Source organism: Dasypus novemcinctus, chromosome 21 (assembly GCF_030445035.2).
Source record: "Dasypus novemcinctus isolate mDasNov1 chromosome 21, mDasNov1.1.hap2, whole genome shotgun sequence".
Lineage (NCBI taxonomy): Eukaryota > Metazoa > Chordata > Mammalia > Cingulata > Dasypodidae > Dasypus > Dasypus novemcinctus.
The window spans coordinates 78,408,027-78,525,174 of NC_080693.1; the positions used below are offsets into that span (position 1 = coordinate 78,408,027).

General features: G+C 53.9%; 2 protein-coding genes across 7 annotated transcripts; both read left to right on the plus strand.

Moving 5' to 3' along the window:
* Positions 1-22,591: 22,591 nt before the first annotated feature.
* TTYH2 (tweety family member 2) lies at positions 22,592-60,732 on the plus strand. The gene is made up of 14 exons (XM_058284652.2): positions 22,592-22,794; positions 32,563-32,735; positions 36,431-36,542; positions 40,724-40,944; positions 44,954-45,049; positions 45,473-45,545; positions 49,265-49,334; positions 49,562-49,617; positions 50,126-50,218; positions 50,498-50,590; positions 51,810-51,952; positions 52,445-52,630; positions 53,143-53,221; positions 58,927-60,732. Exons 1-14 carry the CDS (start codon positions 22,666-22,668, stop codon positions 59,008-59,010), a joined length of 1,608 nt encoding a protein of 535 aa, XP_058140635.1. The 5' UTR covers positions 22,592-22,665; the 3' UTR covers positions 59,011-60,732.
* Positions 60,733-69,621: 8,889 nt separating this feature from the next.
* On the plus strand, positions 69,622-108,703 carry DNAI2 (dynein axonemal intermediate chain 2). Of its 6 annotated transcripts, XR_002798695.3 has the most exons (14): positions 69,630-69,737; positions 77,532-77,725; positions 79,166-79,327; positions 80,370-80,491; positions 83,918-84,060; positions 85,002-85,115; positions 94,318-94,457; positions 95,901-96,023; positions 100,502-100,725; positions 103,286-103,421; positions 103,895-104,041; positions 105,082-105,318; positions 108,057-108,202; positions 108,373-108,703. XR_002798695.3 is itself a non-coding variant. In XM_058284654.2 (13 exons), the coding sequence occupies exons 2-13, from the start codon at positions 77,543-77,545 to the stop codon at positions 108,138-108,140; spliced, it is 1,815 nt and encodes a 604-aa protein (XP_058140637.1). In that variant the 5' UTR covers positions 69,622-69,737; positions 77,535-77,542; the 3' UTR covers positions 108,141-108,703. The 6 variants fall into 6 exon arrangements, 5 of the variants coding, with proteins under 5 accessions (XP_058140637.1, XP_012384708.2, XP_058140638.1 ...); XM_058284654.2 differs by having other exon boundaries at positions 69,622-69,737; positions 77,535-77,725; positions 108,057-108,703; XM_012529254.4 differs by having other exon boundaries at positions 108,057-108,703.
* The last annotated feature ends 8,445 nt before the right edge of the window (positions 108,704-117,148 follow it).

Below are 117,148 nucleotides of genomic sequence, written 5' to 3' on the forward strand. Positions count from 1 at the left end.
CAACTGATTTTTGGCCAGGGTGCCAAGTCCACCAAATGGGGAAAGAATAATCTCTTCAACAAATGGTGCTAGGAAAACTGGATGTCCATATGCAAAAGAAAGAAAGTGGTCCCTACCTCACACCATATACAATCATCAACTCAAAATGGATCAAAAACCTAAATATAAAAACTAGAACTATAAACTCCTAGGAAAAATGTAGGGAAACATCTTCAGGACCTTTTGTTAGGCAATGGTTTCTTAGACTTTACACCCAATGCACAAGCAACAACAAAAAGAAGATAAATGGGACTTCATCAAAATTAAAAACTTTTGTGCTTCAAAGGACTATATCATGAAAGTGAAAAGACAACCTACTAAATGGGAGAAATTATTTGGAAACCATATATCTGATAAAGGTTTAATATCCAGAGTATATAAAGAACTCCTACAACTCAACAAAAAAAGACTGACAGCTCAAGTAAAAAAAAAATGGGCTAAGGACCTGAATAGACATTTTTTCCAAAGAAAATATACAAATAACCAAACGCACATGAAAAGATGCTCTACACCATTAGTCATGAGAGAAACAAAAATTAAAACCACAATGAAATATGATTTCACCCCCATTAGAATGGCTGCTATTAAAAAAAAAAGCAGAAAGTAACAAGTATTGGAGAGGATGTGGAGAAATAGGAACACTCATTCATTGTGGGTAGGAATGGTGCAGCTGCTGTGGAAGAGTTTTGTGGTTCCTCAGAAAGTGAAGTATAGAATTATCTGGCAATCCCACTTCTAGGTATGTACCCAAAAGGAGTGAAAGCAGGGGCTCAAACTGATACTTGCACACTAATGTTCATGGTGACATTATTCACAATTGCTGAAAGATGGAAGCAACTCAAGTGTCCATCAGCTGATGAATGGTCTAGCCTTACAATGGAATTACTCATTCATAAAAAGGAATGAAGTTCTGATCCATGCAACAATATAGATGAACCTTGAAGACATCCTGTTGAATGAAATAAGCCAAACACAAAATGACGGATATGGTATGCTCTCATTGATATGAAATAATTAGAATGAATTATTATTCATTCTAATGAGTAATAATTGCTAGTATAATAATCATGAATAATGAATGCTTATAAATATGAATAATAGTATTATAATATTGGGGAACGGGAAGGTAATGCTTAAATTATTGAGCGTTTCTATTTGGGGTGATCATAGTGTTGTGTGATGGATGGTGGTGACGGTAGCACAACTCCATGGATGTGATTAACACCGCTGAATTGTATACTTGAAAGTGGTTAAAATGGGAAACGTTATATTGCATAGATGTTTCCCTAATAAAACCTTTTAAGCCAGCCCATGCACACACAGCCCGTCCTCTGCTTTATGCATCCAGCACACCCCCTCGAGCGCCTGCTCCCAGCCACGCGCCAGAAGAGGTCTCTTTAATCTCCTCACCTTGGGAACACTCTGGTAATTGCTTCTGGAAACCGCGGTCACTGGTTTAATTGGTAGCGCTCGTCCTGGGCGATGGAACACAATGAAGCAACCTGGGGCCTGTCTGTTTCCCTGGATGCACGAGGGGGTGTGCGGGGGCCAGTGGCCGTGCGGGCGGCAGGCTCCCCTGCGCGGTGGCTCCGCGCCAGACGGGGCCGGGGCATCTCTGCCTGCCTCAGGTGTGGCCAGGGTCGGGGGATGAGGGTGCCAGGGGCATGCCTGGGTGGGGGCAGGACAGAGGGTGCCTGGGCTGACCCCTGGGGGCTTCTGGGCCCTGGGAGCTGGACAGTCACACCAGCGCCGCTGGCTGCCCTCTGTGACCTCCATGAACTGGGGTTCACTAACGGGTGCCCCGGCAGGGGGTCTGAGTGAAGGCAGGATGAGGGGAGGAGAGCCTGAGAGGAAGGGAGAAGGAGCCGGGGTGTCTCTTCCCAGCGCCCTCCCGAGAGCTTGGGGTGGCTCCGGCCTTTGACGACGGTCTCAGGCCCCACACACACCCCCTCTATCTTGGGGTCGTGGCACCCCTTCCTCGCCCCTCAGGCCCCGTGGTGTATCAGGGCCCTGCACCTCCGAGCCTGGCTCCCACGCCTTCTCATCAGTCCTTTATTAAAGCGAGCCTCAAAGCACTCAGTCTGGGGGCGCCCCTGGTTCCCCGGTGGGGCGTGGGGGATGGGGGGTGGTGAGAAGCAGACTCTGGGGACCAGGAATCTGTCCCCCCCACGCCCTGTGGCTGGCTCTGGTTTCTTCTCCGGGGGTCCTGGGGGAAGGGAGCATCTGTCTGCATTGGGGAAGCTGAGCGGGTGGGGGTCTGCCCGCACTCCCACCTCCCCACTGTCCCTTCCGGCCCCCAGGCCTGTGGTGGCAGTCCCGGCCCGAGGCTCTGCGCCAGCGTTCCCCACGTCCTCGGCCCGCGCTGGCCACCCCGGGGAGGGACACAGGGACCCTCAGCTTCCCCACCAGATTCACGGCCAAACAAGGGGGCCGAGGGGGCCCCGGGGCCACCAAGGAAAAGCACTTACATGAGGGAGGCAGAAGAGCCCAGTGAGGGGGCCACGAAGACACACGGAGCGTGCAGGAGAGAAGGGGAGCCGGAGCGAGGCCGATCGACGCGCAGGCAGGGGACAGAGGGACGGACTCTGGCCACACACTTGGCAGGAGTGGGCGGAGCTCGGCAGCCAGGGTCCCATCCGAGGCTGGGTGGCTCTAGGTGGGGTCTGAGGGGCAGGGGATCGGGGACACTCAAGCTTTCGGAGGCCAGAGGTCCCGGGAGCAGCAGGCAGGGAGCCGAGCGCAGCCGCCCCACCAGGGCCCTGCAGTGCCCCGCCTGGCGCACCCACCGGCATCCCCTGGCTGTCATTTCACCCCCCGCCCAGTGCCCCCACACCTCCGGCCCGGCACTAACAGCCGAGTGAGAGGCCTGCTCTGCCTCGATTCCCCTCTCTGGGCACCGCACCTGCGGGAGGTAAGCCCACTGACCCACACACCGGCCTCTGGGCCCCCCACCAGAGTAGAGGGGCCCCAGGCCCAGCCCACGTCGCTGCTGGCGGGGAGGGTCTCCTGCCACTCCCCACCAGGCCTCCAGGCCTCACAATTTATGGACTTTAATTTTCCCAGATCCTCGGTTGCGACCCTTCTTTCCCTCTGGTCCACCGGGGTGTTTATCTCCGGCTCCCCTCAACCCCTCTCCCCCTCCCCCGTTTTTAATTTGAAGCATCCGTCTGGAGCACCCCGAGACGGGGTCGTCGGCAACACCAAATGCATTAAACTGCTGACAGCGCTATTGATTTTCTCTCTTCCACTGCATAATGCAAGATATATACAAGCCGATAGGCTGGCCCTGCGCCTTACTTTGAAGGGACCGTGTGCCCTTCCCTCCCCCCACTCTAATGTCCCCCACCCTGGCCCACGTTGATATACAGGAGGGGTGCTTGTCTCTCACCCTCAAGATGGATCTTCCTCTGCCACAAGATCATTTTCCTCGCTGCTGGTCGTTGTTGTCTAATCTGTCCTCTTTACGGTCGCAGATCGGACAGTGTGGAAGCGGCTCTTGCAGTGAGAGGTGTCTGTGGGGTGGCGGGAAGAGGGAGAGGGGAGGAGGTGGCATCTGCTGACACTGGACGGAGGAGCCCGGGGGGTCCCTGTGAGCCCCTCCATCTGCCCGGGTCAGGTGGGGCCGCCCAGCCCACCTTTTCCGCAGGCTGTACTGCTTTTCCTCCAATCCTTTTGCGACAGGTGCCTTGGATTCACGTTCAATGTCAGTAACTGAGGCCTCTGGGGAACTAAGGACCCCTCTGTCCCTCATGTGCCTGGGTCTCTCCTAACCAGGTCAGCCGTAAACAGTGGAGCAGGGACTGGACCAGGAGACGCAGCAGCCCAGCACCTAGCAAGGCTGGAGGCCGGTGCGAGTGTCCCCTCCACAGAAACTGAAGCTCAGAACATCAAGAAAGTTGTTCACGGTCTCCTGGACAGATAATGAATTTGAACTCAAGACTGCTCAGCTCCGGGCACAGTTTTCCTCCCACTCCATCACACCGCCTCCTTCAGGAAGACTTTGGGGATTGATGTCACGCAGTCCAATTAGACCTTGATTCTTTTTTTTTTTAAAGATTTATTTTATTTATTATTTCTCTCCTCTTCCCATCCTCCCCCCCCCCCCGCCCCAGTTGTCTGTTCTCTGTGTCCATTTGCTGCGTGTTTTTTGTCTGCTTCTGTTGTTGTCAGCAGCACGGGAATCTGTGTTTCTTTTTCTTGCGTCATCTTGCTGTGTCAGCTCTCCATGTGTGCAGCACCATTCCTGGGCAGGCTGCATTTTCTTTCCTGCTGGGCGGCTCTCCTTACAGGGCACAATCCTTGCACGTGGGGCTCCCCTACGTGTGGACACCCCTGCGTGGCAGGGCACTCCTTGCGTGCATCAGCACTGCGCATGGGCCAGCTCCACACGGGTCAAGGAGGCCCGGGGTTTGAACCTTGGACCTCCCATGTGGTAGATGGACGCCCTAACCACTGGGCCAAGTCCGCTTCCCTAGACCTTGATTCTTTTCCCTGTGAAACCCACTTGCCACGGGCACTGGCACGTTCTGGCAGGTGGCTGTGTGTGCGCGGGGGGCGGGGGGTGGATATCTCGAAACAAAGCCACATGCTCCTCCTCTCTGTGAGTCAGCATCGGTGCTGCCTCCTCCAGGCTCAGCCCAGCCTAGATGGTCCCCGTCGGCCCCCATCCGCTCCCACCCCAAAGCACTTGCCACCTGCATGGCCCTGACCAGCCACTCTCTCCCCTGCTGGTCTGGTGCAGCTCTGGAGCTAAGCCGAGGTGTGCTCAGCGGCTGTCGCCGTGACAGGTAAGACGCCAGCACGCCACCAGAAGGCGCCCTCACGAATAGGTCGAGGCGCCCTCACGAATAGGTCGAGTCCCCGGCACCGTCCGTGAGCTAAGTGGGGGTGAGGTTTCCTCTCTTGGAGGCACCTTAAAGATGGACCCTGGGTCTTCGCCCTCCTCCCGCTCTGCACCCTCCCTCTGGGCAACCTCCACGGCCTCGCCCGTCCCAGTGAAGAGAAGAACCCTGTTCCTTCTGCCAGTGGGGCGCCGTGGCCTCCCTGGTCCTGCTTCAACTGACCACACCCTACTTTACGAGCCCTGCCCAGAGGGGATGGAAGTCCTTTGAGCATCACAGGGAAAGGTGCTGGCCCACCAGGCTGGACACAGGTGCACGTGACGGCCGCTCGTCGCACAGGCAGTGCGGGGCCCAGGAGTCGTAGTTTTTAAATAAAGGACACCCCCTTGGGTTCGTCCTTCTAGCCCAGCGGTGCTAAACCGCCACCGATTTTGCACACACACCCCGCCGCAGGGGACGTTGGCAATTAGGGGGTGCTGGTCTCCAGTACGTAGAGGCCCAGGCTGCTGCTGGGCATCCTACAATGCACGAGACAGCCCTGACAAAAGGTCTGACAAAAGGTCAGTGGCGCCGAATTTGAGAAGCCCTGTTCTAGACCGGCCGTCATGCTGTGCGGCTGCTAGCTCAGCAGCTGGGACTGGCGTTAAATCAAGCCCGAGCAGCACCTTAGGGTCTCCTGGACCACCTGGGGGGCTGGAGGACAGGAGGGGGTTCGCCTTATCCCTCTAGTGCCCCCACCAGCCCCACGGCTCCTGGGCTCCCTCTCGCCCCCCTCCTTTTCTCAGGTCGCCAAGTCCAGCAAGAACTGACGGCGAATCCCCTGCTCCAGCTGCTGCGGTTTCGAACACAAGCCCCCTCCCCGGGATGGTTTAAAGACAGCCAAAGGCGCGCCTCCTGGGCCCCTCGGAAATTAAACGAGCCGGCAGGTAGGAGAGCACTTGCTCAGATGTGAAGCCCCACAAATATTCCTGATCATTGATACAGAGTGCTCTCAGCAGGGTCCTGTCGAAGCAGAAAGGGCCTTTGCCTCTGCGTTCCATTTCCAGCCTCGACCTCGTCGCCCCCGTGTGGCCACTGGCGGGCACTACAGCCGAGCGGGGCCGGCGTCGCGAGCCCAGGACGCGGAGACACGCTCTGGCTTTTCTAGTGACGCCGTTCAGGGGGAGGGAGCATCACCCCGCTCTGGAAACAAGGAAAGCGGCCTCAGGAGGTCCCGCTGGTACGTGGAGGGGGTGGGACTGGAACCCAGAAAGGGGCTGTTTCACAGGGACGCCTGCACGGGCCTGCCCGGGGTTCGAGCCCCAGAGCAGCAGAAACCGGGAAAGGGCAAATTGGGGTGCCGCTCCCTGCCCCCTGCTGTTGCTCTCTCGGAAACCATCAGCTCCCCCGCTAGACCGTGACCCACGCCCCCAGGGGGACCAGGCTGGCCTCGTTCCGGGTCACACTTCCAGTCCGCGGGATGAACCAAGGACCACCCACCAGCCTGGCGCGCAGGGGCTGAGCGCCTCGCCCTGGAGCCCTGGAGCGGTTCTGGCTCACGGATTTCCCCTCGGGGCCGAAAGGGCCCCGCCCACCCCGACCCACCCCCAGCCCAAAGGAGGGCGTGGCTCCATAATGGGGAGCGGTCCGGGCCCCCAAGGGCCATGGTGAGGCAAACACCGAAGACCCCAGACTCCAGCCCCAGCGCTCTTCTCCCAGACCCCCACCCCGAGAGCCTGCTGCCCCCGCTCGGGCCACACTGACCTCCTCACTGCCCCAGGGACACCCCGCGCTCTTGACTCTGGGCAAAACTCAGGTCCCTCCTTGCCCCCACCCGCCCACTTCTCCTGGCAAGCTCCTACTGGCCCCTGGCAGCTGGACTAACGTGTCGCCTCCTCCGTGAAGCATTCCCTGACTCCTTCGGGTGGAATCAGTGTCCCCTGCCCCGGGGGCATCTTCCATGTCCTGTTATCCAGATCACAGGGGCCGGGAGACCCACCAGAGCGGGAGCCAGGCTCTGATTAGTCCCTGGGTGGCACAAAATAGGTGTTTGTTCAGTGCTACCTGGACACATGGAGTTTGCTGAATGACAGCACGTTCTGGAGATTGGGAAGGTGTTTCCTGCCCCTTCAGAGCAGGCCATGCATGGTGCTAACCTCTGCCTGCCTGAGGCTGCTCATTTTTGAACGAAGCCTGGTCCTGCTCCAAGGCGCTCCTGAAGATGGAAGAGAGAAATCTAAATGGTTTGCTTTCAGGGGCGGCCGGCCTGGTGTCTGCCGGAGGCAGCAGAAGAGGCCGTGTGTCCTGCAGACGCAGCCCAGGCAGGCCCGGGCCTAGACAGACGGGTGCTCTGTCCAGGCTCTGCCTGAAAGGCAGGAAGCGGGAGAGGACAGGCGCGTGGCCGCTGGCCCCAGACGGGCCTCTCGCCACCTCCAGCTCTCTGCGGGCTGCCTCTGCCTTGACCTCCCCGCTGGCCCCTCAGTGATGGCAACAGCCTTAGCCATTCCCGGAGCCGCCAGTCTTGAAGCCACAGGAACCAACAAGAGGCAAAGTGGACCCTGCTGTGGCCCTGCTCACTGCCTGTCACTCCTGGGGCTCCGCCCCGAGCCCCCCCTAGAGCTTTCTACCTTGAGTGTGTGTGGAATCCCCGGGAAGCCGCCGTCCCGGGCTGCTTCTCTCTGAGGCGCCTAAGCTCCCCGCGATGCCCAGGCACGCAGCGCGGGGACCGTGCCAGAAAACGCCTGCCTTGTGGTTTTAACACGGGGTGGATGGAATCCTGGACCTCAACGAAGAGCTTACTCTTACTCCAAGCCCCTGCCCGTGTGGACCGTTGGTAAACAGGACCCTGGGAAGATGCGCTGTCAGTCAAGGCGCCCACCCGTCTGTGCCTGGATCTTCTGAGCTCCTGTCGAGGGGAGGCCCAGGCGAGCGGGGGCCATGGGGCTGGAGGCGCCGTAAAGAGGAGGCAGAGGAGCCCGGGAGGAGACCGAGGACCTCGCCAGGCGACGGGGCACACCAGACCAGGAAGCCCAGGGGGCGGCGCCAGGCGCCACACAGTTCAGGCAGGAGCAGGGCCCGGCAACGCTGCGGTGCTGGCCGTCCAGCCCCCGGAACCGCTTGTTGAAGCAGCTCACCGTGCGGTGTCCGGCAAACTGAGACAGCCTACAAGGCTCTCCAGGATCTGACCCCAACTAACATATTTTTTAAATTGTATGAAGACGTGACACAAGTTGGATTAATTTTCAATACGTCTACACCCATGCAGCCACCAGGTAGGTCGAGACACTGACGTTGCCAGCCCCTCCGAAGTTCCCTTGGGCCCCACCCAAGCCAATGACCCCCCCCAAGATGACCAACTTCCACTGTCTCCCGTAGGTGGGTTCCTCGAGGACAGCCTCCGCTGTCCCTGGAGCCGGTGTGCCCTCCTCGCCCTCCTCTCCCTGCTGAGCTTCTCCTTCCAAGCGCCACCTCGGCAAACCGTCCCTGAAGGGAGAGACGCCTGCACGCCCGCAGCACTGGGCGCACGTTTCCCAGCGAGAGCAGCACACCCCTCGGGAGCTGGGCACGGCCTGTCCATCCCACTCCCAGCAGAGAGCGCTTGGAAAGCAGGTCTTATAGGGTGCTCCTCAGAAAGCAACGCTGACCCCCCCCTAAGTGTGGACAATAGGGGTGTAGGGGGGACAATTCCTTCCATGACTTTTATGTAAACCTACAACTTCTCTAATTAAAAAATTATTACAATAATTTTTTTCAAAGATTTATTTATTTCTCTCCCCTTCCCCCCTCCCCCAGTTGTCTGTTCTCTGTGTCTATTTGCTGCGTCTTGTTTCTTTGTCCGCTTCTGTTGTCGTCAGCGGCATGGGAAGAGTGGGCGGCACCATTCCTGGGCAAGCTGCACTTTCTTTCGCGCTGGGCAGCTCTCCTTACGGGGCGCACTCCTTGCACATGGGGCTCCCCTCCCCGGGGACACCCCTGCGTGGCACGGCACTCCTTGTGTGTGTCAGCACTGCACATGGGCCAGCTGCACACAGGTCAAGGAGGCCTGGGGTTTGAACCACGGACCTCCCATGTGGTAGGCGGACACCCTAACCACTGGGCCAAGTCCGTTTCCCTACAATAATTTTTTAAAACTATTATGCTAAGTGAAAGAAACCAGACACAAAATACTAGATATGATAGGATTCCTTTTTTATTATTATTTGTATGATTCCATTTTATAAGATGTAAATATGAGAAATCTAGAGAGACGGAATTAGATTAGCAGCTTTTATGGCAAGGGAAGGATGACGGGATTGAGAGGTAACTGCCAAGGGATACGGGGATTTCTTTTTGGAGTAATGAAAATGTTCTAAAATTGATTGTGGTGATGAAAGCACAACTCTGTGATTATACTGAGAGCCAGTAGTTGTACACTTTGGATGGATTGATGGTGTGTGACTACATCTCAGTAAAACCACTTTAAAAAAAAAAAAAAGAGTTAAATCTAGAATTATCCTTGACCTAGCAATCCCACTTCTAGGTTTATACCCAAAAGAGAGTGAAAGCAGGATCACAAACAGACACGTGCACACCAACATTTGTAATGGCATTCTTTGCAATAGCCAAAAGCCAGAAACAGCTCAAGCGTCCACCCATAAATGAACGGATAAGCAAAATGTGGTGTGTCCAATGGAATCATACTGAGCCATAAGAAAGAGTGACGTTCTGAGGCAGGCCACAACAGGAAAGAACCTTGAAAACATCGAAGCTCAGTGAAAGAGCACGGCAAGGCCCAGAAGAACAAAAATCGTATGAAATCACTTACAAGAGATGATGAGAAACAACAAATCTGTAAAAATAGCAGGATAGAGGTTATGGGGAGGTGAGGCCGGTAGGGGGAGTGTTAGTGAAAATTTTAAAAAATGATTTGATTTAAAAAAAAAAACCACGTCTTGGGCTTTCATCCCTGCATCCTATTGTTTCACACAATGCCAGACCCAAAGGAGAAGCTCAATAAATGTGTGATGGATGGATGAATGGATGGATGGACAGACAGACGAACAAATGCCCTATGCAAGCTCCTGAGCTCACATGGGACATATGTGCTTCCCACAAATCCCAACCTTCCCTCCCGCGTCCCACCGAGAGTGTCCTGACCCTCTGCCCAATTACGGTGTCCAGCCCAGTGCCCCGTGGGTCTACAGCCATGCCTGGCATCCCAATTAGATTTGCCAGTTTTAAAGAAAAAAAAGAACAAAACAAAACACAGGCTGCCCAGTTAAACTGGAATTTCTGATAAACACTTTTTAGTATAATCTGTCCCATGCAACATTTGGGACATACTTAAACTGATCCCTTGTTTATCAGAAATCCAAATTTAATGGGGCATCCTGCCTTTCGCTGGCAGCCCTAACTCTAGTTCTCCTGGCCACCTGCCCAGCCCCTGCCCCCTCCTCTCTCTGGAGGCAGAATGTGGGCACTGTCCATCCATGGGCATCGGCTTCCAGCCTGGAGGAGCCCGTCTGAGCTTAGACACTGCCCCACCCTCACCCCACACAAACGAGCTCAGGCTGGAAGCCAGTCTGGCTAGGATGGAGTCACCGCATCCCCTTGACCACTGTCATCTGAACAGCTGACCCCTTTCTTTGGAGAAAGGGTCTGTCCCTGCAGCCCTGGCTCCATGCAGCGCCAGTTTCCTGGCCTCTCCCACCAGCCCATCGGATTCTAGCACAGCACTGTGGGGGGCATCGGAAGGGGCCATGACCTTGCTCCTCCATCTTTTTTTTCTCCATATGGTGTCTCTTGGGACGTTGTTTCCAAAGCTCTTTAAGGACAAGTCCCTGCCCCAGATTTCCTTTTTTTTTTTAAGATTTATTTTTTATTTTTCCCCCTTCTCCTCCCCCTCCCCCTGCCCTGCTGTTTCTGCTGTCTGTGTCCATTTGCTGCATAATCTTCTGTATCTATTTCTTTTTGTCTTCTCTTTTTCACTTTTTCTCCTCTAGGACTCACTGGGATTTGATCCTGAGGATTTCTGATGTGCAGAGAGGTTCTCTGCCAGCTGTGCCACCTCAGTTCCTGGTTTCTGCTGCACTTCACCTTGACTCTCCCCTTCATCTCTCTTTTGTTGCATCATCATCTTGCTGCCTGACTCACTTGCTTGGGCACTGGCTCACTGCACAGGTGCTCTCGCTGTGCGGGCACACAGCTCGCCTCACAGGCACTGGCTCACCCCACGCCTGCCCCAGATTTCTGACCTGCTCAAGGCCACGATGACGTCGGGGGCTGCTCTTCCCATGAGGCGTGGGATGCGTCCCTCTGGGCCGCTCGCGTCACCTTTCAGGAGCTGCCGTTTATTTTGCTATTTGCCTCCCTTGGAGAGTTGGAGAAAACTGTCAGTACTTGAACAAATTTGCCTTTGTGTTTTGTTACTCCCCATCTATGTACTCTTAAATTATACAGTTCAAGAGGGTGAACATCTGTCTCCCTGGGATCACTGCCAAAAGGAAAAGCAGTGCCCACCCCACCCCACCCTGGCCCTGTCCTGTTGATATTGCAGTGGGGGCAAGAAGCACCTGTCATTCACTCAATAGAGATTTCTGAGCACCTACTATGTGCCAGGCACAACGGTGGGCACACTAACCTCCCCATTCCTCCATCTCTCCATCCATCCCACCGTTCATCCAGCCCTCCCTCCATCCAGCTATCCCTGCATCTATCTGCCTCTATCCTTCCATTATTCCTTCCTTCCCTCCCTCCATCCTTCATATAGTGAACGGTCTCAGAGGCCATGTCCAGCTCCAGAGCCCTTTGCTGCCAGCCTTGCACCCTCTTATGGACCTGAGTGCTGCATTCCAAGAGCTACCAACAGAACGCGAACCCCGTCCCTGCTCTCGAAGGGGAGTCAGCACGAATGAGCGAGGAGTGAACTTCTCCAGCACAGCACAGAATGGCTAGGTGGGGCGCGACTGCACGGGAAAGGAGTCCTGAGAAGGAGGAGCCTGCCCTGAGGAAGAGAGACTCGGGCTGAGCTTTGCAGGGTGAGTAGGTCTTGGTCACAGAGAACAGCAGAGGCAAGTGCCTGGAGGCAGGTCGGTTTGGCTGAAGGGACAGTGGCTTGGGGAGAACAGCGGGATAGAAAAGACCAGAATGGCACCTGCCTGGGCTGGAGGAGAGCTGGCAGGCTTGGCTGAGGCTGTGGCATTTGGGAATGTCCTTCTCGGGTCAAGGCTGAGGTGCCCATGATCTTCAGACTGGACAGAACTTCAGACGTCTAAAATTAAGCTTCTACCAATGTACTTTTCCCATTGTTAAAACCCAGATACCTTTTGTGTGATCTATGTATCCTTAAAAAAAAAGATTGAAAAAATAAAATTTAATTTAAAAAAGGAGGAAAAAAAAAACCCTCAGATACCTCCACAGTTGCAGAACCCCATCTGGCTTCTTTCAAAGGCTCTTTGGTACAATGGGAGCATTTTGTGATCTCCCTGGGACAAGAACTTAGAGGTTGATTCTTCCCTGAAATCCCTAGGAGGGCGCACACCCTGAGTTTGTCTAGCAGGAGGAAACAGAGGAAGGAAGGTCAGCAAGGAGAGATTAAGGAGGGAGGAAGGAGAGTGAGGCCACAAGACTTTCTGTGACTCCTGGTAAACTCGGGGCTCTTTCTCTTCCAGTGAGCAGCTCTGTAATATAAGCACAAGGTAATTGTATTCTGCTGTGCAGTTATTAAATTTGGGGGAAACAAATGTAATAATAAGCAGACATTTGTAAAGAGATTAAAAACAAAATAAAAGTAGAACATTAAAGTAAAATCAATAACCACAGGCTTCCCAGAGCCTACCTTACAAGACATTATAAAAGCTGAGGATAACTGTACTCAGGAAAATAGTATCAGGCATGGGGTGCAGACTGAGGAACTGGAGGGATGAAGGCCAGCCAGCTCATTTCACATGCGCAGACCTGGGTACAGGGAAGCTTTCATAAAGAAGTGGTCAGGAGGGAAGCGGATGTGGCTCAAGTGATATGGCTCCCACCTACCATATGGGAGGACCTGGGTTCAATCCTTGGGGCCTCCTGATGAAAAAGAATGAGAGAAAGCATGCCCGTGCAGCAAGCTGGTGCCCGCACGAGTGCCTGTGTGGGGAGCCAGTGCCCCACGCAAGTCAGTCATGCAGCAAGATGATGACACATCAAAGGAAAGACAAGGGGAGAGTCAAGGTGACACGCAGCAGAAACCAGGAACTGAGGTGGCGCAATTGACAGGGAACCTGTCTCCCCATCAGAGGTCCCCAGGATCGAATCCCAGGGAATTCTAGAGGAGAGAAAATGAGAAGAGAAGACAATACAGACAGCAAAAAAAAAAAAAAACAGCAGGGCAGGAGGAGGGGAAGGGAGGAAATAAATAAATAAATAAATAAATAAATAAATAGATCTTAAAAAAAGAAAAAGTGGTCAGGAGCCTGCGTTGGGCAATCAGATCCACAGGGGTTCAAGTCCTCGGACAAGGAGCCTCAGGGAGACTTCCATCTTTCCCCAGGCAAGCCTGAGGTGATAACAAGAGCCATCTCTTCCAGCTAGTGCCTGCCCGAGGTAAGGGTTCAATAAGTGCCAGATATTGGAATTATGAATCGGTGTCTATTCTATGTCAGTTCCTACAGGAATTGGAAGCAGCACGTGGAAAAGCTCCAGGAATTGGTAAGGGGCCGGGGGGGTGGGGTGGGGGGGGAGGTGGCACAGGGCCCTCTGAGCTGGACACATTGGGTGTCAGTGGAGAAAACCAGTTGTTGGAAATGTGAGGAGGCCCTAGCAAAAGATTCCAAAATATACAAAGAAGGGTCCCATCAATTAAATGAGAAAATTTCTGTGGAGATGCCCAACGCACCTAAGGAATATGGGTAATGTGTTGGCTCTTAGAGCTGAACTTGGGGGGCAGGAAGAGGTGTTGGGGGCTGCAGGAAGGAAAGGGGAAGGGCAGGAGGAGGGGAAGGGGGAGGGACGGGCGGAGAGGGTGAAGAGGAGAAAGGGAAGAAGGAAGAGGGGGAGAAGAAGGGACGGGCAGAGAAGAGAGGACCAGGAAGAGAGGGAGGGAGAACAGAGTTGGAAGGGGAAAGGGCCAACTATATTCGTGGAACTGCATTATCACTCTAGACCAGAAGAGGGCAGGATGCTGAAGTGGGACGGGAACCCGCCTACATGATCTTGGCCCTTTGCAGACACCGTATCCAGGGTCCTCAGTGGGAGGGCTTAACTGCCCGGAAACGGAAATCTCGCTCTTTTCTGATCTTTCTTCCTACGGTTGGCTGTGAGTGTTTCTCGGGCTGTGCGCGCGGAAGCGGGGAATAATCCAGGGTAATCCTCGGCAGGGTGACATCTGGGGACCCCAGACCTGGCTCGAGGGTGCGGGGAAGGAGGAGGGGGTGCGATGGAGCCGGTATTTCGGAGGGAGGGAAAGCGGGGGTCGCGGCCGGACCCCGCGCCTTAACTCCCGGGCTTCCTCCCAGGTGCGGATCTGCGCCCACCTCCCAGCGCGCCTCGCCACCATGGTGAGTAAGGCCCCTGCGTGGGGCTTCTGGGGCCTCCGGGGGTCTAAGAAGGGGGTGGGCTGGGCCACCGGTAAATGGGTGTCTCGGCAGTTTATTCTCCATTCTTTTGTTTGTATCGTAGCCTCGTAAAATTGAGGAAATCAAGGACTTCCTGCTCACAGCCAGGCGAAAGGATGCCAAATGTAAGTCTCGCCGTGAAGATCTAAGATGAGTGCATGGCCGCGTTGCGTGGAGCGCTCCCTAAACCCGTACTGCTCCTGCAGCAGCCTTCCCAACGATAGGGAGAGCTGTTTAAGCATTGCCTGGCTTTGGGGAGCAGACTTTTTATCACACTTCCCATGGGAAAAGCCTGTTTGGTCGGTATGAGGTAGTGGGAAGATTTCTTAAGGCTTCCCTCAGCTAAGTGTGAGCGTCTTAAAGCTCGTTCTGACTTGGTGTTTTGCTGTATGCACAGTGGGTACTGTGGGTATAGTGTATGGATACATTATTTTCATACCGAATGAAAACTTGACTGGATGGAAGTCAAGAAATATACATTCTTTAAACACTGAACTAGTGAGTACATGTTCCTCCTGGCAGTAAGGGTCTGAGTACAGCCTCTGCTACATTAAGTAATTTGCGAGTTAGTTTCCTGGCCTGTAAATCAAGGGAAACAGGTAATGAGTCAAAACAACAAGTTTTTCATTTTCCTTGTGTCATTCTCTGCTGCCCCTGTATTTTTTGTTTTTTTTTTCTTTCCCCCCCCCCCCACCAAATGTGGGAGTTGTGCTTATCCCATCTTTATTGTACTTTAAATAGTAATTTAACTATAAATTGCAGAGGTTGAACTTGATACAAGGTTGAATTCCTATGTCATTCTGCCATACTTACCGCAGTCATTTTCTACTATGACAGTTGCAGCGTATAGCTTTTTTCTCATGGATTGACCATGAAGATAGAATCAGATAATTTTTAATAATAGAGCAGTGTTGAGCAGACGTAATCAGGTGTGCTCAGGACCAGTGGTGGGCCAAACAGTGTCATGCAGGAAGAACCTTGTAAGGGACTGTAAAGGGAATTTCATTGAGTGGTGGAGGAGGGTCGTTTTTTATGTCCCAGTGACCTGAAACAGGCTCTTGCCTTTGATCTCTGGTGCTGTTCAAACTAGTGACCACTGTGGTTACAGGTGGCATCTGGGGAGAATGAGGTCTGCCCTGCTTGAACCGTTGTCCTGAGGATCACTGGTGGTGATGTTACAAATACTTGAGATTATCACATCAGTTTTCATTTAGAATAGATGGTATGGGCCTCTCGGCTGGATTCACATCCCTGGGCTATAAGTAGGTCTCTGTGTCTGGTTATAAGTACCTGGGTTGAGGCACAAGAGTCCATGTTCAGGCCTTAGCCCCCTGCTTCTTGGGTGGCATCTTGCTGTTTTGATAACAGTGAGTTTGTTGTTCCATGTTGATCTCTTCAGAAATTCAGGAGGATGCATCCTGACGGAAGAACTATAGTAATGGTCCAGAATGCCCTCCTCAGGCAGGGAAGTAACCCAGGAATGAAGTGAGGAAAGTTCTTGACCTCCGCACATAATCCATCTCTACTTAGGGACAACTTCCAACCTTTAAAAAAAATAAGGTGGATACAGAAGGTCTAAATACCTGATTTAAATATAAACAAACCACTTAAGACTGAATAATGAATAAGCCCCAGGTTCTTAAGTGTGAATATAAGGGAAATTTGGGGTCTTGGAGGGATGGAGATTGTATTTTTTGTTTCAATCAAAGATGAGTACAGAAGGATGCGGCTTGGTGATTGGTTGCCAGCTGACAAGTTGCTGTCATTTGAGTGTCACTCACATAAATGTAGAGCAGGTAGACTGGGTATCGTCTCCTTTATATGATAAAATTTAATTGCTAATATTAGTCTCTTTTGGTAGCTGTCAAGATCAAGAAAAATAAGGATAATGTGAAATTTAAAGTTCGCTGCAGCAGATATCTTTACACTTTGGTCATCACAGACAAAGAGAAGGCAGAGAAACTGAAGCAGTCCCTCCCTCCAGGTGAGTGAGTCTGAAATCCAGGGGTCAGGGGGAGGGAAGGGGAGGGATGACAGACGGGCACTGAACCAAAATGTGAAAGTTGAGTTGTTGTCTTCTCCTTTTAAATCATCTCCAGATTTAGGAAAGCCTATTTTCATTTCCTGGGCCAGAGGACAGTTCAGTTTATTGTCCTTCCATCCCCATGTTTATCTAACACAATAAGGGCCAACATAGGTTCTGCGCACAACTCACTGAATCCCTATCACAATGGTAGCTGCCATTACGGCTTGGGCTTTTTAAAAGAATTAGTTGGGGGGAGCAGATGTGGCTCAAGCAGTTGGGTGCCTCCTAAAGAAAACGAGCAATACTGTATAGTGAAAATTATGAGTGTGTGTGTACTACAGTTTTCTCAAAAATTACCTGTGCATAAACTTTCCCAGTTTTTAAAGGATTATCTCAGCCTGGTTTGCATGACTAATGAAAATATTAGTTTCCTTTTATATTATACATTTTTAATTATTTTGTGAGATTATTTTAAATTTTAATTTCATTTTTATTTTATTTTACTTATATTTTATGAGTAAAAATACATCCAAAAAAATTTTAAAAAGAGAGAAAACGAGCAGAGAGCAGATGTAGCTCAAGGGATCAGGCTCCCAGCTCCCCCACATGGGAGGTCCCAGGTTCAGTTGCCATTGCCTCCTAAAGAGCTGACAGATGACGGAGCCATGGGGGGCGGGGGCAGATGAATTGAGAACCTTTTTGTAAGGCCTGGAGAGGGAATATTTTCATCATTAACAGTAACTTAAGGGAAACGGACTTTGGACCAGTGGTTAGGGCGTCCGTCTACCATATGGGAGGTCCGCGGTTCAAACCCCGGGCCTCCTTGGCCCGTGTGGAGCTGGCCCATGCGCAGTGCTGATGCGCGCAAGGAGTGCCGTGCCACGCAAGGGTGTCCCCCGCGTGGGGGAGCCCCACGCGCAAGGAGTGCGCCTGTGAGGAAAGCCGCCCAGCGTGAAAAGAAAGTGCAGCCTGCCCAGGAATGGCGCCGCCCACACTTCCCGTACCGCTGACAACAACAGAAGCGGACAAAGAAACAAGACGCAGCAAATAGACACCAAGAACAGACAACCAGGGGAGGGGGGGAATTAAATAAATAAATAAATCTTTTTTTAAAAAAAAAACAGTAATTTAAAATTTAAAGTAAAATTTCCTGGTGGGAGAACAAAATCAAAATTAGGAACAGGAACTGAAAATGTGTCTTCTGGGTGACTCATGTTTGTATCTCTTCCCCTCTAGGTTTGGCAGTAAAGGAGCTGAAATGAACCACACGTGCTGATTTGAACTGTATTAAAATCTTTAAAATTCCTAAATGTCCTTTGTTTTGAGGTTGGGAAGGGAAATTCTACTTAGTGATGGCATCCAGTGGGAACATGATATGGCTCTTACTTGCTACCTCTTTGCATCCATAATCTTGGGCTGTGATCTCAGTGGACAAGTAAAGCTATCCTTTTCTTAGCCTACATTTGAAAAATTGATGTAGGGAGACCAAAGTGGAAATAGGCAGTTTGAAGAGCCAGTTACCTCTGGAAATAAGCCAGCCTGCACTCCTGAGACTTAAAGTCATTTAGATAGAATGAGCTAGCTTATAATGAAAACTGTAGTTCACAGAAGGAGTTGTTTAGCATTCTTGGCAAATACCTGCAGCTATGAGCTAAGCCATCTTGTCCTTGGAATATAGCTGCTGCTGGTGGTACAGCTTTCATATCTATCTCTCCTGTGAAGCAGAGGTAGGTATCTGAGCTTATACCAAAAGCTGTATGGGCAAGAACTGTCTGGTGTTCCCAGATCCCATAGAGTTTATGAACCAAAAGGTTTATTTCTTCAGACTATTCACACATTCTCAGGTGCAGAAAACCCACACTTTTTGTATTTCATTAGTAGTCCTGAGAATAAAATGGAGTATATGAAGTTATTTGTGTATATGAAGTGTTTACTGTACTCCCACACTGTTCTGGGAAGGAAAAAACAGGTTGCCATGAGAATAATGCAGGTGAAAGGACAAATTTACATGAAGGGTTCAGAAAAGTAATTAAGAACAGTATGGTGGCCTAGGAGAGAGTGGTAAGAACAGCATTCCAAGGAAGAGTGGACATTCTGAGACAAATCATTCGAGTTGAAAGACCTCTGCAAAAGCCAATTAACAGTTATGGGGAGGCAGTGCCTAGCTTAGAGGTGGCCAGGGTTACTGCCAGAGGTCATTAAAGAGTGGGGCCAGGAGTCTTCTAAGCATGATGTAGGCCTCAGTCTAGCAAGGGCCCAGGCAGGCTCAACTCGGAATTGGGTTCCGGTGATCTTGGGACATCACTTTACCTTGACCTCGAGTTTCCTCGGATGGAAAGTGAGTGTAGTAGTTCCTGTTTGATTGCTGTATTGTAAGGGTTAAATCATGTATTTAATGTATGTTCATGTATGTAGATCTATATGAAGGCTTAGCATACTTCTGGCTCCTGACGGCAAATAGGTAAGAGGGATGTGGGATCAGGTCTGGACAGACCACAAGGTGGCACCAAACTACAACAAATGCGTATTAACCCGCAAGTGGAAGAAAGCTACAAGCTTGGGGTTCAATGTACTAAATACCCCAAAAGAAGTATGAGTCTTTCTACAAGGAGTACAAGGATGTGAAGCAGTTTTTGCCTCTTGACATGAGTTTGAGAGGCATGGGTTTCTCTTCTTCCAGGGGAGGTTGAGTGCACCGGGGTGCCCAGTTGTTGAAACAAGCCTGTGCCCCCTCCCTTTGTGCAGCAGGAACTGGCACTTTCAGCAGCTTTCCATTATCCCATTCTTACCCAGGATGAGGAAGAGTTTACCACTTGGGCTTTCTTTGTCCCCAGCACATTGTCAAGAGACTAGGCCCAGCTCCTAGGAGACCAGCCTTGCAGGGCTTGCTGGCAGGAAAAGGCACTCTTGTGTTTCCAACCCTGGCTTGTGCTTGAGTCACTTCAAGCACTTTAAAAGTTTTTTATGTTAGGGTGGCTGGGGCTGACTCCAGAGATTCCGATGTAGTTGGCTGGAGGAATAGCTGTGTGTGTAAGCAGCCTCAGTCGTTCAGCCAGTGCTGGCCACAGCCTTGAGGCAGGTGAGCTTGTTAGCACCGGTAAGCTCTGAAGGCTGTGCAGTGGAGGGGGCTGGGGGCACTGCTGGTTTGGAATGTAGGGGAGATTTCTGGAAACCCTGGGGTGCTGTTCTTAGTGCAACAACTCCCCGGATGGGTCCTGGGAAATAAGTTCCTGCTCAGCTCCTTCGCGTCACTGTCTTGACTCTAGGTCTGTGGGCTTCTGGAGAAGCAGCTGGAAGGGCCAGTGAGCAGGTTTTGGAAAACTGGGCAGCTGCAATGCTGGAGCACTGTCAGCAGGCCCCCTCCCTCCACCCACTTGCTCTCTGGTGCCCGCCCAGGGCTCAGTCCTTGAGCACCTCCCACGGGGCTCTCACGTGGCTAGCCCGCCCTTCTCTGGCACTGTGGTTCACAGGTAGCACTCTGATCTCTCCCTGGAGAAATGACGCATCCTCAGAACTGAGTCTCTGGGTGGCTCTGTGGCAAGGATCTGCAGCTTCAGTCTCCTGGCCACTGACCTGGAAAGGAAGGGAAGGACAGGGCAAAGTGCAGGGTACCAGGCAGCGCCTGTCAGGTTCACAGCCAAAGGGCCAGCTGCAGACTGCATCATCCTCACTGTCCGCGCCTGTTGAGGACATGGCCTGGGAAGGGGTCCCTGCGAAACTGTTAGTAGCCACAGATGCCCAGAGAAGAGGGAGCTGCTTCACCTCACGGCTCCTCTGAGCAGCCTTAAAGGATAATGAAATTTCATCCAGAGGCCAAGCACTGGCGTAGCTGAATTCACCCTGAGCCCCTTGTGGTCTAACCAGGCTCAGCAGAGGACAGCTTGCCCTCTTCCTGTAGATGGCAAGTGGAGCCCTTGAGTCTTGCCTTCCTGGTCCCCTGTCCTTCCCAGACACCCTCCTTTGTTAAGCACAACCTCATTAATTCACCACCACCAAGATGAATCTGGATCTGGAGGAACTGGGAATGGGAAAGCATCTCAGCCATGCCACCTCCTCCACTTGGGATCCCCCCAAGCAGACAGGCCCAGAGGCAGCCTCCTTTCCCGGGGACACACGTGGTGGGCATTTGCTGAGGATCCAGCCAGCGGCTTCCCTGCCCCCCACCTGCACACTTAGGCCCAGCAGCAGCTCCACTTCGAGTATAAAGACCAGAATCCTTCCCAGGGCCTCCACGCTTCTTTTTCTTTCTCCCGCCACCCCTCGTTCTTTTGGTAAATGTATTTACTTTTTTAAAAGTTTTATTGAGCCATAATTTACATACAGAGAATTTCACCCTTTTTGGTGTACAATTCTGTTTTCTTGACTAACGTTTGCAGTCATGTAACCACTTCTGTAATCAGAATATTTCCATTATTCCCCAGAAGTCCCCTCCCCACCCCTGCAACCCACCACAGATCTGGTTGATTCCTTTTCTGACCACTCCCCTCTGGTTTCTGGCCTCGATGATCCCCCACCCCCACCCCATGCCTGACCTCAGCAGGTGCTGCTCCCTCTGCTCAGAATCCAGGGCACCCCTGGGTGCCCTCGTTAATTCCAGGACAACCCTCAGACCTCACCCCCTGACGACTTTCCTCAGGAAACCTCCAAGCCCCACGGACCCCGTGGGCACAGGGCTCAGCAGAGCACTTACCAGCGTTGCTGACCACTGGCTCTGGGGGATGAAAGGCTGCCTCGCCTCCCCTGTTGAACTCTAGGCTCCGTGCAGACAGGGAGCCTGTACTCCCAGGAAACAGAAGGTGCAGAGTAGAGATCCTCTGAACGAAAGAAAAAACCCATAAGAGAAGCAGTGGGCCCAGCCTTCTGTGCCTGCGTCTGCTCCTTCTCAGTTTTTGGTGTTCACAGAGGTGACGGTGGCAACCAGGCACAGGAGCAGATTACCAGGGAGCAGAGACCCCGGGGATGGCAGGCTCCTCACGGGCCCCTAGAGCTTTGCTAGGATGCAGCGCCTGGGGCCGCCCCTCCGGCAGCCTCGCAGGTGTGGGCTCTCTTACGCTTGGTCCTCATGGCCTCTGGTCTCCATTTCCATCATCCCCCTGCCTCTGTCTGGGTCTCTAACCCCCAGCATCCACACCCACCTCCCAGCTGTGAATCTGGGTCCTTGTCCCTGAAATTGTTTCTGGTGGAGGGAACAAAATGAAGGCCACCCTGGTTCCTCCACATTCTGCTCCCAGCCTTGCTCATTCGTTCAGCTCCCAGTCACTTGTCACGGAGTCCAAGCGACGAGGTTTGCTAGCCCACGGCGGCCCTCCCTGCCAGGCCCCTCCTGCCACCCCAGCACGCCTAAGCACACGCCGCGACCCAACCCTCCCTCGCCCTCTTGTTTTTTGGCACCCTCATCCACCCAAGTCCTCAAGCCAGGGTCCGGGAGTCATCCCAGACCCCTCCCTCAGCGGCCAGGGCCGCGTGGCTCACACGGGGATGCTCAAGAAATGGCCCAGAGTGAAGGCCCCAGGAGCTGACCGAATGCTGCCCCTTCCGTCTCCAACGGCGGCATCCCGAGGGCGAGGCCCAGGGCCCGCTCACCCGCCTCTGCTGGCCGCGGTGGCTGCCGGCGCTCTCCCTCCAGTAGATGTCCTTAATTTGGTGATAAGTAACCAAGCAGCAGGCCGGAGCACTAGAGATTAAGGAAGAGATTTAGTATGGTGCGTGAACAAAACTGTTTTTAAGAAAGAAAGGAATATTTAGGAGGGTTTGGGGACTTTTTGTCACTTTTTCCGCTTCTTTTGCCTGTGGTCCCAGAAGGGGGCGCTAGGCGGTACCCCTTGGAGCCTGGGGGCGAGCCCAGGGCGGAGGCGGGGCGAGGAGGGGCGGGGCCGGCCGCGGGGCGGGGCAGGGAGAGGGGCGGGGCCGGCCGCGGGGCGGGGCAGGGAGAGGGGCGGGGCCGGCCGCGGGGCGGGGCAGGGAGAGGGGCGGGGCTGGCCGCGGGGCGGGGCAGGGAGGGGCGGGGCCGGCCATGGGGCGGAGCCGGCCGCGGGGCGGGGCAGGGAGAGGGGCGGGGCAGGGAGAGGGGCGGGGCCGGCCGCGGGGCGGGGCGGGGCGGGGCGGGGAGAGGGGCGGGGCCGGCCGCGGGGCGGGGCGGGGGCGGCCGGGGCTGAGCGGCGGCGGCCGCGGTGGCTGCAGCGCGCTGGCGGCGAGCGGCAGAGCCATGCCGGCGGCGCGCGTGGAGTACATCGCGCCCTGGTGGGTCGCGTGGCTGCACAGCGTCCCCCACCTCGGCCTGCGCCTGCAGCCGGTGGACAGCACCTTTCGCCCCCGCGACGAGAGCTACCAGGAGGTGAGCCCGCGCCGCCCCGGATGCCACCCTCGACTGGCCCCGAGGTCCCGAGGCCCGCCCTCGCGCGCCCCAGGCGCCCCCTCTCCCCAGCTTGCCGCCGTTTCACTTCTTGCGTCTCCCCCTTTCCCCCGGGACCCTTCCCACGACCCCTCAGCCCCGTCTGGGGACTTTGCCGAGCAGGAACGCTGGAAATACCCGAGTGAAGCCGGCGCGAGGGGAGGGGTGGGGGTGGGACTGGGCGAGGGCAGGGGAGGCGGGGGCATCTGTGCCTGGCCCTGGTGACAGGGGTGTCGAGGGGCGCCCCGAGGGCGTTCTTTTAAAGTTCCGAGCCGCGGCCCCCGGCGCTTGCTCTCGAGGCGGGGCGGCCGGGGAGAAGTTTGCGTCTCGCGAGCTGGTCGCAGCGGCCCCCTCCTTCCCAGCCCGCCGGGAGCCCCTGGGGCCGAAGACCCTGCCGGGCCTCTCCTGGAAGGCCGCAGGGCTCAGGAGCTGCGATGGGCGATTTCCCCCAGTGCAAGCCCTGAGATCACCGCCCGGGCTGCTGGGGGAGGGAAGACGGCCTGGGATTGGCCGCATCGCCCAGCGGGGGGCTTGAGGACCACCCCCCTTTGTTGACAGCCAGCCTCTTCTCTTTGTCCCCACCTTGGTCCTGGGGGACCCCATCCTTGCCCCGCCCCCGTCCCCCTCTTCTAGTTCCTCTTTAGAATGGTCTTGAGTTTGTGGGATCTTGGCTTCTTGGCCAACCACTCCCCTCATCTCTGCACCCCTGCTCTGCTCTTCCTTCCCTGTGGGATTTCTGCACCCCAGAGACAGGGGGGGGGGGTTCCCCACGCCTCCCGCTTCAGACAGAGCTGCCGAATCCCCCAGCCTGGCCTCGGGTCTGGGCAGGCCTGCGCCACCGTTGGGTCAAAGGTTGAGGGGCTGGGCCTCGCCAGGACGGTGGCACATTCGTTCAGAGCTGTGTGCCCGCCTGGGGACTTTGACCCCCCCAGGGGCTTGGCCTGCGCTGTCAGGTTCTTGGGGGCGAGCGCCTGGCGTGGGACAAGTCCTAGCAGACACCAGCCTCACTCTGGAGGCCAAGCAGGGGCGGTCAGCTGTTCCCCTCTTCCCAGCCAGGCCTTCCTCCCGCAGGGCCCGGGGATCCCCAGAGCTGCCCGAGACCCTGGCAGTGATGGGAACCCTATTAACACCCGCCAGTCCCTGCTGCCCTAGGGCCCCCGGCGGGTGCACCTGCCCTTCCAGAAGGGAGGGGAAATAGGAGTCCCTTCCCGCTGCTCTTTGGGGACAGAGGTGGGGGGGGGCAGAGGCGGTTCATCCCAGAGCCTGTGGAAGTCCCTGAGAAGGCTGCTGCCTGGGGACAACTCCCCACGAATGCCTGAAAAGAAGTGAGTAGGATTCCAGAGACAGCTGTGTTGGGGTGTGTGTCCCAAACCCTGCACCCCAGATCCCATACCCAGGAGTCGTCCATCCTAGTTTCCTCCCCTCCACTGGAGGAAATCTAAACTCCTGCTGGGTCAAGAAGACCCAGGGGTGGGGGTAGGGATGGTAAGGGCCCTCACTCTCCCTCCCTACCCACCCACAAGCCAGCACCTGTCTGGCCAGCAGCTGTGGCCTGCCCAACCCCCCATGGACAGGCACAGCCCCCGCCCCTCCTCCCCATGTTCCGACCTTGGCACCGAGTGGCTCTGGAGGACACTCCCTCAACACTGGCCACTGCTCCCAGGCCTCCCGGCAGCTGCCTGGGCCCCCGTGTCCCCTTGTCCCTCTCGGGCCTGCTGAGGGCAGGTGGGAGATGAGTGTGTGGGGGCCAGGACAGGAAGCCTGCCTCTGGGTGTGATTTAAGACGGCTCCTATTTTTGCAAGTTCCCCTATTGTCGGCCCACAAGGTCTCTCCTGGACATCCCCTCTCCTCCTGAGCTCCAATCAGTGACAGTCAGGCGGCCGGTCAGTTGACACCGACTGGGCACCTTCTGCTGTCAGTCATCTACTTGGCCAACTCGCTGACACAGAGTGACAGCCACAGCCAAGGCAGTCGGGGCTTTCACAGTCAGTGCTCTGGCCTCAGCAAAGCAGGTGGGGGTGGGACTCCGCCGGTCCAGCTGTCTGGGTTGGAGTCCCAGTTCTGTCACTTACTGTGTGTCCGTGGACAGGTGTGTCAACCTCTTTGAGCCTTACCTCCCTCATCTCTGAGTATGAAACGAGAGCCCAGGTAACATGCCGAGTGCATAGAGGATCCCATGGCACATAGATTGAACTTGAGGTTCAACAATGGATCCAAGTATGACACTCTGTGTAGGGCAAGACAGAGGGAAGAAATCTATAGAGGCTGGTCAGGAAGGACTGAAAAAACACATGCAACAGTGCTTCAACTTGTGTCCCAAATGCGCACAGGAGCAGTGCAGGCTTGTGACAAGGCACACACACGTGTGTGTGCATGTGCGTGCACAAGAACCAGAGACTAAGTGGGGATGGATACACAGGCAGTCCTCCAGAAAGGATCAAGGGGAGAGATGTGTAAGCTCTAGAAGGCAAAGGGGGGCTTGGAAGCACAGAGGCAGCCGAATTGCAGGTCACCTGGTGAACTGAAACATCCTGAAGGAGTTCACTGTCCCCAGAACTGCCCTGAGGTAGAAATGCTCCCACCCGCCCTTTGGGGATTTGGGGAGCAGTGGAAGCTCCCACCACCTCCCCATCACCGCAGCCCAAGAGGACTTCAGCCTGTCCTCCCTGAGGCTGCAGCCTCATGGGATGGTCTCGGGCCATCAGAGGCACAGGAGGGGCGCCCCAAGGCAGGGGGTGGAGGAGCCAGTGGGCCCTGGGCAGCGCTGACTCCAGGCTGCCAGGTGTCCCTGCATGAACCCAAACTTCCCAGCCTGTATCTTCTCACCTGTCAAATGGAGATAATTCCTACTTCAAGGGCACATTACCAGGACCAGATGAGTTAGCAGATAGGAAGCCTGTGGCCAGTGCCAGCCATGTCCTAAATTATCACAATCACTGCCGTGTTGGGGGTAACAGGAAGGGCACCTGGTACCAAGTCCAGCGGGATGTCCCTGAATGAGTCACTTGAGTGTCTCCTTTCCCAGGTGTTGTCACCATCCTCACGCACCCAACCCCGCCCAGGGAGACCCGACGCTCTGACGAGCTGATGGCCTTGAACTCTCTTAGTAAACTCTACATGCACCGTGCAGATGTTAGTAATTGCTTCCTGGTGTGTCTTTCCTTTCCCTGGACCAGTCACCAGCCACTCTTTTGAGACGTGTCTTAAGAGGTAGAAGACCTGTTTTTTATTTTTTTAATAATTGTGCATGGGATGGATTTTAACGTGTTAACTTTGGGTAGTTCGTTTCATGTGTGTCCTCAGGCCAGAGGAAGGGGCAAGAGGGGGGCAGGGCCCAGGACTGCAGGCCTCCCTCCCCCTGACCTCAGGCCACGGCCCTAGAGGAAAGGCCTGGCGGGAGCCAAGGCTGAGATGAGGAAGCCCCATTCATCCAGCGTGAGCAGAGTCACGGTCATCAGACAGTCACACCCGGCCCCAGGGGGGCGGAGCCTGACCCTCCCAGCAGGCCCAGGCAGCCTCTAACACTGGGTGCTCCTGGCTCCCTTTCCTCAATGTCCCCTGGGGTCTTGGGGTGAGGGACACTCTGGCTGTGCACCCTACCCCAAAGCCGCATGGGGTCCAGGTGCAGCACAGACGTTCCCAGAGTGCACCCCGGTCCTTGCAACCCCCAGCTTGGATCCTGGGTTGGTGTCCCCTGCTCTGGGTTTCTTATTACTAAGTGACAAACCAGAAATAATTGAAGTCACTTTGATGAGGGAGAGGAGCCTGAGCACTGCTGTGGGGGTCATGGGCACGGAGAGCGGCGGGGGGAAGGGGAAGGGAAATTTGGCAGTGGCAGCTGGGCGTGGGGCGGGGAGGGGGTTCGGCAGGGAAATTGTCCTTTCTGAGCTCCGTCTGTCGAGCAGGAGGGCTTGTGAGCAGAGCTCTCGGCTCCCTCTGGGATGAGGTCCCCCCTGCCATGCACATGGGACTCTCAGTGTTAATTAGGAACAGGAAAATAATTGCTATTTGAGAGCAGCAGGTGACCTTCCTGAGTAGCTGTGGGAAGACGGTTCTGCAGGATCGGCCTCCTCCCCTTCCTCTTTTCCCTCGTCCTTCCTCCTCCCCCGCCGCCCCTCTCCCACCGCCACCCCCAGCTTCCTCCCAGCACCCAGAGAAGGTTCCAGAAGTGAACTAACACATGGCCTCCGCGTTTGAGTTTCCCAGGCATGGCTTTCTCCCGGGGCTGGGCTGCATCATCATAACCTAATTGAGACCAGCTGCTGAGCTTGGAGGGGCCCCAGGCCGCCCAGCAGGGAAGGGGGGTGGGCCTGGGCTCGCAGGAGGTCAGGAGGCTGGGGCGGTCCCAAGACGAGGACACAGGGCAGCCAGCCAGCCACAGGGTCAACAGGGAGATAGAAACCTGCATCTGAACTGCTTCTTGGAGGAGCCACCCTTGCTGGGCAGGGACACAGGAGATTCCAGGAGGCAAACTGGGAGCGAAGGGGAGGTGGGGGGAGGTCTGAATATTAGCCAATCCTCTAACCGGCAGAGATTTGCCTGGGTTTGTTTTGTTACTTTTTTTAAAGAAAATCAAGAATAACTTCCAGGAAAGTGCACAACCTTGTTTCTTTTCTATAAAATTTTATTGAAATATATCATTTATACATGAACATACATAAGCAGTAAGTGTGTAGTAAAAGTTGTGTGCTTACAAAACAAACATACAGGGCTCCCATTTTTTTTGGTAGCACATTATAGTAAGTATAACTAACACGGCTGGTTTATAAATGAGATTGTGGATGACGGGAAGTTTAGGGACAACTGAAAGAAAGCTAGAGAATAATCTAGGCACTGAATAACAGTAAACCCAGAGGTGAATGAGGATTGTGGTCAATAGTACAATTACAAGAATGTTCTTCTGTGAACTAGAACAAATGTACGTCACTATTACAAGGTGGTAAGAATATCGTGATGCATGGGAAAAATACAATTAATTTAACTTATGGACTATAATTAACAGCAATATTGTAATAGTCTTGCATCAGTGTCAAAGAAAATACTATACCAATGCAAAGAGTTAATAATAGGGGGTATGAGATTTTTTTCTTGTGGACTAAGGAAAATATTCAAAAATTTACTGAACCAATGACTGCACAACTCTGATGAAAGTGAGAACCACTGAGTGTCCACTTTGGATAGATGGTCCAAGGCATGGGACTGCATAACAACGAACCATGTGCTGGAAGATGGACTGTGGTTAGCAGTACAAATATGAGAGTGTTCTCTCATGAGCTATAAGAAATGTAGAATGTACCAAATGTAGGCTATGAACCACAAAAAAACAAACAAACAAAAATACTCCAAAAGATAGGAATAGAAGGAAACTTTCTCAATGGGATAAAGTACGTATAAGAAAAACCCACAATTAACACTGTTATTAATGGTGAAAGACTGAAAGCTTTCCACTGAGATCAGGAACAAGACAAGGATGCCTACTTTCTCCACTGTTATTCAATATTGTCCTAGTAGTTCTAGCCAGAGCAATTAGGCAAGCGAAAGAAATAAAAGGCACCCAGGGGAGCAGGTGTAGCTCAGTGGTTGAGCACCTGCTTCCCATGTACAAGGTCCTGGGTTCAATCCCTGGGACCTCCTTAATAAATACATACATACATACATACACACATTCACATATAAAAGGCACCCAAATGGGAAAGGAAAAAGTAAAACTTTCATTATAAAGGGCTCCCATACTTCACCCCACCACCAACACGTTGCATTATTATGAAACATTTGTTACAAACTAAGAGCTTTGTCAAAATATTACCGTATGATGATGCGCATGTTTTTTATAATTTCACAACTTTTACTGTACACGTATTTTCATGTATGAATGATATACTCTATATTTAAAAACATGCAGGGAAGCGGACTTGGCCCAGTGGTTAGGGCGTCCATCTACCACATGGGAGGTCCAAGGTTCAAACCCCGGGCCTCCTTGACCCATGTGGAGTTGGCCCATGCGCAGTGCTGATGCGCGCAAGGAGTGCCCTGCCACGCAGGGGTGTCCCCCGTGTAGGAGAGCCCCATGTGCAAGGAGTGCACCCCGTAAGTAGAGATGCCCAGCGCGAAAGAAAGAGCAGTCTGCACAGGAATGGCGCCGCACACACAGAGAGCTGACACAACAAGATGACGCAACAAAAAGAAACACAGATTCCGGTGCCGCTGACGACAACAGAAGCGGACAAAGAAGACGCAGCAAATAGACACAGAGAACAGACATCCAGGGTGGGGGGAAGGGTAGAGAAATAAATAAATAAATCTTAAAAAAAAATAAAAATAAAAACATGCATATCATCACACAGGGCTCCCTTTTTTAAAAAGTTATTTCTCTCCCCTTTCCTGCCCCACCTCCAGTTGTCTGCTCTCTGTGTCCATTCCCTGTGTGTTCTTCTGTGTCCACTTGCATTCTTGTCAGTGACACTGAGAATCTGTATCTTTTATGTTGCGTCATCTTGCTGCATCAGCTCTTCATGTGCTTGGCACCACTCCTAGGCAGACTGCACTTTTTTTGCACGGGGCAGCTCTCCTTACGGGGCATACTCCTTGTGCGTGGGGCTCCCCTCCGTGGGGGACAGCCCTGCGTGGCACGGCACTCCTTGTGCACATCAGCACTGCACGTAGACCAGTTCACCACACGGGTCAGGAGGCCCTGGGTTTGAACCCTGGACCTTCCAGAGGCAGGTGCTCTATCAGAAGAGCCACATCCACTTCCCTCCCTTTTGTTTTGTTTTTTTTTTTTTGAAAGTGTGTGGCTAAATGAGTATTTACATATATACCTGGTGCGACAAAATCCAGATTAAAAAGAGTATTTCTGATCCCCATGTGCCTCCCTCACACCCCTTCTCAAGGGTCTTCTATCATGTAGATGAGTTTCTTGCCTTTTGGGCTTGATATAGATTAAACTATGGAGTATGTGCTGTTTTCTGGCTGACCACTTCCCTCTCCAGGACACCTCTGAGTTTCTCCCATAGCGCTGTGCGTGACTGACGTTTACTCTTCGTGGCTGGGTCATTTCCTATTTTATGAATATGATACATTTTATGTATCTCTTCACTTGTTGGTGGACATTAGAGTCGTCTCCAGGTAGGGGGCAATTACTGACAAAGCTGCTCTGAGCATTTGTGTATGTATCTCTTTGAGAACACAAGCCTTCCTTTCTGTAAGGTGACTATCCAGGAGTGGAACTGCGGGAGCATGGGGCCTGTGTGTTACACAGGGGTGAGCAAACTGTTCAGGGGACCCCTGGGCTTTAGCAGGGGGACCCAGGGACCTGGGAGAGGGTGGCTAGCACAAAGCATGGCATTTTCCATCCACCTCTTAATCTGAACGCTGTTTGTAGCTCTTTCCGTTTTGTGTATCGGGACTCTGCTAATGTACTTTGAAGACAAGATTAAGTTGCTGGGAAAAGTTTGAGAACCTTTGTGGACACTAATCCAGTACTTCCAGACTCTAATGGGATACAAACCACTTGGGAATTGTCTCAAAATGCAGTTCTGATTCGCTACATCTAGGGTGGGCTTGAGATTGTGCATTTCCAACAAGTTCTCAGAAGATGTCAATGCCCCAGATGAACTTCACCTTGAGGAGGAGGCGGCTCTAATCTCCCCATGCATCCTGGCCTTTTTGGCATTGGGCCAGGTGAGCTGGGGCCAGAAGGGCAGCTGTGGTCCATTGTCTCCCCCAGGCAGGGGGCTTCTGGGGTCAGTGCATGGGATGGGCCATGCTAATGGGTAGTGCAGGCTGGGGGATTTGGGGCAGGGGAGCACCAGCAGGGCAGCCCCAGCCCCCTGCCTCACTGTGAGGGCCTCAGCAGGAGTGATGTGCTCAGGTCCCCGCCTCCCCAGCTGCCTGGAGGAGGGCTTACTCTCAATGCTGCAGGGTGGAGGGAGGCTAGCTGGCAGCACCTCCCACATCTTCATCCTAGGCAGAGGTGAAAGCCATCGGTAAGTCAGGTTCATCTGCCTCCCTCCCAGATGAGCCATCGCTCCTGCCCTCTTCTGGGCTATCCCCACCCCTTGGGCAGTTTCTCCCTGGACCAGGCAAGAAGGGGCCTCCCAGCCTGAGCAGGTGCAGGGCAGGGATGGGGCGGGCTACAGCAGGTGCCCCCACCCCCAGTCCTGGGAGCCAGCCCTGGGCCTTGGCATTGCAGACCCCCAGCCTGTTTCTCAGGGCTGCTCCTTGTGTGCATGCTCCTGCCTGCCCGTGAGGTTGGAAGGGTTCCCGCGTCCCCCCCGCCAACCCCCACTCTGCTCATGGCCACCACCAGCCCATCAGTTTGCTGAAACAGGGTCCCGCCCTGACGCCGCTGGCAGGAGCGCTGGGGGTTCTGGACCAGGAACCACTCAGGGAGCACGCGGGAAGCAGGTAGACTGTCAGCTGGGGAGGCTGATCGAGAGCCAGGTCCAGCCCTGGCTGGCGGCCACCAAAGCGGGTGCAATCTGGTATCCATCTGGCTGAACAAGAAATTGGAGGGTATGGAAGGGGGAGCCACCCAGGTCTTCTGACAGACAGCAGCTCCCTTTGCAGACCCAGGTGGGCCCATGAAAGGGGCTTACTCCCGGGGCTTACTCCCGGGGGCAGAGGTCTTGGGCCCCTCCTGGCCCCTCTGGAATTCTGGGTGGCTCAGCTGTCCTCCACTATGTTAGGGGCTCCACGGGGGGCAGGCCTGGCTACCCACCCTCACCCAGCAAGAAGCTGGCTTCTCCTCTCCCCACCACCCAGAGGGTCTTCATGTCCCAGGTGGAGAATGGGTGGACTGGGACGGTGGCGTCCTCTGCCCGGAGGAGGCGGATACGCCGGGCAGCACCTTCCCGGCCCTGTCTCGGGCCCCACTCAGCTTCCTGCTCGGATGGCTCTCTCTCGGAGGTCTCCTTGGGGCACTTTAGAGGTGGTGCACTCCCAGGGCCTGTCGGGTGCAGTCCCTCTTTTTTTTTTTTTTTCCTCAAAGATTTATTTATTTATTTATTTCTCTCCCTTCCCCCACCCACCCGACCCCAGTTGTCTGTTCCCTGTGTCTATTTGCTGTGTCTTCTTTGTCTGCTTCTGTTGTTGTCAGCGGCACAGGAATCTGTTTCTTTTTGTTGCGTCATCTTGTTGTGTCAGCTCTCCGTATGTGTGAGGCGCCATTCCTGGGCAGGCTGCACTTTCTTTCACGCTGGGCGGCTCTCCTTACGGGCGCACTCCTTGTGGGCGCACTCCTTGCACGTGGGGCTCCCCCACGCGGGGGGCACCCCTGCGTGGCACGGCACTCCTTGCACGCATCAGCACTGCGCATGGGCCAGCTCCACACGGGTCAAGGAGGCCCGGGGTTTGAACCGTGGACCCCCCATGTAGTAGACGGATGCCCTAACCACTGGGCCAAGTCCGCTGCCCTGCCTTGCCTCTTGAGCTGCTCAGAGCTGTTCATCAGGCAGGCCGCCACCTGCAGCCAGGTGTTAAAGCCAGAAACCTGGGGACCAGCTTTCAGCAGCCCCTGCCCCTCTCCTCCCCGCTGAACACTCTTGGTTCTCGGAGTGGGAACCTTCATCCTAGAAGGAGGGAAAGGAAGAAGAGAGCTTGGGTAACAGGCTCACACCGGTCCCTGCGCCACCACCCGCTTCCCCTGGCCGGGGTGCGCAGGACCCCCCGTGGGTGAGCGAAGGGCTGACCCGGGCCCCTCCGTCTTCCAGTCGCTGCTGTTCCTAGGGCTGGTGGCCGCCGTCTGCCTGGGGCTGAACCTCGTCTTCCTCACTGCCTACCTGCTCTGTGTGTGCTGCGGCCAGCGGGGCGATGCCGTGCAGACCAAGCAGCGCAACTCCTGCTGCGTCACCTGGGCGGCCGTGGTGGCCGGGCTCGTCTGCTGGTGAGTGAGTGGCCTGGGGTGCGCGGCTCAGAGGGGTCTCTTTCTGCAGGGGGCGGGGGCTGGGGCAGCCTTGGCAGGCACGGCATCAAGACACGGGATGGGTAACCCCATGCCGTGACACGGCCTCCCCCCTCTCCGTCACCAGCCTCCCTGGCAAGCCCCAAGTGGCTTGCTGGCCATCTGGCCGCGCTTTCCTGTCCCAGCTCTGGAAACCTCAATGGGAGAGCTTTGTCTCCAAGTGAATTTTGTCCCCTTTCTTGCCAGGCAATAGGAATCAGATGACTGGGGTGGTGAGGGGGTCCCCAGTACAGCTGCCGCTCTAGCTTGTCCAGCTTCAGTAGGGGCATACCTGGCAGCCGTGTGGCGCTACCTGAGAAAGGCGCTGGGTGGCATTTCCGGGCAATGGGCATCAATGGTCCCCAAGCCTCTGCCCCTCCCAGCTGCCACCCTGGGTCAGCGAGGCCAGAATAAAGCCTGACTCAAGCCCAAATCAATTCCACATTCACCCAAGATCAATAGCTTTTAGTGCCATTAGCCGGTTCTCCTTTGCTTCAGATGAGAAGATGAGGCTTTCTGACTCCTGCACAGGAGCCACCCTGCCTGGCCCAGCCCACCCCAGCCGTGTCCGTGCACGTGCTGGCCGTTTTCAGGAGTTGGACTTTTCTCACTTTTGTGGCAGCAAAGGTGTTTCCTAGTGTTCCCCGAGCCCCTCCCGGGTGGGGCCGCCCGCTAGGGTTCGAGTCCCTCACTAAGTGCCTCTTGCATCCAGGACCCCACAGCAGGAGCCACCACACTGCGCTGAGCAGCAGGAGCCACCACACTGCGCTGAGCAGCAGCCCGGGAGTGGAGGGGGCGCGGAGAGCCCAGGCAGGGCCCGGCTTCCCTCCAGTCCCCTCTCGCCTCCCCTGGCCACGCTTGGGTTTCTCATCTGTTAGAGCATGTTCAGGATGGCCGTTCTGCCTGGCCTGCAAAACTTGTCTCAGCCAAAAGGCAGGAAGGAGCTTGCCGGGGTGACAAAGCCCTGAGCATGTGGGGGGACCCAGGGCTGGGTGAGACATGCGGCCCCGGGTGTCTAAGTAATCAACCTCAAGGAAAGTTCTAGCCCCGGGTCAAGAGCTTAAAGGCAAGTATGACCTCCGGGAAAGAAGAATTCCTGAAAAGTAACTGGTGTTAAAATCCTCCTGTAGAGAGCCAGGGACACAGTGGTGGGTGGGAGATGGGGAGAGGGAAGGATGAAGCCAGATTCTGGAAAATAAAATATACAAACAGAAGATTGGTTTGAGATAGTGAAAATCTGCAGTTTAAGGAAAACTCAGAGCAGGAGCGAGTGTAGCGAGATTCAACAGCATTCTATGTATTAATACTGGGCGAAAGGGTGCCACTTGTGAGCAAAGCAGATACCAGGTCTGCCTTCTTGTAGCTCTTGGTCTATTGGGAGAAGCTGGGCATCCCTGGGTGACAAGGGCACCAAGACTTGTAGGATGAGAAGGCATGAACTAAGCAGAGATGAGGCGAGAAGGCGGGGAGAGACATCCAGGCGGGGTAAGAAGGAACGTGTATGCAAAGGCCCTGGGGCAGGGGGGAGTACTGCACGCCTGAGGCACTGAAAGCAGCCAGTGTGGCTGGAGCAGAGAGAACGGCGAGCAGGACTGGGTGGGGGCAAAGAGCATGGTGTGATGGCAAGAGGAGACACGAAAGAGCTTGCAGGAACCAAACCTGGGAGATGGTTTGAAGAGCAACGGAAGCCACCATAAGCAGGGCAGGTGGCAAGGAGATATGGTGACCAGATAAATCAGCTCTAACCTTTAGAGGTTGTCCAATCCCCAGAAAACACTAGATTATGGGACACATCATTGAAAGATAAATGATAAACACAAGGAGCAAACAAAAGGTATTTTTTCAAGTTACAATAAAACCATTTTCTTTTTAACAAAGTTACTAGATAGATGAAGTGTAATAAATTTAATATGTTAATACTTCAGCCGGGCACTTGATGAAACTCCTCACAGTATCCCTGTGGGTTAGATAAAGAAAAACAGCCTGGAGGATGGTAGAGCTGGGCAGAGGCCACGTCTGTTCAACCACCCTATCCAAAGAATCCTGCGTTACAAAGCAGAGGCAGAGTGTAGTGTGTGTGTGTGTGTGTGTGTGCACGCACAAACACTCGCAAAATGTGGAGGAAACCTGTTTAAAAGGCACGTCCCCAGACCTCGTTGATTCAGGGGGTCCGGAGAGGGGTCTGCTCTCCAGCCTTTTAAACAGGCACCCCAGCTGAGTCTGTTCCTGGGGTCCATGGATTGCTCCGTGAAAAATACCACATTCAGGGTTGAGGGCACCCAGGAAAGAGGGTTCTCACTGTCTTCCAGAGGACCCCACCCCAGCCCCTGTCCTGTTTAAATGAAAAGTATAAATGTTTGCATGTGGGTATTGGCTCTTCTCCCCAAATTTAGTGTTTCCAACGAAAACTCAGGAGTCTACTTAATAAATCTTCAGACGACCCCAAGTGGCACGCGCTGGATAAAATATGATAGATGACAGTGTTGAGACTAGAAATGCTTTGTTCAGCCTGGAATGTTGGACCAAAACCAACAAGGTGAAAAATAACAGGGATAGATTTAAAGTTCTGCATTTAGTTAAAAAAAAAAAAAAATCAATACAGCACTACAGGAAGGAGGGGAGACCAGGCCTAACAGCAGTGCAGGTGAAGAAATCCAGGGGCTGCTGGTAGACCAAGGTCCCTGGAGGTGGGGGGAGGGGCAGGGGGTGCCGCAGGCCACACCCCTCACTGTAGGAGCCACCAGTTAGGACCCTGTGCTCGGCGCTAGACGGACTTCGGTGCTTTGCTCGGAAGAGCCACACACACACAAAAAACTGACCCATTAGAGTTGATGCTGGAGGGTGGTGGCGAGGTAGAATGGTCTGGTGACCTTATCCAAAAGACGGGTGGCCATGTGTCTAACCCGGAGACCAGGAGATTAAAGGGTGACCTGGGAGCCTCATTCAGATGTCGGAAAGGACGTTCTGCAGAGTTGGAGGCTTCTTCGGGAAGACAGACCAAGAACCCGGGGTGCATGGTTTAAGGAGCCAGTTTCAGCCCAGTGTAAGAAGCAGCTTATTAACAGCTGGAACGCTCCAGGGGAAAACAGGCTGCCTCCTGGGCGAGAAGCATTGGGAAAGGATAGGGAATGGAGGGGAGACCCCATCCCTGGAGGCGATAGGAGAGCCTGAGAGCCTGCCCTGGCTGTGTGAGTTAGCGAGGCCCAAGCCCACCAGTGTCGAAGCACCTGGGGAGCTGGTGAAAGATACGGGTTCCTGGACACCCCCTCCCAGACCTGTCAGAATCTCTAGGTCCAGGGCTCAGCAATCTTCCTCCTTTCAGAGCCACTGGGGTCACCCCAGGAGACCCAGCTTCTCCCAATAGACCAAGAGCTACAAGAAGGTGCATCTGCTATCTGCTTTGCCCACCACTGGCCCCCTTTGCCCAGGATTTTCTTCTTGCCTAAATGAATTGTGCCCAGGAACAAGTCTGCCAGGGCCTGGTTCCTGTGACGTGACTTTGTAATGCCCTTGACCTCCACCTCCCCACCCCACCCCCACCTGCCAGAACCTTCACCTGGAGAGAGGGCCTCGGCTAAAGTCAGAGTCCCTCCTCCCCTGGGGTCCTCTCTAACCTTTGTGTGGGGTCTTGCCTGCAGTGCTGCCGTGGGCGTTGGTTTCTACGGAAACAGCGAGACCAACGATGGGGCGTACCAGCTGATCTACTCCTTGGACAACGCGAACCACACCCTCTCGGGGATCGATGCCTTGGTAAGGCCCGTGGGCAGCCGGCTGGGAGTGGGCCAGCCCCCGTGGTCACCGCGGCCAGAACCAGCTAGCAGGGGCTCCAGCACCACGGCGCTGGGCGGTGCTGGTGGGCTGGATGCCCTTTCTGGGCTCCATTACCCCGGGGCCGCAACGCCCGCTGGGCCTTCAGGGTGAAAGATCATGCTAGGCTGGCCGGGAGGGAAGGAGCTGCCGCTGGCCGGTGGGATGGAGCCTGGGGGAGTGGAGTCGGGGTTTTCTCAAATGCTGATCTTGCCCTCCCCGTCCCCCCAAGTGCGTGCTGCCTTCTCTGTGAGCTCCAGGGTCTTTGGCTGATTTTCCAGGCAGCCCCGGGTGCTCCCTGGGGGGCGAGGCCTCAGCAGGAGTGGCCAAGGACAGCTGTGAGGGAAGCCAGTCCTTGGACACCTGTGCCTCCTGGAACCCCTGGGGGCCACGGCCCCAGCAATGGCACGACGGCCCCAGCGTGGCTCAGTTGTCGAGCAGCCTCAACCAGAGTCCTAGCCGCAACCAGAACGTTTGGCCCTTGCCCTGGCATGCGCTGGACACAGACAGGACTTCATTTGTGTGGGTGCCCTCCATCGGCCTCTCAGCGGGACTCGTCTTAGACGCAGAGCGTGCCGTTGGCACCAAGGGGAGTGGGTGAGAGGGCGCTTCCCAGGACTGAGGGTTGGGTGCCAGGGCAGGGACCACGTCTCCTGCCAAACTTGCCCGTCTACCCCTTGTGTCCACTGGGGCCCACCGCCCACCCCTGGAGCCTGAGAGCTGATGCCCCAGGTGTCTGGAGGCTGGGCTGGGACAGCTCTCTGGGACGAGGGCAGGAGGGGCTGGGGGACAGCCTCAGCACACAGAGACGTGGGGGTCACCTGGCCCCGGCGGGAGGGAGCCCATCCCCGGGCATCCCCACCCACCCCTCCGCTCAGGCCCTGCTTCCCGCTGGAGGGACGCCCTGGTGGGGAAGGGGCTCCACGGCAACTGCCCTGCAGGCTCGGGGTGCTCCTTCCTGGCCTCATGCTGCCCCCCCACCTCCCGAATCCCTGGAGGAGCCCAGGCCAGAGGAGATGCCCCTGCCTGGAGAAGCCCCAGTGCCACAAGCTGTGACCTCCGCAGGCTGCTTGTGATGGTCTTGAGGGGTGGTGCAAGCCTGAGGTCTTGGAGTCTTATCCCCCGGGGAGGAGTTACACAGGCGGGGGTGGGGGCGGGGGCTCCAGGGCCGGCTCTGGGCATTTCACAGCAAGTTCCATGTCCTTACACTGAGTGGGGGGTGCCGTGGCTGGAGCTCAGCCCCTTGTCCTCTCTCCACTGTTTCTGAAGAGTACACGGGAGCCCCGGCCTTTCCAGGCCGTCCAGCCGGTCCCGAGCTGCGCCCATCCTAACAGCCTTCTCGGGGGGTGAGCCCCGAGATCCCTGGGGCTCAGGCTTGTGCTTTCCTCCGGGTAGGGAGCATCAGGGAAGGTGATGGTGAAAGTACCCTGAAACTACAAAGCACGCTCCAAATGGGGTGATGGCAGTCAATAGAAGAATGAGAATCCTCAAGAGTCAGGAGGCTTGGGTTGGGGCTGGGACCCCTGGGCGGGTCAGCCTCCACGCAGTAAGATGCTCCCCCCCCACTGTGGTCCCATTTCCTGAACCAGACACGCCATCCCCGAGGCCCCCCATCTCGAGGGAGGCGTGAGCTTAATGGGTCAGGGCCAGTGGTAGAAAAAGCCTCTGGCAGGCCTGCCGGGATTCCACACACTTCAATTGGGGGGGGGGGGCGGGTCAGAAGAGCTCATTAGGGGGTGCCAGAGCCCTAGGGTGGGCAGAGCCTAATAAGGTCCTTCCTGTGAATCCAGCAGCCCCTCCAGACCACCCAGTGAAGGGTTCCCTGAGCACGCTGCAGCCCCCTAGGGTCTCAGCTTCCTCCACTTGAAATAAGAGCCTTGGGCAACAAGCCCTGTGAGCCCATGGGTGTTGGTGCCCTGCTTTCCAGGACCCTGCGGCCCCTCCCAGGCTCTCTTTTGAGCCCATGGCAGACCTGTGAGCAGCCCCGGATGGAGAAACTGAGGCATGGCGGGGTGGGAGGGGGGGGAGTTAAGTTCCTGTCCAAGATTGAAAGCTAGTCAGTTTCAAAGCAAGAACAGGAACCCAGGCTCCTCGTCTTCACCTGTGTTCCATCTGCCCCTTCCCCTGTGAGTCCGAGATCTGATTCTGAGCCCTCCCGCCTGAGGACCCCTTAAAGCGAGGGACTTCCTCCCTCACAGAGGCTCCCGAGCTTGAGCGTGCATCAGAACACCTGCAGGCTTGGTCAGACACGGGCGGCCACCTGCGAAGCTGCTGTTCAGTAGGAGGTTGGGGCAGGACTGAGGAATCGCTGCTCTAGCACGTTCTCAGGTGGCGCGGGGACCTATTCTCTGCAAAACAGCTTCCACCACCTTCTTCCCCGTCCCTAAGCCCTGCCCCAGCTGGGATGCCCAGCTGGCCCTTCTCAGAGCTTCTGTCTCCCCGCAGGGCTCGCTGGGTACTGGACCCGCGAAGGAACTGGGGGGGTGGGGGAGGGGAGGGGACAGCTGTAAGCGGGTGAGTTTTGTGCCTTTTGGGGTTTGCTTTGTTTTGTTTCCTATGGGATGACATCAGGAAGAAAGAGAATGGTTGACAGATGTTTATTGTTTTTTGCTTTCTTTCAAGGAGGGCTTGAAGAAGTAGAGAAGTTAAAATATAGAATCATAGAAGGAGGAAAAAAAGTGGTCATATGGAAAAGGTTTAAAAATAATTTTTTAAAGCCCTTTGCTCTAAAGTTTGTTTTGATGTAACGTAGGAATGTAAAAACTATCACATATTACTTGGTCTGTTCCTAACAGTACATTTAATAATAGTGCCACTCGTGGCATGTGGTTACAAAGCACTTGTAACCATATTATCTTATTAAATTGAAAGGGAAATTAGGGTGACATTCAGTTACTGGATTTACCAGCTCCTGCATCTGTAAGGCTGCGGATATCTCCTGGTCCTTAATCGGTTCGTAAGAACCAGGCGTAAGCCGGAAAATAGAACAATCCGCTGATAGTGAACAAAACAAAGCAAAACAAAGAGAGCCATTCTCTTAGCTGGAATCAGGAACTCGCAGTGTGAAGCCGAGGTGAGAGGCCAGCCCTGAACGCTAAATCCCCCTAAGGGGCGAGCCCCGAGTCGGCCTCGAGGGGTGTTATCTTATGGCGCCTGGTGCCTGTGGGAGGTTCCTGCCCTTTCTTCTGTGTCTTTTTATCACCCTTCCGGATCCGTGGAAGCTGAAGGCTGCCGGAGTGAGGAGGCACCCCCCCTTCAACCAGCTGTGTTTCTTGGGGTAGCGTGACAATTCCAGAACAACAGAGCTCTTCTTTCCCTCGCTGCCAGCATGGAGGCTTAGAGCAGGCTTGGGGGGGGACGTGTTTGTCCCCGGGCCCTGTAGGGACCCTGACTCTGGGCCGTTTGAAAGCGCCTTTCGCATCCAAGCCCTGCCATTGCTACTGGTTTGAAACTCGGTGAGAGGCAGGCACTGCCGCCTCCCGCCTTTGAACAGGCAGATGCTTCCGCCAGGGTCCACTCGACTCCGCGCTCTAGAGGTCCAGCTGGGGGACAGGAACGTGGCTGGACAAACGTCCAGGGGAGGACCTGAGCATGCAGAGGGTGGCGCCAGGTTTCTTCCTCCTAGCCAAAGTCCAGGTTCCCCAGGCAGGGACCGGATTTGTCTTTGTTTTTTCAAACTTCCATTGTTCTGTGCTCACACCGCAGCTCCAGCTGTTGCTAGTTCTACAACAAAGCCTTTCTCTTGTAGGGCACTTAGAAATCCTGCGGGAGTAAAAGGTCAGGTAGCAAAATAGAACTTATCTGTTTATAAACATTTTATTCCTCTAAAAAATAATTCATCATGCAAAGTGTTTAAAGTTTTCAGAGAATCTTTAAGGAAGGACATTGGTGGTGGGTGTCCCGTTTGCCACCTGGGTGGCTCTTTAAAGTGAGGCCCTGCAGCTTGGAACCTGGGGCTTTTTAAGGCCACATCCCGTGGACTGTGAGGGCGGGTGGTTGTGGGGCCTGCAGCCTCGGAAGCTTCTCGGGGGCGGGCTGGGGGGGCGAGGTGGTGCATTCGTTCAAGACCTTCTCCAGAGTCAGCACCAGCAGCTTTACCCTCCTTCTACCCCCACGCCCCCCAGGTGTCCGGAACCACCCAGAAGATGCAGGCCGGCCTGGAGCTGCACCTGGCCCGGCTCGGCGAGGTCTTCGCGGCCCGCGGCGACTACGTGCAGACCCTGAAGTTCCTGCAGCAGATGGCCAGCAGCATCGTGGCGCAGCTCTCAGGGCTGCCCGTGTGGGCGGGCGTCGCCGCCGAGCTGACCGAGGTGGCCACCCAGACCAGCCACGTGGAGTACTACAGGTGAGCGGCAGGGGGGGCCAAGCCTGCATCTCAGGGCCCGGGCCGGGGAGGGCCCCCGGAGGGTCTGAATAAGCCGGTAACCGAAAGCAGAGATGATGAAGCTTGAGGGGGCCTGCGTGGTGGGCGCGTGCAACGCCGCCTTCCGCAGACGGGAACAGAGAGGGGTAGCGAGGAGCCCAGAGCCCCGCGCTGGAGGCTGGACCGGCTCCCGACACGCAGCATGTGCCCCCGTGGCTGGGGTGGCCAAGCACCGGGTTCCTTGCCAGGGGATGGGGTTGTGACGAACACGTGGTGCAGAGTGGGGCAGCCACCGGACAACACTCGGGGCAGCGAGTCTGTGTCCATAACGAGGGCAAGTGACGCCTGGGGGCAGGGCTTCCCGGCAGCACACGATGACAAGACCGGCATTGTCCCCAGCCTTGTTTATGTTGAGGTGGGAAAAGGCAAGGCACCTCCTCCACCTCTACCAACTCACCTGGATTTCTCCTGCAAACTCATACCTACGTTGTCTAACCTTTGGGAGTGCATTTGCCCACACCCCATCTCAGGTGAAGGCATGGGTCAGTGGACCCCGGGACCAGCCGTCCTTCTCCATGTGCCGGTCCAGCTAAGGGTTACTCTGGGGGGAACAAAGGAAGGTGGCAGCTCTCTCACCCTTGGGTGGCCCCCAACCTAGCTGACGCCCTGAGCTGTTATGTACTCAGGGCGTCTGCACAGAGGAGGCATTAGTGTGCAACGAATAAATGAGTCATGAGAACAAAAATATCGGCTCTTCAGACATCTCGCCTCCCCCTCACTTTTTGATTTCTCTTCGAGTCATTGGCAAACGTCTGAGCCTTTATCAGCAACATTGCACAACTTACTCCAGTTTTCTAGATTCCTCTCCCACCCCAGGAGGCCACTATTGGACCACTACTGAGTCCAGATAAAGTTCTGGTGGCCACTGCTGCCCCCCCCCCCCAGGGTCTCTTCTTTTCCCAAGGGCAGGAGGTGGCAGGGCCCCAAGGAGGGGGAGCTCGGGGACTCCCCAGCTCTGGCTAGTGCTTTCCGTCCCTTCCTAGCCCCGGCATTTCCAGGATGTCCTGGACACACTCGAAGGAAAGGGCTCTCGGTCCAGTTTCCCCCCAGATGGTTGTCTATGAGCAAACCACAGCTAAGGGCTGTCTGTGATCTCCTGTGACTCAAAGCTGTGGAATCAGCCTGGCCTTCTCTGACACATGGGCCGTTCCTTGCCTGAGGCTTTGAGATCTTTTTGTCACTGGGCTGTGGGGGGTAGGAAGTGGGTGTCCATTTTGACCCCACCGTGTACATTCAATGGCTTCATGTGGGCATTTTAATAATGACAATGATGAAATAAGTCAGACTTCACACATCCAAGGGCTTATTTTTCCATGAATTTCATGAAAAATGGGAGAAGGGATGTTGGCAGCTGCACAGCAGCTATTTCAACATGGATTAATTGGGGGCCCCCTCATTATCCCCCTCCCCAGTTCTGCACCCCTTATTCAGGTTGAGGCAGGAAAGTTCTGTTCCAGGGCTAGCACCTGATGGCTCCTGAAAGTCGGTGATGTTTTCTGTCCCTTCTGCACAGAGAACAGCTGGAGGTTTACAGAAGAGTCATGCAGAAAGGGCCAAGTTCCCATTTACCCATCACACACAGTTTTCCCAATTAGGAACATTTCACACCAGTGTGGCCCCTTTGTTGCAAATGCTGAACCAACATGACTATAATTCTATTAATAACTCAAGTCCATGGTTGACATCAGGGTTCTCTCTGAGCACAGCTGACCACTAGGCAGATGTTTCTGAGTACTTTCCCACAAAGCCTGGCTAGGCATTTGGAAGGGAGTTTAAAAGCAAATCTTCGAAAGGCTTGCGACCCTGCAGGGATCGGGCGTTCACACCAGGGGCGTGTTAACCGATGGCGTCAACAGAGGCTGTATCTGGGAAGTCGTGCAGGGACCGGCCCAAAGGGAGCCAAGTTCTAGGTTAGACCTACATCCCGCGGTCCTCACGGGCTCCTCTTGGAAAGCGCCTCTGCTTTGCCGAGCTGTTTCCAGGAACCCTTTCTGGCACACGGCCTAGTGCAAAGGATACGAACTGAAGCCCACACGTGGAACGTGGGTCAGAAGCAGCCCGGCCCTGATTTCCTGCCGCTGGGAAGACGGGGGAGAGAGGCAGCCGCACGCGTTTAGGTTTGGAACATGAAGCCGGGCTTTGGAGACGTGCCTGGTGGCTGGCTGGTCCTAGGACGGGGCATCTGGACGTCCCGAGTCAAGCTCTTCCTGCCACAGTCCTCGGTTTTCGAATCTGTAGAATGGGCAGTGACGCTACGGGATGGTGTCCCATGACTCCTTCCAGCTCTGACTCTTCTTCTAAGAAAAGGCTCCTTGGTGGCCTTGTCTGGGTGGAGGGCGTGCTCTGCCCTTTCCCAAAGCCTCCAGCTTCTTTCCTGCCAACTCTAGACATCTTCCAAGGACCCTGCTCTCTGCTCGCTGCGGGGAGCCGAGGATGTGGACTATATCCCCTCTTCCAGCAGGAGGCCTCAATTCGTCAAGGCGGAAAGGACCTCCCCTGGCTGCTGGATGGGTTCCAGCTCACTCCCTGCCCTCTGGGCCTCTGTTGCTTTCTTCTAGCTCCTCCCCATTCCCAACCCACAGCCCTAACTCGTTTTTACCCTCTCTATAGCGCTAGCCAAGCAGAAAGCTATTGGCAGAGAGGAGCGAAGAATTTATCAAGGTTCTTGTATCAAGAGAAATAATGACCCAAAAAGCTTCCCTCTTTGGGGGACCAAGAGAAGCCCCCTTTGGCCCTGCCTCCACCCTCCTCTGTCTACCAGGCCCCCACTTCTCAGGCCGGTCTACTAATGCAGGTCAGAGGGAAGTGGCAGCCAGATAAGGCTGGCATTGTGTTGGGAGGACAGACGGCCTTGGGCTTCCGTTTGGAAGGGAAAGGAAACTAGGCGGTTTGTTTAGGATCTTTTCAACACCCTGGGCTGGTTCTTCAGCTCCTTGCTTTGGAGCTGCCCCGCCCCCACCCCCACCCCCATGTGACTTTGCACGTATCAAGCCCTTGCTCTTCCCCCCAGCCCTGTGAGGGCGTCCAGCTTCCCATCTCCCAACTGATATCTGCCTGTCCTTCCCGATCAGCTCAGCCCTGGGGGAGAAAGCCCAGGGACCTGGGGCTGGAGGCCTTGCTGCTTATCTGCACTGTCTCTGGCCTGCCCCCCGCACCCCACCTGCACTCCTTGAGTCTGGGAATGAGCCTGCTCCTCCATAACTCGGGCCAAGCTCATTGCCCGCTTGGCCCGGGACAAATGTTGGCTGAAATGAACTGAAATGTCCCGCTTGGGCGGCTGCTTCACAGCCAGAGGGAGGAGGAGATGGGAGGGGGATCAGGCAGAGACTTTGTCCAGGAAGCGATGTCTTAGGGGCTCTTCTTAGATCTGTAGGTGGAAATGTCCTGCCTCTCCTGGTCTGACTGTGCAGGTTCTAGAAGCAAAGGGAATCAGGCCCAGGGAGATGCCTGCCCCAAAGCCACACAGGCATTTTGGACCCGTGCTATCCGACAGGGTCACTCCTAGCCGCGTGGGGCTGTTTAAGCAGCGCTTAAGGTCCGTTTCTTCAGCTGTGCTAACCGCCTTTTCAGTGCTCAGTAGCCACGCGTGGGGAGCAGCTACTCAGTTGGGTGGCACAAATGCAAAATGTTTGGGCCATTGCAGAAAATCCATATAGGGCTATGCTGGTTTAGGCCCTCAGGCAGGGCTTGGGGTAGAGGCTCCTATCCAGGCTGAAATGGGGTGCAGCCCCTGGTAGGCCCTTCAGCCCCACACTCGGGGATCTTCCTGCCCAGGCAGGGAATGGGCCCCGCCTCACCCGCTTAGCCGCTGACCTGGGCCCGACTCGGAAAGCAGGGTCAGAGCGGGCCTGGGGTCTGTGATGCGGGCCTCGGGCAGGCAGCAGGTGGGGAGCGCTGCCCAGTGCCTTTGACCACCCCTGCCCTCCCCCAGGTGGCTCTCCTACCTCCTGCTCTTCACCCTGGATCTGGTGGTCTGCCTCGTCGCCTGCCTGGGACTAGCCAAGCGCTCCAAGTGTCTGCTGGCCTCGTGAGTAGCCCGTCCCTGGGCCGGCGGGGGCGTGCACCCTGGGGTGCCACCGTCCAAGGTCACCTCCGTCCCCTTCCGGCAAACTGGCTTGCCACCTGGAGACCAAGCAAGGACTGGACTCATATGTCCCTGCCTCCCTGGGTCTAATTCTCCAGCGGCTGAAGAAGCCCGGGCATTAGCACCTGCAGCCTCTGCTAGGGTGCACCTCCTCCTTAACTTGCACCCCTCCAGCTGTGGGTTGTGTCCCTTTAGCCTGGGGACCTGTGTCCCAGACACTCATTCCACCTCTTCCAGCAATGAGCTGGCTGATGTGCAGGCAGGGACTGCTGGGACCTGGAGGGAGGGCGTAACTTCCCCTGCAACCAGCTGTCCAGCCCCAGTGTGGGGTGACAGCCTGGGACTCCCCGCCTCGCCTCTCTCCAGGATGATGTGCTCCGGGTCGCTGGCCCTCATCCTCAGCTGGACTTCCCTGGCCGCAGACTCGGCAGCGGCAGTGGTGAGTGGGGGCAGGGGGACTGGCCAGGAGGGTCTGTCTGGTGGGAGGTAGGTTCCGTCCAGTCCTCCCAGGGCAGCCCCCTCGCCTTGCAGTTGGGGCAACAAGCCCAGAGAGAGGAAGGGACTTGCCCAAGGACACGAGATGTGTGGGGGAGACACCTGATGCCAACCCCTGTGTGGCACGTTTCCGGCTGGGTCTGGAGGGCAGGAACCCCAGGCTGGAGGGGCCATCCACCTTTGGAAGCACGCCTCTGCCTGCTTCTGGGGCACTGGGGATGTGCAGCACAACGTTTAGCTCACCTACCGTCCCCTTGCCCACACGCACAGCCTAAGCCACAGGTAAGGTATCGCATCTGGATGCGACGTCACGCCACGTTGGGGCTTTTAAGGCTGGGGCTCCCTAGCTAGGTCAGGACACTAGATGTGTGCACGAGCCCGTTCCTTCTCGGCTGGCTTCTTTTTGGCTGTGTGCTTAGGCGTCTTGGTGTCCCCGGGCTGCTGTCACCAAGTACCACAAATGGTGGCTTCGAACAGCAGGGATTTGTCTCTGGGTTCTTGGGATACAGAAAAGGGCAGGGTCAGAGGGCCCGAGCCATGCTGAAAGGTGTCCCCGTGTCCCCAGGGCCCTGGCAGGGCTGTGGGTAGCCCGAGGAGGGGAGGAGGCAGGGGGCACAGCTGGCCAGAGCGGCGCGCACAGCTGCCGGCTCCGACAGCCTCTCCTTTCTCCTCCTGGACAAGTGCGCCCACAGGGGACCTTGCCCAGCGCCAGCTTCCCCTCGCCTCTGCCTGCTGGGAGCCGCGGGGCCTCCAGCTTGCCACCAGGAGCCGGGCTCTGGGAGGCAGCCCTCTCCCTGCAGGGCCTTCGCCCTCTCCCCAGGCACCGGTGTTCAAGGAAACGGTGCAGATTTACACTCCCAGCTGGGTGCCCGGGGAGTGCCAGAGAGCCGGAGAAAGGCCATGTCGCTAATTCGTTCAGGCAGGCCCTTGTGTGACAGTGAGAGTGAGCTGGAGCTGAATGGGCCTTTGATGGGCCCTGAGATAGGCTGCATTTTAATAGGAAGTGGGGTGAGGAGCTGGGGGGGGGGTGGAGGGAGGGGGCGCCTGTCAACATTGTGGGGAGCTTTTGTGTGGCCTCCTGAGCTGCCTCCCTGCTCTGAGCTGAGGCCAGCGGGCTGACACTGTGGCCCTTGCCCCCTCCCCCCACCCCCTCCCTTTTCCCTCCCTCCACCTCCTCCTTTCCCCCCCCTTTTCTCCCCTCCCTCCCCTTCACCCTCATCTCCCTGTCTAAGTTCCCACCAATTGGGTGGCTTCAGACAACAAAAATTTATTCCCCACAGTTCTGGAGGCCAGAAGCCCAAAAACAAGGTTTCGGCAGGGATTTCTCTACATCCTCGCCAACACTTATTTTCCCCTTTTTAAATAGCAGACATTCTAATGGGGGTAAAATCAAATCTCATTGTGGTTTTAATTTGCATTTCTCTCATGGCTAATGACGTTGAGCATCTTTTCATGTGCTTTTTTGGCTGTTTGTATATCTTCTTTAGAAAAATGTCTGTTCAAGTCTTTGGCCCATTTTTCACTTGCGTTGTCAGTCTTTTTGTTGGTGAGTTGTAGGAGTTCTTGATAAATTCTGGATATTCAACCTTTATCAGGTATATGATTTTCAAATACTTTCTCCCATTGAGTAGGTTGTCTTTTTACTTTCATGATAAACTCCTTTGATGCATGAAAGTTTAATCTTGATGAGGTCCCATTTATCTCTTCCTCTGTTGCTTGTACTGTGGGTGTCAAGTCTAAGACTCTATTGCCTAACATGAACTCCTGAAGATGCTTCCCTTCTTCTAGGAGTTCAGTGGTTCTGCCTTTTATATTTAGGTGTTTGGTTCATTTTGAGTTAATGTTTTATATGGGCTGAGGTAGGATCCATTTTCATTCTTTTGCATGTGGACATGCAGTGTTCCAAGAATGAACATGTCTTTGTAAGGAAAACAACTCAACCCATAACACTCCCCCTCCCTTCTCTGTCACCTCAAAAGGACCTCACTGCTCCTGAGCATCTGCCCCGAGTAACCAAGGAGGAGCGAGAGGTGGGGTCAGAGCACGGGCTCGGGCTGTGGGGTGGCCCTGAGCCTCCCGTTGACCGCCGGCCCATAGCCCCTGACCGCAAGAGTTTAAGGCGAAAAGGGCGCATGAGACAGAGCCACGGAGGATGCAAAGAGCTTTAGAAGGGCGGGGGCCATTCGGGGAGCACCCAAGAAGGGGGAGGGTGGAGGAGGTGGCTTCGGCCAGAGGAGGGATTGTCATTCCAGGCGCAGAGGGGCCCTGGCTCTGTGAAGAGAGGGAGAGGGGATAGGAGCAGAGCCTCATGCCCTCCCACCACCTGAGGCCATGCCCCCCACCCACCCCTTGCCAGCAGCAGGACCTCAGGGAAGTTACTTCAGCCCTCCGTGCCTCAGTTTCCTCCTTGTGAAATAGGGAGAGCGCTAGTCCTTGCCTCAGTGGGTGTCGGCAGGATAAAATGTCTCGGTTAATCCCTGGGAGGCAAAGAGCAAAAGTTCAATAAGCTGTAGCTGTGGGTTTGCCATCCCTTCTTAGGAACATGTGAGGGTCGCAGGTGACCCCTTCAGAATGCCCCCTCTGTTCCCGGCAGCTCAGCCCTCACTGCAGCTCCGCTGTCACTTCAGAGGATGCCAGGAGTAGCTCGTCCTGCCTGCCCAGCGTGCTCAGTGCCCCTTGCTCTCCAACCTCACCCCTCCCCTCTCCTCCCTTCCCCTCCTTCATCCCCATCACCGAAGCCTGAACACACACATATTGCTGTCTCCTGGGGGGAGACCTCTGTTGCATCCCCACTAAGTCCCGCTCCCCAAATCAACCTGACACAGCTGTCTTGGGAGATGGGAGCTGAGGGCTGGCCAGGGCAGCTAAGGGGTCAGGTCCAAAAAGCAGGGATGGCCACGAGGGGGCAGGGGGCACGTCACTGGTGGGGCCTCTGCAAGGGCCTCCTGTCCCCTTCCCTCTTTGGGCCCCAAACTTCTTGGGGGTGACCCAGAAGGAGGAGGTGTCCTTACCCTTTACTTTTCCCAGGGCTTCCCCGTGCCCCGCTCAGGCCTGGCAGGGTGGGGGCAGGGCAGCCCCCGGGACTGCTGGCGCTCAGGCTCTCTCCAGGCTCGTTTATTATGCGCGGTAATGACTTATGCATGAAGCTCTTGTCCCGGGGTCCTGAGCACTTGCTAGTGTGTGAGGAGCAGAGGGGGCCAGGACGGTGCAGGTGAGAGCATCGAGTGCGGGTGAGAGCATTGGGTGCGGGTGAGAGCATTGGGTGCGGGTGAGAGCATCGAGTGCGGGTAAGAGCATCGGGTGTGGGTGTGAGCATCGTGTGCGGGTGTGAACATGTGCGTGTGCGGGTGTGAACGTGTACGTACCTGATATAGTCCCTGCCCTCTGCCGGTCACTTTCCTGAATGTTTTACATATATTAATTAATTCACAAGGCAAATAGCATTGTTATCTGCATGTCACAGAAGAGGAATCTGAGGCACAGGAAGACTAAATCACTCTGCCAAGGCCACAGAGCCAGGATCTGAACCCAGGGAGGGTGGCTCCCAATCCCCCGGGGGGGGGGGGGTGTTTCCCCACGCAGTGAGCTGAAGGGGGGACTGGGGGCTGGGGCAGGAGGCAGCCTGGCACCTTGGCTCCACCCCTCCATCTCTCCCTTGCTCAGGGCACCAGTGACTTCTGCGTGGCTCCCGACTCCTTCATCCTGAACGTCACACAGGGCCAGGTCAGCACAGGTAACGAGCTCTCGGGCTTCTGCCCACACGGATGGCGAGGCTGTGCCTCTCCTTCCCCCTTTCAGCCCCATAGTCACCCACCTCCCCATCCCCCCGTCCCACCGGATTTCGGGGCCAGCTGGGCCTCTGGGCCAGTCCCTAGATACTGCCTCCTTTGGGAGGACAGCCTGGCTGTGCCACTGGGACCGGATGAGCTCCTGCCTGAGGCCAGTGTCTTTGCCTTGCAGAGGTGACCCGCTACTACCTGTACTGCAGCCAGAGCGTAAGCAGCCCCTTCCAACAGGTGCGGTCCGGGTCCTCGTCCTGCCCATACCCGCCTCCTTCAGTAACCACAACGCTGACCCGTAGGAGGGATGGGCGGGTGGGTGGGTGCGTCTGGCTTCACCGTGGTCCTCTGCTTAGCTGCTTCTCTGAAGGGGTCGGTGCCCTCCGGTGGTGTATTCCAGAGCACCATTTCTCACGTCCTAATCACATACACATCCCCTGGGGAGCTGGTTAAAGTGCAAGTGCCCTGCAGCGGGTCTGGGAGGGGCTGGTGATTCTGTATTTCTCATGAGCTCCCCGGAGGGGCTCCTGCTGCACACTGGGGAGGGAGAAGCAAGAGGACTCTGGGGTTTTCCAGAGCCCTGCGGGGTGGGGGCAGCTCCCTTGCAAGTGGGAAGGTCCATAACCAGGTGTCTTCCTTGGAGAGGCACCAAGGGGTGGGACTACAGGGGAACAGGCCCTGGGCAGCCGTGGGGGCTCCTGGGAAGTGGAGCCTCACAGCGGGACTGCTGGCATCTCCCCGCCAGGCACTGACCGTCTTCCAGCGCTCGCTGACCACCATGCAGGCCCAGGCCGGGGGGCTGCTGCAGTTTGCTGTGCCTCTCTTCCCCTCGGCAGAGGTAAGGCCTCCCCCAACCCCCTGCTGGAAGAGGGGGGCCCAGGCTGCACCCTAAGGACCCTTTCCCCTGTCCCATCCCCACCTGAGCCCCAGGCTGGGGAGAGCATGTGCTCCCATCCGTGGGGGGCGGGCCCCTTCCCCAGCTTTAAATGTTCTTGGCACCAGCCACCATGTGTGGTTTTACCAGCGGGCCCTCCCCCACCGCGCCCCCCCCCCGCCCCCCGCGGCCTACTCCTCTCTGTCTCCCGCATGTTTGCCTCTTTCTCTCTTCCTGCCTCAGAAAGATCTGCTCGCGATCCAGCTCCTGCTCAACTCATCTGAGGCCAGCCTTCACCAGCTGACGGCCATGCTGGATTGCCGGGGGCTGCACAAGGTGCTGGGGTGGCCCCGGTGTGTGGAGGGCATGGGGGTGCCGCCAGAGACCACATTTTCCCAGAAAAAAAAGTCAGTGGAGGCATAGGAGAGTCATTGCCGGGGCTCCCCTTGGGCCCCAGGAATGGGACTGAAGCCGGATGGTGGGGAAGTGGAGAAGGCCCACGGTGCCTGGACCCTGTGCAGTGGCTGAGACAGGGAGGCTCTGTGAAAGGCACTAAGTCAGGTTGGCCATAAACTGTTGGGACATCCATCCCTCCCTCCCAGGAGGGCAATTCCCCTTATCTCCACTCCAGCCTTCTGGTCAACCCACCCATCTCCCTGGGTTGCAAGTCCCAATCTCATTGCCAGGGTTGGCTCCTAGGAATTTGGAATATCAGACAGATAGTATAAGGCAGGGAAACACACTGGGGAGTATATGAGGCAATATGCCAATATATGTTGATCTGGAGTGAATAGTAATAATGATTGCAATTGCCACTTATAGAATTAGTTTCCTGAAGATTCCAGAATTGCCATGTCCCTGGCAGTCAGGCTTCAGAGCTAAGGCCGTGGGAATCACCCTTAGGTCCTCCCCCCACCCCTCCACATCCAACCCCTCCAAAGTCCTCCCAGCCATACTCCCAAGTGTACCCCTTGTCTGCCCACTTTTTGTCTCTACAGCTTCCACATGGCCCAAGCCACCATCCTGCATCCCTGGGTGACATCCGTGGGCTCCTGACTGATTCCCACCCTCCCTTACCCCCTTCCCATCCACGACCTTTCACCCGCAGCAGCAGCCCCGCCATCCACCCTTAGGATAAATCCGGTCTCCTCACCTCCCCATCAGGCCCAGCGTCACCTGTCCCCACCCAAGCTCATCTCCTGCTAGTCCTTTTTCCCCCCCGAGCATGCCCAGCTTGTCCCCTTTGCCTCATCTTCTGAGGCTTGCTCCTCCTTGGCCCTCCTGGCCTCAGCTCAAGTGCCCCCTCCTCAGGCAGGCTCCCCCACCCTGCGACCATGCCTGTCCTTTTCAGAGCACAGTAGGTGCTCAGCAGGTGTGTGTAGAGTGAACCCTAGGAGCCCTGCAGAGCATGGCTGTGGAGCATGGCCCCTAGGGGCTGAGCAGGGTGCTGGGGATGGGGAGTGGCCAGGAGCCCCCCAATCCAGGCCAGGGTACAGGGGCTTCCAGAGAAGAGCCCGCCGCCCCCTCTCCAGCCGCCTGCCCCTTCCCCCCGCAGGACTACCTGGACGCCCTCACTGGCATCTGCTACAACGGCATCGAGGGCTTGCTCTACCTCGGCCTCTTCTCCCTGCTGGCTGCCCTGGCCTTCTCCATCATGATCTGCGCGGGGCCACAGGCCTGGAGACACTTTGCCACCAGGTGTGTTGCTCGCTCAAGAAGGGCACCTCCTGCTGCCTGGGCGCTTCCCAGGAGGGACACTCTGCTTATGATTGAGTCCAGGCCTGATAACCCAGGACCAAGAGGAGGCAGAGGGCTGGGGCGTTCAGCCCCCAGAGGCCAGCTGGATTTCTGCAGGAGCTTCCCCGGGGTTCCAGCCAGACCCCACATGGGAGGGTCCAGGGGCCCAGGGCAGGAGTGGGGACCAGAGGATGGTGACAGCCCTTGTGACATCAAGCAGGATAGGGGGAATCAGTTTGCACAGTCAGCATGGCAGCCCTCCTGGAGGAGGTGGCCGTGAAGCTGGGAATGGGAAAGGAATGATCTTCATGAGGCAGGGCCAAGGACCACATTCTAGAGGATTCTCAAGGAGACACATCTAGTCAGAGAAAGAGTCCTGGGAGAAAAGTTCAGGACGCGGCTCCTCGGAGGCCCCCTCGCCCCTCACAGCTGGCTGCATTCTACTTCTTCTAGGGACAGGGACTACGACGACATCGACGACGACGACCCCTTCAACCCCCAGGCCCGGCGGATAGCCACTCACAACCCCCCGCGCAGGCCACTTCACAGCTTCTGCAGCTATAGCAGCGGCCTGGGCAGCCAGACCAGCCTGCAGCCCACCGCCCAGACCATCTCCAACGCCCCTGTCTCCGAGTACATGTATGGCAGGGCCCCCCAGGTCCCCTCCCCACTCCCCCATACACACATATCCCAGGCTGGAGCAGCCCATGCTTCCCAGCCCCAGGAAGGAGCTGGACCTGCCAACTTCGTGTTTGGGTCCAGAGAGCCATGGTCCCTACTGCAGCCACGGATGCCTGCTGGGAAGGCCACCAGGAGCATCTGGCCACCCAGAGCATCTGGCTGCCTGGAGCATCTGGCCAACCCTCCATGCCCACCGTGCTGGAGGAAGAATCCACTGTAGATGACAGAGGGCCTGTGCCTTTTGCACAAGCCCACGGATGGGTTCCAGGGCAAGAAGCTGCATTTCTCGACCCAGGCGGCTCCCAGCCATCCTGCTCCCTACACCTGTCTGCCCACCCTGGGCCCTTACCTCCACTCTAATCTGGGGTCGGTTTGCATGTACACACCCATGGAACCTTCTCTAGACATTTGCATGCACCCCCCCACACATACACCTCACCCCGCCTGAGCTCTCCTCTCCACCCCTGCAGGAACCAGGCCGCGCTCTTTGGTGGGAACCCACGCTACGAGAACGTGCCGCTCATCGGAAGAGGCTCCCCGCCTCCTATGGTAATGTGTCCTCCTGCGGCCGAGGCGCTGCTGTGGCCCCTTTTGGGGCTCTAAAGTAAAACCCCTGCCACTGCTGTGACTTCTCCCACCAAGGTAGACAAGAACGAAACGGTTCTATTTTTCAGTCGGCGCTAAACCAGGCCGCAATGCACATCCAGGGAATCCTGCTAGAAAGATGGCAGCGCCCGAGGGCACTCTCACCCCTCAGAGTGGCCAGGCAGATACACCCCATTGCATGCACGTCCTCAGGGCACATGATGCCTGTCCCCAGGCTAAAGGTCTGACAGCACCAATGTCCCCCATTCAGTCCGTCCTAAATTCACCTGGTTAGGGGGCGGCCACCTGTGTCAGCTAGTTGCCTTTATCCAGAGGAATAATGAAACTTCTCCTATCTCTGTGACAAGCAGGGAGGGGCACCTTGGAGCCAGAGGCCTGAGTTAACTCTCCTGGAGACAGGTAGGCAGGGATGCTATCTTCCCTGACGCTTACATTTCAAAGGGATGGCGCCGAGATCCTTAGAAATACATCCCTGTCATAAAGCTGACAAGAGGCTTACGTAGCCTTTAATGTGGATTTATGTACCGCTCAAAGGGACAGAAAAATATTTTACAATGGTAAGTTTTCTAAAGGAATTGCTCAGCCCTTTCCTGCACCAGGGAGAATTTTTCTTTTTAGATTTGGGTTTACCCTTACACCCTTGGCCTCTGGGCCAGACACAGCTGTCCTGAGCCCACTCAGATGCCAGTATCTCTCAAATGTGCCACAGTGGAGTCTGTGCCTCCTGCCCCGCTCCCCATCCCCAGACTAGGAAGCTGAGGCTCACAGGGCAGGAGCCTGAGCTGGAGGGGTGGACAAGCAGAGAAGGAAGCTTTCAAAACAGAAGGGAATCGGATGGTTTTTATAAGGCAGTCTTACAAAAAAGAAGCATCTGAAGGTCACAGGAATATTGGCTGAGATGGAGAGAGCTATAAATAGAAACAGTGGGACGATGAGGGTCAAGGACCTTCAGGGCCGGCCAAGGGCCTGGGTTCAAATCCCAGTCCTCCCTTACGACCTCTGAAACCTTGGACAAGTGTTTTCCCTTCTGTCCCTCAGTTTCCCCATCTGTAGAACGGGATGGTGATCATGGCACATGCCTCGTGAGTGGTTCTGAGCCCTGGAGGCACCGGTCATGTGACAGCCTGCATGGGTGGCACATGGGAAATGCCGTAAGCGACTGGCCGCTGATTTTTTTACCCCTCCTGTTGTCACGCCCGCTTCCTCTCATTCCGCTTTCTCGGCAGAGATGTGTTCATGAGATGGAAGGCAAGACTGCAAGAGGGGTGGGTGGGAGAGTTCTGGAGCCAGGCATCTGCCAGGGATGGGTGAGGGGAGCATTTCACCTGTGTTTCAGAGGGAAACGTCTGGCTGGTGAAAGACTCACTGGAGAACCCACGGGCATCTGGTTCATGGGGCTTTCAAAGCCATAAGCAGCAGGGTAGAGACACCGGAAGCCGAGCACAGTAGGAGAGGGAGAGAGAGCCCAACGCCGCTGGGGCAGAGGGCGGGAGAGTTTGCAAGGACGGGGATGAGCTAGTGGAAGACGGCCTCTGGAGGCCAGGCAGAGGGAGGCCAGAGGCCTCGAGGCAAGAGAAGCCACGCTAAAGTGGAGTCAGGCTAATGGGTAAGGAACACAAAGGGTGGGGGGATTTCTTAAGCTACACTTTTTCAGATACAATCGTCAGTGCTTTCTGAAAATCGCAGTGCTGGGTCTGAGGAAAGCGATCCAATTCTATCTTCAGGAGGTATATAATCTATAGGAGGGAGACTCAGAAAAGCAGACTCTAGTTAAGTGCCATAAAGTGCTTCAGGATCCAGAGGGAGGGACCATCCATGCTACTCTGGGGCATTCTAGAAATTTCTATGGGGTGGATGGCATTTGAGCCATACCTTTCAGCAGCAGTTCTCTCCCAGGGTGACTTTGCACACACACATATGCACACCCTGGGGCATTTGGCAATGTCTGGAGACAGTTTGGGGGGGAGCTTCTGGCATCTAGTGGGTACAATGCTTACACCCCCCAAATGTCCATAGTGCCGAGGCTGAGGGCATACTCTACCATCTTTCCTGGAGCGCCTCCTGCTTTCCTTCAAAGCAGACTTGACCCAGCCGAATTTTATTGCCTCTTCCTGAGATGCTCAGGAAGGGAGGGTGGGCTGGTTGAACTGTTCAGAGTCAACACATTTAAAACTCCAGCCTGGCCTCTCACGCATCAGAAACCTCCTTTCTCTGTCCGTTCACTGTGTGTTCTTCTGTGTCCTCTTGTATTCTTGTCAGCAGTACCCGGAATCTGTGTCACATTTTATTGCGTCATCTTGCTGTGTCAGCTCTCCGTGTGTGCAGTGCTCCTCCTAGGCAGCCTGCACTTTTTTTGCCCTGGGCAGCTCTCCTTAGGGGGAGCACTCCTTGCGCGTGGGGCTCCCCTATGCGGGGGACACCCCTGCATAGCATGGCACTCCTTGCCCGCATCAGCACTGTGCATGGGCCAGCTCATCACACAGGTCAGGAGGCACTGGGTTTGAACCTTGGACCTCCCATGTGGTAGGCGGATGCCCTAACTGTTGGGCCAAATCTGCTTCCCTGCAGATTGACTTTAATATTAATCTAAGCAAGATATAATTAGGGGAAATCTGCTGTTGTGGGGGAAAAAAGAAATACTCCATGCATCAGGCATTGTGATGCCAAATGATAATGATTGTCAGATTCCCTTCTGTTTCCAAAGCTCCAGGCCTCTCCCCTGCCATTAGCAGAATTAACCAAGAACTGGCCTTATTTGCAAATCTCAAGGATAGAATAGGGACGCGGACTTGGCCCGGTGGTTAGGGCGTCCACCTACCACATGGGAGGTCCGCGGTTCAAACCCCGGGCCTCCTTGACCCTTGTGCAGCTGGCCCATGTGCAGTACTGATGAGTGCAAGGAGTGCCGCCCCACGCAGGGGTGTCCCCGCGTAGAGGAGCCCCACGTGCAAGGAGTGCACCCCATAAGGAAAGCCACCCAGTGTGAAAGAAAGTGCAGCCTGCCCAAGAATGGTGCCACACACACGGAGAGCTGACACAAGATGACGCAACAAAAAGAAACACAGATTACCCGTTTCACTGATAGAAGTGGTCACAGAAGAACACATAATGAATGGACACAGAGAGCAGAAACAACTGGGGGCGTGGAGGGAGAGAAATAAATAAATAAAATTTTTAAAGGACAGAATAAACCTTCCTCCCTAGAGTGAAGACCTGCCCAGAAACACTGTCTGCTTTGGCAAGTTGACAGCCTGGCCCTGCCCACACAGCCTGCTTTGGGGACGATCCCCCACCCCATGGCAGTGGAAACCGGGTGAAAGTACAATCGCCTGACGCCACTGTCCTAGAAAACCAAGTCTGTCCCAGTACACACGGCTGACTGCTCTCCCCTGCTGCCTGCTTCAAACACCCACGAGTGGTCCCCGTGTCTGACGTTTTGATCAATTCCCCCCTTTGCTAAGCTCCATCCAAGATGGGATTTCGCCATGGGGGGCATATGGAGCAAGGCCATCAGGGTGTCCTCTCTGCCCCTAGCCCCACTTGAGGAAGCTCTCTTATCCTCTCTGTGGTTTCCTAAACTCGATGGGCCAAGACGCCCCCGGGCAGTTTCAAAATTCCAATCCCGGGACTGCACTCTGCACTCACTGAAGCTCTGTCTCTGGGCTGGAGCCTGGGGAGATCTAGGTTTAACGAGAGCCCCAGGGAATCCTTACCTGGAAAGCTTGGGAAACTGCTGAGCAGCTGACCTCCCAGGACTTGTTAAAACCCAGACTGCCGGGCCCACCTCCAGTTCTTCACGTAGAAAATGTGGGTGGGCCCCGAGGATTTGAGTTCCTAACATGTCTCCAAGTAAATCTGATGCCACTGGCCTGGGAACCACACTTTGGGACTCACTCTCCAAGGTTGCTCAACCTCAGCACTTGGTTTTGGGGAGGGGTTAATTTTAGATTGGGAGGGGTGGGGGGCTGTATGTTGTAGGATGTTTGGAAGCATCCCTGGTGTGAACCCACAAGGTGCTTGTAGTATCACCCTCCATCCCCAAGTCATGACAACCAAAAATGTCTTCAACTGTTGCCAGATGTCCCCTCTGGGGGTGATAAAATTGTCCCTGGATGAGACCCACTGGGTCAAAGAACCTCAATTCCCCTGGACCCCAGCTGGAAGCACTCCCTTCCTGGTGTGAATGGCCCGGCTGGGGACATTTCCTGGAGGTGCACAGTCCCCTGCGAGGCCAACAGTCAAGGCCCACGGGCCTGCAGCATCCGAGCTCCTATGGACAGGCTCCCCAGGTGGCTTGTGTGCCCGTGACTGTGAGAGGCCGTCGCCCCGCGCGACTCACGGCGTGCAAGGAGCAGCTAGCCTCTGGGGAGCACCTCCTTTGTGTGAGGTCACTGCTTCTTGGACTTGGCTGCACATTGGAATCACTGAAGAGTTTTAAGAAATACTGGTGATGCTTCACAATGGTTCATTTATGTCATGTGAATTTTACCTCAATAAAATAAAAGTACTGACGGCGTGTGGCCTGGCAGCAGGGACATTTACGTTCCCAGGTGTTTCTAATGTGCAGCCAGGTTTCAGAACCAGTGTCAGGTGAGGGTGTCCCAAAGAAAAATTTTTCATGCAATTTAGGTTCTCACTTTATTGAGTGATCATGTATCGGGCAGCATCCATTCGGAAAGTAGAAGGGAGCTCCAAAGAATGGTGGAAAGGGCAGGCTGTACAGCCAGCCAGAGGGGTGGGAGGCACAAGCTGAATTAGAGCTGGCAGGCCCTGATTGGCTGACCTTGGGTTTCGGCTTCTGAGATAGCCAAGCACTTAAAAGAAACAGGAATTAAATTTGTTTGCTATTGTCAGGCTTAGCCTGAGTGATGCCATTTTGGCCTGCGTGCATTATTTAACAGGGGGCTTGCCTGCTTTGTATCATTTCATTTTTCCAGTGTAAGTGTAAGAGTGTAAGAACTAAGTGCCCATAGGTACTTTATTTTTTTTAGGAGGTGCCAGGGATTAAACTCAGACCTTGTACATGGGAAGCAGGCACTCAACCACTTGAGTCACATCTGCTCCCCCCATAGGTGCATTTTATAGGTGGGGAAACTGAGGCTTGGAGAGATTGAAGGAGAACCTCAGCTGAGGTCACAGAACAAGTAAGATGCTTGGCTTGAACCTGGTTCTCTGAGGCTAGTGCCTATGCCCTCAGCCAGCTTGCCAGGTGCCAGGTGAGCTCCCAGCTGCACAGGTGCACCCTAAAGCTGCCCCTGGTACAAGGCCCTTCAGCCCTTTTTGCCGGTGGTCCTCATTGGAGTGGAGGTGCTAGCCATGGCAGGGAAGGGGGGCGGGCTGGAAGGGGAGGGCGGATGGCTGTGTGTGCCTTTTGCCTTCGAGGCCCTGGCAGCCAGGTGTCCTGATGGAGCCAGCACTGGAGACAGACCCTCCCCCACTCCCCAGGCCATGTGCTGCTCCCCAAGGCTGGAGGCACCACCAGACACCACTGCCTGCTCAAAACCCTCTGCCCTCCTCCAGCCGCAATGCACTGTGGTTAAAGCTTGGTACCCAGTTCCCGCCCTTTTCTAGTACATGACCGGGCTACCTAGTCACAAACTCGGCGCGATTGTGATCACCCACCCTGACTTCCTCTTTTCTCTCCACAGTACTCTCCCAGCATGAGGGCCACCTACCTGTCCGTGGCGGACGAGCAACACCTGAGGCACTTTGGGACAGAGTATCCAGCCTAACAGACTGGCAGGGGCTCCGCCTCCTTTCTCCGTTTTGTTAATTAATGCAAACACAAGCTGCGGTTTCTTCAAGAGAAACCAAAGCGCCCAGGGACGTGCAGGACCTGGGGATTGGAAGGTGCCTGCTGCTGGAAAGGAGCTGCTGAGATTCGGGGAGAGCCCGCCCGGGCCGGGCGAGGAAGGGCCTTCTCTCGCTCTCTGCCCTCCTCTTCTCGCAGGTGCACCCTGCCTGGTGCTCGGCACCTCAAGGTGCTGTCCTGGAGCTGCCGCTCCTCCCCACCAGCTTCCCTGGTCTCCCACGCCAGCCAGGTGGGGAGTGGCAGCGAGGAGGGGGCAGGCGCTGCCCTCCTGGGAGCCACCAGGACCCACCTCCCTCTGTCCTCTGGCCCCCTGGACGGTCATTTCCCTGCAGGTTGCACTGGGAGCAGCTGAGAGGAGGAAACTGAGGCAGGTGGTGTCACTGATGGGACCAAGACACTGTCCAAAGAAGAGTTCCCGGACCAGGTGGCCTCTTCCTGGGCATTGGGAGCGCTCTGGGGTGGGAGGCCTGGGGGACCAGAGGCTGTGGCTGGTGGGCTTCTACAGCGAGACCCCCGTTGGCATGTGGGTGGATCCCTGCCACACTCTGCCTGGCTCTTGTAACTCTCCATCACTGCCTCCATTCCAGAAAGATGCTGTGAGCTTGTTGGTGCGGCTCGGGGGCGTCTCAGGTATTAACACGCACTGAAGGCGACTTAACCCCCTTCCCCCCAGTGTTTTAAATGTTTTGATTATCCAAAGAACTGCTCCCCATAGCACATCCCATTTTACAGTAGAGTTAGGGCTCATTCCTTACACCCGGGTTTTATACCACAACTTGGCCAAGCTGGCACTGACCGGTTCTTTATGGATTTGGAGTGGGGGTGGATTTTTAAGTGAAATAAAGAAAAGTGAGATGTCCTGTCCCGAGCTGCAGTTTGATGGGCCCTGGGTTCCTTCCCCTCCGGGTGGGAGGCTCTTGAGGAGAGGGGAGAGGTTGCAGGGGGTGGGGGAACAGATCTGAGCCATTTGTTTGGGGGAGTAGCCGAAGGGCCAATCCAGTTTTCCCCCTCCCTCTCCAGGCGAGTTTGTCATAAAAGGTTGTAGCAGAAAGGGGATGACTGTGTCTGGAGGTGAGGTTGGCCCTCCTCCCTGCCTCCCCCTCCCCTACAGGGGGGCACCTGTACCTGCCAGGTGAGAATGGTCTTGTTGGCCAGGAGGAAATAACGACCAGCTGAGGATCCAGGCTCAGGGTCTTTGGTGCTCCCACCTCTGGCCAGCTGCATGCCCAACACTGCTGCCCCCACTGCCTTGCACACCCGAGTGGGGACGTGGGATGCTTTGGCTGAGGACAGGGGCACCATCCCATTTTGGAAGAGCCATCTGGTCATAGAAAAACTGCCAGTCAAGTGGTTCCCAGTCTCCATGAGGGAGCTGGGCCACGGGGCAGCCAGGTCACGTCTCTCACCACCTTAACCTGTACACCCCGTGTCCCCCAGACCCACCCTTTGTATGTCCTCGTCACATGCAGGGAATTCTTGCCACAGCAAGGTGTTGCTTCTTAACGTTGCGTTGCTGCCACTAGAGGAGGTGTTTTTAATGCATGTAAACGACACTAAAGTTCCCCGGTGGGGGTCAGGTGGACAGGCCTCTGCTTGGTCTGTGTATCCTCACCTGGGAGAGAAATAAACACTTGTACTAAAATGTGCAGTCGTTCTCCAACTTCCTCATCCGCAGGGAATAAAGAGGGTGTCGAATGATTTCTTTCTGCAGGGTGGGGGGGCAGGTGCTTAAAAGCTGGGATTGGGGTGAGAGGATTGAAAGGTGGAGCTATTAAGGGAACGTCATGTGGCACCTCACAGGGCCTCTGGCTGCCCTTATGGGACTCTAGCCTCTCCCCGGAATGGTCCCTAAGGCCTTGCTCTTGATGCTGCTAATAACTAGCATGATGGAGTGCTCCCAACGTGCAACGTGCCCGAGAAGGTCCCAAGTGCTATATTCGAGCTTTTTCCATCTTCAGTTTTCTCAGTGTGAACAATTCAGTGGCATTAGCAAGTTTACGACGGTGTGCCCTAGTCCCAGAGTGTGTCCCCTTTTGTCTCTAAGGTTTTTCCTATTCTATTTCATATAAATGGCATCATACACCGTGTGAGCTCTGGTGTCTGGCTTTTTATTCGTTTTTAATTAAGCCTCCAAGCAGCCCTAGAGGTCATTCGTTTTACAGATGAGTCAGTGGAGGTGCTTAGAGGTTAAGGACAGACCTCTGACCAGAAACTCTGGTCGCAGCAAAATGGCCATTGGGTTGGGGCAGGGGCCACTCAGGGACCACCTCTCCCAAGTGAGGCCTGTGGGGTGGCTGCAGTTTGCGGTGGGTCCTTGCTGCCTTCCTAAACTGTCCCCTCCACTGGGTGCCTCTCCTGCAGGGGCTCTGTGACCGGGAGCTCTCTCACACTTTCCCAGCTGCGACTCACTTGACTGGTAAAGCCCTAGCCAGCCCTGTCAGTGCAGCAGCTCCCCGCCCACAGCCCTGGGCCACGGCCTGCTTCTCCCAGCCCTGGCTGTGCTCCCTAACTTGACTGCCCTTCCAGGAGCCTCCTGCAGCCAGCAGCGCCTGCAGTCTTTGGAAGCCCTTGTGAGAGGCAGAGCGCTCTGGGCGTCTGAACAAGCCTGCTGAGCCAGGAGCTGGGGCTTCCCTTGAGTGGAAATACATTTTCCCCACCCCACGAGCAAAAGAGCCTCCTCTCTCTTCAAGTCTCATGATTCCAAGGGCAGTGGGGGAAAGGCTTGGCACGGTGGGGTACCTCTTTCCTAGTACTCCTGCAGTATTTTGGAGAAAACTGCGCTCCATCCATGAGTGAGATTTGCTTTGGGGCCTCTATCCCTGGGATCTGGAGCAAGACCTGAGATGTAGCAGTTTCTGCATGAGCACATGAGGCTCAAGGGGGATGGCACAGGTGCCACCATGAGTTCCCTTCCTCTCCTACCTGGGGTGGAAGTAGGTGGGCCTCCTGGCAAACCCTGGGCCCTGTCCTGCTGCCATCCCCCCATCCCCGAGCCTCCGCTGAAGCATAAACTCCAAGCCCAGGAATGGGCAACTGTGGGAAGAGGGGCTGCTGACCGACCTGCCCCTGGAGAGTCATGAATGCCACCATGGCCCTCTCTGAGGCCAAGCCTTCGCCAGGACAGATCCATGTCCAAGGCCATCGTCCAGTGCTATGCTGTCTGCGTGGCCTGGCCATGAAAGCAGTTCCTTCTCCAAAGCTAACCCATCTCCAGACTTCCTGAGCCATGCTCCGCTGTGCTCTTCTCCCTCCACCAAAGCTGTGAGGCCTGCTGCTGTATTTAGCATGAGCAGGGGTGGTATCACTACCTCTTGACTCCCTAAAATTGCTGACCTAAACTGCAAGAGGCCTGGTGTGTCCCAGTGACAGAGGCCCAGATGAGGGGCCTTGACCTTCCTTTCTTCCCCCTTGCCTTCATTTCATGAGAAACGTATCGAATGCCTGGCACAGAGGTCAGCAAGCTTGAGCCTGGGAGCCAAGCCTGACCCACCACCTGTTTTTGTACAGCCCTCAAGTAAAAAATGGTTTTTACTTTTTTAATTGGCTGGGGAAAAGTAAACATTTGCATGATAAAGAACCCTAACTTTGAAGCCCAATTAAAGTGAAATGTTATTCTCTCCAAAAAAATTCCACTCTCCTGAATGGACCTATAGTACAAAAATATTGTATCCAGTTATTACTGTATTTCAAATTTTGCCAATAAAATAGTGGAAATTTGTTCTCTCTTGTTATTTAAGTAGCTATGTAATAATACATTCGATTTTCCTAAATATTTACTATCTGGTCCTTAATAGAAAAAGTCGATTGACTCTGGCCTCACTCATCACCTTGTGCTAAATTCTGCGGCCCCATAAAGTCTAAGGAGTTTACAGACTAGCAAGGAAGGAAGGGAAGAGAATCATCAGCAGTCGTTTAGGTATAAGTTCAGAGTCTTATATGGACATTTGATAAAGGTTCCTTCAGTCTTCTGCTTCCTGTCTTTTGTTTAATCATCATTATTCTCTTCTGATTACAAAATAATGTGTGTGATATAAACATTTCAAACCAAAAATGTAGAAGAATGTGGAAATCCCCCATCATCCAACAATCCAGAAAAATACACCATTAGCTGTTTGATGCCTGTTCTCCAGATTTTGTTCTGAAGTCTTTACAGAAATATACTCACACTATAATATCATACTGCGATCGTTTCTTCTACTTAACACTGTATCCTGGACATCTTCCCATTGTCCTTTTAAAATTTGCTCCACTTTCAACCACTGACTAATGAGTTTAGAGGAAAGTGGGGGTATGTGCGAGACACCAGATGCCATCGAGGGAAAACAGTCTTCCTGCTTGCCAAGGAGTTTTTCATTTGCCAACTCCAACGAGTGTTTCCTGCGAGCACAACACAGAAGCGTTCATGGTGCACAGAAAGCAGCACTCGACAAATGTCCATCGGGAGGATGAACGCAAGGCGGGTGGGGAGAGGGGTGTGATGGACATGGCCACTGCACACGTGTCTGTCAGCTCGGCTCATAGGAATCTTTCAAGACCATTGCTTAAGTCCTAGGTGATAGGGTAGACATTCAAGGCTGCCAGTCACCCACAGAATACCTGGGGAGGAGCAAATGTGGGGGCACGAGGTTCAAGGTGAGGTTCAAGGGTATGTACGAATCTGAATGGAAATGTCCAGCAAGCAACTGGCCAGAAACCCGGGGGTGGGAGTCACCAGTAAATGGGGTCAGTAACCTGTGGAGAGCAGCAGCGGGGTGCCGAAAGGGTGGGGAGAGCTGCATCCAGAGCAGGAGCAATTGAGGAGCAGGTGGAAGAAGCAGCGGAGAAAGAACAAAGAGGCAGGAGGACAGCCAGAGAGCCTGGTGCTGGGGAAGCCAGGGGGAGAAAGCCGCACCAGCACAGGTGCCCCAGGGAGATGGTGGGAGGAGCAGCCATGGGGGCAGGAAGTTGGGGGGTCTTGGCCCTTGCCCATCTTTCAAGGGAGGAGCTGCTTTTGCTCCTCTGGATGAGGGAAAGAATGGCGGGCCAGAGAGCGATTGTTGACGTTTGTGGTTGACAGCCAAGCACATCCTCTTCCTGGACTGCCTCAAACTCGGGATGCCCTGGGGCAACGCAGAGCCCCACATTCTGACTCTCTCCTGCTAGCCAAACACCCAGCCCCACAGGCTCCCAGATCCCAGTTAGCGTGGGAGGAAGGCAAAGTGATTGAACCTCCTCTGCGATTCCCCACACCAGCCCTCCCGTGTTCACCATCCCCAGAGGATGTGGCATCTACTGGTGACAGCTCAGGCAGAGTCATAGACGTCTGTCTTCTCGGGGAAGCGGGAGGTTCTAGGTATCCAAGGCTCACCAGGATTCGGGGACTTCCGAAAGGCTTCAAACCAGCCTCCCCATTTCCCAGGTCCCCACTTTTCCTAGCTGATCCCAGGAGGGCACTCAAATAAGCCTCCTGCTGTTCTTTCACTCTCCTCTTTTGCTTCTCCAGGACAAGGACTGTGAATGACTTTCTTATTCTGGGGTCCCCAAATCCCCAAGAAAAGCCAAGTCTGTATGGGTCCCAGCTTGAGTGGAGTTTGTCCCTTGGGCAGCTATAGCTGCCTGTGAGTTACTTGAATAATATGGGGGCTCAGAACATTACAAAGCAGAGGGCAGAGGAACCTAGATTGGAGTTTGGCATGACTGATGCCAGGACGATGGTTCTGGAGAGAATGAAGACGCGTCTTTCTCTGAGATGGCAGGGAGTTGTCTGGTTTGTGTTCAAGAGCAATTGGGATTACTTAACTGGAAGCACAGGTGGATTGGCTGATGCTGGGGATTGGATTGTATCCCCCAAAAAAAGCATGCCCATGCCCTAACCCCCAGGACCTGTGGATGTGGCCTTATTTGGAAAAAGGGTCTCTGCAGACATAATTAGTTTAGATGAGGCTGTATTAGTCAGAGTTCTTTAGGGGAACAGAATCGACAGGAGATATCTGTCAATAGCACGCAATTTTATAAGGGTCTCTCACGTGACAGTGGGGATGCACAAGTCCAGATTCTGCAGGCAGGCTGCAAACCAGGGGCTCTGATGAAAGTCCCATCAAGGTCCTTGATGGGTTTCCAGAAGATGTTGCCTGTCCAAAGATGAGCTGGGAAATTCTCTCTGAATGCTGAAATCACTTCCCCTTTTAATGCATTCAACTGATTGGATAAACGATCACTCATTGCTGACAATTTCCCTGATTGATGTAGATGTAATCACCTATCTATGCAGTAAGATCACTGGTGACTAGAGTCCATAAATGTCCTTGTATTACAATTAGCCCAGTGCTAGCTTGACCAAACAACTGGGCACAATTACCTGGCTGAGTTGACCCATCAGTCTAACCATCACAGAGGCCATACCGAGTTGGTGTGGGTCCTAGGTCCTAAATCCAATATGACTGGTATCCTTATAGAAGAGCAAAATTTGGACACAGACAGGCAAAGAGAGTAAAAACCCATGTGAAGATGGAGCCATGGAACAACGAGGATGGCTGGCAGACACCAGCAGCTAGGAGAGAGGAAAAGAACAGTCTCCCCTACAGACTTTGGGGGGGCGTGGCCCTGCCAACACCTTGGTCTCGCACTTGTGGCCTCCAGAACGACAAAAGAATCAATTTCTGTTGTTTTAAGCCCCCCAGTTTGTGTCCACTCATTACAGCAGCCCCAAGAGACTAAGACAGGTGGTCTTACCAGTGATGTCATGATGAATTCTGAGCAGTTCTTACCGGTAGGCCCTGAGGCAGGCATCGTGGCTACCAGGCTGAACAAGGCGAGCTCTCCACTTGCCAGGCACTCCCAATCCTTAAAGGTAGCTGCGAATGCAAATGGACCCCCTGGAAGAGGGGACCATAGCAGTGCCCCATTGCACGCGTTTCAAGCACCTAATTCCCGCAAAGCCTGATTTCCCGCCTTCTCCCACTTATCCTGCCTTGCGAGTTTATGACCAGGGGTGACATTAAAGAGAGGCATGCCAGTGGCTTAGAAGCAAATCAAAATTTTAAAACTTTGCCTCCTTCCACCATGCAGCTCATTTTAAACATTGGTGGGGGTCAAAATGTTATCCTTCTACCAAATCTTTCCTATTCAACAGCCAGTGAAAGTGGCAAAAAGTAACATGTGACTCTCTGTGCAGAAGAGTTCCAAATAATTTCTGTAGATACTCTGCCCTTAAGGAAGTAAAGCCTAACTTCCTATCCTTAAGTGTGGACCACATGTGGTAACTTCCAGCCAAGAGGACAGTGTGGAAGGGATGGGGGACGGCACACAAGGGGAAGTAACTGACCAGTGGGGACAATGACAAACACGACCTCAGCCAGATGGTCAGGGTCAACGTAATACATATTGATAATATGTCCCCTTGAAATGATATGATAAAAATAACACTTTCTCCCCAGAACTCATAACTCCAGCCTAACCACGAGAAAAACATCAGACAAATCCCCATGGAGGGACATTCTACAAAAGACCTGACCAGTCTTCCTTAAAGTCATCAAGGTCATCAAAAACAGACAAAGTGAATAACCGTCGATCCAAGAGGAACCTGATGTAACGTGGGATCCTGGGACATTAGGGAAAATCTAAGGAAATCCAGAAAAGAATATAGGCTTAAATTATTTTAATAATACATCAAGATTTGTTCACTAATTGTAATGAATTTATCAAACTCATGTAAGATGTTAATAAGGGAAACTGGACATTTGGTATATGCGAATTCTCTGTACTATCTTTGCAACTTTTCTATAAGTCTAAAGCTGTTCTCAAACAAAAAGCTTATTTTTTAAAAAGTGGCAAGTGGTGCCAAGTATCACAGACTGACCTGGGGGTGTCCAGGCCTGGGGGCAGCTCTCAGCGAGGAATTCCAGTTGCTGGTTTTGAGGTGCTTGGGCAAAGATCTGAGAGCTCCCACATTTTTTAAAAACTAGATCTCTGTGAATAATCCTAATTTTATGGCCTGATGCTGGCTTCCCAGGGAGTCTGAGCTTGCCAAGGGTGACGGCTGTTTTGCCAGAGAATGAGGTGCCGTCAGCATTTGGCAGAATGCAGGCCCTCCGGGTGGGGTGGGGGGAGGGGCTCTAATAAATCACCCAGATGGTAGGAGAAAGGGGACCGACGCTTTCAGCTCTTCCTATCGCCCCCTGCCCACCTGCCCCCAGCCCTCCTCGGGCCAAGGAGCAGTGCGTGTGCAGAGAGGCCTGGGCTCCCCAGAGCCGGGGGTGGGGAGGGGAGGGCCTTTGGGCTAGCACACAGCCAGCGGACACGCCCTTGTGGAGGGGGGCCGTTCCTGACTTCTGGCCACTTTGTCTCCATCAGATTCGCCTCTGACCACACAAAGTCGTTTCAGTGGGGCTTGCCAGAAGCTCCTCCACCGAGGCCCCGCCACCCCCCCTCAGCAGCCCACCCCAAGAGAGTGCTTTGCTCAGAGCGGCTGGTGGGAGCAGGGTCCCCTGGGAGGGGGCTCATGGCAGCAGTCAGTAAGGGGTTTGGCTTTAGTCAGTATCCCACAAAGGTGCATTTGGTTGGTGATTTTGTCCTGCCTGAGAAGTGGGGTGGGGGAGGGAGGACGTTCACTTTCTGCCTGGACATCCGCAGCCCCAAAGGCCCGTCCGGGGCTTCCCGTGGGAAGCTGCGCAGGCAGCTCAGTCTGCTTCTCAGGACCCCCCACCAACTGGCCCTAGCTGACCTTTGCAAATTCCTCTCTCATTATTCCACTGCAGGGACTGTCAGCTCCAGCCAGATGGATGCCCCTAACAGGCCCCCAAATGCCTTTCTCCCATGACAACCACGACTCCCCTGCTCATGCCCTGCCCCATGCTCCCAATCTGGAATGCTTTCCCCACTCTTTCCCCTGCAACTCATAACCATTTGTCAGGGCCCAGTTCCAACCCTAAATCCCACTTCTTGGATGACGTATTCCTTGTCCGCCCCAGTCCAAAGCCCCAGCTCCCTTCCCTGAACCTGGGAGAGCCTGCTCGTCCGCGCCAGTGATTCCAGAGCTGGCCTGCGTTCAGGAGCTGACTCTTGGCTTCCGCGCAGGGCTAGGACTTCGCTGTGTTGCCTCAGCCAATCGTCCCAATTATCCTACAAGAACTGCCACTGCCCGCCCCCGCTTAGAGAGGAGAAAAGTTCAGTCTTAGAAAAGGAAAGTAAAATTGCCCATCAGGCAATCAGTAAGCGGCCAAGCTGGGATTCGAACCCCTGTTTTCTAATCCCAAAGCCCTTCTCTTAGTTTCCATAATCTCACCTAGTTGCCTTAACCCCATGAGAAACATGACTCTTCATTTATTCATTCATTCCTTCATTCACTTATTCAATGAACATTCAAAATATGCTTATAGTGTGCCAGCCACTGGGGGAAGCTGTTGAAATGCCAAGTTCAGATGGCCCCCTTCCCTTACTTTCTTTTTTTTTTTTAACTTTTATTTGCATTTATTGTATGCTGAAGTTATTCCTGAGCCATAAATCTGTCTTTCTTCAGTTTCTTCTGGGATATCTTTTTCTTCTGTGCAACCTCCTCTTCTGGTTTAGGAACAACTTGTTCTTTTTCATAAGGATCATCTCAGTGTGGCAGGGGGAGCTCCTGTACGGGTTAATCCGCCCTTGGGCTCTGTAAGCGTGCCGGCCCAGCTTGGGGGCTTTGTTCACCTGGCTGTGCTCAATGACCAGAGAACCTGCATCTAAACCCTTGACCAGAGAATCTGCATCTAAACCCTGAAGCTCAGCATTCCTCTCTGCATTTTTAAGCATGTGCAACATTCAGCCCTCTTTTTGGGCCACCGACCCTGTGTCCAGCCCCACTGTTTGGCCTGGGCACACCTACCAACCCCACCACTGTAACGACGGAACAGCGCACATCGCTTCTGTAAAGTGACATCTTTCAGATACTTGTGGCTTTTCGAATATGCATACCCTTGATGGCCTGGGCAGTTTCTCCAGTGTTCTTAAAGTGAACACGAAGATTTGCATGAATCTTGATTTGCATGATTTTGTGGGGTTTTCTGGGTCAAGGGAATAGCGAACCATTTTCAGAGATCACCTCCGGCGACTTACGGGAAGAGGAAGCCCTTCTCCTACTTTCAAGGACTTTCTAGCCTAGCGGAGTAGACGGAGGGAGTGTTAGTATACACCCCGCGGCGGAGGGGAGGGTGGGGCTATTTCGTGGAGGAGGAAACGGATGGAAAGAGCGGCAAAACCACCCACAAAAGTCACAAACAAATAAACAGCAGGGCGGGCATCCCCTACCACGACTCAGGACTTGGGCTCGGGACTGGTTACTCTTCTTTGCACGGTTCCAGGATTTTGCCCAGAGCTTACTGGCGGGGAAAGGCGCTTTGGCAAAGGCCCCCCACAACTGTCATTGCGGTATTCTACTAGTTCGTGGGTTAACGTTCCTCTCCACTCCAGGAACCTCCGAAAGAGGCAGGTGGGCTTGGCTGCACTTCCGACGAGGCTGGATAGGCCGTCACGTGCTCTCTGACGCCTTCCGCCCCGCGCCGCGACCAGAGCCCCGCCGGGGTTGCTAGGCAACGGGTAAACGCCGCGACTCGGAGCCGTTTGAGAAGAGCTGGGGTCTGGACCGTGGCTCCGGCATTTCCCTATTGTCCGAGCCGCAGGAGGAGCGCACCTAGGGTAAGGGTGGGCCCGGGGAGGACGTCCGGGGCCGAAGAGGAGAGTAGACAGCGAAGGGGAGAGCCCCTGAGGCTGATGATCCCCAACCCTTCAAGAAAGTCCTCATGGGGTGGGGAGGGTCGCCACTTCCTCTGCCGGGTGGTGGGTACCGCGACCGCGCTTGCAGGGTCCCGCGCCCCATTAGTCCTTGCCGCCCTCCACAGTCCCCAAACCCAGGACCCTACAGGCTCTGAACACCTGGCCTCTTGCCGCCCTCCTCCCCACTCTTTCTGGGGTTCTGGTGCAGTTTGTCTCCTCAAAAGGGGCAGGGAGACCCCTAAAGGCTTAGAGCTGAAAGGATGGAAAATACAGCTTTGGATGGAAGTGATGGGAGGATGGGCCTGTTAAGAGGCGAACTTTCTGATAGGAACAAGAGGAAGGAAATTAACAGTTACTGAAATACATGGGGACTTGAACTACATCCTTTCCCTTTTCCCTCCGCCTGCCAGGGGGTTGTCCGTGAGGTGTCGTGCTCAAGGTCACACAGTGGTCCTTCTTCTTGCAACATGGTCAACATTATCACATTCTCTTGAACAACAGAAGTGCATTCCCCCTTTCCACTGGTTGCTTTTTTGTGCTTTGCTTTTCAAGTTCGAGGAGGAAGGTGGCTGGGGTGGGGCCGGGAGCTGGAAGGAGAGCCCTGGTGCCGAGCTGGTGTCCACGTTAACGTGCATGTAACAAAGCGCGTATCGGGCCTCTCTTCCAGCCAGCAACTGGAGGTAGGAGGTGAACGAAAAGACCACAGTGTCCCTCCAGGACACGCTGTGGTAGTGGGAAGAGCAGGGCAACCTGACCCCAGGTCACCTTCCAGTTTTGGGGCACTTCCTCCCACCCTCTCCCTGTCCTTATCGTCCACCTTCTGGTGGGGCTCACCCCAGCAGTCTCAGCATTGTCCAAAGGGGAAAGCACAGGGTGGGGGATCCCCAGGGAGAGCCGCCTTTTTTGAGGTCCCTTAGGACCCCAGAATTCCAGCAGGTGCACAAGAGGGTAAGAGAAGGACAACCTGCCCTGCCTCCCGCTGCCCTGCCAGGTGTCCCACAGGTCCGTCAGGCCCGGGGATGCAGACTGGAGGCTGCGCCAAGAACCAGCAAGGAGAGGAAGAGGTTCACATCCCTTAGACCACCGCAGAGTCCAGCGTGAAGGGGAAGGGGTCTCCAGCACGCCTCCCACCCACCTCCCAGCCCGCTCTCCTCATTCCCATTCCAGCTTGGAAAACACGTTTTCCCTTAAGCCCCGGGGGTTCTTTCCAGGAACTGCTCTGCTCACTCTCACTGCACAAGAAGGGCTTTGTTTTCCCAACCTGCCAAGGGGTTGATCTGACCACCCTGGGATGTGGCCGCCGGTGGCGTCGTGATGGTCAGACCAGTGTGCCCTGGGTTCCCGGGTTCTCGTGCTGGGGACTCCACAGCATCCTGCACCGCCTTGGGGTCTGTGGCCTTCCCTGGGTGGGCATGCTCCTCCCCGGAATGCCGGGAGGGCAGCGAGCCTGCTCCTGTCTCGGTGGAGCTCCGTTTGCAGCAGCCACGCTCCACCCACCCCCCCAGGGGGAAGCCCACCCGCTGGCACTCCGGGCCCACCTGCGCAGACCTCGCGGCCCTCGTGGTGCCCCTGGTGAGAGAGAGAGCTGGCCTTGGGTCTTTGAATGAGCTGTCTTCCCGTCTCCCGGCCAGCCTCTTAATGTCCCCTCTGTGCGCTCCAGCTAGAAGACAATGCTTCTATTCTCTGCTGGCTTGGCCTAGGGAAGCACCAAGAAGGAAAGGAAAGCTGTTTAAAGTAGGATCTGCTTTATGTGATGATTGCCTTGAGAGAGAGAAGAAAAGGGTTGACTTTATCAAAACCAGTTTGCACCAGATACTTAGGTAAACAGAATTCTTATTGTTACTAAAAAGTTCAAAAACAATTTAAAAACAGAAGGGGATCTGAAACTATAGCTTTTTGCTATTAAACCAAATATTTGTGAGTTATTTCTTTTGAGTAAAACATTCTTTTATTTGAGAAAAAAACTATGTCATTTACTATATCAAGTTTGGTAATTTGAAATTTACTGGTTTTATATTTTTGTTATACTTTAATTTATAAATGTTTTAGCTTTTGTTGTGTGAGAACTAAGCTTGAAGAATGTATACCTATTTTATGTTGGAAAATACAAGAAATGTTAAAATAAAAAGTTAACCTTTAATAAAGTAGGATCTGCACTGAAGAGGCTATTTTTGTCTTCCTAGTATTTCCTCATTTTCTTATGCCTCCTTGCGTCCCCTAGGAGCAGCTGCTGGCAGCAGTTGTCTTTGAAAAGAGGGGCAGCCAGGTAGCCTTGCAGCCCTGTGTGGGAGCCTCCGTTGTATCTGACGAGGGCGGTGGCAGAGGGGGTGAGCTGAATTAAATGTGCATTCTTTTTCAGAAGGCCCTATCTCTTTCTACATGAAATAAACACATTAGGGCAACCTGCTGCAATTTGTACTTCTCTCCCCACCTTCTGCCTTCCAAACTGCCTTCCCAGAGTGGGCAGTTCCAAGCCCATATGAAAGTCTGGTTCAGGTTGAGTTGTTCTGGGGCTGGGATAGGGTGGTGATGCCTTCTAGGAACAGCTTATGTGGACACAAAGGGTCCTAGGAGCTGAACCCCCCACCCACCTCCCCAGGTTGCTGCAGGGTCCAGGCCACCCCTGGCTCCTGCTTCTAGTTTCTCACGCAGCTCTTGACCCTGCATCTGAGGGGTCAGCTGGCAGGGCTCCCTGGTCTGGTTTCTTGCAGCCCTAGGAATGAGGGAGGTAGACTAGACACCTGGTTGATCATAACATGTGTCTAAGGTAATTGTGGGAAATACAGATTGCCAGGCCCCACCCCAGACATATGGATCAGCATTTATATATTTTATTTTATTATTATTATTTTTTAATATATTTTAACAAGAATCTCAGGTTTGAGAAAGACTGGCTGAGGGATTAAGAGCCTTTGCGGGAAGCTGATATGGCTCAAGTGATAAGGCCTCCGCTTCCATATAGGATGACCTGGGTTCGATCCCTGGGGCCTCCTGTTGAAAAAGAAGAGAAAGCGTGCCTGTGTGCTGAGCCAGAGCCCGCATGGTGAGCCAGAGCCCACGTGGCCAGCCGAGTGCCTGCCCAAGTGCCCGCATGGTAAGCCAGTGCCCACGTGGTGAGCCGAGTGCCCGTGCAGCAAGTCAAATGTCCATGCAGTAAGCCAGTGCCCGCACAAGTGAGTCATGCAGCAAGATGATGATGCAATAAAAGAGAGACGAAGGGGAGAGTCAAGGTGAAGCACAGCAGAGACCAGGAACTGAGGGGCGCAATTGACAGGGAAACTCTCACCATGTCAGAGGTGCCCAGGATTGAATCCTAGAGGAGAAAGATGAGAAGACAAAAAGAGAAACAGATACAGAAAATCACACAGCAAATGGACACAGACAGCAAATACAGCAGGGCGGGGAAGGAAAGAAAAATAAAATTAAAAATTTTAATCATTTTTTAAAAATTTGCTTTAAATCAGTGGTTCTCAACCTTGGCTGCTCATTGCAATTACCTGGGGAACTTTATTTTTATTTTTTTATGATGTATTTTATTTATTTCTACCCCACCCCCCCTTCACCCAGTTGTCTGCTCTCTGTGTCCATTCACTGTGTGTTCTTCTGTGTCTGCTTGTATTCTCATTAGTTGGCTCTGGGAACGGATCCTGGGAACTTCTGGAGTGGGAGAGAGGCAATTACTCCCTTGTGCCACCTCAACTCCCCGTTCTGCTGTGTCTTCTTATTTTCTTTCCTCTGTGTCTCCTGTTGCGTCATCTTGCTGCACCAGCTCTCCACGTTGGCCAGCACTCTTGCGCAGGGCAGCTTTTCCGCGCTGAGCAGCAGTCCCATGCAGGGCAGTACTCCCATGTAGGGCGACATTCCCGCATGGGCCAGCACTCTGCGTAAGTCAGCTCGCCACATGAGCCAGCTTGCCACGTGGGCCAACTTGCCCTCAGCAGTAGGCCCCGGGCATCGAACCCTGGACCACCTCCTATATGGTAGATGGGATCCCAATTGGTTGAGCCACATCCGGTTCCCTACCTAGGGAACTTTAAAAAACACTGAGGAGAGATTCTGATTTAGTTGGTCCAGGGTTCAACCTGGGCATTATGAGTTTTCAAAGCCCTCTAGGTCTTCTAAATGGGCAGCCGAGGTTAAGAGCCTCTGCTTTAGAGCTAGACATGCCCAGGTTTGCGTCCAGGCTCTGCCTGGACTTATACATGACCTTGGACAAGTTACTTAATCTCTCTGGGCATTAGTTTCTTCCTCTAAGTGGGAATCATGATAACTGCCTTGGGGATTGTGATGGACAGGCAGTGAGAGACTGTAGAGCTTTCTCCATGCATCAGGGATCTAGTAGGTCTTTATTTATATATAAATATATAGTATTAGTATATATTTGTTTATATATATATATATAGTATTAGTAAACCGAAGGGTTGCTGATGCAAAATACAAGAAACTGGTTGGTTGTTATAAAAGGTATTTATTTGGGGTAGGCACTTACAGATACCAGGCCATAAAGCATAAGTTATTTCCCTCACCAAAGTCTATTTCCACATGTTGGAGTAAGATGGCTGCCGATGGCTGCAAGGGTTCAGGCTTCCTGGGTTCCTCCCTTATAAGGTTTTGCTTCTCTCTGGGTTCAAGATTCCTACCTTCCCGGGGCTTCTTTCTCCCTGGACTCAGGATTCCTCTCCTCCTCAGACTGGCTTCTTTTTCCTCTGTGAGCTTACTTCCCAGGGCTCCAGCTTAAGGCTTCAGTATCAAACTCCTCAACATCAAAACCCCAACATCAAAAACCCTCGCAGCAAAAGCTCCAACTCTGTCCTTTGCCACCCCTTGGTGGGTGGAGACTCAACACCCTAATGATGTGGCCCAATCAAAGCCCTAATCATAACTCAACCATGCCCAGTAACAGACCAGATTACAAACATAGTCCAATACCTATTTTTGGAATTCATAACTATATCAAACTGCTACATATATGTTTTGTAAATATATATATATATTTTTTTCTTCTCTCCATTTTTCTTTCTTATTTTCTTTTCTTTTTTTTCAGTAGGTCTTTACATATTCTGATACAAATCCTTTATCAGAAATGACCTGCCATATCTTCTCCAAATCTATGACTTATCTATTTTTTTTTTAAAGATTTATTTATTTATTTCTCTCCCCTTCCCCCCACCCCCTGGTTGTCTCTTCTCTGTGTCCATTTGCTGCGAGTTCTTTGTCCGCTTCTGTTGTTGTCAGCAGCATGGGAATCTGTGTTTCTTTTTGTTGCGTCATCTTGTTGTGTCAGCTCTCTGTGTGTGTGGCACCATTTTTGGGCAGGCTGCACTTACTTTCGCGCTGGGCGACTCTCCTTATGGAGCGCACTCCTTGCGCGTGGGGCTCCCCTATGCGGGGGACACCCCTGCGTGGCATGGCACTCCTTGTGCGCATGAGCACTGAGCATGGGCCAGCTGCACACAGGTCAAGGAGGCCCGGGATTTGAACTGTGGACCTCCCATGTGGTAAGTGGACGCCCTATCCACTGGGTTAAGTCTGCTTCCTGTCTTTCTATTTTCTTAATGGTATTTTTTGAAGTACAAAAGTGATGAAATCCAATTAGTCTTTTTTCGTTTTTTTATGAACCATACTTTTCATGTCCCGCCTAAGAGATCTTTGCCTAACCCTATACTTTTCCCCTAAGTTTTATAGTTTTAGCCCTTACAGTTGAGCCTCCAATCCATTTTGAGTTCTTGTTTGTAGAGGTGTGAGGTAGGGGTCTCTGTTCATTCTTTTGCATGTGGCTATCCACTTATCCCAGCTTCATTTGTTAAAGAGCCCTCCTTTCCCCACTGAGCTGCCTTTGTCAAAAAGTAATTGATGTAAATGTAAAGGTTTATTTCTGGACTTTCATTTCCATTCCATTGATCTATATGTCTACTCTTATGCCAGTAACACAGTCTGTCTTAATAAATGCTTGTTGAATGAGTAAGTGAAATAGTGGGAGTTATAATGAGAATGGAGATAAAGCATGCAGTTTTCCATGTCATAAAACCTGTTTCCTAGGAAAGTCTGGGAGATAAATATATATCTCCCAGACTTTATTTCGGGTGTCCTGGAAAGCACTGTTGGGCCAAAATCTTTCGTACAAAGTTGCTTTGTCAAGTGAATTACTACCCTAACATTTCTGTTGCATCGTATTTTTTATCTTTTTCATAGGTTTGGTTCTTTGTCTATGGGTTTTACTTAAGTCAGGAAACACCCCCTCCAAGCATTTCCCCCTTGGGTTCTGACATCATTTCAAGATGGCAGCCCCTTTAGCAAGAAACCTAAAGTCTTGGCTATTGAAAGGCCTTTGGTCTTAAATCCTGCCATGGCAAGCCTCTCATACAATTCATCTTCCTTGCTCTATCCCCTGACTGTGACCTATTTTCCTAGAGCTCTGTGCAGGGCAGGGTCAGGAGCTCAGACCCCAAATCTGAGCCCTTAAGAACTTTCCATGAAAGGCAAGAGTTTCTCAGAGTTCGATGGAGCCATCAGACAGCTCTGCTAAACTCCATAGTGAATGTGGCCAGCACACCCCGACAGGTGGCTAGGCGAGCCCTCACAATCCGCAGAATCAGTCGATGTGCCAGGATTTGAGAAGGGTCAAGCTCTCCTTTGGGGTGAGGGAAGTGCAATTTGTAGGAATTGCACACTTGGGTTTTTAAGACTTGTACTTATCACCCACGAGAAAACATCCTTTGCATTTGAACACCAGCTCTGCTGTGGCCGGAGCTGCTCCATTGCACCTTCTCAGCAATGAAATGTCTCCTTCATCTCAGAAATGAAGTATCTCCTTCTTGGCACCTTCTTGACTGTGAAGTGTCTCATCCTGTGAGAGTGGGTGAGGTCTCAGAATGATAGAATACTTGACTGACCTTGCCAAGGTCAGGCAGCTGGTGAATGGCAGAGCCAGAACTTGAAGTGTCAGGGCCCAAACTGCCTTCCAATTCCCCATGGCCCCTCTCAGGACCACTAGCACATACCCCAGGGTTTCCCCAAGGCCCAACTATTCTGCTTGTGAAAGAAGCAGTCCTACTTTGGCCCCTTCTCAGGTTGACTCCTGGCACTATCCTGTTTGGGGCCATTGGAGGAAAGAGATTTCCAGGGGGCCCCAGGAAGAAGTGGAGGGTGGATTCTGATACCCTAGATCTCTGGACTGGGTGAGCCTCTGCTTGGAAAATTGAGTGGATGGGTGGGTGGTGGTGGGTGGTTCCAGAGTGATCCTGGGCTCTTAAATCTGTGTACTAAGTGATTAAAGTCCAGCCATGGTAGGGAATTTAGTCCAACATAATCACCATTTCATAATCAGCATTTCCTCTTGCCTCCCAGTAAATATATTAACTAAGTAAAAAACTGGTGCCATTGGGTGGGCAAGAGCTTTGGAGTCAGACAGACTGGCTCTCCACTTACTAGTTACGGCCCTGGGCAACCATTTGCCTTCTCTGAATACCAAATTCCTCCCAAGTCAAATGGAAACTTTATGGCCAACCTCAGAGGACAATTGTAAGGATTGGTCAAAATAATGCTCCGCATGTGGTTTGCACTCGATAAATGGTTTTTTAAAAGGCAGATCAGCTTCTTGATAAATCCCTTAAACCCCTGGCCCCCAACCAGACAGAGACCCCTGGTGTGACCCGTGAAGGCTGGGAAGTGGCCAGGCAGGGTCCCTCACCCCATGTCATTGCTCTACCCCCGCAGCAGCCGGCACCATGGAGATTGTGTATGTGTACGTCAAGAAGCGCAGCGAGTTCGGGAAACAGTGCAACTTCTCGGACCGCCAGGCTGAGCTGAACATTGACATTCCACCCAACCCTGAACTGGCCGAGCAGTTCATGGAGAGGAACCCCGTGGACACGGGCGTCCAGTGCTCCACGAGCATGTCGGAGCACGAGGTGGGGGCCTGGCCAGCAGGGGCGTGGCCAGGTGGGGTGGCCACCCAAGGCCAGTGAGTGGGGCTGGCTGGTCCTGTTCCCCTGAAAGCCAGTTAAAGAGGGGACTGGGGCAGAGGCACCCCAAGACCCACCACAGGACCCAGGGCCTACCCCTTCCAAGCTTAGGCTCAGGAGAAGACCCAGCCTCAGACAGTACCTGGGCCAGGTGAACTTCAGTCAAGATGCTCTCTCCCAGGTGTCCTTGCCTCATCTCGGAGACTCTTACTAGAACTGTTTTAGGCACTTGTTACAACAGGCAGAGGGATTCTGAGGGGCCAGGGATTCATGTCTAGCTGCCAACTGCCCAGCTTGTGGCGAGGAGAGTTCAGGCCTGAGGGCCCCCACGATGTGAGAACTGAGGTCCATGATCACGTTGCCCAGAAGTCCAGCTAGCTCCCTCCCAGTTTGTCTGAACCAGGAGATCGGCTCCTGGTGATGTCAGGAACTGCCAAGAGAAAATTACGTTGAGTGAGCTAAGCCATTTACCACATCAAATTTGACTGAGTGAAAAATCATGCTGGATTGGCCAAAACTAATATTCAGCAGTTGAGTTGGGGCAGTTGCTCTGAGGACTCACAGTTCAAATGAGCTTAGCTTCTTGCTTTCTCAGGGCTCATTGAGCCAAGGGGACCAGGGCAGCTTTGTCCTTGGTGTAGACAACTAAACAAGATGGCTGCCACGCAGCCACACCATGTTAGCATTCTCCCGTCAGCAGCTTCGCCCTGTCAAGACTTAATTTTGTGAGGGTTGACTTAAAAATGGAAAGGAGATGGGAAGAGATTGCTTAGTGGTTGCGAAGGGAATTAGCTTGGAGTGATGCAAGTTCTGAAGCTAGATAGAGGTGATGGTTGCACATCATGACTGTACAAATGCCACTGAATTGTTCATTTCAAAATGGTTAAAAGGATCAGTAAAAAAAAAAAAAAGGGATGAGGCAAAGTGACAATTTCAAGGGATAAAATCCCATGTACAGTCTTCCCTGCTATTAAGGAAGAGCAAAGCCAATCCCAAGCTCTTAATTGTCTTCATGTTTCAGTTTCTGAGGTGTTGTACCTGGTAGGGAGGTGAATGATTTTTCCCTGGAATCTCACAGAACAGATGGGTGCACTTCTCTGGACCATTAGGATTCAGATAAGGTCAGAGCTGGATTTACTGTGGATGCTAGCATCAGCTGCAAAGCAGCTAGCACCACAGAGTGGCATTTTCATGTCCACCTGTGACCACCTGAGAACCAGGAAGTTCCCTGCTGGTATCTGAAAATGTGATGGCATGGGCTGAGGGCACCTCATCAGATCGTCCCATTGGCCCACCCCCGGGTCAGAGGCCCTGGGAACCCCAGGATCCTGGCCCCCAGAGGTGGCCGATGCTTACGTACCTCCTCACCTGTGGCTCTCTGTTTAGGCCAACACGGAACGCTTTGAGATGGAGACCCGAGGGGTAAACCATGTCGAAGGGGGCTGGCCCAAGGATGTGAACCCCCTGGAGCTGGAGCAGACCATCCGCTTCCGGAAGAAAGTGGAGAAGGACGAGAACTACATCAATGCCATCATGCAGCTTGGCTCGGTAAGGCTTCCTCTGGGCCCCCTTCTGGCAGAGCCTCATGTGCCTCTGCACTCCCCAAGGGGGTGTCAAGCCACACCGTGCCCGGCTGGCCCCGTGCTGTGCCCAGGCAGCTACTGGGGGAAGGAGAGCCGGCTGCCGACCCTAAGACTTTGAGCAGACAGGTCCCCAACAGAGAGAGAGGGCCAAGATGGGGGGAGGCAAGTGCTGAGCAGGCTTTAGGAAACCCCAAAAGAATCCCACCTGGCAGCTCCCTAACAATAGGGATCCTTCATTCAACAAATCCGGGCTGAGCTTCTAGCCTCAGCCAGAACAGTAGCGAATGCAAGAACGAGTCTCACATCATCCTTCCCCGAAGAGCTTGCAATCTACCAGAGGACAAAGGCAAGTCCAAAGACACCGTGTTATAAAGGGAGACAGAAATAAACGCGGAAAGAGAAGGGCTAGCACGCCATTTTGCCCCATAAAGAGGGAGAGGGTATTTCATTTTGGAGGCATAGGGGAAGGCTTCCTGGAAGGGGTGGTAGTTGAGTTTGGGCTTCCCCCTCTTAGACATTTGACATAATGGGGAGGGCTGTCTGGGTGGAGGACCCAGGGGTCTCCAAAGGTGGGAAGCCGGAGACGGGCGCCATGCACGTGGAGTGATGAATGATTCTGTTTGGCTAGAATGGTGTTTCTCTGCCGGTTTTCATTATTAACCCCCAGTGAATCTTTTTAGATTTTTATTTCCTAATCGTCTCCCAATCCCCAGAATGAAATTTTAATACCACGGATGTATTGTATATCTGTTTATGTGCCGTAGGTAGAGCTGTCCTTTCTAAGTAAAGGGTAATGTTATTTTGCCCCCAAGAGCCAATTTTCACCCCCTCGAGGGTGATGCTGTCCCGTTGAGAATGCACAGGCCAGGAGGGTGGGAAAAGGCCCCGGACAGTCCCTGCCCCTCCCAGACTCCGTTCCAGCCCCGCTCAGTCCAAAAGGCCCGCGTTGGCTGCTGTGGAGCCCGCCCGATGTGGAAGGAGTGACCCATCCTGACGTGTCCCCGCAGATCATGGAGCACTGCATCAAGCAGAACAACGCCATTGACATCTACCAGGAGTACTTTGACGACAAGGACGCCGTGGAGGTGACAGAAGAGGCCCCTTCAGCCAAAACCATCAATGTTTTCAGGTACCTCTAGAGCCAGGCCGGCTTCTGGCCAGCCTCTGTCCCACCCTTGATGGCAGGTGCTCCCAGAGGTGACTCCTCTGGGCCCAGAGCGTGACAAGGGTCAGAGCCCCGATGTACCCTGTGGAGAAGCGGCCCCTACCCTGGGGGCGGGCCTGGCTGAGACAGGGGAGACAGGCTCTGGGAAAAGAGCCTAAGTGCATTTGCACTACGGGCAGTGGGACTGTCGTTCCCCATCAGTGGTGGCAGCGTAATCTTCAAACGACGGGAAACTCCCCCAAGTGTTCTCATGTGTGTGAAATGACCGTACACGTGGATATTCGCGCAGCGTGGTGTGTGTCAGCCAAAGACCAAAAACAAATTATCTCCATCGAGAGGGGTCTGGTTGGGTAAATCCTGGTGCGCCCACAGTGGAATGCCTGGCAGCTGTTAAAATGAATGAGGCAACTCCTTACGGACTGACGTGGAATGAGTGCTGAGATTTGTTAAGTGAAAACCTAATGCAAACAAAAAACAAATGAGGTGCAAGACAGCGAGTGTAGTGTGCTTTTTGCTTAAAACATGCATGTATGTATGTACACGTATATGTGTGCATATGTGTACGTGTGTCTTAGTTTGCCAACGCTGCTACAACAAAGTACCACAAGCTAGAAATTTATTGTCTCACCGTTTGGGAGGCTAGTCCATAATCAAGGTGTCAGCAGGAGCCACGCTTCCTCTGAAGTCTGTAGGGGTCTGGGGTGGCTCGGCAGCTTGGCAGTAACTCAATTTCTGCTTCTGTCACATGTAGTTCCTACGTGCTAGCTCTAGCTCTAGCCCTGGCTCTCTCTCTATCTCTGTTATCTCTCTCTAGCTCTAGTTGTAGCTGTAGCTGTAGCTCTATATCTCTCTCTAGCTCTAGCTCTCTCTTATCTCTATTATCTCTCTCTAGCTCTAGCTGTAGCTGTAGCTGTAGCTCTTATCTCTCTCTCTCTAGCTCTAGCTCTAGTTCTCTGTGTCTGCATCAGTCATCTGTGCCCCAATAAAAATTTCCCCTCCTTATAAGTGGTCCAGTCATCGCACTGCTTGAGCCACATCTGCTTCCCATAAACAACATCTTCAAAGACCTTTTCGCAAATGAGCTCACACTTACAGGCCCAGGAGTTAGCACTTGAACGCGTCATTTTGGGAGACACAGTTTGATCCGTAACAGCGTATGTGTCTACTTCTGCGTGTCTGTTACATGTACATGTCTTTGTGTGTCCACGTATGTGGGGGCATATACACTTGTATGTGCTGAGGATTCTCGAGAAAACAGACGCACGCTAGAACCAGTGACCTCTGGGGAGGAGAACCATATAGCTGGGGACAGAGTTGGAAGGGAACTTACTCTTTTGTACTTTTGGAATTTTGTAACTGGGCTTGTATTGTATATTTCAATGTTTAAAATTCAGGCTTAGATCAGATCAGAACTTCTAGAGCAAGGCGGTTTTGTCCAGTCCTTGTTGGATGTCCGCTCTGTTCCAGGCCCCCTGTCCACACCCTGGGGAGCACGGCGGGGATGGCCCGAGGATCCTGAGCTGCCCAGTCCAGGGCTTGGGAACCTCCCAGCTCCCTGGGAGTGCCCTGTGTCCTCTGACCAGGATGCTGTTTCATGGCCACACGAAGCTCTGGTTGGGAAGGGCAGACGTTCCTATTCCCTGGTTTTCCAGATAAGGAAACCGAGGCCCTGAGGGCTTCAGCGCCACGAGGAAGTCCAGGAGCAGGGTTCACAGGTCCGCAGGTCCGCATCCGGGCCCCTTCCAGGCCGAATGCCTCCAGCAGGCCACAGTGGAAGGGGGAGATGCCAGTGGACCAGGAAGAGACCAAGAGAGGACCTGGGGGGGCTGGTGAAAGACACTGTGAAAATCATTAACTGAGCATGGGAGGGAGAGAAGACAGAAGCACACAGCAATTTTGTCACTTTTCAGGGAGAGGATTTTTGTTATTTTTTTCCTAAGATGGTCCCTTTGTCTCTTGTTTCTTCATTTTATTCACTCACTCATTCATTCGTTCCTCACATATGGGGCGACTTCCTGGGCAGGTGAGCTGTCCGCCTGCCTCAGGTGGCGGCAGCTGAGTGGCCACTAGCCCTCCTGGACCCTCCTTTCCCCGGGGCCACGTGAAGGTCTTTGCCACCATTGGATGCCGAGGCTTGTCCTGGGCTAGAGGGAGCTTCTCGTGCTCCCTCTTTGTCACTTTCGGTTTCCTCACTGCTAAAGCAAACTCTATACAATGGGCTGGCTTAACCAGAGGGACTTACTGGCTTACGCTTTTCATTCTGCTTGGAAAGGATCCCGGTGGTAGGCTGAAGCCCCGTCCTGATGGGCCGGGCCACACCTTAGCCCAAGTCACCTGTCGCAGGTCCTCCTTCCAGTGGGTTCACACCCACAGCAATGGATTGGTTGAAGGACCTGTTTTTCGGGGCGCACAGCTCCCAGGCTCACAGCCAGGAGGGGGGATGGTGGAGGAGGAGCAGCTCCAGGAGAGAGAAGATGAGTGAAGAGTTAGACATCGACCTGTTGGGGAAGGAGGACTGGGGGAAACCGAGGGAGCGAGAACGGGGGAGGGCACGATGTCTCCCAGCATTTGGAGCGTGTGGGGTGGGGGCAGGGGCTTTGGTCCCAGCGATGCTGGGTCACGGTGAGAGGTGTTTTGAAAGCGACTGGCTTCAAACGCCAGCTCCGGGGAGTTTGTGTCAAGGACCCACCATCAGCCGAGGCTCCTGGGGAGGACTTGGCCCAGGACCCTCTTCAGGTCTAGGGTGGTGCGTGGCCTGCTGAGCAGGGTGGAGGGGGAAAGAGCCGGGAGCACCAGTGAGGGCCGTGCAGGGGAAGGGGCCCCGTCCCTCCTCTTCCCAGCAGGGAGCGGAGGCCAAACCCAGGCTGGCACTGGGTGTCCTGAACCCCAGCCCAAGCCCTTCCTACTGCAGTAGCAACCCCAGGGAGGGGACAGATGGTTGAAGCACCTGGCCAGAAAGTGCGAGAAAGGCCTCCTACTTCCATCCCTTCCTTGAAGGAGAAAGCCTCACTTTGAGCCATTCGGTCTCCAGCACTTTACTAACTCTTGCTCCGTCTGCCTCCCCTTTTTACATATTAACAAGCGATCAGACCTCAGGCTCCAAGCTTTCAGCCGGTGAAAGTATCCGACTGGAATTAAATATTGTTTCCATTGTTTTATTGTTTCCTTCTTTTGATGGCGGTGAGATTGGTTTTCCATTTATTAGAAGTCTTATACACTTTGCTTTACAAAGAAATCCCTTCTCCCCCACACACAAAAAAATTTAGTACATATCCCTGAATGAATGTGATTGTATCAATGTATTTGATTTTTTTTAATGAAAAAATTAAGTGAATGCATTTGGGGAGCCCTGCACCTCAGTCTGTTGCCCTCTTTTGCTCTCCCCTAAAGGGATCCCCAGGAAATCAAGAGAGCAGCCACACACCTCTCCTGGCACCCCGATGACAACAGGAAGTTGGCCGTGGCATATTCTTGCTTGGACTTTCAACGGGCACCTTTGGGCATGAACTACGAGTCATACATCTGGGACCTGGGTGAGAAGCAGGGGTGTCTCGGTGGTCAGGGAAGGCCGAGGGTGAGGGCCGAGGATGGTAGAAGCAGGGGGTAGAAGGCAGGGAGGGGCCAGGGCCCTGTCTGGGCTTGGGTGCTACCCAGCAGGACAAAGTCAGAAGCAGGAAAATCCCGTCCTTTCCACACCCTTCATGAGGGGCATTAAAGACCGGACACTCCCGCCGTCCTGAAGGACCTGCCAGAAAGAGTCCCTCATAGATTGAGAAGGGGCCCAGGGAAGGGGGGGAGGGGCATCTGGGAGCACAGACCGCTGTTAACAGAAGCCGCAGGCTAAGGGAAGCGCCAGGCAGGCCCCAGGGGGTGGGGGCTCGCATCACACCCCCAGTCTCCCCCACCACCATCATTATTAAAGGAGGTGTTAGGATATCGGAAGCTGTGGGTGCCCAGGCGGAGCTGGGCACTTTCTGCTTTTGAGCAGTTCGTTGAGTGTTCATTGAGTTTTGTTTTGTTTTTTAGCAGGTACCGGGGATCAAACCCGGGGCCTCGTACATGGGAAGCAGGTGCTCAACCACTTGAGCTACATCCCCCATGGAGTTCTTAGAGCATCCCCCCAGGGTGAACTCCACCCTTAGCCCCAGGACACAGAGGAAGACACTGGCTCTGTGGAGAAGTTAGTGCCGAGCTGACTTTATGTAAAAACTTTAGGGTCAGAACCTTGTTTCACTCCAATCCAGGGAAATGGACTAGGAATATAATTCACACATGCATATGCATAACCCCCCCCAAACCTGACTGTCAAAAATAAAACCATCAGAAGAGCTCCAGGGCCCAGTGTACGGGAAGGAGAGGAGGGACCCTCCAGGCTTCCCCTGGCCACCACTCCGCCTGTGGGAGGGGGTAAACTGGTTGACCTGTCCTCTTCTTTCCAGGCCTGTTGGGATTTTTTTTTTTTCCTGCTTTATAGAAAACCCCAACAAGCCTGAAATTGCCCTCAAGCCGTCTTCTCCTCTCGTCACCCTGGAGTACAACCCCAAGGACTCCCACATCCTCCTGGGAGGATGCTACAACGGGCAAATTGGTAAGGAGGGGCTGGCTGGAGGCCCAACCAGCCTGTCTGCAGCCTGGGCCCGAGGAAGAAGCGGGGTGGCGGGGACATCCCACAGCTGGTCACCTCCAGCATGAGCTCAGGTTGCACTGACACCTGGGCCATGTCTGCAGTTATAATAATCATTTAAGTTGAAAATATCAGTTCACAATAAAACTTAAAAAATGCAACGCAAGCCATGTCCACGCGCATGTACGTGCACGCGTCCCGGGCGAGCGCCTTCTCGGGGAGGCAGCAGGAGAAACCCACGCTCATCATTCCCTTCGTGTTGGTTTCCCAGCTGCTGAACCCAGCGGCTTCAGAGCAGGAGTTCCCCGGTGCACGATGGCAGAGGCTAGAAGGCCAGCCTCCCTGCAGCCGTGTCTTCTGGCTGGCAGTAATCCTTGGGGTTCTCGGCTTTTCTGTCATGTCACATGGCAGAGCACATGGAGGCGTCTTCTCTCTCTTCCGGGGTTCCGCTGGTGGCTGGCTTCTGGCTGCTCCTCGAGCCTTCCTCTGTGTCCAGTTACCTTGGCATCTAAGGACTTCAACCCTGGTGGACTGAAGCCTGCCCCTGAACTCATAACGCCTGCAAAGGGCCTGTTTCCAGTTGGGCCCGCACCCGCAGGGCCGGGCGTGGGGCCTGAGTGTGCCTTTCGTGGAGGGCGTGTCTCAGTCCCCGACAGGTGCCGGAGGAAGAAACTCAGGCCATTTTGGTTCGGCCGGAGTGATAGGCTGTTGTGTTGGCTGTGGGCAGATAGGGGCTCCCATCCTGTCACCTTACACCAGACTTGGGGGGCAAAGGAGAGAAAACGCTGGCTGTTATCTGTTCTGTTGTGCTTTCCCCTATATCCTGGCTCCCCGCCACCCCACGAAACGAAAGGAAGGCCACTGTTTTTTACACTTCCAGGATCCCAAGTTCCTAACATCTTAAGGATAATTTAAAGACTTTCCCCGGGAAATTTTACTATGCCAATTTTCACTTTGCATGCTTCCTCTTTAAATAGGAAAGTTTACTAGATATAAACTGTGCATTTGCTTGATTTGGCCTGCTTCGTGTCTTTTTTTTTTCTTTTTACAATTTTGTAATGGGACAGTTTCCCATAAAAATCTTCATTTCTAGCTTCTCGTGGTAAAGCAAGGTTCTGGCAACTCTGACCCCACAGGCCCACCTGGCAGTCAGTGGCCAGACGTCTGCCTCTGGTCCCTCCACTTGGTGGCCCTTGGTCATCACACCCGTCCTGGCGTGGTTCTCATAATAGAGAAGCATCCTCTGTTGCCATGGTGCTAAAAAGTGGTAGGGACAGGTGCACCAGGGCTGCACAGGGCTTCTCAACCCCGCAGGTCACTTTAAAATTACCTGGGGAATTTTCTAAAAATGCCATCTCTGCTCCACTCCAAGAGCTTCTGATTCACTTAGTCTGAGGTGGAGCTCAACATGAATACTTAGAAAAAGTAGATTTATGGAAATATAAATAAAATAAATTCACCCCTTAAAGCATTCAGTTTGTTGATTTTTAGTGTATTACCAGGTTGTGAACCATCTCCACTATCTGATTCCAGAATATTTTCATCACTCCAAAAGGCAACCCTGTATTTGTCCATCCCCAGGCAACCACTAATATACTATTAGTGTTAGAGTGTTCGGGGCACTTTACTAGTCTAGACATTTCACGTAAATGGAGTCATAAAGTACATGGCCTTTCTGTCTGGCTTCTTTCACTCAGCATGATGTTTTCAGGGTTCATCCACGTAGTATGTATCAGTACTTCATCCCTTTTTCAGGGCTGAATAATATTCCTTTGCATAAATATATCACATCTTGTTCATCCATTCCTCAGCTGATGGACACTTGGATTGTTTCCACTTTTTGGCTGTTGTGAATTTTGCTGCTGTGAACATACATGAACAAGCTTGTATATGAGCATGTGTTTTCAATTCTCTTGGGAATTCTCTTCCTAGAAATGGAATTCTGAATCACATGGTAACTCTTACTTTTTGAGGAAAGGCCAAACTGTTTTCCAAAGTGGCTACACCAGCAATATATGAGGGTTCCACTTTCTCCACATCCTCACCAACACTTCTTTCTGTCTTTTTATGATTACCATCTTAGAGGTGTGAATGTTCCTCACTGAGTTTTAAAAAAATATTTTTCGTTTGTTCTCACTGGGGTTTTGACTTGCATTTGCCTAATACTGCTGCCCACTGAACCAACAGCAGGGCTCACCCCGAAGGAAGAAATAGGGGAGACCCAGCCAGGACTGTCCCAAACCTCCCAGCCCAGGGCCTACTGAGATTCCAGAGAAGGAGGCCCGCAGGCCGCGTGATCAGAACCTGAGGGTTTACTAGGGGAACTTGGCTGCGGGAAGCCACAGCTACCTCGGGAGGGACCGCGGCGCAGGAAGCTGGCACGGGGATGCCCATACCTGTGGCAGCCGTTCTTTAGCTTATGTAGGGCTGGGACGAAGTGGCTGAGTGCCAGAGGCGTGCGTGCAAGTTTTGGGAAAACATCTGGGGATGTGCTTTTTTTCTCAAAACAAGATGTGCTCAGGGCAGGCAGTGTTCCAGCTTATAGCAGCTAAAGCTCTGCGTAAGCTCAGAGGGCTGCCAGGGAGATAGCGGGAGGGAGCCTGAGGCCAGGGAGCGGGGGCCAAGTCCCTCTTTGGGTGCTCCCTGCACCATCCACCCAGCCCCTGAGGGCGCGCTTACCAGCCATGTGTACATCTCTCGTGGAGAGATGGCTACTCAAGTCCTTTGCCCGTTTTTAAATCGGTCTGTCTCTTGGTCTTAAGAGATCTGTTTATATTCTGGACCCTAGACCCTCAGGAGATACATGTGATTGGAAATATTTTCTCCCGTTCCGGGGGTTGTCTTCACTTCCTTGAAAGCGGCACAAAAGTTTTTAATTTTCGTAAAGGCCAACTAATTTTTTTCTCTTGTTGTTTGTGCGTTAGTTGTCATATCTCAGAAGTCATTGCTTGATCCAAAGTCGTGAAGATTAACACCTGTGTTTTCTTTCAAGAGTATTGTAGTTGTGGCTTCTACATGGGATCCACTTGGAGTTAATTTTTGTCTACTATGTGAGGGGAGGATCTGGGTTCACGCTTTTGCAATGATCCCAGCACCTTTTGTTGAAGACTATTCTTTCCCCCCTATATTGTCTTGCTGCTCTTGTAGAAAACCAACTGAATAAAGATTATGGATTTATTATTGAGCTCTCAATTATATTCCATTGATTTATATGTCTATAGTCTTGACTGCTATGCTTCTGCAGCAAGTTTGAAAATCAAGAAGTGTGAAGACTCCTTGTTCTTCTTTTTCAAGGTCACCTAGGCTATTCTGAGTCCATTCAATTTCCATATATATTTAAAGATCAACCCATTAATCTCTGCAAAAAAATACAATAAAAGGCAGCTGGAAATTTAATACAGGTTGCATTGAATCTGTAGATCAGTTGGGGACTGTTACATCTTTACAATATTAAGTCTTCTAATTCAGGAATGCAATATGTTTTTCCATTTATTTAGAGCTACTTTAATTTCTTTAAATGATGTTTTTGTAGTTTTCAATGTACAAGTCTTGCACTATTTTGTTAAGTTTATTCCTGAGTATTTTATTCTTTTTTAAAAAGATTTATTTATCCCCCCACCACACACACACACACACACACACACACACAATCTGCTCTTTGTGTCCATTCTCTGTGCATTCTTCAGTGTCTGCTTGTCTTCTCTTTAGGCAGCACTGGGGACCCATCCTGGGACCTTCTGGAGTGGGAGAGAGGTGCTCAAGCTCTTGTGTCACCTCAGCTCCCTGGTCTGCTGGTCTCTTATTGTCTGTCCTCTGTGTCTTTTTTTGTTGTGTCATCTTGCTGCACCAGTTCCCCACTCAGGCCAACTTGCTGTGTGGGCCAGCACTCCTGCATGGCCAGCACTTCCTGTGGGCCAGCACTTCCCGTGGGCCAGCTTGCCTTCACCAGGAGGCCCTGGGAACTGAACCCGGGGATTCCCATATGGTAGATGGGAGCCCAATCACTTGAACTACATCTATTTCCCTTATTTTTTTAATGCTATTTTAAATGTAATTGTTGTTTTTGTATTCCCTGCCCCCCTTGCGGCTTGCTAGCTGTCTGCTCCCTGTGTCCATTTGCTGTGCGTTCTTCTGTGTGTCTGTATTTATTTTTTATTTATTTCCCCCCTTCTAGTGGCCTGCTTGTTGTTTTGCTCTCCGTGTCCATTCGCTGCGCACTCTTCTGTGTTTTCACTTGTCTCCCTTTTTGTTGCGTCACCTTGCTGAGTCGGCTCTCCGTGGCGCTGGCAGGCCGGCGGCACTCCAGGGCGCCCACAGGCCAGCTGCTCTTCGCAGCATGAGGGCGAGCTTGCCGTCACAAGGAGGCCCCAGGACGCTAACCCAGGACCTCCTATATGGTAGACGGGAGCCCAACTGACTGAGCCACAGCCGCTTCCCATAACTGTTTCCTTAATTTTGTTTTTGGATTGTTGATTCCTACTTTATAGATTCAACTAATATTTATATGTTGATCTTGTTTCGGAGCCTTGCTGAACTTGTTTATTAGCTCTAATAAGTTTTTTTGTAGATACCATAGGGTTTTCTATATGTAAGGTCATGTCATCTACAAATAGAGATAGTTTTACTTTTTCCTTTTAATCTGGATACCTTCTATTTAGTTTTCTTACCTAATTGCCCTGGCTAGACTCTCCAGTACAATGTTGAATAGAAGTGGTGAGAGCAGATATCCCTGACTTGTTTCTGATCTTAAGGGGAAAGCTTTCAGTCTATTACTGGTGAGTATACAGTGAGCCATGTGTTTTTCATAGCTGCCCTTTATCAGTTTGAGGAAGTTCACTTCTATTCCTAGTTTGTTGAGTATTTTTTTATCATGAAAGGGTGTTGGGGTTTGCCTTTGTTGAGATGATCATGTGGGTTTTGTCCTTTATTCTATTAATATGGTATATTACATTGATAGATTTTAAAATGTTGAAGCAACCTTGCATTCCTGGGGAAAATGCCACACTTGGTTATGGTAGAGAATCTTTTTTATATGCTGCAGGATTCAATTTGCTGGTATTTTGTCTAGTGTCCAGAAGGACCCTCTTAAGGTTTTCTTGTAGGACAGGTTTCCTTGGGACAGAGCCTCACTCTGTCTTAATTTCTTCTTAATTTTTAAAGGATAGTTTTGCTGGATATTGAAGTCTTGGTTGACAGTGTTTTCTTCTTTCATGACTTTGAAGATGCCATCCCACTGCCTTCTGGCCTCCATGGTTTCTTATTGAGTCATTTTTCTCTTTCAAGACTCTCTTTGTCTTTGATTAGTTTATCCTGCTAGGAGTTCATCAAGCTTCTTGGATGAGTAGACTAAAGTTTTGCATTAAATCTGGGAAGCTTCCACAACTATTTCTTCAAATATTCTTTCTGCCCCTTTCCTCTCTCCTCTCTTTCGGGGATTTCCATTGTGTGGCACATGTGGGGATGTCCCACAGGTCTCCGAGGTGCTGTTCTTTCTCCTTGTCCTTTTTTATTTTTGTTTCTCAAACTGGATAATCTCAATCAACCTATCTTCAAGTTCCCTGACTTTTTTGAAAAGATTTATTTTATTCGTTTCTTTCTCCTCACCCCCTTGTTGTTTTTCACTTGCTGTGTCTGTTCTTCATCTTCCTTGTTTCTTCACGAGGCACCGGGAGCCAAACCCGGGACCTCTGATGTGGGAGGGAGGTGCCTAATCGCTTGAGCCACCTCCGCTCCCTACTTTGTTGTGTTTCTCATTCTGTTTTTCCTCCCCACGTCTCTTGTTGCATCATCCTGTTGTGTCAGCTTGCTGCGCCTGCCCATCATGCCAGCTCACTGTCTCCTTTTAGGAGGCACTGGGATCCAAACCAGTGACCTCCTGTGTGGTAGGTGGGAGCCCAGTCACCTGAGCCACATCTGCTTCTCTCCCTATTCTTTTGCTTGCTCAAATCTGCAGTTTAGCCCCTCTGGTGAATATTTACTTCATTCTTGTACTTCAACTCCAGAATTTCTTTTTGGTTCTTTTGTTTAAAAGTCATTTTCTCTATTTGGTAAGACATCATCATCATGCTTCCTTTAGTTTTTTGTTTGTTTGTTTGTTTTTTAGGAGGTACCAGAGATTGAATCCAGGACCTCGTATATGGGAAGAAGCAGGTGCTCAACCGCTTGAGCTACATCTACTTCCTCCTCTTTTTTTAAAATTTATTTTTCCCCTTCCCTACCCTGCTGTTCTTGCTGCCTGTGTCCATTCGCTGTGTGATCTTCTGTATCTATTTCACTTTTTGTCTTCTCATCTTTCTCCTCTAGGATTCACTGGTATTTGATCCTAGAGACCTCTGATGTGGAGAGAGGTTCCCTGTCAATTGCACCACCTCAGTTCCTGGTCTCTGCTGTGCTTCACCTTGACTCTCCCCTTCCTCTCTCTTTTGTTGTGCCATCATCTTGCTGCATGACTCACTTGTGCCGGCACTGGCTCACTGCACGGGCACTCTTCCTGCTGCACGGGCACTGGCTCACCACACGGGCAGTCATGCAGGCACTCAGCTCACCGCGTGGGCACTTGGCTTGCTGTGCAGGCACCCACATGGGCACTCAGCTCACTGCGTGGGCACTTCCCCTGGACACTCAGCTCACCACATGAGCACTCAGCTCACTGTGCGGGCACTCGGCTCACCATGAGGGCACTGGCTCGCCACGCAGGCACACTTTCTCTTCTTATGTTTCTCCAGGAGACTTCAGGGATCAAACCCAGGTCCTCCCATATGGTAGGTGGAGGTCTTATCACTTGAGCTACATCCACGTCCCCACTTTAGTTCTTTAGATATGATTTCTTGTAGTTCTTAGAACATGTTTGAGGTAGCTGATTTAAAGTTTCTGTCTAGTATGTCTAACATCTGGACTTTCTTGGGGATGGTTTCTATTTATTGTACAGACCATACTTTCTTGTTTATTTACATCAAATAATATAAAGTGGCGACTCTGGAAACCCGATTCCTACCCCTTCCCAGGATTTGCTGTTGCTGCTTTGTTTATTTTAGTAGTAGCTCTTTAGTGAGTTTTCTGAACTAATTCTGTGAAGTCTGTATTCTTTATCATGTGGGGCCACTGAAGTCTGTGATTGGCTGTTGATCAGTTAATGATTGGACAGAGGTTTCCGGAAACACCTGGAGACATAAATCTTCCAGTCTTGGCTGAGGGCCATCCCTTCAGTGGACTACTCTGCCTCAGCCTCTGCCCAGTGCTTCAAGGTCAGCCAAGGTGATTGCTTAGTGCCTTCCCAGGTCTTTCCTGAGCAGCCTGGGCACACACACAGCCCCGCACATGCACCTGTCCTTCTAGATTTTCAAGAATTTATTGGAACTTTTCAAAACCCCTAGGGATATCTCGTTCTCCAGTTTTGTCTTTTAAGCTCTTTGGCCAGCCTATTATTTTCTCCACCTATTACCCCCAGCCTCAAGGTGGCTGCAAAGTTAATCAATATCAAATAATGATTTTCATCAGTTGCCCTTGTAAAAAGGCTTTTGAACTGGGTGAGCTCTGAATGATGTCAAATGTAGGTGAAGTCTTCCGGGCAACCACCAGATGGGGAGAATAAGGACTGTTCTTTGGGAATGTGGCTTTTAAAGCGCTCCTGCCCCATTCTGTTCCCTCCGAAAACCAGTAACCTGTCAGGCTACTGGTTTTCACTGAAAATGTGGGCTATTTTTAAGGGCTACCATGGAACTAAGAGAGTGAGGGTTTTAAACTAGTTAACTGTAGGGTTTAACAAGTTAAAATGCTACAAAGCTTGCCACTCGTAACTGAGATTCAGCTTGTTTTCTTGAATAAATGCTATCTGGTTTGCTGCGAACCTTTGAATAATTTCAAAGTTCTGAAAAAGTCGATTCTCAGCATTTTTTTTTTGCCAGTTTTCTCATTGTTTTTATGGAAGAGAAAGTTTTTAGAGGTCCTTCCATGCCATTTGCATCGACATCACACCTGCATGAGCTCACCTTAGTGAGCTTGGAAGACCACCACCCCAACCCCATGGCAAGCCTCCCGCCCTCCACCCTGCAGGAGCAGACCCCGCCCCATCCTGACCGCACCGCAGGCCAGCTTTCCCTTGAGCAGAGTAGGGCTCCCCTTCCCCCCTTCCTTCACACCCCCCACTTCTTCCCCCTCCCTCTCCTTGTGGGAGCCGCAGCAGGAATGGAGAGGAAACTTCTCGCAGACCTTCTGGGCCTCCTCAGGTCTCTGCTCTCCCCCCCAGACCTGCCGCTCCCTCCCCGGGGGAGCTGCCGGGTGATGGAAGAGCCAGAGGTGCCTGTAAACTTCTCCGCCAAGCAACTTGGGTGCCAGGGCTCTAAGGCCCTGCCGTGGGGCCACTTGGCCGTGACTTATTCAGGAGCCCGGCCCTGCTCATCACTCCCAAGCCTTCTGGCGGCTTTTCTTGCAGGCTGGACCAGCCCCAGCTCTGGGCTCCCACTGCCAGTAAGAAGGGCCCCGAAAGGAGCTTCAGGGAACCCAGGGGGACCCACCTCCAGGCACTGCTTTGCCCCAGCAGAGCAAGATTAGCTAAGAAAGCACATTTCCGGGCCAGGCTGGCCAACAGCAAGTGCCTCGGCCTTGAGGAAATATGACGTACAAATTGATGGACTGAATGTCTCTTGTTTTATAAAACCTGCTTTCCTAGAAGCAGCTCTGAGTAATAGGGCGGGCGCTCACTGTGTACTCACAGAGAAGGAAAATAAAATCTGCCAGGGCAAAAAAGACACTTCCCTTCTCTCTGGGCACAGCAGAAACGGTGCAGCCCCATGGACAGGTCAGAGCCCAGGCCACAGTCCCCGTGCGTTTCTCCCCAGGAGGCTGCCGAGGCAGGGAGGCCCCGCAGCGCCCCTCCCGAGGGCCGCCCGGGCCGTCTTGGGCCCCTGTCCGCCGCCGATGCCCCCGGGAGGCTTCTCTGCCTGTGCTAGGCCGTCCCTAGTGCCTCGTGGGGTGCTCAGTACAGCACAGGCCTCGAAGAGCGAGTGGAGCTCGGCCTCTGGGAGACCCTCCAAAGAGATCCCATGGGGCCTCGGCGCTGGGAGGACACTAGCTCTGACCCTGGAAAACCACATGCCTTCCAGACCCGTCTATCCCAGAGAAGGCAGCCTGACCCCCTTCTGTCCCCCCTCACTTCCTTCCCCGCCAGCCTGGTGGGACACACGGAAGGGCAGCCTGGTGGCGGAGCTGTCCACCATCGAGTTCAGCCACCGAGACCCCGTGTACGGCACCATCTGGCTGCAGTCCAAGACGGGCACCGAGTGCTTCTCGGCCTCCACGGACGGGCAGGTACCAGGCAGTCAGGTGTCGGGGGTAGGGGACAGGAGAGGCCAGCACTCCCTGGTTCCCCATCAGAATCCCTTGGGGGAACGTTTCCTTTTCCATTTCATTTTTACAATTCATGCCCATGGAACCCAAAACCCAAAAGGTACAACACAGTGGACGGTGAAATGTCTACCATTCCCGGCCGCCTTCGCGTAGGTGGCCGCTGGCCTCAGCCTCTTACCTCTGCTTCCAGGGAGAATCTCTGTGTAGACAAGCCAACCCCCGTCTCCTTCGCTCCTTGTTTTGCACACTTACACACAGCTCTGCACTTGGGGTTCACTCACCGTACCTTGGCGACGGTTTCATATGTCATAAAGCGCTGCCCTGCCCTAATTTATTTCAATGGCATCTAACCTTTTGCTGTTGCAGTGTAGCACAGAATGTATTTCTACACAGATTACTGCACACACCACCAGTTGGATCCCTAGCGTACATTCCTGGCAGTGGGGTTTCGGGGTCAAAGAATATGTGCTCTTCCAACGTTGCTATGGGTCCCCATGTAGAGGGAAGCCTTTGAAAATGCAGATTTCTGGGTCGGCGCTTGGCAAGGGGATTCGGTAGGTCTGGTATCTGGGTTTTATGACGCCCTCCAGCTGATGCCGATGAAAGCTCATGTGTGAGAGCCACTGGGAGAGAACAAATCCTCTGGGGCTCTTGTTAAAATGCAGATTCTGCTTTGGAAGGTCTGGGGTTCTGCAGTTCTAATAAGGTTCCAGATGTTGCTGATGTCCGGGATCAACGCCTGGGTGCCACCCTTTCTGGAAGGCTTTGCAGGAGGCCTGGGAGCCTTGGCTTAGAGGCTCCAAGGGAGGCACGGCTCAGCTCCTTTGGCCAGAGCCAGCCTGCAGAACTTTGGAAGGTTTCCCCAGATGGAGCCGGAGAAAGTGGCTCCCCGTGGCTGTTGCTCGTTCCATCCTTTGTCTCAGCTGCAGTCCCCATGCCACCCCAGTGCCCTGGGAATCAATCCAGTCTGCTGTCCCTTGGCCTGGCATTTTAGGTCCACTCTGGTCTGGTTATCACCTGCCTTTCCCACCTCCTCACCTCCCATGACCCTACCCACCCACTCGCTGCCCCAGGGGAAACTTCGCTTCCCTGCAACCTGCACTGCCCCTCACCAGTCCCACCCACCCTGTGGGCCCTCCCCCTCCGAGAAGCCCCCCGCCCCATGTTTCCAGCCTCCGATGGCTGCTGTTGGCCATGCCGCCCATCGACGCAGACCTCGCATGACTGGTCACCTTCCTCTTGTCTGCCCAGAGGGTAGAGCCCCCATCAGGGACTCTCTGGAGCCCCCATTTTGGCCTACAGAAGGTGAATTTTAAACACTTGTTGACAGGCTGAGGAGGTGGGGGAGGCAAGTGCCAGGCAAGTGGAGGGACCCCGACATCCGCGAGCTCCCCCGCCCCTCAGGTGATGTGGTGGGACATCCGGAAGATCAGCGAGCCCACCGAGGTGGTGGTCATGGACATCAGCAGAAAGGAGATGCTGGAAAATGCCTTGGGGGCCATTTCCCTGGAGTTCGAGTCGACCTTGGTGAGTGCCCTTCCTCTGCCTTCCCTGACTTCCGCTGCCTGGGGCGGCCGGGGCCAAGGGCAGGCCCGGGCTGGAGTCAGAGATGCTCTGGAGCCAGGACGGCCTCCTGGGGTGCGCACTGCCCAGCCCAGGGAGTTCCCTGCGCCTTCCACCTGCCTTCGACCTGGTGGTCGTCACCACAATGCTCCAGCAGGTGGCAGCAGAGCTCGAGGAAGGACGCCCTTTCACCTGCAGGTGAAGTCACAACTTGACCCAGGTTGGCTGGTGGCCGGCTGCCCAGAGGCCATCTCGCGGCCAGGGCAGGGTTCCAGAGAAGCCCCATCCTACAGGGAGAGCCCTGGCCTCCCCATCCAGGACCCGTCCCTGCTTGGCATGGTCTCATCACGTGACTTCTTCTGGGGAAATAAGAGGTGTTGGGAAAACAAGAACACAGGCACAACTGTGGGTTTTAGAGCCTGAGAAGGAGCCAAAAAGAACGGTCAAGGCTGAGTGGTAATGCTAATGTATGAGAAGAAGGAAGCTTCTAGAAGCAGCAAATGAAAGCACTCTCTAAAGCAAGAAACAACTTGCCCTGATAGCTCTTGGTTGGTTGGTTCCAGGGTTGTACCGTCCTGAGGCCCAGGCCCTTTGGGGGAGCTGCTTGTTAGTGTTAGGTCACACGACGTTGTTCCGGGGCCTGGGAGGTAGGAGGTGCTCTGGCCTCAGCCCTGTCCTGGGAGGCACCCCCAAGGCTGGGGGCTGAATGCTGCTGGGCTGAGGTAGAGGACGATTTCATGGACCCCCACCCCTGGGATAAGAGGACTAAGTACTGAGTGTGGAAGCTGAAACTCAGGAAAACATTCTGTCCTGGACGCAGGGCCTTCTAGGCTACTGCCAGCCCCCCCACTTCCTCCATGCTGTCCCTTATGAGTGTTCTGTGCCAGATGCTTCCGACTGCCTTACGTCGTGCACTCACGTAATCACCCGTGACCGGCCGTTGAGGTCACATTGTCATCTCTACTCTCCAGATAAACAAAATGAGCCTTAGGGTGGTTGAGGAACATGGGGTGATGCTGGAACTGCAACCCTGGGCTCTGACTCCAAAGTCCAGCCCCACCCACCAGGAGGCCCGTAGACAGGTGGTTTGTGGCCAGATTCTCTCCCTTGCTTGCTCGCATGGGGCCTGCAGTTTACTTCGTCACTTGCTTTTACCTTCTTTGTTGTTTTTTTTTTAGTTATCTCTTTTATTTCTTGGTTGTCTTTTTTCTCTCTCTTGTTTAAAAGTTTTTGTTCTTTCGTATGCTTGGCCGCTTACTTTTGTTGCCCTCTCAAGCTGCCTGCCTTGAGCCGGTTTTCCCAGCTGTGCAAGAACTTTGGAAGAAGTGCAGCTGCTTGCTCCCAGGCGTCCCCTGCAGGGGGCGGGAGTGTAGCTGGGGACTGGGGTGGGGGCTCTTCTAAAATCATGTTGCATGATATTCACTCACTCAACAAATACTTTTGGAGCTCTACTCCCTAGCGGGCACTGTTCTGGGCAGGTGGGATGCCCTGATGATCAGAAGAGGCAAATGCCTCTGCCCTCCAGGAGCTTGTGTTCTAGTTGCAAGACAGATGGTGGACAGATAAAATGTGCCATCTGCTAGGTGATGGGCGCCATGGGAGAAAGAAATGTAGAGCGGGGCCGGGGGTCTGGGAGTAGCGGGTTGGATGGAGGGGGCCAGGCTGAAGATTGAACAGGGGGACCTGGGGAGCCCTCATCACAGAGGTGATATTCAAGCCAAGTCTCAAAGGAAGTGAGAATTAACCAAGCAGATACTGGTGGGCAGAAGGTTCTCCGAGCCCCGGGACAGCCACAGCCAAGCCCCTGGAGCGGGGAGAGAGCCTGGTGCGTTTGGCCGCCAGCCGAGGAGCCCAGGTGTGCTGCACAGCAAGTGAGGCGGCTGGCAGGAGGGCGGGCAGGCAATGGGGAGCAGATCTCAGGCCGTTTTCACTGTGAGAGGGTGGGGGCTGGGCAGGGCTGGGAGCAGAGGAGACAAGGACTGATTTACATTTTACAAGATCGGTGTGCACGTTTTCCATCTCTTTCGTGCCAAATGACCACACATTTAGTGGCTAAAACGACAAACACTTATTACCTCTCGTTTTCCATGGGCCAGTAGTCCAGACCTGGTTTAGTGGGGTCCACTGCGCAGGGTGTCACATTGGTACAGTCGGGGCTGGGCTGCTGTCTGCCTGCAGGCTCAGAAACACAGCTCCCCACGGGGGTGGGACCCTCAGCTGGGGAAACGCCACGCTCCTGGCCACGTGGCCCTCTGGCAGGCCCTCTCCAGCCCTGTAGCTAACTTCTCTGAGGCCAGCAAGGGAGAGGCTGTCACCCCAGCTTGCCTAGAACAGGGGTTCTTCAACTTTTTGTTCCACGGAGCCCTTTGCCAGGCAGGTGAAAACCGCGGACCCCTCACTAAGTCCACAGTATACTGTGTATTATTTTTTTTTTTTTAAGATTTATTTCTCCTCCCCTCCCCACCGGTTATCTGCTCTCTTGTGTCCATTCACTGTATGTTCTTTTGTGTCCGCTTGCATTCTCGGTGACACCAGGAATCTGTATCTCGTTTTGTTGTGTCATCTTGCTGCATCAGCTCTCTGTGTGTGCGGTGCCATTCCTGGGCAGGCTGCGCTTTTTTCAAACGGGGTGGCTCTCCCTGTGGGGCGCACTCCTTGCACGTGGGGCTCCCCTACGTGGGGGGACCCCTGCGTGGCACGGCACTTCTTGCACGCGTCAGCACTGCGCATGGGCCAGCTCACCACACAGGTCAGGAGGTCCTGGGTTCGAACCCTGGACCTCCCATGTGGTAGGTGGACACTCTATCAGTTGAGCCACATCCGCTTCCTTGTGTATATTTAATAAATACATCACACCCGCACCAACACGTCCCCATGAGAACAGTGTTTCTTTGAACTTCAGTTCAAGCTCACCGACCCCCTGTTGACCCCCTGGCTTAGGGGGTCTTAGTAAAGCCGTGTGATCCCGGGAGTGGCCCCCAGCACCTCTGCCGTATCCTGTTGGGTGGGAGCAAGTCCCAGGCTAAAACCTGGGCCCCAGCGGAGGGGATTGTCCACGGGTGGTTCTCTGGGGTCGCCGTAGCGTGCATCAGTCTGTCCGTGAGGGAAGGCTGGCGTGGGGGTGGAAGCCGGGGGGCAGCCAGTCAGGAAGCTGGCAGCGATCCAGGAAGGAGAGGAAGGGGCTGGGCCAGGCGCCCCCAGGGGCAGGTGGTGGGAAGTGGCTGGATTCCGGGTCTGTTTTGAGGGGCATCCTCCACTGTTGGGTTCAGAGGGACTTCTGCACACCCGCTGTGGAGAGCCAGTTCCAAGCTCCCCGTTCCCCGCCCTCACCTCTTCGGGGCGCGCAGGTCTCAGGGGCTGCATTTCCTGGGCCCTCTGGCTCCCCCTGGTGGCGGCAGCTGTGTGTGACGCCCCCTCGCCTCCTGAGCCAGCCGGGCTTAGCTAGACAAGCGGCTCCCCTTCCTCCTGGAGCGCCAAGTGGCTTTGGCTTTGCTCAGGGGGACCGCGGGAGTCTGTGAGCACATGGAATCCTGGAGGGGCAGGACCGTTCCCCTCTGATGCTCAGACAGAAGGAAAGAGAAAGGAAGCGGTGAGCGAGCGGCAGCCTGCCCCACCTTCCTGAGCCTGTGCCGGGAAGGACGCCAATGTCAGGTCTCCACCAGGGCGGTTTTGCCGCCCACGGGGGCATCTGAGCCTGTCGGCCAAGGCCTCGCCACCCCTTCTGCTCACTTGGCACAACCCCTGCCCAGCCTCGCCCACCTTCATTCTGTTTGGGGTCTGGAAGGCGCAGCACCGTTGGGGGCTTGGGTCCTGCCCCTGTGGACTGTGTGGTTAAGAGGCGAGACGGCGAGCAAGGCAGGGGTTTGTATGATTGGGGGTGCTGCACTCGGGGAGCAGTGGTCAGGAGTCAGGAGACCCGCCTCCATTCATACAATCCGCAAACACGGATTGAGCAACTACTGCACGCCAGGTCCTGGGCTCTGAAATCGAGGAAGATGGGCTTTTTGCCCTGCAGGAGCTCACAGACCAGTGGGGGAGACAAAGTAGAGCTAGACCACCAGTGTCGGTGAGTGCTGCAGGGTGGCAGGGCAGCGACTAGAGCTGACGTCACTGCCATGCCAGGTAAGCCGAGCCGAGCCACGGTCCCTCGCTGAGCCTTGTTGACTTTACCTGTAAAAAAAAGTTCATGATCTTTATGGAAAAATGCTTTGTGGAAGCCACTGTGCTGTCTGATGGGGCCGGTAACCAGAGTCCCCAGGACTGGAAGTCAAGCCTCTGGTCCTTGAGCTGCCTAACCCTGAGGAAGGGTGGCCTGGGACGAGGCTGGGGACAGTGGGGGCAGCTGCCTAGGAGGGGACGCAGCCCGAGCAAAGGCTTAAGCCGAGAGCCCTGCCAGCACCCGCCTTTGCCCGCTCAGCCCTGGGCTGCCGTTTCCTCCACAGCCGACCAAGTTCATGGTGGGCACGGAGCAAGGCATCGTCGTCTCCTGCAACCGCAAGGCCAAGACGTCGGCCGAGAAGATCGTGTGCACCTTCTCGGGCCACCACGGCCCCGTCTACGCCCTGCAGCGGAACCCCTTCTACCCGAAGAACTTCCTGACGGTCGGCGACTGGACGGCCCGCATCTGGTCTGAGGACAGCCGGGAGTCGTCCATCATGTGGACCAAGTGAGGGGGCCGCTGGGGGTGGGAGGGGGTGGCGGCGATGGAAGGGACCCAGCCTGGCCTCAGAGTGCTTGGACACAGAACACAAAACGCCCACCCTTTCCCCAAACACCGGAACGTGCGTTAGGAGGTGGCCTGGCTGTAGCCCCTTCACCACGTGACCAGCTTGGGACAGCCTGGGCTGGTCATCAAAACGGCCATGGGTGCATTTCCGTAATCCTCCCAGCAACGCTCCCCGTCTCCCAGCTAGCGAGGAGACGCGCTGGGGCTTATTTATATTTTTTTTAAGTTTTTTTTTTAAATTTCTCTCCCCCCTTCCCCCAGTTGTCTCTTCTCTGCGTCTATTTGCCGTGTGTTCTTCTTTGTCCGCTTCTGTTGTTGTCAGCGGCACGGGAATCTGTGTTTCTTTTTGTTGCGTCATCTTGCTGCGTCAACTCTCCGTGTGTGTGGTGCCATTCCTGGGCAGGCTGCACTTTCTTTCGCGCTGGGCGGCTCTCCTTACGGGGCGCACTCCTTGCGCGTGGGGTTCCCCTATGTGGGGGACACCCCTGCGTGGCAGGGCACTCCTTGTGCGCATCAGCACTGTGCGTGGGCCACTGAGCTGGGATTTAAACCCCGGGAGCTTGGCCTGAGAATCTGGGTCCCTCGCCACGGCAGCTCGGTGCCCTATAAGGCCACGAAGACGGTGCGGCTCGGGTCTCCGCCCCTGCCAGGGTGGGCTGGGGGACATCCAGCAGGAGCTTGAGGCAGAGCTATGAGCCCAAAAGTCAGATCAGAGAGGCACGGGGGGCCAATGCAGGCTGCCCAGAGAGAGGTCAAGGGGACACAGGTGAGAGAGAGGCCCTGGATGGTCCCACTGCCCCTGGGTGAGCCGAGAGAGCCACACCCCATGGAGCAGGTCCCGGGAGAGCTGCCCTCCTGCCCAGCTCGCCTCTGCGCAAACCCAGGCTCCTGTCGCGCCCACAGACTCCTGCCTGCCCTGCTGCCACGTCGGGGCCAGGATGGACCCTGATGGGCGGCTGCGGCTCCAGGGGTTCCCAAATCTGGCCACATCAGTGTCTCCTGGGAGAAGCTCCTTTTCAAAAACCCAGATTCCAAAAATAATAAAATTAAATAATCCCGATTTCAGCCCTGGAGGTTCTGATGAATTAGGTCTCGGGGTTAGCCCAGGAATGGGCATGTTCATGAGTTCTCAAAGGCGGTGACCCAGCTAATTCTTGCTTTCCGTGAGCAGAAATCTCCAAAGTCCTTGTCTGCAAGGGGGCAGATGAGGGCCTAGGGAGCGGCCACACTTGGTGCCAGGCCCATGGCAAGTTAGAGGGCGCTTGCACACTTATTGGGGTTCTGGGTTTGGGAAGTGGGGCCCTTCCCCAAACCTTCTGGAGGCTTCCTAACAGTCCTCGGGTTCTGGAGACTCCCGCTGGCTGCGGGGTGTGCCTAAAGGAGAGACCAGAGGGTGGGAGATGGGCAAAGCCCCCTCTCCTCAGGCCTCCCCAGGCTTCGCTCCTGCAGGGAGCTGGGGTCTGTGTTCTGGAGCCCAGGGCTCTCCTTGCTCTCCCCTGCATAGGACTGAACAGATTTGGCAAGTGAGAATACAGAGCACCCAGCTGCATTTGAATTTCAGATGGCAAATGATTTTTTTTTTAGTGTAAGTATGCCCCATGAAAAATTTGGGCCATACTTATTTTTAAAATTATTCATTGCTTGTCTGAAATTCAAATGTATCAGAGCATCCCATATGTTAGCTGGCAGCCCACCCCAGGGCATGTCCTTCCTCTCGCCTTCATGGCCCATTCATGGGGAGAGGGGCCGGAAACCCCACAGCCCTTCTCCTCTGGAAGGTTCGTCCTGATCATTTTCCCCACTGGGGCCCACCTGTCATCACACCTAGATGCAAGGGAGACTGGGAAATGTCGTCTCTGGCTTGGCCACTGTGGGCCCAGCTACAGCTGTGTTGCTAAATTTTGGTGGCAAACTTACAATGTCACTGTGTCTGTGTGTCCGTGGTTTGTTTATTTTTAAAACGTTCTACGTTCGCTGTAGAAATTTTTTCTTGAGGTGCCAGAGCCGGGGATTGAACCTGGGACCTCGTATGTGGGAAGCCGGTGCTCAACCACTGAGCCCCATCAGCTCCCCTGAGTTGGTTTTTTCATTTGTTTTGCTTGTTTGTTTTTTGTTTGTTTGTCTTTTCAGGAGGCCCCGGGAACCAAACCCAGGACCTCCCATGTGGGAAGCTGGTGCTCAACCGCTTGAGCCACAGAATTTTTGAAAATTTAGATTAATTCAAGTAGGAGGGGTGGCGCTCTTTTGATATTGTGACCTCCCCTGGCTGCGTCGTCTCTCTGGCTCCTTCAGCCAAGCCCCACAGCAGGGGCCAGGCGCAGAGCCTGCTGCCTGGGGGGGGACTAGTTGGGGGGGGGCTCCTGTGGCCCGCCACCCCACCGAGGGCTGACACCCAGCATCCCCTGAAGGGAGCCCGTGAGCGGCGCGGGCGAGGCAGTGATGTGGGAGGCCGACGGGGGCCCCTGCCCCCCGAGCGCCCTGACGGCCACGGCCCCCCCAGGTACCACATGGCGTACCTCTCCGACGCCGCCTGGAGCCCCGTGAGGCCGGCGGTTTTCTTCACCACCAAGATGGACGGGACCCTGGACATCTGGGACTTCGCCTTCAAGCAGTGCGACCCGGCCCTCAGCCTGAAGGTCCAGGCTGCCCTCCCACGTCTGGGCCCCTCTCGGGGCGGGGGCGCGTGGGGGGCGTGAGTGGGCCCGGTGCCGGCGCCGTGTGCCAGGCCCTCTGCCTGCGTGGCATGCTGGCCGCCTGTGACTTGGTCTTTGGGGGCGCGTGCTCCCCGAGGGGCCGGGGGTCCCGGGCACTTGGAACCCTGGCAGTACTGCAGGACCACTTGGGGGAGGGGGGAGGTGCCTGCCCCCCACGCCAGGTGTATTCCTGGGGTCCTAGTGGCTGACCCTTCACACCCGAGCGGGGCAGGCTTGGGGCTGCAGAAGGGCGTGGAGCTGCAGGGCGGATGTGGGGCTGGGGTGAAGGGTGGTGGGGCCGGGGCTGGGGGGCGAAGGAGTTGACTTGATCCTGTGGGTCGTGGAGGCCCCCAGGGCCGGTGACTCAGACGTGACTTTGCTCCTGTCCTCCCTGGGCCCGGCTGGCCCTCAGTCAGGTGTGTGACGAGGCCCTCTTCAGCCTCCGCGTGCAGGACAACGGGTGTCTTGTCGCCTGTGGCTCCAAGCTGGGGACCACCACCCTGCTGGAGGTCTCCCACGGGCTCTCCATGCTCCAGAGGAACGAGAAGAACATCGCTTCCTCCGTAAGTGCCTGGCCAGCGCAGGGCTTGGCCGAGCGCCCTGTCAGAGCAGCCTAGGCAGAGAGAAACGTGTGTCCCCGCCCACCCTCCCCCGGGGAAAGGGGTGTCCTGGAAGGAGCAGCGTAGGTGGGTGTCGGCAGAGTCTGAATCTGCCCTCACTCAGTCACTGACCAGCTGGGTGACGATGGGCACGTCACGCTGCTTCTCTAGGCTCCAGGTTTTCAGCTGCAGATCAAAGTGGCTTGCTTGGTCAGCTTGTCTTGTTTCAAACAAGATGGATGGATGGATGGATGGATGGATGGATGGATGGATGGATGGATGGATGATGACAGTACAAATAGAGGATGATAGATAAAGATGGATGGATGGGCAGAGAGAGATGACAGCTAGTTAGCTAGACACACAATAGATAGTATACAGATGATAGGTAGGTAAGTAGATGAGATAGATAGAGAAGTATAGATGGACAGACATAAATGATAGATATACAAATGACAGGTAGTAGTAGATAGGTAGATAGATGGATAGATGGATAGGTAGATAGGTAGATAGGTAGATGGATAGATAGGTAGGTAGGTAGGTAGGTATTTAGGTAGATAGGTAGGTAGATGGGAGATGAGAGGATACAGATGATAGATTTTGCAGTAGAACCTTTCAGGTGAAAGCTTAGGAGAACCCAAGAGAGAAGCAGATGGAAGGAGACCCCCCCTGCTGAAGACGTGCTGTGGGCGGCGCTCCCCTGGTGCTCCGCCCCCTCCTCACTGCCACCCCCCTCCCAGCCAGGCAGCCCTGGAGGCGCCTCCCCGGAGCCGTGGGGGCACAGGTGGGATTGGGAGCCCTGGTGCTGGGGCCTCTGTCCACGGAGCCGGTCCTCCAGGGGCCAGGGCCGCCGCGTGGCGCAGTCACAAAGGGAATTCCCGCCCCTGGAGTCCGCGCCGGCGCTCCTGGAACGGGGCCGTTGGCACATCCCTGCCGGCGCCCTGCGGTCCTGCCCCCGGGGGCCGCTTCGCCAGCGGCTGGCCTCCCCGTCCCTGTGTGCCCAGATATTTGAACGCGAGACGCGGCGGGAGAAGCTCCTGGAGGCGAGGCACCGCGAGATGCGGCTGAAGGAGAAGGGCAGGGCCGAGGGCAGGGACGAGGACTCCAAGGAGGAGGAGCCGGCCGCCAGCCTGGAGGAGCTGGTGGCCGCGGCCGAGCAGGAGTTCTTCGACGTCATCTTTGCGGAGCTGAGGAAGAAGGAGGCGGACGCCGTGAAGAAGTCGAGGCCTGCGCGATCAGAGGCAGGAGCGCGGGCGCGGGCCGGGCTCGGGCTGGGTGCGCGCCCACCTCCTGGGTGGCCGCGAGCGGGAAAGCCTTACCGCGCGAAAAGTTTGTTTTCAAAGACGGCTTGGATTTTTTTTTCCCGTTGATTTGTTTGTTGTTTTTCTTTGTGTTTAGAAGGCACCGGAAACTGAACCCGGAACATCCCATGTGGGAAGCAGGCGCTCAAATGTTTGGACCACATCCACTCGCTTGACTTTAAAAAAATTAATATATATATATTTTTTATTGTTAGAGAAGTTATAGGTTTACAGAAATGTCATGCATAGAATATATAAAATACAGAGTTCCCATATTCCACCCTATTATTAACACTTGGCATTGGAGTGTTGCATTTGTTAAAATTCGTGCAAGAACGTCTTTAACAATTGTACTATTAATGCTAACTCTAGTCCATTGTTCATAACAGGGTATCCTGTGTTGTACAGTCCTGTGTTTTTTTTTCTTTTATTTTTATTCTAGTAACATGTAATACCTAAAATGTCCCTTTTAACCACGTTTGCATATATAACTCGGTTTACATATATAACAGTCGCAATTCTGGGCTCCCATCACCACCATCCATCACCAACACTCTCCCGTCATTCCAAACAGAAGTTCTGTACAGTTTAAGCGTTAACTTCCCATTTCCCAGCCCACCCCGGACCCTGGTAACCTGTATCCTAGATTTTGACTCTAGTAGTTGGCATATTTTAATTACTTCATATCAGTGAGAGCATACCATGTTTGTCCTTTTATGTCCGACTTATTTCACTCCACATGACGTCTTCCAGGTTCATCCATGTTGTCACACGAATCAGAACTTCATTCCTTTTTCATGCTGAATAATATTCCATTGTGTATATACACCATATTTTGCTTATCTATTCGTCTGCTGATGGACACAGGTTGCTTCCATCTTTTGCAATTGTGAACCGCTATGTGTGCCGCTATGAACGCCAGTGTGCAAATATCTGTTTGAATCCCTGCTTTCAATTCTTTTGGGATATACCTAGTAGTGGGGTTCTATGCTTAGCTTTCTGAGGAAGTGCCAAACTGTCTTCCACCGTGGCTGCACCATTCTGTTCCCTCAAACAGTGAAGGAGTGTTCCTATTTCTCCACATCCTTTCCAATGGTTGCAATTTTCTGTGTTTTTAAAAATAGTATCCACTCTAGTGGGTGTGAAATGTTTTGTACTAATAGCGGTGATGTTGTGCATCTTTTCTTTTATTTATTTATTTATTTTGAGGTACCATGGCTGGGGATTGAACCTGGGACCTCATGTGTGGAAAGCTAGCACTCAACCACAGAGCTACACCAGCTCCCCCAAGTTGGTTTTTTCATCTGTTGGTTTTTTCGTTAGTTTATTTTGTTTTTAGGAGGTACCCAGGACTTTGTACATGGGAAGCAGGTGCTCAACCACTTGAGCAAATTTTGTAGGATTTCTTTATATAGTCTGGGTATTAAACCTTTGTCGGATATGTGGTTTCCAAACATTTCCTCCCATTGAGTAGGTTGCCTTTTCACTTTCATCGTAAAGTCCTTTGATGCGCAAAAGGTTTTAGTTATGATGAGGCCCAGTTTATTCTTTCTTCTGTTGCTTGTGCTTTGGGTGCAAAGTCTAAGAAACCATCGTCTAACCCAAGGTCCTTAAGATGCTCCCTACATTTTCTTCTAGGAGTTCTATAGTCCTGGTTCCTGTATTTAGGTCTTTGATCCATCTTGAGTTAATTTTTGTTTGTGGTGTGAGGTAGGGGTTACAGGGCGAATGCGTCCAGCTGGAAAATGGGAGGAATTATCCCTGTCCTCCCAAGGTATCCCAAGCCTCCCTCGGCGTTCCTTTGCTCGTAGACACACCTGCGTCCGCCTCTAGCGCCTTCTTTATGGTCTCCAGCCTCACACGGTGCTCTACCTCGCATCCAGGCCTCTGTCTCCTCACCCCTCCTTGTAAGGGCAGTGGTCATAGTGCACTCAGCCCACCCTAACCCAGTGAGGCCCCATTTTAACAAATCACGTCTTCAAAGACCCTATTTCCAAATAAGGTCACGTTCTCAAGATGGGGGTTAGGACTTGAACTTGTCTTTTGTGGAGGATGGGGACACAGTTCAACCATAATAGGTGGACTGTAGCTGGGGAGGCCATCCCTGGGACAGGCTTAAGCACTGACAAGTGGGGACAGAGACGGGCAAGGAGGGGCTTGGGGCAGGACTGGCCTGAGCCAGTTTCATGAGTCCTGGGCCAGCAGGGGAAAGTGAAGGCACAGAACTCAACTCCCTCCTTCTCAACCTGCCACACGCTTCCTGCCTCGGAGCCACTGCAGCTGGCCGGGCTAGGAAAGCACCGTGTGGCACTGGCACTGCCCTGGATGCCAGCCCTTATGCCCATTATTTCTAACCTAGCACCAGCCTGCAAGGTGTCGGGTCTACTTTACAGGGGAGGGTTCCAGGCCTGGGAAGGAACTAGCTCAAGGCTGCTCACCTGGCAGTTGGCAGAAGCAGGACCTGATTTATCGGATGCCCACGGCCGTGCCCTCCTTCCCAGCCCTCCATAGGCACTTGCTGGCTCCAAGCTCCTGCAAAGCCCTCGCTGGCCCCAGTGCCATCAGCCGGGTCTCCAGGGCGCGAGCCGTCAGCTGGCTGCCGGCGGGCTGGTGGGTCAGCTTCTCGGGGGAAGGTCTGCCCCCCATGCCAACACTGTTGTGCTGTCTTCCCTCGACAGCACCTAAGTCCAGAGACAGATGAGGAGGTGGAGGAAGAGGTTGGCAGAGTAGAAGAAGAGGGTGAAGAAGAAACACCTGCCTAGAAAGTTCGCCTGCAGCCCTGGCCGTCGCCTGCCTCCGTTCCCCACCTTGTGGTCTTGTCCAGGTCTGGCAAGTGGGGACCTGAGCTCCTCCCTTAAACATTATGGGGAGAAGGGAGGTGGGGAAGGACCTGGGTCCCTGGCATGCCCCCCAAATTGCTGCCCACCCCTGGCCCCAGACTCATTGCCAAGTCCCAAGCAACCAGCCTGACCCAGGATGTCCCCTTTGACTCAGCCTCGCAAGGACACCCTTGGTGACCACTTTCCTTCCCAAGCTTCCGAAGCCTCTGCTGAACTTGCCACAGCAGTGGCGGGACCGGGGAAAGACTCGTGGGTGGGTGAAAGAGGTTTTCCCTCCCCACCCCCCAACCCTCTCCCATCCACGTACAAATTGGGAACAGAGAAAACCCACTCAGTGATAAAATGTTTTATGAAGCCAGTCCCCTGTCAAAGCCTTTGCCCGTGTGAACGAGCTCGCTTATTTTCGTGACCCTCTGAGCCTTCTGTTACCTTATTCTTGTAACATTAAATCAATAATTAAAAAGCCGAAAGTTAGTGCTGATGATGCCTCCTGTGCTGAGAGCTTTGCATGTTATCCCATGGGATTCTTGAAAAAAAAAAGACCTATAAGATTTGTACTCTTATTTTCTTCATAGAGGAGGAAATGTGGGTTGAGCAAGGATTTGCCCAAGGTCACAGAGCCAGCAAAGGACAGCATGGGGACAGAGCCCTGCACAACCATCAGCTGTGGGCCAGGCACTGGGCAGGGCCCTGTGGGGCCCTGGAGGGAGGCCACCTGAATCCCTGATGTAGCAGAACAGTCAGTGACGTCACCAGGGACATCAGCAGGGCGAGCCAGCTCTGTACCAGGAGAAGTCCCCTGAGCAGGGGTCACTCCGCGGCTGGCAGGTGATCTGGACCGGGCTCCAAAATGCCCTTTTAAAATTGCCTGTGTTAAGAATCTTTGGGGGGAAGGGCCCAGGGACCCAGGGCCAGCCACCCCCTGTGCCCAAACTAAAAAATCATTGAGCTGCCACTGTGGTTAGACCTCGATACAACAGTGGCAGTCCACCTTGACTGACGGCCTCCCGCCAGCTGTGCACCCCATGCTCAAAGGTGTGCTAGCTTCACTCCCCATGTCACGGTGTGGTGAGCGAGACCCAGAAAGAGGACGCGCCTTGCCTGAGCCTGATGGGAGCGAGCGGCAGAGCTGGGGCTTATGCTCGTGCACGCTGCACTCCCAGGTCTCCCAGCCCTGAAAGAAGGAGCAGCTCGGCTGGGTCTCCCCCCTCACCCAGGGGCCTGTCCCAGCAGCATGCAGGGGGTGCCATGAGGGAGTGACAGCCCCACTTGTCACACATCCTGCTCTGTACTGTCTCCTGGGGTAGGTGACTTACTAGGCAAGGATACAGGGAAGGAGGGGCCCCAGCACTGCCCTGAGACCGGTGGGTCTCAGCTGGGGGTGACGTGCCTGCCACGGGATGTTTGGCAATGTCTGGAGAGTTTTCGTTTTGACACAGCTTGGGAGATGGGGCACTACTCTCAGGTGTCAAGACTGAGCTCAGCCGGAAGAGCTGAGCTGCCAGGAGTCAGGGTAGCGATTAAGACAGCAAGCCAAAATGAAAGTAACAGTCAAGCTTTTCATCACTTACCCTGAGAGTGTAAGTAAGAGGCTGACCCGGAGAAAGCGCCCGCTCCCTTTTCCTGGCTGAGGGCCAGGCGGGTCAGCACAAGTGCGGGGAGCGTCTCACTGCACATGCACTTCCGGCTCCTGCTCTGGGACCCCTGAGTGCCCACGTGGAAGGCAATGGTGAGTTATCCCAGTAGCCTATTGGGTTGGCATGGTTGCCAGCTGAAGCATCATCAGTTAAGGGGCATATTTATTAATCAAGTCAGCCGAATAGAAAAGGTCAAGAAGCAGGAGCACACCCTCCCCCCAGGCGTGCAGGAACAAGTGGCACATAACGGGGTCGTGGACACTTGGGTCTGGCCGCTGCTTCTGCCACTTTCTGACCCTGCTCAGACGTGTCCCTGCACCCAGGCCCTGTCTTTGGCATTCCACATTCTACATTCCACGCCCACGGGGCTGTTTATTTTTCCAGCAGCTTTGGGTTCTCCGATGAGGCATCCAGGTTTGGTTTCTCTGGAAGAGAAGCAGCAGCTGGTTCCCCCTGGGGCTGGGTGAAGACAGCAGGGGCAGGTCACGGCCTTAGGGACTGGCAGCAGTGGGCACTACATCTGTGGAAGCTGAGCTGCCCTTGGCCCATCAACGTCTGTGGGGCTCTCATCTCTTCTCCCACGGCCCATTCTTCAAATGCCACCCGAGCACAATGGTACTCTCTGTCCCGAGAGCCAAGGATTTGCACGCCCCGGCAGATGGCCCACCTTTTCAAGCACAAGTCAAAGGCCAATATTCGAGTGCAGCAAAAGATTGTCCTCCCATGGAGCTCACGCTCCCAGAATCTCACCGCGGAGTCCGTCTATGCGCCTGGACTTTGTCTTGGGGCATTTTATTTGGATAGATTTTCTAGCTCAGGTTTCTCCCTCTCGGCTCGCCTGACACTGTGGAGGGAATAAGGCTTTGTTGTGGGGTCTGCCCTGTGCCTCGCAGGCTGTTTAGCAGCCTCCCTGGCGAGGAGTCCAGCTCCAGAAGGAAATCCCGTGTGGGATCTTTTAGACCCAGGCATTGGGAATCACAAAGGCTGTGCCGGGAAGGCCACGCAGAGGAAAGCTGTCCCCCACCCCACACGCACAGACTTGGCATCCAGCCAGCCTACTGCGGTCTCTGCGGGGACTTGCAGTCGAGGACTCAGACCCCCCTGGCTGGTCACACTCATGCATAGTTGCTTTCTTAGCCCCGGTGCCTCCATTCAGAGCTCCCCTACCCCCCAATCTCATCAGGGACTCAAAACCAACACCATCCACGGTGCCTTGCCGAGCCCTCCTTACCTGGGGGAGGAGCAGGAGCCTGGCAGACACTTTTCTCCACTCCCGGTTCCCCATACTTTCCATTCCTAGCCCTACCCCTCTATCTCCCCCCAAGTTCATAAAATGAGAGGAACAGCCCCTGGGAGGACCCTGAGCCCCGAGGGGGAGGCAAAGGTGCCGGCTGACAAGCCCCATCCGGCTTGCCCAGCTCGCATCCCCTTCAGGCTCTTCCCCTGGCCCCCAGATCCAAAGAAGCAGGAGCAGGTGCCCTGGGTGCTGAGGACCTGATGTAGCGGAGGGATTGGAAGGGGGATTCAAATAGAAGCAGCCTGTGCCGGGCTGGTGGCAGGAGGAGGAACCAGGCTTGCAGGTCTGAGCCCGACTCAGGCGCTTCCTGTCTTGGCGTCTCCGCCTTCACTCGGCACTGTCCAGGCGCTGGTGAGACAGCAGGGAACAAACCAGTGCAGTCCCTGCCCTCTCGGAGAGAAATGGAAACCTAACAAGTACCCAGAGAACTACAGAGTGACAGTTGTGTGCAGCGGCATTTTAAGGAAAGGTGCAGAGTGCTCAGAGAGGGATAACAAGAAGAACTAACCCAGACTCAAGGGGGAAAGGGGCAGTCAGGAAAGCCTCCTTGAGAAAGAGACAATGAAGCTGAGGCTGAGGGCTAATATGAGGCAACCAGGTGGTATACGTGCACAGGTGTGTGCGAGTGTGGGTGCGTGTGCTTTTGTGGATTACACTAGAGGGAGAAGCCCAGGCTGGGGAGGCAGCACACACAAAAGCTCCAGGAGAGAAGAAGCTGGTGCAGCTTGGCTTGACCGACAGTGAGAAGCCCATGTGGCAGAAGCAAGGGCTAGCGTTGTGGTGGGCAAGGGCCTGGGAGGACCCGCTCAGGAGTTCCAACTTTCTCCTGGGAGGGCCAAGTAGCAGGGGCGTGGCATGATCAGATTCGCCTTAGGGGCACAGGACTGGGGTGACCAGATTTGCATATTTACAAAATCACTCACCTGTGCGAAGTGAAAAATCATTGCATTTTTGCAAGATGTGCACAGGGAGATGGCCTGGAGGCCAACTGGGGGGCCCTGTGGTGTCAGGCGAGAGAAAGCGGTGGCTTGGAGTAGGGCGGTGGCCCTGGGGTTCCTTGCCTTTTGGCAGGTTGGTTACCTCCCCTGGGGGAGTGTGTTAAGTTCCCAGGGCTGCTGAAACAAAGTACCACAAACTGGGTGGCCAAGAGCATCAGGAATTTTTTTTTGTCTTTATTTTTTTAATGTTACATTAAAAAAATATGAGGTCTCCATGTACCCCCCACCCCCTCACCCCCTCCTCCCCCCATAACAACAACCTCCTCCATCATCATGAGACATTCATTGCACTTGGTGAATACATCTCTGAGCACTGCTGTACCACATGGTCAGTGGTCCACACAATAGCCCACACTCTCCCACAGCCCACCTAGTGGGCCATGGGAGGACATACAATGTCCGGTAACTGTCCCTGCAACACCATCCAGGACAACTCTAACCCTGAAAATACCCCCACATCACATCTCTTCCTCCCACTCCCAGCAGCCACCATGGCTACTTTCTCCACACCAATGCCACACTTTCTTCGATTACTAATCACAATAGTTCATGAACAGAATATCAGTAAGTCCACTCTAATCCGTACTCTAGTCCTCCATCTTGTGGACCTTAGAATGGTTGTGTCCACTCCACATCTATATCAAGAGGGGGCTTAGATTCCACATGGATGCTGGATGCAATTCTCCTGCTTTCAGTTGTAGGTACTCCTGGCTCCCTGGTGTGGTGGTTGACCTTCTTCACCTCCATGTTAGCTGAGTGGGGTAAGTCCAATAAACCAAAGTGTAGGAGCTGCAAGTCTGTTGAGGCTCAGGGCTTGGCTATCACGTGGTCAGTCCAGAGATTCAGGTCCCCTGGGTATACACTAAACCCCAGCACCAACTACAGATCCAGTAAAAGTAACAGGAATTTATTCACCCCCAGCTCTGGATACTAGAGGTCTAAAATCAAGATGATGCCAGGGTTGGGTCCTTCCAGGTGTGCAGGAGACTCTGTCTCTTGCCTCTTCTAAATTCCAGTGATTGCTGGCCACCTTGAAGGTGCTTGCTGCCAGCTGCACCCTTCCACTCTCTGTCCCCCCTGCACATGGCCTTCTGCATGTCTGTCTGTCTAAATTTCCCTCTTCTTAGAAGGACACCAGTCATCATGGCCCACCCTAATCCAGTGTGACCTCATGTCAAGTAATTACATCTGCAAAGACCCTACTTCCAGAAAAGGTCACAGTCACAGACACCTGGGGTTGAGACTGCAATTTAACCCCCAGCAGCGAGTAAAGGAAATGTCTGGTTCAAAGTAGAATCACAGAGTTGTGCCTTCATCACCACAATCAATATTAGAGCCGAAACCTGGCCCAGGTGCTGGACTTCTTGAGAGAAAGCGCTCAGTGAAGGTTCTGTTTCCACCTACTCTCTTCCACATCACTTCCTTCACGCAGGCTTTCAAGCCTCCAAGTAGCCGTGCCCAGGATCACAGCAGGTGGGACTTCCGTCCCTCAGCGGCCCTAGAAGTTCAAAGGACTTTAAAGGTGCTCGGGAGACCAGTAGATCCCAACTGCAGGTGGGTTTGGGGGCAGTGGAGAATGTCACATTTCTCTAATTGAATATGTCCCTGCCATATGGAAGTGGCCATCGATGTCGATGCCATGTACACGGCCGCGTACGTGGCCTTTTTTTGTGGTAAGGGAGTCTTTGCACACTCTAAGGCCCACTCCAGGTAAACGAATGAAAACTGCCATGGGCTCAGAAAAGCCCAGCCCAAGTATGTTTTCAGTAGCTGTGAGGATTTGAAACTGGATGAACCCCAGAAAAATATATTCTTAAAGCAAATCCATTCCTGTGGGTATAACCTGCTGCAGGTGGGACTTCTTGATTAGGTTACCTCAGCAGGTGTGGCCTGGGGTGATCTTAATCCTCTTGCTGGAATGCTTTCTAAATGGATGAATACGGAGAGAAAGACAGAAAGAAAGCCGCAGGAGCTGAGAGAGAGCCAGAGGAAGCCAGACGCAGAAGGCAACGAAACCGGGAGGAGAGGGGAGAGATGAGTAGATGCTACCACGTGCCTTGCCATGTGAGAGAGGAATCCGGGATCAACGGCAGCTAGTCTTCAGGGAGAGGGCATCACCTGATGATGTCTTCTTTTTTTTCTTTTTTAAAGATTTGTTTTATTTATCTCCCCCCCCCCCCGCCACGGTTTTCTGCTCTCTGTGTCCATTCACTGTGCATTCTTCTGTGTCTGCTTGCATTATCTGGCAGCACAGGGAAACTGCGCTTCTTTTTTTGTTGCATCATCTTGCATCAGCTCTCCACGTGTGCGGTGCCACTCCTGGGCAGGCTGCACTTTTATCACACAGGGTGGCTCTCCTTGTGGGGCACACTCCTTGTGTGGGGGGCATCCCTATGCGGGGGCACCCCTGCATGGCATGGCACTCCTTGTGTGTGGGCCAGCTTACCACATGGGTCAGGAGGCCCTGGGGATTGAACCCTGGACGCCCCATATGGTAGACAGATGCTCTATCAGTTGAGCCATGTTCACTTCCCTGATGATGTCTTAATTAGGACATTTTTCTCAGCCTCAAAGTTGTAAGCTTACTACTTAATAAATCTCCATTGTAAAAGCCAACCCATTTCTGGTGTATTGCATTTCGGTAGCTAGCAAACTAAAACAGTAGCCTTTGATATATGCAGCTTGACCATCAACAGTGGTTCCTCAACTTTTCTGAGCCTGAGGCCCTGGATAGTACAGGGGGGATTCTCAGGAAGGGTAAATGTAGATGCAGCACTTAGCTCGGCCTCTGGCAAATGACAGGTGCTCATTAAATCTTACTTTCAGGGCAGAGGAGGAAGAGTGGTGATGGAAGCAGGGATCTTAAACATCTGCATGTGGGATCTAAACTAGATGCTCAGTTTTCCTGAGAGGACCCATCACCCATTCATTGACTAAACTCACTGGGTACCAGGCATGAGGTTAGAAGCATCAAGTTAAGACAAAGCACTGTTACTGAGACGAATGGACTGATGATTCTAATCTCCAGTGGTGAGTGGTCTATTAAGAAGAAGCACAGGTCTCTGTGGGGCACATGGGAAAAGTACCTAACCAGGAGGGCTTGGGCCAGCTCCTCTGTTTGTTGGGACTCTTTGGGCTACATGTATCAGAAACCCATTCAAACTAGCTGGAGCAAAGAAGAGAAGTGTATTGGCCCAAGGAACTTGGAAGATGGAAGAGTGTGGCTGGATCCAGAGACTCAAATGATGTCATCCAATTTCTCTTTCTTCACGGCTGCTCTCTTGGCCTTAACCTCCCTCCTGCTACAGAGCAGGTCCTTCCATGAATAGGGAGAGGCAGTAGGCATGACTCCAGGCCATTCCAGGTCTCAGCCTTCTCAGCAGGTCATTCCAAAGGCAGGAGAGAGTTCCTCCCTCCCCGTGTAACAAAATCCCAGGGACAGGCTCTAATTGGCCCAGGCTGAGCCATCATTCTCTCTCTTGGACCAATCACTGTGATGGCAGCCAAACCTGGGTTGCATGCCTTCTGCCATGGCTGGGGCTGGGATGGGATGCAGTGATGGGATCCACAGAGCCACGTGGAAAGGAGGAGGGGCAGTGACATGTAAGATGAGTTTTTAAGAAAGATTTACCAAGACAAATAAGTGGAGGGATGAAGACTGTGCATGGCTGGGCGCAGCCAGAGCAGGGGCAGGAGGCAGCGGCCAGCCCAGGAGGAAGCTGAGGAGGCAGGCAGGGCCCAGCTCAGGGAAGGCCGTTGCTCCGGGGGGAGGGGCAGGGTCAGTGTGGAAGGCAGGGGGAGCCAGGGCGGGAATTCAAGGATGGTACCACCACCCACCTGCCTTGAAGAATGAGGACTGGGTGGAAAGTGGATTGGAAGGGAACAAAACTGGAGTCAAAGAGGCCAGGCAGGATGCTGTGGTCACTCAGATGAGAAACTGCCAAGTCCCAGCTTGAGGGCAGTGGCAGTGGGATGGAGAGGAAAGAAGAAGCACCATGAAGGGACAAATGATCCGGGGCAGTCCTAGTGTGGGGAGAGAATGTACTGAGCACTTACTTGTCAGGTTCCAGGAGCCTGCCCTCGTAGAGCTTACAGTCTAGTGGTAGTTCCTGAGAGATGGCTATTTAAGGGCAGAAGGACACATTTACACATTTTATGGAGAAGGAAAGGGGGAGTTTATTGGGGAGGAGGGTGAACAGGAATTTGAAAGAAGTGAATTGGAAAGGGGGTCGTGGGCAGACAGACTGGCCTGAGCCAAGGCCTGGAAGGAGGACCAGCACTTGTGTGTGTGGCAGCCAAAAGCAGCCCAAGTGGGTGGGACCCCAAAGCACAGATTGCTGAGCCATGGGCAACGGGGCCGGACGGGAGGCTGGAAGGAAGCTGTAGGGAGCAGGGTCTCCGCGTTTACTTTTGTGCTACAGCTGCGCTTTTTGAGAGGCAGGGGAGGGGGTTGGCAGGCAGAGATGGAGCCAGGGAGCACAGCCAGGGGCCTTTATGCTGTCCAGGTGAGAAGGGGCCAAAGTGGAAGGGGGCATCGCCAGAAGATGCCAGGGAGAAGCATTTGCAGAGGTGAATATATGGGGTTTGCCTGTAGAGGATGAAGGAAAAAGAAAGTAAAAAATGACTGCGATATGGTGACATAGAAGATGGCAGTTCATTGACAAAATCACAGAAGTCAAGGAGAGGAAACAGTTTGGGAAAGGCAAGGACTTTGTGATGCATCTCCGAGCATCTGCTTAGAAGCTTCTCTTCTTTTAACCCATCAACCTCCATGGGCCATCTTGGGCGGGATTTATGCGTGGGGAGGAATAGGAAAGAAGGAAAAAAAACCCAGCTATAGCCCAGTTGCCTGCTGCAGGGGCCTCCTGTGGCAGGTCCAAATGACCCATCCTCAAAACCGACCTGACTTTTTGTTGCAACTCATCCATTTGCAAAGCGGCCAGCCTTGGGTGGCATGGGTCAGAGAACTGGACAAACCCTGGGGACTGCCTGAAAGAG

Bases quoted from the DNA above. Each gene is read 5' to 3' on its own strand.
- TTYH2 (XM_058284652.2), top strand. From the start codon at position 22,666: ATGCCGGCGGCGCGCGTGGAGTACATCGCGCCCTGGTGGGTCGCGTGG. The intron at 32,736-36,430 runs GTGAGTGAGTGG...TCTTGCCTGCAG, and splicing joins GTGGCCGGGCTCGTCTGCTG to TGCTGCCGTGGGCGTTGGTT. The intron at 40,945-44,953 runs GTGAGCGGCAGG...GCCCTCCCCCAG, and splicing joins AGCCACGTGGAGTACTACAG to GTGGCTCTCCTACCTCCTGC.
- DNAI2 (XM_058284654.2), top strand. From the start codon at position 77,543: ATGGAGATTGTGTATGTGTACGTCAAGAAGCGCAGCGAGTTCGGGAAA. The intron at 79,328-80,369 runs GTAAGGCTTCCT...GTGTCCCCGCAG, and splicing joins CCATCATGCAGCTTGGCTCG to ATCATGGAGCACTGCATCAA. The intron at 84,061-85,001 runs GTGAGAAGCAGG...CCTGCTTTATAG, and splicing joins GTCATACATCTGGGACCTGG to AAAACCCCAACAAGCCTGAA.